This window comes from Excalfactoria chinensis, chromosome 2, assembly GCF_039878825.1.
Source record: "Excalfactoria chinensis isolate bCotChi1 chromosome 2, bCotChi1.hap2, whole genome shotgun sequence".
NCBI classification, from domain to species: Eukaryota; Metazoa; Chordata; class Aves; order Galliformes; family Phasianidae; genus Excalfactoria; species Excalfactoria chinensis.
Window position 1 is genome coordinate 138,612,955 of NC_092826.1, and position 142,332 is coordinate 138,755,286.

Genomic DNA, 142,332 nt, shown 5'->3' on the forward strand with positions numbered 1-142,332 from the left:
CCAGAGCACACTTTCTGCCTATATGACCATGCCAAAAACCTGTTTTGAAACCTCTCATGTCCCTGTTTAGCCTGGAGAAAGTTCAGGGAAGATCCTGTTGTGGCCTTTAACATATAAACTGGGTTTCTAAGGAAGACGGAGAAAGACTTTTTATTATGGCCTGAAGTGGTGGGACAAGGGGTGTCAGTTTTAAACTGGGAGAAGGTAGATTTAGGTTGCATATAAGGAAGAAATTTTTTATCATCAGGGAGCAGTGATTCTAAAAGAACCTGCCCAGAAGGGATTTCAAAGAACTACAGATCCCTCCAGTCTCCTCAGAGGACATCTTGGAAATGCTGGTCCAGGTAAGGAAAACTTTTATTTTTGTCAGGGGGATCGAAAACATCGAAGGCATAAAAGATGCAGTTACATAGGTTATATATATACACGTTCATCTCTGAAGGTGCCTCTTGGTTACAGGTCTGGCTAGTGGAGGCAATTGGTTCTGACTCGTGGTTTATGACTTCTTAACTTTGGCAACACGAGACATCCTAAAGTGGCCTTTGACAGGTCGTGATGAAGAGTGTTGGGAAATGATTCAGCAAAAATTCAATATTTATGGTTATGAAGGCAAACTAACTTCTGGGAAGCAGGAGAATGAAAGTTATTTTTAGGAAAGAAAGGACAATGAGGTCTTGTCTACACTGTGAATTTTACCCAGCTCTCAAAATGGCCTGTAAGCTGTCTGAAATTGCTATGTAAACAAATTTCTGGCTTCCAGAATCAGTGTTACCACTCTTTTAGCTTTAAACAGATTTAGGAGGTTTTCTCTGCTCAGTTTGTGAGCAGGTCTGCATCCCTGAGTTATAATATATTGTTCCTTTCAGTGCCTTGTAACAAGGCAGAGTTCCTCCTTCCCTCTTACAGAGGAGGTGGTGAGAGCACAGAGAGGAGAAATTAATCATTTAAGCTCACTGAGAAGCATGCGACAAAATAAGGTCTTCATCCCAAAATTTGAGCTAAAACTCCAAACACTGCACTGCCTTTTTTTTTTTTTTTTTTTTCCTAACTGTGCTTCAGGTATTTCAATATGAACTTACATTTTGGAAAGGCAGATCACCTGCATAAAGGAGACATTGTTATTTGTCTCCACATAGAAAAAGACCGGGTAGAATTCAAATAAACTTCATTATTTTATTTTTTTTCCCCCATTAGATTTCATGTTTATTTTGGAAGGACAAGGCCTGGAAAGATGGAGTAAGTCGCTCCAAAAATAGAAAGTCCCAGGAAATAAGGATGTCCCCACTGTTCAAACTGGCCTCATGAATTCCAGTCTGAAATGGCGACCTGGTACATTCGGTGTGTCCAAAGCCACCACCTTTCTTCTCAAGCACTGATTTAGTTCCATGTTTTCACCCCAGTATTAAATCAGCTCCACCTAAACCACCCGTGAATTGCATCTAACATGTTTTTAAAATCTTAAAACAAAGGATGTTTCAATGCCTCATTACTCCTGCCATTTACAGTTTGTGCTACCATCTGCCCTTAATATCTCTAAGTTCAGTTTTGCCTGTTTTGTCCATAGCTGACCAGGAAAGCATAGTATTTCTTTCATCAATTTAGTTGCTTTTAAAGCTTTTGAAAGTTATTTCCAAGCTTTTCCTTGGCCTTCTCTATAAATAAATAAATAAATAAATAAATAAATAAATAAATTTCTTTTGTAAGCCATTAATTTCACATCGCTATGTGGTTCACTTTAACCTTCACCAATGTCTCCAAACATAGTGTGAGACCTACCAAACTCATAAGATATTCATGTTTGCTATATTATTTCAGCACTCATTAAGCCCTTGCTCACCATGTTCTGTATTTTCTGCTCCTGTACAACAAAGGAGTTACATTCACTTAGTTACATTTTCTTCTTTGCCATTCAGAAACTTCTGACTGTTGAAACAGTGCTTGGAATAAGTTGGACAGAAGCAAAAGAACCAAATAAAACAGGGGATTGATTTTCTCCAAACCTCCTTTAGTACCTCTTAGCTATTAGTTTTCTGAGCGGCTTAAGTTCTTTTCTTGAAATCCTCAGATCAAAATGTTGCTTATATGCTCAGCAAGTAGAATAAAATGGACTCTTCATTCTGTTTCTCTCTCTCCAGTATGTAACAGGATAAAACATTCTGTTCGTGGAATTTGTCTGAAAAGATCCTTCTGAGATTTTTTTCGGCTGGTAGGACAATCTGATTTGGTAGACCAGCAATGAAGTTACTCAAAGAATTAAACTGCACTGTCGGATCAGATGTGATATGATTGCTTTGCTGGAACAGTGTTTTGGAGGTCTCATTTCCACTGGCTTCTTATACATGTGTAGTTTTTAAAAGGCCCTTAGGTCCCCTCCTACAAGGAATATGGTAGCACAAATTAAACAGAACAATCTTCAGGCTTTCATTGTTTTTCTATGCCTTTCACATACTATGCATACATTATTAGACATCTAAATCAATAGGACTAAGTCCTATTGCAAATCTATAATTTATTATATGGGTAAAATCCCAAACAAGAGCAGTTTGGTGCTTACACAACTTACATGTCCTTTATTCTTGCCAGTTCTTGTGCTTGGTTGGACTTTTCAAGTTTGCCGAAGAGGACTGAGGTCCAAATGTTGTTTTCCTGTAGGTCTTCCTTGCACATTGCACTGTGCTTCTGAATGCTGTTGATACAAAACATTTACCACTCTCCCCATCTTCTCTGAATGCTCTACAGTTATCTATCTAGCTTTGCTACTTGTGGGTTGGTCCTAAAACCTCTGCTGGAATCTGTGTGCAAGAGTGGGGAGCACAGAAGCTTATTCAAGTTTATTCCACCTCCCCCTGTGTCTTTCTGTTTCTCTCTTTCATATCAAGGCAAGAAGAGCTTCAGCAGAATTTCTTTTTCTTTATAACAAAGCTAATAATATTCTGAAAGTGCAAATGCGGCCTTTCAACACGGAATGGCTGCAGAAATGCCTTAGGTAAGCAGTTTTCCTAATACAAAAAGCTAATACCTGACTGTTCTGTAGCAATCAAGGAAATTCATGGATCACTATTTCCCACCAGAGGGCATGTCTCAGGGTCCCTTTATAAGTGTCTCTCCAATCAGGCATGAAGAAACCATTTCACTGAAATAACTTCTATCTATCTGCCCGCAAAAAGCAACACATACTGCTGCTGAGAAGATGCATATCTAGGTTTGGTTCTTGCTTGTTTCCCTGTTAATTTTGTCTCAACCATTTACATGAAAATGGATGGAAATTTTGAACAAAATTGAGTACCCTTCTTTATCTTGAGATTCTGTTTCATTTGGTGACTCTGTAACACAGCTTTCTCAGAATGCCATTACTGGCCTATGAGAATTAGTCTTCCAGACATCAGTAGTCTCCCAGTGTGTGGGTCTCACAGGACTTTGTATGTAAGGCAGCTCATAAGTGAATGAAATTTGAGAACTGAGCCCAGAACATTTTTCTGAAGGAAGGAAAAGCAGGAGGGAAAAGTAGAGCCATTGATTTATGCTCGGTCCCATGATGTCCATTGTGTGGGCAAAACTCTGATAGGTGTTGGGACACCTGAACAAGTCTGATGCCACTGCAGGACTGTTATTACACTACTCTATAGGAAATGGTGTATGTGGGGCCTGCCCTCACCTACAGCTTCTGTCAGAAGTTACTAGAGCTGTTAGCACTTGCTGTGCTTACCCCAGGAACTCAACAGAACCATCAGACGAGCCAAACGTTGTTCTAATCCCACCTATACTGTCAATTTTTAGCTTGGTCTCTAACATAGTTTTGGCATAAATTAGCTTATATTTTCCAAAACAATTCCTGGGTATTGTTCAGGCATTATCACAAGCCATCAATCCTTACAGCTTGGATGCAAGTGGAGTATTTTAGTTTACATCCTGGAGAGGCAGATAGCTGCTGGGTCAAGGAATGGATGACGGTTCACACCAACACAGGTGACTTCTCTGAGTACACCAGGGATTGGGTTTGTGCCAAACTTAACAAGTGTCTGTCCTAAATCCAACCGTGCCTAGTTTCATTATGGCCATATAGTTGACCTCTGAGTGTCAGTCTGCTGGATGTGAACATCCATGCTTCTACAATTATCACATATCTGGGCTTTTCCTGCATGCTTTTTTTCCCATGTAAATGAAAAGCTGCTTACTCTCTTCTCCATTGAAACGCCTCTTTGCCCTTTTCCATCAGCGTGGACTAGTTCACACTGTTGCTTTTGAAGATGAAGCTGCAGCTCTGCCATCTCTAGCTGTGATTTTTTTAGTTATTTTCCTACTGCTGTTCAGCTCTGTGGGAGGTTTGGCTTTACTCTAATCCATCACTGCTCTGTCATGCTGGGCTCTCCTTTTCCATTCTATACACGCCTCAGGAAGGAGATGTTAAGATAACTGGAGTTCCAAACAGTGTTTTGAGATGGATACCCTCATCTGTAAATGTGTAAATGAAAGACAATTATAACTGCTTAAGCAAATTCAGAAGCCTGTATATTTCCCTTCCTTGCTCACATTGTGCCAGAACTTGATCAAAAATGGGCCCCTGAACTTTGCCTCTCATACCCACCTCAACAAACCAGGCTCAGTCTCATGCTCCTTGACATGAAATCAGACCCAGTCCCATGACACTCCCCATGCTATATGCACTTTGGACATCTCTCTTCCAGTGTTTTCAAGCACACAGCCACCTCAAGCTGCTGATTTGCTACTAGATTCAGATCAATCACATTCTTCAGGGCCCCCAGACTGTAGCGCTCCGGAATGTTGCCTGTACCTAAAGCAAGTTTTAGCCTTTGGATGTTTCATCGAAGCCTTTTAGGAAGAGAGCTTGTTTGCAGTCTGTATTGCATCCTTTGGGATTCTACATTCACAGCCTCCACGTCCAGATCTTTTCCTCACAGCTAGTTCTTAAAAAAAAACATCATGGTCTTACAAAGACCATTCCAGCAAAGAAGTCAGCGTGCCTCAAACCCTGCAGCGTCTATGCTGCCTCGAACCCTTATTCCTTCTTCTCCTTTCTCTTAGAGTTCAGAGGATGCATAGCCTAAAGCTTGCTTATCCATCATACAAGAAATCCTGCTCAGGGGATGAGGTTTTAGAAGGACCTGATACTCCTCTTAATATTTTTGCTATTGGCTGATGGTCTGTGTCCCCCAGGAGAGAGCTTTCTCAGTAACAGTGCTACAGACAACATCTCCCCAGTATCCATCCTCTCAACTACATGCCACCACCCAGTGTGTGGGCTTGCACCAGCTCTCGCTGCCTCTAAGTCAGAAAACAAAGAGGGGAAATATGTGCTAAACTCTTCCATTAATAACTAGTAATGTCCAGCACAAGTCACCCTCAGTGAGCATCCCCCCTTCCTTGTCCATCTCTCTGCTGTCCCAACTACTTGCTCTTGACAGCATGTTCCAACCAGGAAAGGACTCATGCCCTACACAGTGGTTCTGTCCCTCTCCTGGCTCAGCCACATGTTGGACAGAAAGCCATAGAAATTAAACGATTAGTCTCTATTTCTATACACACGGGGCATTGATCCTAGGGTCTGTTTTATGAGCTGGGGAAGGGGAAATGGAATGGGGACAGGGTAGGGGAGAAAGGAGTGTGTTTCAGTTATAAAATCAAGCTCCTGTTCTGGTGAAAATCGAAGTTCCTGTTTCTTTCCCTCTGTATTAGACTCCCTGTCGTCTAACAGGAAGTCTTAATAAAGTCTCCAGGGATGTTTAAAATGAATTTTAAAAAATCATAATCCCCATATGGAAGCATTGGCATCAGTAAGATACACCACTGCGTGATAGCACGGAGCCAGGGAATATTTGAAGGCCTGTAAAATAAACTCATTAAACTGGTATTCTGAATGCACTGCCTATGGAGAAAGCCCCCCATCAGCTTCTTTCTATCGTGGAGCAAGGAAAGAGATGTTCGTGGAACCACAGAGACTGAGGCTGTGGTAGAGGGAGAACAGTGCTTCATTCTGTAGCAGGGACAAATGGCAAAGGACAGAACCTTACTGCAAAGCAGAGATAGCTTTCTGCTTTCAGAAGGTCTGCTTCAAATCCATCCTTCCTCATGTTGAGGAACAGACAGTTCAGAGCTCATTTGGTCAGCCATAGGTAGGATTTTGCATGCAAGGGGATAGCAAAGTCTTTAAGAGGTAGAAATACTTTCTCATAGAATGGCTTGGGTTGGAAGGGACATCAAGGATCACGAAGCTCCAACCCCTCTGCCACAGGCAGGGCCACCAGCCTCCTTATGTAACACCAGACCAGGGCCCCTTCCAACCTGGCCTTGAACACCTCCAAAGACAACAAGGCATCCACAGCCTCTCTGTGCAGCTGTTCCAGCACCTCACCACTCTCATAGTAAAGAACTTTCCCCAGATATCCAACCTAAATCTTCTCTCCTTCAACTTAAATTCATTTCCCCTTGTCCTGCTATTATCTAACCTTTCAGACCCCAGGCAGCAAGTGGGATACGTTACAGACGAATGTAGGAAGTGTTACAGAGGATCAAATGATAGGTTGTCTGTCCAAAGGCCACCAAAATCCAGCATCATCCCAGTGTCAGGTTAGCCAAAGGTTCCTGACACCCCTTGTTCTGAATGGCAGCGCAGAGCTACAAAGGAAAGGCAAAAAAGAACAGGTCAAGCACACAGTGATGCTTTTCTGGAGGACTCACCCAGTTTCCTTGTAAAAGAAGACTCTTCTACAAAATCACAGACTTAAGACCATCTAAAGAAAGTTAAATTATAAAAATCTGTCTTTTCTTTATTTCCTCCCCCATTTTCCCTTCACTCTCTTTAAAGCAAAATTACTTCCTCCAGGGCAGTGTATCACCTCTTCATTTTCTCAACAGCACATTTTGAAAGCGAACATGCATTTCTACCATGGCTTAAATAGGAGCAATCCTATTGTATCCCATGACCACCCTGCAAATAATTTTGTTTTGATATGCAGTTTTATGGCGAGAGAAGACAGCAAAGATCAGGGAGGCTTTACCACTATTATGATAGATCAAGTCCCCGGAGAGTCTTAAGAATGAAATATGCACAAAACCCTGTTTCACAAGATCAGTGGTCGAGTCCTATCCATTGTCCCAGATTTTGCTTGTGACATTAAGCAGACTGTCTTTTGTGCTCCAGTTACCCCGCTTGATGCATCTCAGTCTGCATGAGGGGCTGAGTACGTCAGCAAAAGATGTATTTTCTTCAGCCAGAAAAGATTAGGACCATAAAAATGTTTTTTGTATAGAAATGAGAGGAGTGAGAAACAAAGTGCCAAGTGAAATTGGAATTAGTAGAGAGCTCGTGTTCTCCGTATTTTTGTATGATGCACTTCTTAACCACCTTATTGACTATGGAGTTATGCTTCAAGAGGGTGTTTCGTTACTGAGCATTCAGGTACATGCTCAAAGTGCCCAAATTCCTCACCCTCCAAAATAAAAGGAAACAAAAATAGGGAAAGAAGAGCTTTTGGAAACACTTTATTTCTTAAAAAAAAAAATAAGGCCAATCATCCCCGTAACATAAAGATCAACCATGACCTACAGGTAAATTGTTCCATCTTCAGTCCTGGAAGTATTTGGGGGTTGATCCATTTGTTCACTTGTTTATTCATTTTGGCCACTGGAAAGAGGAAGAACTTTGTGTCAGATCTGGGACTCCACATCACCTGGTGGAAGCAGGAATCTCCCAGTGCCAAGGAAGGGCCTCATTTGTTCTCCCTGGGTCTAATGAAGTGATCGGGATGGCATTGATGATCCAGATTACTTCCTTGATCCATCTCAAAAGGGAGATGGGCACAGAGAGGGCAGAGCCAGGACACTGCTAATACTTAAACCTGCTTTATGAAACCAATCAAAGTTGGCTGAGAGTCACATTGTGTAAGAAAGCACACAGAAAAAGAGAACAAAAGGAATATTAATTTTCTTTGAGAGTCTCTGGGGCTGCTTTAATAACTCCAGGGGGTTCCATCCTTCAGAGAAAGTTGTGTTTAAAGGGTATCATGCAACAGGCTAGCAATAGATATGATACTGTGGGTATACAGTCTCCTGGCAAAGCAGCAGAAATCTATGCTCATTTTTTACATCGCTTTTCATCAGTAACATAAAAAGAGAAAACAGTGGAGGAAATTGAGGGGAATAACAATAATAATAATAATAATCCATGGGCTTTTTTTTTTCCAAAATAAACCAGGATGAAATTCAAAACTCCAGCTTCCCAGCCACCCCCCCCACCATTGACCTGCTCATGCAGACTCATGATCCTTACTGCAGCCTTCTGGGGATAGATCAATTCAACTTTCAGACCCTGAAGGCAATAACTGCTTTCCTGATTACTTTTATATCGTTGGTGGGATTTTAAGCCAACTGCCTCATCTGTTAACAAAAGGAAGAATAATACTGGAAAAAGAAGATGGCTCAGGTAGATAAAGTGATGCTGTGAAAGTCTTCTTTAGGTCAAGGAAGAGATGTAATTAAAGCCAGGCTCAGTTTAACATCACAAATAAGACAAAATCCATCCAGCACAACCCGCTTTTAAAGTTGTCTCAGATATTACAAAGGAAGAACAAAGTCCCCTCTAGTGGAGAGCAAGAGATCCTGCGAGTCCTCCCTCATCCTGACTGCAGCATCCTTCTTACTACCCATGTCATGCACACACCACATAATAAAAGCAGAGATATGATCATTAATACCTGGGTGTCTGAGCCTTGAGTCTTAAACCTTGCTTTTGGATTTGCTGTCGCACTTATGTTTCCAGAGAAATTAGCACATCTCCAATTGTGTCATTAATTAATTGCTTTGCAAAGCTTCAGAAGCTGGGAATGTAATTTTTTCCAATGCAATTTCTCCATCTGGTGGTGTGAAAAGTAGTTCTCATCTCACTCATTCTGGCCAATGTGCTCCACTCCAGCAATGTTATTTTGCTCATCTCTGTACTATACTCACCAATGTAACACAAGCTTGGAGAAGATACACATCATTTTTGGGCCATACCAGCCAATACATTTTGTTCCTTCCATGCTTACTTCATGTACTATGACAGGTTTTGTTAGGTGAGATGTTTTCCTGATGCAGCTCACTGTAATGCATTGTCTTCATTCTACCCATACACTGTAAGTGACAAATAGGAGACAAGGTGATGTACCCATTCAGGTGAGCCTGGGCTGGTCCTTCTTAAAGCTACAGGTCAGGGAAGTGGGCCTTCTTGTCCAGATCACAGCTGGATCCCATCCTACAGAGACTTGTACCTGTGAACTGAAGCTTGTAAGATACAGGCTAAGGAAGGAGCTGTTCTGCCACTTGTGGCTGGCTTTCTACTCATGAAGGGTCTGGAATACAAATCTTAGGGGGAGCAGCTGAGGGAACTAGGATTGTTCCATCTGGAGAAGAGAAGGCTCAGGGGAGACCTTCTATCTCCCTACAGTGACCTGAAAAGAGGGTGTAGAAAGGTGGGGTCAGCCCTTTCTACAAGGTAATAGTGACAAGACAAGATGTAATGGCTTTAAATTGCTCTGGGGGAACTTCTAATGGGTTATTACAAATAGTATCTGTCTTGTTTTAAAGAGCAGAGATGCAGTGGCACAGCTGCCCAAGGAGGAGGTGGAGTTACCATCTCTGGAGGTGTCTCAGAACAGTGGAGATGTGGTCAGTGGGTATGGTGGGGGTGGGCTGGGGTTGGACTTGATCTCAGTGGTCTTTTCCAGCCTTAATGATTCTATAATTCTCTGATTCTATTTATACTCATCATGGGTTACGTGGCAGTAGATGGAGATTTAGGGCTCCAAACACCTGTTTGCACATAGGGTCAGAACTGCTTTCTGTATAGAATGCCAGATTACCCCTGGAGCCAGTGAATTGTCAGCATTCAGTCTACTACCAAATATTTATGTGGCTGTGAACGTCTTTCCCATCCTTGTTACTCAAGCTTACGAGTTGGATTTGATGATCCCTATGGGTCCCATCCAATTTGGGATGTTCTATGAGTCTAGAAATCCTACACAATCCCTTCACAAGCTGTAGTGGTATTGAGGCCTTTCATGAGATGATTACGTCATTAATAAATACAGTAGAAAATAGTAACCCTTGCATTCAGAATGGGATGGTTTGAACAGGAGAAAAGAGAAAGGTGTGATAGGACAAGTGAGAAATGTCTTTGCAGGGATATATCAGTTTTCTGTGTGCTGACACCACATTACAGATAGAAAATAGATGGATTCATATCAATCTAACTCAGTAGGGCTTGAGACTTATAACCTACTGGAGATCATAGAATCATAGAACATCCCAAGTTGAAAGGGAACCACAGGGATCATAGAGACTCATTTGGCTCCCTCCTTGCCCTACTGTGCAGACAAAATTACACTGGTCTATATACTCACAGACAGTGTGCCCAGCATGCAGGGGGGAGAGATTTAGTCATCAAGATAGCTTGCAAACTCTCATTAGTGTGAATAGTTTGTACTTGTGAACCTGAAAACTCCATGCTATCATGGCTGCTAATCTTGAGGCATAAATTGTTGAGATATTTACAAAACACACAGAAAATTCCACAGGAGGTGAGAGAAATGTGGAAGTGTAGCAAAATCCCTGGCTTCAAATCTGCTTAGGAAGAGAGAAGATATGAATACACCCTGGAGATCCTGAGTTCTGCTGCAACATGCTGGGCTTTCATATCTTCCTCTATCATCTCAGAGGGCTCTCGACATCTGCAGCCTCCAGGGAAGAGATAACAAATAGGGGGCAGCTCCAGTTCACACATCACTGATGCAATCTGCCTTTTTATTCCTTGCACATCTTCTTGCAGCTTGACTGATGTGCCTTTCATGAGAAAAGAGAAGAAGGTGGATACATCTCCTGGGAAATAGGCAGCTTTGTGTCTAAGGAAGTACTTTCTTCAGCAGTTCAGAGAAAGAGGCATCAGAAAAGGAAGGAAAGCTTTCTCCCATGTGTCCAAGTCAACTCTTAGGAACCACATGAGCTATGACTCAAAAACCTCCATTCTTTGGGTTTTAGCACTGAGAATTTAATTAATGCCTAAAATGTGCAAACTTCATGTAGGAGGAGGTGCGTGTTAGTTATGTTCATCAAAGGCCTCTGAGTCTTCATGAAGAGCAAATTTTAACAAACTCCCAATGTCCTCCTATCAATTTAAGGAATGCACATCACTGTCTGCTTCCATGCTTATCCACACACCAGGTTCTCACTTCAGGCTGTAGTTTAGTCCCAGTTATTACCACGTAGTACCTACAGTGCATATTTTTGCAGGCCACTGTCCAGCAAAAATAATGGTCAGATTTTCCTTTGGTGGACAAAAAAGTAGTGACACGGTCTTCAAAATAGAATCAATCTGTATATCTACTGGCACTCAACAGCCTGAGTACCTGGAGACAGCAGGTGCTGTCTGCTCCCAGTGCTCCATCCACAAAAATACAGCATTGCCCTTGCCCAAAATACTGCCAGCAGTCTTTCAGCAGGGTCACTTCTTCTTTGCTGGAGCTTTGGCATTCCCAGCAGCTTTGCCATTAGCTTTGGAGCTTCCTCCTGATTTTGCTGCTTCACCTTCTTTCTCACCTTTCTTTCCACCACCTTGCTTCTTGTCATTGCTGCCTTTTTCTCCCTTTTCTCCCTTTTCTCCTTTTTCTCCCTTTTCTCCTTTTTCTCCTTTTTCCCCTTTTTCTCCATCTTTTTTCTTGGCATCCTTCCCTTCTTTTTTGGATCCGTCTTTCTGATCCTTCTCACCATCCTTCTTCTTAGAGTCTTTTGATGCATCTTTCTTCCCCTGAGCCTTGTCCACTTTTCCAGAGACACTGGGAACTTCTTCTTCCTTTTTTTCTTCTGTTACCTGAGCTGTATGTGAGGATGGAAAAAGAACATAAACAGGCAGTTAAATTGGATTGACAGCAGATGGGAAGAGAGTAAAACTTTTGCTCCCCATTGGCGAACCCCAGACAAAAGGAAAACACTATTGCTTTTGTCCCTACCATTGTTTCCCTCACTGGCTTGCATCTTTTCATGCCTTTGTTTTCAGCAGATAGACTAATGGGGTAAAGCAGAAATGATAATTTCAAGAGCTGAGTTGTGGCTTTGTTGGAGGAAATAATTCCCATTGGTCAGAACCGGTCCCTGCGCTTCAGAACGACAGTCCATAAGCATTTCCCAATAAAGGCATTCAATGTGGAGCAGTCTCCTTCCAGGCAAAGGAACAGAAACCTCTCTGATGTAATTCAATACAACCCTGGCCTGTTTTTCATTTCTTTTTTTTTTTTTTTTTTTTTTCTTTGATTGGTTTGGATTTTGCTTTTTGCCTTTTTTTATTATTATTTATTATTATTATTACTATCATATTTGGTTTTGTTTTGTTTGATTGTTTGTATTTTTGCTTTGCTTTCTTGGTTGGATTTCTGCGTGGGGTATGAATCCTGTAGCTGAGAGTGGGCAGTGGTCTCTCTGCTGGGGTCTTTCTGCTCTCAGAGACAGTCAAGCAGAAGATGAGAGGCTCAGCATAGGGCTACAAAGTAGGATCTTCTTATGTCCTGTCCATATTTGGCACCTGATTTCCCACCTGCTCCATAGGACTGATTTCCCACCTGCACTACTGTAATTAATGGCAAAAACATACCATGGGCACATAATAATTAGCTCTCATACAGAGCTAGCTCTGTTTTGGTGTGTTTTAACACACAATCCATAACAGTTGTAGGATGCTGATAACACCTTTACTTATGAAAAGTCTTTACCTAGAAATACCTTGGATTCAGTACCGGCATTAGAAGACTCATACATAACACTGGGTCTGCAGACAAATTATCCTGCCAAAGAATATGGGGTTATTTATTTGTTTTTTACGTCTAATAGAAGTGGTTAATTTTCTCAGAAAAAAAAACAGGCAAAAATGCATTAAGTTTACCAATATCTCCTTTCCTGAAAAGCCCCCATTGTAGGACTCAGATGTGTAAATAAACAGCCACATTAATGAAACTTAATTATCAAGCTTAGCCAAGATGTCAGAATGACCTGACCATGACCAGAAGGATTACTGGTCACTGTATAGCTTTATTCAGCTGACACTTAGGATACGATGCCAAGGAAAGGTGGCAGTGAACTGGATCAGGAGGCAATTTGGTAAAGGGGGAACATTTAGTGAGATGTCTCAACCCATGCGTGGAGCCAAGCAGTCCCAGACCTCCCTGCTATGGATATCTGTAGAGTCATTTCCAGGTGATGGCAGTGTAAAATAAGGATAAATAAAACCTGCATTTATAATGTTTAGCAAAAGTATTCTTTCTGATTGCACACTGATTTAAAACATTATCCTTTGACCTTGGGAACTGGTAATTCATTTGCACATACAGATGGAAGTGGAACAGGGCAGACCTTTTCTTACAACCAAGGGGAAAATCCAGACATCTCATATAAAAAAAAGGAGAGGAAAAACAAACAAGAAAAACACAAAACTGACCAACCAACCAACCAAAGCCAATAAAACCAACACTGCTGCTTCCCAGATAAATGTGTTAGGAACCAGAGAAATACCCCAAAATGTCAACTGAGCTGCTCTGAATCAGAAAACATGAAGACTTCCCAAGCCATGGACCCACACAGTGTATCTCAATTCACAGCAAGGATCCAGTTCTGCTTGTACCCCTCCCACAGACTGTGAGACAGGGCAAAATAAGTTGTTTCTAATATTTTATATGCTGAAACCTAAAGTCTGTTTTCTTTTATGACTATATAAATAGCTTGCCACGTACAACACTCAGAACAGTGCACGGAGAGAAATTTGGCAGCTATAGGAATCCATCACAGAGTCAAATGATGCCAAGAAAAGAGAGTATTTAACCACTGTAATATATTCATGATTAATAGCATTTGACAATTACAGAAAGCTTTACAGCATTTAATGGCCATTCAGTAACTAAGATCATTCAGGTTGTCTCTTGGGCCTCGGCTGGGTCTATTGGGAACTGTCTCGGTGAAAGTATATAGTCAATGAACACATACATTATATTTCATGACCATATAAATCAAGGTGGGTTGCCAAACACCAATGGAGTAACACAGGAGTCCATAACACTCTGTACAGACAGGAATAAAAATAATAGCACAGAGATGAAGCCTGAAGGTTTGCATACTTTCCATTGTGATGCCTAAATCACAAACTGAAAACCTTCTGAGGTCACTATTCACACTGATCTCAGAAAGAGGCCAGACTAATGGGTTTGATCACACATGGCTTTTGTGTCTACCATTTCAGCATTGACAGATGAGTCAGTCCATTTGGGTCTCACAGACTGAAAACACACGAGCATTGTTAAGGCACAATTTACCTCTTTCAATTTGGCATCTCCTTTACTGTGAAAGAAATCAAATCCTTTTTGTTTTCACTGTGAATCATAGAAACATAGAATGGTTTGGGCTGGAAGAGAACTTAAAGATCATCCAGTTCCAATCCTTGCCATGGGCTGGTTGCTGCCCAACAGCTCAGGCTGCCCAGGGCCCCATCCAACCTGGCCTTCAGTGCCTCCAAAGAAGGGGCATCCACAGCTTCTCTGGGCAGCCTGTTTCAGTGCTTCACCACTCTCTGAATGAATAATGTCTAGAATTCATGAAGACTTCTCCACCAATGTCTATAAAATCCTTGTGGATGGATGGAGCCCTCCTCAGTCCCAACTCCTTCAGGGCATATTTATATCTGCCCACAGAGGACCAAGAGGTTCAGAGTAGATATATTCAGAAGCCATAACCAGACCTCAGCAGCCTCTCACCAACACATTATTCACTTGATTCCTAACCATGCCAGGACCATAGCTCTGGGATTCTCACAAGGTCAAAGTGTGGTCAACTACTCATACATTTTGTGGGATAAAATCTGTATGGTGCAAGTAACTCCCAATAAGTTGCTTCCTTATGGTGATTTATTCATGATGCAATAGTTTACCATGGTCCAACTAAACATACACAGCACATCAGTATGTTGAGAGGGCTGCTTATAGGAGATCCAAACGTATTCAGTGAAACTGTCATTCTGCTGCTCAAAAGCCCTCCCTGTCTCTTTGGGATATTTTAACACTGAATTTATAGGTTTTCTGGAATTAACAGCTAGGCAGAAAGAAGACATAGCAGATGAATGAGTTTGGCTTTCTGCTATCTATACACATTAGCCTTCATGTTCTCTGGAATCTTAGGACACTTACAGAATCAGCATTTGGTATTTTGGCCAGGAAGTAAGAAAAATACAATATTAGTACTTTCCACGTGTGATTTCTTATATATTTATACACATGTTAACTAGACCTTGGGGTGGTTTTGATTTTGATGTACTTTAACAGCATGGGCAAAGATTTATTCATGCCAACTGTGTTCAGCTCCAGAGAGCAGTCCAGAGACCATCTTCAGTGTAGGGTGTTGGCATATTCAGGTGACTGAACACTTGGGAAACACTGAGGTATGTGTAAGTGCTTACAAATAAGCACGTTTCTGTATTTTGCTGGTGTAGAACTAAATTCACACAGTGATGTTGTCCACCCCTTTCATCGCTTTCATGAATTGAAACATAATGTTGTGAAACTGCAGGTCTCTACAAAGCTACAGAACAAAAGGCTTGCAGGGACACAGCAAACAGAACGAAAAAATAAAGATTTTCATTAAAAGTTACTGTGGAAACAGATGTGAAATGCAGAAAGGGAACTGAGAAGCAGAGAGTCGAAGACATGATGCGTCTCATAGGAAGCCATGGAAAAGAGAAGCCATAGACAGACAGACAGACAGGAAGGCAGTCCCCTAATTTCCTTGTAGGGCCATTTCATCTTCTTCTTTCAGCACAGGCAGGGAGCTGAGAGGTCTGGACTGGACATGACCAGAGAGAGTTGGGAGAGTTTCAGTAGAGCCTAGGGTACAGAATCAGGAAAGGAGAGTGAGAGAAGCAGAGACCAGTGACAGAAATACTCTTGGCCATCCAAATGGGGCAAACCATTTCTGGACAGTGTGAAGTTTTAATAACACTTTTTCTTCCTACCGACATTTATTTCCAACCCAGAAATTGTCCCTTAAAATGAGTCAGATTCTTTGGAATTTTTAAACATGAAGTTCAAAGGAAGAACCCTGACATACTATTGTAGAAACTGTCCCCTTCATCTGAATGATTATATCTGCTGCCACATGTACTGCAGGTTTAGAATAGCGCATGTGAACAGGAGAGACTTACCAAATCATGGCAGTATCTTCATGGATGTGCTCAAGGAGCCATATTGACTTATATGTAGGGAGGACCTAACCCTTTCCATTCATGCATACAGAAAACAACCCCAAAAGAAGAGACAGGTCTTATGTATAGCTGAGAGCATGCAAAGTACCTCCAGGGATCTCTGTCAGCTCATTGAGTGGTGGCACAGTATCCAGTTTGTCTGCATATGTCTTGGCTGCTTGCCGTTGAGCATATCGTGCCTCAATCTCTTTCCTTGTCCGGGGAATCCGGCACTTGAAGATACAGCACAGGGTAATAACTAGAAAAGAAGAAAGAGAGGCAAGAGCATTCATCTTAGATGAGCAGATCTCTGTTTAGTACTGGTGTCTTTAAGTGAGAACCTGGAAGTTTTGCTCTTTCCTGGACACCTTTATAAAAGGAAAATCAATATGAGTTCACCCATTCAAGCTATCTTAATGCTTAAACTTATTTGTATGCCTTGTAGAAACAAATTCTGCTAAGGGGCAGCAACTTGTGGGCAGAAAGATGTTGTATAGTCAGTTTTACATGCTCTGCCTCTCACCTTAACTGGAGGTCTCTCATGCTGCATCATCTCTATGAGAAACTAGCAGGCATCCAACTTCCTACATATTTCATCAATCTAGTCACCTGATCTGGCTTTCTATTTCTCTCATGAGCAAAGGATCAGACATTTGGGACTAATCCAAAGAAAAGGCAAAAATAATCAGTTATGTTTGGTTGCAAGCGTGAGATTTCCTCATTCACCAGGAGTAAAATCCTTGCGCAGAGTCTACACAACACCATCATGTAGGCCATTTTTTTGGTGTGTTTATTTCTATCCTAAAAGTTTGCCTTGTGCCAGTCCAGCCTCTTCTAAGCAGAGGATCATGTTAACCAGGAACAAAATCTGCACAATATCTTCATATAATAGAAGAGAAAAGGAAAGCAGAAAAAACACCTTTTTTAATGCTTTAGTTGAGACTGGTATGAAGCTACCAAGCAAAGTGCAGCAGGTCCCCTATCCTTTTTTACTGCCAAAAATATCACTCCCTTTAGGCAGTTTGCTGTGCAGGCTTTGTACTGGAATCACATTCAGGGCCATCTAAATGTCACAACAGGGTAAGATGCCCGGTGCTTCAGTGAATTGCCTAGAACACAACATGACATTGTAATAACCTGCAATTGGGGAAGCAATCAAAATGCTTTTATCCCTGGTCTTCCACGAAGGTCAGCAGCAAGCTGAAAGCAACAGAGCTTTGGCTTGTATCACAAGAGAGAAGGTACCCATAAGGCGTTACTGGCAGCACAACATACGCAGCTTGCAGGTGGGTAATGTGAGCACATGGAAAAGGCACATGGATGGCTCTGCACTGATTTTCAGGGCTGTTTCGCCATGCACCTGGCTGGAGAGCCAAGCCACGCTGCAAACAATGGGTGGCACAGCCCTCCTCATGCTGGCAGACAAATAAAACACCCAGCAGTTGGGCAAAGCCAAGCCAGGAATAAACATGCATTTGAACAGTGACAGAAACCAGGGAAGCAATTTATTGAGAGGAACGGGGTGCGTGTTTTTTCTCTACCAGCTGTTAAATCAGGATCCATTGTTTTCCTAAGAGCATTCTGGATTTCAGCTGAGTTGGAAAATCCTCTCCTAACACTCAAGAAAAGCCAGCACCACATTTCCTGGGGACTGATAAAAGCGGAGACTGTCAGTTTTAAAGTAAAGCGTGGAGAGATGAGTCAATGTCCTTGAAAGTCAAGAAGCCTGCTGTTATCCCAGTGGTTGGCTTAGCCCTGGGGGAAGGAGTAGGAGCTGTTGTATCTCTCACAGATCCACTCTTCTAAATTACTAAGAACAAAAGTGGTTGTTGCTCCATGGCAATCATGAGCTGGGCTTCTCTGTTTAATTTTCTGTACTGAGTTCTAAGGGAATTATGTTGTCTTGGGGAGTGAAATGATTCATAACCAGCCACTGGAGGAAGAGGGTTATCAGAAAATAACAGAATGCTATTTCTTATCTTCATCTCCCTTGCAAGTTCAGCGTGAAGCTCAAGGACATGCAGAGGAATAAGTGTTCAACTGAATGCCATTATCTTTTACAACAATAGGCAAGTGAATAAGATCTTGGTACGGGGCTTTAGGACACTGAGACTGATGCCAGGAACACTCGTGAGGGTTTTGACTGACAGCTGGCTGAACATGAGCCAGCAGTGTACCCAGGTGGCCAAGAACGCCAGCAGCATCCTGGCTTTGTTATCAATAGTGCAGTCAGGAGGAGCAGGAGGTGATTGTCCCTCTGCATTCAGCACTGGTGAGGCCAAACCTCAAATTACTGCATGTTGGATTTCTGCTTTTCCATCCAAGTTGGACAGGAGGCTGGTTGGCATGTCCCAAAGATAAAGGTGGAGATCAGAGTCTCGATTGCTTTAAACTGCTGTGTTTACTGATGGAGACAAATAAATATCTTTACAGGATGACTGATCTTGTATTAAGAAATATATTTAAGGTAGATCTGATAAATCATCCTGTGCACCTGCAGTCCTTCTGTTAAATACAAACAGAGCTTGATGTTGACCACCGACCTCTGAGAGTTGTGATCACCTGAAGTAAGACAATCTGAAACAAGAGGCCAGACAACATAATCAGAGGTTTACACTGAAACATGCAAATTATCCCTTCAGAGGAGGTGAATCTCATCCCTTGGAATGAAAGAGTGAAATTCTCATCCCATATCAGAAGACTGGAGCCACCTTACTATCCCACGAGGATTGTTTATAAAGAGGATTGCTGTTTAAAAATACCCATTCCCATAAGATAACATCAAGAATTGGATTGCACTCTCTTCCACAAGAACATCAAAGTAATCCTCTTACAAAAGCTCAGTACATGTCATGGCATCAGCTGAGCCTATTAACTGATGAGCCCATGCTCTCAGGGTAGATGAATTACCATATAAAGAACTACGTAAAACCTGCAGTAGGGTAATGAATGCAAAGAAAGTAGCTTAAAGATATTGTTTGAGATAAGAATGGGTGCAGAAATCTTAACTGCAACTCAGTTGAATAGAGATAACCCGATCACAAATAGTGATTACTTGATCACTTTTGAATCTGAGTCTGAAAGATGAGGCAATTGGGGGACTCATTAAGCTCGGATGTGATTGAGAATATGTTCTTATGCTGTTCTTCTGCCAAGCACAATACCGACTTGAAGCCTTGAATGTCTGTTAATACCATGCTTTAATCATGCTGCTATCAAAAAATATGAAGCTTCAGTCATTCATGCCGTGGCTCGCCTTCTCTTTTCCAGGATTTCAATTTTCATTTTGACATTTCAAGAAGGCCGAGAAGCCTTCAGAAAGGCACCCTAAGTCAATTAATGTCTTAACATCCGTCTGATGCTTAAATGAGCTCAAAGCAATCTGCCTGAGATGTATTAGAACCAGGGATGGTCCAGAAAGATATCCAGTATAAAGGTACAGGGAAGGTTCTGGATATCCTGTATAAAGCTTGAAGCAGTGACATCATTCATGGTTTCTCCATTGTCAAACTACACGAGGCAAAAGAATTATAAAATCATAGAATGGCATGGGTAGAAAAGGATCACAATGATCATGCAGTTTCAACCCCCCTGCTATGTGCAGGGTCACCAACCACCAGACCAGGCTGCCCAGAGCCACATCCAGCCTGGTCTTGAATGCCTGCAGGGATGGGGCATCCACAGCCTCCTTGGTCAACCTGTTCCAGTGCATCACCACCCTCTGGGTGAAAATCTTCCTCCTAATATCTAACCTAAATCTCTCCTATCTCAGTTTAAAACCATTCCCCCTTGTCCTATCACTATCCACCCTTGTAAAGAAGAGACAACCTGTGCTACAAAACATAGTGGGGTCATTTTCAATCCTCTCCATTGCAGACACAGATGAAAGAGCAGTGAGAATACAGGGAAGAAGGAAGAGCAGAAGAAAGAGGAGTACTGATGCAGAAGAATGAGGAGTGAGTATAGATGAAACAGCAGAAGACCAGTATAGATGCAGGGTCTCTATGAGTCTCTTTGTGGGATCTCTCTGTGAGTCTCTATGAGCCTCTCTATGGGGTCTCTATAGGTCTCTTTGTTAACAGTACATGGTCCTGTGATAATCACCATCCTCTATTCACTGCGAATTTAAAACACGAGCTTTCTCTTTCCTAGTGACAAGAACAGGATCGCTTTGCTTTTCATCTTCTAAAAATTACTTTCCCTCCTTTTGTTTTTGTTTTCCTCCTTTTCAGTTACCTGACATTCACTGGTTGACTTCAGCCACCTGTTTTTGAAGCGACAACGACGTTCTGAATTAGGAAGTCTGTTCTGCTCCTGCACACCGTGTTTTCTTTCCACTGTGATGATCCCAGCTGACAATGCACCAAACGGTTTTCATTGCTTTTGTCAGCTTGGTCATGCTAAATGTAACTTTTCAAGACGGAAACGTATTCTGCGGTCCTTTATGAAACAGATATTTTAAAGTCAACTTTTTGTGAGCTGTGATGGCAAAGGAAATGTCGTTATAGATCTATTTTGATATATATATATTATATATTCTTCAACACATACTAAAAGAAAACTGATTGGGGAAATTGTAGACTGGAAGGCTGGAAGGGACCCATAGGGATCATTGAGTGCAGCTCCTAATAATGACGAACTCTGAGATTTGACCCTTTCTTGAATGTTTTTTTGCTATATTTCCATATAAAGTGACAGGGATCAATGTCTTTCTAATGTCCCTATCTATTCAGGTTGCAGGAGCTGAGAAGTGGCTGCAAACAACCAAAATCGCCTGGCAACATCATCTGAAGCACTGAGCAAATGCTAAATACCTAATTTGCTCCGTAAACAATTGGGTGCCCCTGGTAAAATAACGACTGTGTGTTCACTCCCATTGGCCTGAGTTAAAATGTTTTGTTTCTTAACTGAAGCTTGCAAAGAATATACACAAAGGTCTGAAGGGAGCTATTCTGGCTTAAACCAAACATCCACGTGGCCAAGTTTCTTTATTCATGGTGCCTTTCCTTTCTTAATGGAATTTAGCACGTCAACAGCAACACTTCTAATTTAGCTGAGAAGTAAACTTAAAAAGGAAAAGAATAATGAAAATAAAACCAACTCAATTCCCTTAGGAATTAGGAAAAATAAATACCTTCTCCAGAGACACTCCGGTTTGCTATCTTAGCAGAGCTATGACTGAGACCGGAACAATCTCATAAATTGGATAGAAATTGGCTGCAGTACACAGTAGATTTGTTGCCTTTGAAGCTGAAAAGATATAGTCTGCCACTGAGGCATTTAATTAACGTTTAGAAAGTGGCCTGTGCTACTTTGAGTTAATGAGGCAGCCACTCCATTGTTAATAATGCAAGCAATTAATGCAGATGTATTCAATGGCAAGCTAACTGCGGCACTCTTATTTGAGTGCTTTTGATGATGCAAGGGAGCTGCTCACTATCTGATTGAGATGATGCTTTAAGGGAAGAGGGGATGGTAAAGCTGTTCAAGTCCAGTTTGGAGCTAAGATGATAGATGCCCCTGGAGGCGTTCAAGGCCAGGCTGGATGTGACTCTGGGCAGCCTGGTCTGGTGTTTGGTGACCCTGCACATAGCAGGGGGGTTGAAACTAGATGGTCACTGTGGTCCTTTTCAACCCAGGCCATTCTATGATTCTATGTTCTCTCCAGATCCCTTTCGCCCTATATTCTACCCTATGGCAGCTCTTTCAGGGAAATGCTAGTACTCCAATTAACGCATGAACTTCTTAGTAAGCAAAGCTAGGAGTCAATGAACGAGGAGATCTAGTCTTCAGACTCAGCAGATGTATCAAGGTTACACTATCGTGTGCAGCTCTCCAAAACGCCCCGAGGAGATGCTGACAGCATTGCCGAGAGGGGCTGGGGCTGCTCCAATGTTTGCTCAGCCATCAGGCTTAACTGCACCTCTGCACGAGATGTTTTCCTGGTGTCTGGAAATCAGGACCTGTCTGCACCATTAGATCAAATCAGCTGACCTCTCTGCATGTCACAAGTTATTATGTTTAATTACTGCCTGAGTGCAATAATGCACGTTGGACTGAATCCCGCTTTCCTCTGGGGAGAGCTGTTAAAGTCGGAGTGTGGCAACACTTAGTCACCTTCCCTGCCACTTTTATTTCACTAATTCTCATTTGAATTGACCTCGGTTTAATTTCCGGACTCTGATCTTGCTTTATCCAGGAGACTAAAATAGTTTTTTAATGCCTTTATTCCTTCTGAAGTCCTTCAGTGTTGCAAGTGGCCTCTTGATCTTCCTGACGAGCCAAACTCAGTGCTTGGAGAAGCTCCTGTTAGAAGATTCTTCTCCGAGTGAGAGGTTTGGCTTTTCTCTTCTTTGCACACCCTTGTTTTTTTCTCAGCATTACAGAAGTGCATGGACCTTTCCAGGACAGCAGCCAGAGGTGCAAACACCTTCCTTGCCTCTTGCTCATATATTCATACAGATAACGCCTTACTTAAGTATCAGCCTGAATTTTCTGCATCGCTCTTGTAATAATTATCAAATTTTACTCATTATTATCCAGTCACTGGATCCTATTTATTCTGTAGAGAAGATGTCTATATATTCCTCGATGTTCATGGACTTCTGTCTGTATTAATTCATTACTCCCTGCACAGCTCCTTCCACTCTTTTTCTGAGACATAGTCAAGGATGACAGCTTCAACAGCAGCTGGTTAGTATTTATTTTGAGATCATGGGTGAAAAATATGGGTTAGGGTTGGACACTTCACCAGAATGAGTGTTTCCTTGCAGAATTTTGCTCTGTCAAAGGAATGTGTGTAGGGGGGATGCAAGCTACTCATCACCAGGAACTCCATGGAACATCCCTGTAGATCCAAGCAGGGTACCTAGAGCAGATGAGGTTGAAGACCATCACATCTTTTTGTAGACATCTAAAACTCTTGTTCTCTCATCTGGTTGCTCTGGATGCCTACTCTGAAAGTGTCTCTTGATAGGCGAGATGAATCCTAGCAGTTAAATTCCCATTAGGTGTTTTAGTTGGCAATCTGAGTTGTTAATTAACACGAGCCCTAATTAGATAAAGCTGCTTATAGTTTCTCTATCTTTTTTGAGGTCATTTACACTGTAGTTCCTGAGAGTAAGGTTGATCTTTCTCCAACAATTTCCCCACCACCCCATCTTGAAGACCTGGAGTAGGGTTGGAATTTACCACTGCAGGAATGAGACATGGGATTGAACATTCCCCATTGCTACCATTCAAGGAACACCCAGCACTGTAGCTGGGTAAGACAAGGTCAAAGGATGATTCTTTTGTCTATTCAGGCAAAATACCTCTTTTCAAGTACTGCCCCAGTACTGATATCCAGCTTTGATTGACTTGGGCAGATAAAAAAAGAGAGTGGCATCTAATCTCTGCTTGCAGACTTGTCTACTTCCAAGCCTTGTAGAATCATTAAGATTGGAAAAGACCTCTAAGATGACTGAGTCCAACCCCCACCATGCCCACTGACCACATTCCTCAGTGCCACATCTCCATGATTCTGAAACACTTCCAGGTCCAGGGACAGTAAACTCACCACCACTCTGGGCAGCCTGTGTCAATGCATTACCACTCTTTTGGAGCAGAAATTTTTCATAATATCCAACATCATGTAGTCCTATGGACACATAGATTAATTGCAAGAAACATATAGCTGTTATTTCTTTTCAGTTACACCAGCTAAGAACCAGGGATTTGGGTTTTTATTTGCATCACTCTGAGAATCTACAATATCTTTATTGATCTTAAGGCTGGTGCTCATGTGATTTTTCATGAGATACTGGCATGTGCCTCTTCATTGGGTAGAGTAAATGCTTAGTGTGGGCTTTGGGCATGAAAATGCACATGAAGAGCAAATGGGAAATAGAATTGTAATGGTCTGTTGAAATAACAATAGTAATAATACATCAGGATTTGAAGGGCTAATCAAGTGGCAAATGGAGTTTGCCCAGGAAGAAGCAAATCAACCTTTGACTTTCAGCTCCATAAAGCACACACAAGTGATACTTGGCTGGTGCAGATCTCACTGATCTCACTGTGCATTACAGCAGTACAGTGTCTTTCAGCAGTACAGTGTACCTAAAAGTACACGAGTACGTATCAACGTGCACAACAACAGAAGGTTAAATTAACATTATTGAATAAAACAAGAACTGTATAGGACTCAATCTCTGGAGGTCCTTTGCAAGCCCTACAATTCTGTGATTCTGGGATTTATCATCAAGACAGGATATCTACTTGTTAGTCACTGGAGTATATAAAAAGTGGTTCTTCCTTTGTAGAAGACTGAATTCCTCTTAAGCACTCCCTTTTTGTGTTTGGCTTGAGCTAGACATGCTATAGCATCATAAAGCTTGGGACTTGGGCTACTTTGTAGGCACACATGTGCTACAGCTCTAAAACAGAAGGATATGTTTCACACACAAGTTTTCCATGCGACGGCTGGGGCTGAGGGCAATAAGGATGTCAAAAGGTTGTCCCATGTAAGAGCCCTTTCTTACACCAAGTAGTTTTCTGTGGTAGGAACAGTACTGTCTCTTTGCATCCACCTCTACCACAGCACCTCAGTGAGTGTGTCTCATACCCTGTGCTGCTAGAGATGCAGCCATTTGTAGATAAATGGCTTAAAAAGCACCATCTGAAGCATCCCTGATCCATACTAAATTGTCTATGCCTTGCTGGAAATTATGCACATTAATGGAAACATCTGGACAGTTTCACTATCCAAAAAGTTATAGTTATTTAATGGTGTAAATCTTTTGCCTGGCATTTGTACTTCATCACCCAGAGCAAGCTGGTAAATAAAACCTCTATTGCTTCAAATTAAACTGTGTTCTGTTAATTGCATTCAAGATGTTTAACAGCTTTGTTGATGCTTGTTAAATAATGCTTCATTTCTGGGGACACGTTCGTTCAATGTGAGCCTGCCTTGTGGACCTGGAATGTGGTAGTGGGGTGGACTGACAACCCTGTTACCATCCCACCCCATATGGAACTCTCCTGCCAAAGTCCTTCAGACCATCCCACCTTCTCCTTTACTTTTGTCATGAAATGGAGCAGTGATTCAAAAAAGAATGATAGAAGAACTTCTTCCTGCCTGTGGTATCTCAAATACTGTGGTACAGATGAAGATGGATTCTGTAGGAGCAGCCCATGTCCTCCCTGGTGGGCTGGTGCCAACACACCTGGGACTGTATGTAAATATGATGATCAGCTGATTTGGGGCCTTAACACCAAAGTAACACCCAGTGAGGAGAATAAACAGTCTACAGGTGGTTTATGGAGCCAATGGAGAGCACACTGGGCAGGCTGATGGCTCTCCTAGGGATAGATAAAGGCCACCTACTCCATCACAGCATCCCATTTGGCAAAAGATAAGCTTGGTGGTGCTCAGCCATTGATCTTCATAGAAAAAAGAGACTATGCAAGAGGTCCTGACTCAATTCCATTGTATCAGAGAGATAGCATTGGGCCTCAGTTCGCTATTTACACCTTTCACAAAGGAAAAAAGAAAAAGGAAAAGCCAGACACTGCAGCTAGATGATAATATTGAGTAAATCAAGTCATCCTGATAGCAAATCCCATCTCAGTTGTGCACTGTTGTCTTATCAAAGTCTCTCTGAGAAGCAGACACTGTTGCCTCCGCTAGATGCCCTTGCTTGACAGTCGTCTCCATTCTAATCAACCAGCATTCAGTTGTGCTGGGTGTGAGGAGGCTGCCCTGATAAGGATTTTAGGACACACCCTCAGGAGACTTGTGAACACAATGGTCTTGCTCTTCTTGATTAAAACATCCAAAGAGGAAGGTTTCCTTTAACCAAGGGCATAAATCTTGAGGGCAGAGAATAGGAGTGAGTTGACTGCTCTGTATATTAACTTAACTTTCTCTTCCAGATTTTTCTGTAGTGTTTGCTTACTTTAAAAAGAAATAATATTCCTGATATTTTAGTAAATGGGTAAGAGTTATGTAATGGTTGAACAACACATCCATCATTTTAGAGGGCATCCTAGCTGATTCACAGCACTCTCATAAATCGTATTATGACTTAGAAGATCTCAGTGACCTTGCTCTTTTCAGTGGTGTGTGTTAAAAATACAAGAAAGCTCCTTTTCCTTTCATTACATAAGGAAAGAGAAAAGATTTTGGGCTGGTTCGTTTTTCTGCCTTTTCTTATGCGACGATGCCATCTGGTGGAAGTTGCTAAGAGCAAGAGTTGGAAATAGCAACTGGGTCGTGTGTAAGCCCTGTTACTCAGCAGGAGTGAGCTTCTGGGGTGGGAGAGCATGGGGTACTGCCATAGTCATCTGGTGGACTTCAAGGCTGCTGTTGGGGAGAAGATCTGCTCTGGTCCTAAGGATGTAGGTACCCTTAGCGAGCTATCTGTCAGGGACTGTATCTTTGAGTGTTCTCTTTCCACTTTAACCAAAAGGAATCCAGTTTGAGTGCTCCATGACCACTCAGATTGGGGTTGGTACGGACATTAGCTTCAAACGCATCTCAAATGACAAAGTAGGCACATCCTTAATGCCCTAAAGCACTGATAATGAGGTGAGACTGCAAGCCAATGGGATCATGCCCAGGCCCTGAAAAGCCCTGGGGTGGGTGCTGTATTGTTCTTAGTGCTATGAGATTACCGTGTTCTCCTGCTCTGCCTGGGAAGGTACTTCTGGGACCAGGAAAAACTATTCTCTGCCTCTCTTTCCATTGGAAAAGAGGTTTATTCTCTAGACTGATACTGAGGAAGCAGTCCAGCTCACTCATACAAAAACCTGTGCCTGTTCTTGAGAGCTGCAACGTTATTGGTAAAGCTGGGGAATCACCACTGCTTTGGGGATCACGAAGCAAAGGAAGAGGGACATGTTGCTGGAGCAAGATGCAAGAAACGGGTGAGAATTGACTGTGGGATTCAGTTGAATTAATGTGGTTAAATTTAAACCTGCCCTGATTTGATTTGGACTTTAATAGTTGTTTTCTTCACCTAATGATTGCTGTACTCATACAGTTGGCACAATGCATAGCTTAAGGGGGCACAGTTGTACTCAGTCTGCTCTGCTCATTGAGAGAAGTGGATTCCTCAAACAAAAAGCCTGAGCTGGAGGAGTAGTACCATGAACTGTATCCCTTCTGTGTTGTCAAGTACTTAATCTTTTTATTGCTATGAGTCTCAGCAAGCCTAAACCATGCAATTTCCTTAGAAATACTTTCCCACCTCTCTAGTAATGTGTATCCATTGCAGTCTGACATAATGGAGGCTTGCTTCTTCCTACAGAGGTTTTTGAGTAATGAGTGAAAACTCGTGGTGTTTCTAGTAACCTTAAGTAACCTGGGATATATAAGCCAATTTTCTAACAAACAACAAAGTAATCGGACCTATGAGTGTAAATTTCCTTACAATGTGATCTGCCTAAACCAAAGAAAGCAACCTAAAATAAACCCTTCCACAAGTATACTTGTGTTCTTAGTTTCCTGCTGTTAATTTGGATGTGTTTTTCACCTGGTGCATGGAGTCACCAGGATTAAATACTTGGTTATGTTTACTTTCCTTTGTAGGGGTTTTTGAGCTTGTTTGCCAAGGGTGTTGTGGCATGTGATGAATTAGGACAAGCATCATCGATTGAAAACAAGTAGCCTGTAGGAGTACTTATCCTTTAGACTCTGGGTGCAGGGTGTGGTGCTTGTAATGATAGGGAAAACAAAAGGGAGGAAAATGCTTCTGGTTGCTTTGAAATTGTCTCTGGTTTAAGCCGTGTGGGAACATAATAGGAAGGCTATTGGGAAAGGACTGCAATGGAAGATTTAAGTGTGCCTAAGCCCATGTGGCTATGGAAGTGATATTATCTCCGGAGTAGGTAAGGACTTGAGGCAATGTCTGAGCTGATGGGGTTTACATTCAGGGATGAGAAGGACAAGCTCTGGAGGTCTGTTCGTTCAGACCTAAAGCAGATCTAAGGTAATTATAGATGAGGCAGTGTAATTTCATTTCACAGAATGGCTGAACTTGTGAGAGATCTCCAGAGGACATCTAGTCCAAACCCTTGTTCAAGCAGGGCTACTTAGAGCAGGTTGCCTAAGACCATGTCATTTCCTACAAGATGCTAAAAGAATTAGTTAAATGCTTCACAAATGCCTAGAGAATAACAGGACGATGGGAAACAGAAATGGATCTTTCAAGTGTAGCTTGTATTCAATTGATCCATTTTCGTGTGATTCTTTTAGCACGAGAACAGAAGATCCTTCCTTCGAACTTTGATGGTTGTACCCTTGTCCAAAGTGATATTCTCTTAAGCAAGCTCATGATGGTAGTTTGCAGTGCATAGTGAAGCTAGCTTAAATAGTATTTCCAGAAGGTGAGCTGTGTGAGAATGAAGCTGGATGAAGACATTCAAGTGGGGGATCAGCTATAGCCAAAATCCTTAAAGTATGCTAGGAGAGTTCTTGATTACGTTGCAGTTGCTGGTTGTGAGCAAGTGGTGGATTCCCAAAGGACTTTTCTGGATCTTGAAAGCCTTGCTAAAATCAAGTGAGTAGTCATGGCACCCAGAATAACAGCCAGGCACTCTAATGACAGATCTGTTTGTGTCCACAGACCTCTTGTGTGGAGCCAGGAGTTGGACTCAGAGATCCTTATGGGTTCCTTTCAACTTGGGATATTTCATGATTCTATATGTGGCCTATATGGGTTGTGTGACAGGGCAGGACTTTTGCCAAGTAACCTGATAGGGCAAGACTATGGCTGAAAGATGCATCTGAGCCTGAATGCGGTACTGCAGCTGACACAGTCCCACCTATGGAGAAATCCCATAGTCTCTATTCTGCTCTGGAATGCCACTAGCTAAGGTCAGTGTGTTATAGGATGGAGCCATTGCGGCCAATTTGTGGTTCCTTCAAAGACTCCATCTTCCCCTCTTTTCTACTTAACAAAAACACACAGTGATGCCACGGAAGGCACCAAAGAGCCTCAGGCTTCTGTGGCCATTGGGTCTGTAGTCCTTCTTGAATTGGATCAGGCACAGATCTTACCAGAGGTGGAGCTGTGGTTGGTGCAAGGCAGAGAATTACAACTTACTGACTGCCAGGACAAAGATGGCAAAGATACCAATCACCTGCCAGAGGCGCAGCCCCCAGATCACCACCGTCTCAGAAGTGACAGGATCCGGTTTCTTTTTTGGGGGTTCTGTGGTGGCCTGGGAAAGAGAGATGGGGGTGGGGGAAGAAAAAGATACGTGGTTTAGGATTTGCAAGGATCACTGTAGAACAGCTAGACTGGGAAAGAGGGCAGGAACGCTGGAGTGAGCCCTGGTCTGCTGGCCTTACAACAGTATGGGAGTTTTCAGGGAATGGGAACTTTGCTAGAGTTCAATATCTAAAGCATCTGCTGTGTTGAAGTATGTCTAAAGTGTTGCTAGTTTTCATGATTAAGAAATAATGGCCCCAAAATTTTTCTTTGTCACATTTCACCTTCTCCTAAAGAGTTCATCTCCTGGGTTTAGGAGGCATTTTCTTTTTTAAGAGGCTTAATTGCCAAGAATGACATGACTTTTTTCTGTGGATTGCATTGTGGTGCCATCTGCTCTGCTGCAGCTAAATCGTAGAATTGTGGAATCCTTAAAGTTAAAAGGACCTCTAAAAGGCCATTTAGTCCAACTGTCCTACAGTGAACAGGGATACCACAACTAGATCAGGTTTCCCAGGGCATTATCCAGTCTCACCTTGCAAGTCTTCAGGGTTGGGTCATCAACCATATTTCTGTAGCAGTGCCTCACCACCCTCACTGTAAAAGATTTTTTCCTTGTATCTAAATGATCATCTATATGAAAAAGGAAACAGCAGAATAACTAAATGTCAAGGCATTAAAGGAACTGGCTGTTCCTTCAAGATGCAACACAAATACCAAGGCAGGCTTTTCATCAGCAAGACCTCCATCCCACCACCTATGAACAAAGGCTATGGGACAGGTCTAGGGTGGCAGCTGGGTTGAGTAGAGAACTAAGACAAACAGATGAACTTGTAGAGATGGAGCAAATCTATGGCCAGACACAGGCAAGGACCAAGAACAAGAGCTGAGGGTTAAAGTAGTTCACATGGGTAGCTGCTATGGGGCATGTTATTTGTCCAAGGGGCAGCATGGCTGCAATAAAGGACCTGAATCTATTTTATTTTCAGTTTTCCTACCATGAAGTTTCTCCAAGCCTTATACCTCAGTGTGAGTTGGTGTCCGTGCTCTGAATGTCTGTACTATGAAGTGTTCTCTTTGAAGAAGAGAAGGCTTTGGGGAGACCTCTTTGATGTCTTCCAGTATTTGAAGGGAGCATATAAACAGGAGGGGGAATGACTGTTTACATGGGTTGACAGTGATAGGACAAGGGGGAAGGGTTTTAAATTAAGACAGGGAGTTTTAGGTTAGATATTAGGTGGAAATTTTTCACTCAGAGGGTGGTGATGCACAGGAACCGGTTGCCCAGAGAGGTTATGGATGTCCCATTCCTGAAGGCACTGAAGGCAAGGCTTGAAAAGATGCATGCCTTGCTCTCTGCAGTGCCCTTCTCAGCCCATGACAATGCTGTTAAAACATAGCTGTAATGGATACTAGAGAGCTGGAGCTGCTCTCCAATTACTCACCTATTTGTGCAATACAAATCATAATTTAGACTATTCCTAATGAAGGATGCTTCCTGTTCAAGTCTGGAGTGCTTTGGCTCCCAGGGGATCCTATTCAGAGCCCATTTGTGGTGGTAGGACTGCTGCATGAGCCTGTTTTTTTCCAAGGTACTCAGTACCATGTGGCCTTACTCTTGTGCTGGGGCTGGACATGGAGCATTCAGTGCTCAAAATCCAGAATTGCAGCAGCTAAATGTAGGGAGAAAGAAAATCTGACCTTTGGTGTGGTCTCGTAGGGGTGACCCAACAGCTGCATGACTTTTTGGGGTGGGATAGAGATTTAAGTACGCAGAATGACGTGTGGTCTAACCATCAGTAGCAGTAGAATTTGTGGCACATAAAGTAGCAAAATGCGTTGAGTATTTTAGACAGAAGTTCAAGGGGGAAAGAGCATAAAGCAAGACTACTGCTGAGTCTTGACCATTCATGCAGGTGCTTAATCACATTATTTACTGTGTTCTTAGAATATGCATTAAGGGCTGAAGTATGCAATGAATATTAAGCCAATGACAGACTGCTGGTTTGGGCCTTCCTGGCAGGACAGTAGAGTAACTCCTCAGACTCTGACTGCATTGACTATGTCTCCCATGGAAACTGAGGCACTCAAGTCACTTTGTAATCACAGAATCATAGAACAGCTTGGATTGGAAAGGACCTTAATGATCATTGAGTTCCAACCTCCTGCCAAGGGCAGGTTGCTACTATCAGGTTGTGCTGCTCAGGGTCCCAGCCAGCCTGACCTTGAGCATCTCCAGGGACAAGGCAGCCACAACCTCTCTGGGCAGCAATGCCAGCACCTCACCACCTTCAGAGTAAAGAATTTCTTCCTAACTTCTCACTTAAATTTCTCTTCATTTAAAGCCATTCACCATTGAACTGTTGCTATCTGCCCTTGTAAACAAGTTGCCCTCTCTCCCGCTTGTAAGCTCTCTACAGAGTGTTGGAAGGCTGCAATGAAGTCTCCCAATAGATGCCATTAGCAATGTATATTTCTGTCTTAACATTCAGTCTAGGTCTCTCTCTGAGGTAAAAGTCATTTGTACCTTATGCACGGTACAAATAATTAAGTTCAAGCTGACTGTTCTGGACTTACTTTATGGCCATGATAAGGTGGCACTTACATAGAGTTATTTGCCTCACTAAGGTGAGTTTGCTTTGTGTGCAAGCATTGCTTTCACAACTCTTCCAAGTGCCCAGCAAAGGGTGGGAAGAGACAGAAACCATTCCATGAGAAGCAGGAGCTGAGCTGACAATGGACTTTTGGGGCTGTAAAACATCTACGAACCCCAAGTGCACTAAATCATTTCCAGGCATGTTGCACTTTTAGGTCAGAACAGTTTGACATTGGTTCTTCCAACGAGAAAAATTTCCCCTTTGCTTTGTTTCTGATTCATTTCAAGCAGGGAAACTGTCAGTGGTGATTGGAGCTGGGGCAGGGTAAGGAGCCAGCAAAGGTATCAGCCCCTGTGGAAAGGAGATAGCTGCTGGAAACAGGAGCTCTACTTGCTTAATATGTTGGTGTATTCAGAGTTGGGGGGAAAAAAGATTGATGATTTGACTGTGATAGCTGATAAATCTGGTATTTGCCATTAGATTACACTGTAGGTTTTCAGTTGCCCTGGTTGTAAGGCTTGCTTGCAACTCCTGGGCTGGCTGAAGGGACCCTTCTCATGGTCTCAGCCCTCCAGCCTCCCTCATACCTGGACCAATTCATAATCCTATGAGCATCAATTAAGACTGAACACTGATGCTTCTTTTCATCTGAGAATGGCAGCAATCACAGGACCGTCTCTTTAGCATTTGTTTCTTCATTAAAGATGCTTTTCTTCAAGCTAATGCTCTGCCTCCTGTGCATGTCTTCCTGTACTACTGCTTAACTATGTTTTTTCTTCTGTTGTAAGCTTTTGAATTAAAGCTATGCCTTCACATGGGAAATCAACCTCAGGAGTCCACTCTGTAATTTTACCTGTCTTTATTTCAGCTGTAATCACACCTCTGAGCATTGTTGTAGGTATTGCATATGGCCCCATCCATCACATTCACTTGTAGGCTACAAATGAGGGATACTGTCCCTCGAGTCTAATAATACATGGCTATGTACAATATAAATCGGAGCTTTTAATAAATATCCTTGGCCTGATGTTGAATCTGTGCTATGTCTTTTGCATGGAGTCCAAGCTAGAACACAGGGAGACCAGATACATAATTATTATTCTTGCTATATTAATAAAGAAAAAGGGAAACAACTTTGCTCTCCATAACTCCCTGAAAGGAGATGGTAGCAAGGTGGGGGCTGGCCTCTGCTCCCAGGTAACAGCAATGGGATGAGAGGTGGTGGCCTCATGTTGTGCCAAAGGAGGATCAGGTTGGATACTGGAAAGAATTTCTTCTCAGAAACAGTGGTAATGCACAGGATGCCCAGGGAGGAGATGGGGTCACCTGGAGGTGCTCAAGAAATGTGGAGATGTGGCACTGAGAGATGTGGTCAGTGGGCATATGGTGTGGGTAGGTTGGGGTTGGACTTGATGATTAAGAATGGCTTAGGTTGGAGGGGACCTTAAAGATCATCTAGTTCCAACCCCACTGCTGTAGGTGGTGTTGACATGATCTTAGTGGTCTTTTCCAACCTTAATGGTCATATGATTCTGTGATTCCACGATTCTAATTTGATGAAGCTTCTGAAGACTTTTTTACATGACTTCCTAGGGACAGAGTTTTACCTTTTGTCTAGGAAGCTCCAGACAAACCCAGAGACTTATCTAGCACCTGATAACTTCTGAGCTTGTGAATGCATTTTATATGTGGGGCATGATAGTCATCTGTATAAAGCTACATGGGTATTTGTCTTTACCAATCTGTACAGCTACAGCTTAAGTTGGACAAGAGTTGGGGAAAAGCCCCCAGCTCTGGCTTGAAGCATTGATCTCAGCAAGGTACCTTATAGGGATGCTCTTAGGGCACTGAATGGGCTGGTCTAGGACAGCCCATGTTGCTCATTCCAAATGTAGTTGGTCCAAGGGCAGTTTGCAGATCTTAACCTTTGCCTTGGATGTAGATAGATAAAATATCAATGACAGACAAAAGCTTTTTGTCAATGCAATTAGATTGGATAATCAGAGGCTCTCATTGCCTCCTCTCTCTCAGTGGAAAATGCACACAGTTATGCACATTTAGAAACACTTGGACATCACTAACCAAGAGCATCTTGTTTCTTCACTCCACCTTATTATGGATTTGCTTGCTTTTCTTTTGGGCTCACTGTTATGCTCTGATATCCACTCCCTTTGCCCTTCTCTGTTTGCTCTGACAGGCTTAGCGTAAATTGAATTATTCACAACAACTACATTGTGTAAATTATTTGAAGTAAAAAACAAAACAAACCCTGCAGAGCTTTAGAGCTGCCTGTAATTCATTTGTCTTAAGTCTGATTGAGCTGTAGATGCCCCCGTTTGCTGCAGGGATTTGGACTGGGTGGTCTCTAAGGGTCCTTTCCAGCTCAAATGGTTCCATGATTCTATGAAATACAGAATCTGGCTTGTCATCTAATCACATTTCTTTTTGTATCTGGTAATTAACCTGCTGAGCAGCTTGAGTTTCCAGATGAGATTTGCTGTCTCTAACATGATATAAGAAATGAACGTGTTTCCAAGAGTCTGGTATAAATAAAGCAGATCAGAAAGTCACACCTGTTTTATAGCCATCTGCCTAATTTTGACATTTATCCTTGCTCTGCTTTGCCATAAAGACAAAGCCTGCAAAGTGTACGTCTGTGTAATATCTATCTTCAAACAGAAAGCATCAGGCTGCTTATTCAGGTGGTTATCTGAGCGCTGGAAATGGCAAGAAAGGTTAAAAAATAATAATTATTATTATCTTTTTTGGTGAGGTGAAAGCTGGGTCTGCACAGTGACTCGGCTTCAGTGAAGCATGCTTTGTCAAATGTGCACCGTAAGAGAAAGTTCTGCCTGGGTTGTCACCTTGAGATCTGCTGTAGGTGAACAGATTGGGAAAAGCAGTGTGTGTACGTTTTCCAAATGAGCTTTCAGGTTTTGGTTTGGCTTGCTGGGGATGTTATACCATGGTCGGATAGGATGAGTTTGGTAGAGCCATTTGAACATACCGTATTAAGGAACTTTAGACTGAGACACAGATGAGGCAGAAGATGGGGTGGGGATATGAACTCAGAACAGCTTTTGTTGCCTCTGATGCATTGATGGAAAACTTCAAATGTGCAGACTGAAGGCTGCAGAGATTGGACCCGGCTTGATGTGAGGCCAGGTGAGAGGCAGAACAGGTAGGGATGCTGAGATCTAACATGATGAAACTGTATTTTCTTCTTCTAGACTATTAGAGCTCTTAATGCAGACACAGCTGCACCAGCATGGCATGGCCATTTGAGCAGTATAGCCAAAATCAGAAAGGTGAGCAAAGTGAGCTCTGCTGTAAGAACGTGCTGATGATGCTCATCAGCACCAGAGCACTGGGGCTCTGACTTCAGACTCTGCTCTAACATGGCTCAGCTTTTAGTTAGGAAAAGAGATCAAGAAATTGAAAACAACTCCAATTTTGGCAGCTGTAATTTTGGGGGTTCTCATGCTTCTGAAAATACTAGCAATTAAATTGTAGATGCTGTCACAGTGCAATCTACTCTTCCCTCTTGTTTATTCCGAGACTTGCTGGATGGCCAAATGAGCTATGGGTGGGAAGCATCATTTCTAAAGCTAACCACTTAACCTGAACAGGTGGTTCCATGGACAGGGTCAAACCTGGTCCTTGCTCCTTCCCTGAGTGCCTGACTTGGGGCACTTGTTGACATGTTGACAGGCAACATGGGACTGGAAGAGCTGTATTGTGAGTTTTCATGCTGTCTCAATCCACCTTTGGGGATTAAAAGAGCATTGAGTACCACCTGTGATTGATCATCATGCTCTGCCCAGGGAGGTGGTGAAGTCACTGTCCCTGGAAGTGTTTAAGAACTGTGAAGATGTAGCACTGAGGGACACAGTTGGCATAGTGGGATGGCTTGGGGTTAGATTAGATAATCACTGTGGTTTTTTCCATACTTAATGATTCCATGATTCTACGATCATCAGCTGCTGGCGCTTTAAAAGCAGCTCCTTTACTGGGCTGGGCCTGCAGAAAGCAACAAGCATTGCCTGAAGGAGCCTCTATCTCCTCAGAGCCACCTTAAATTCCCCGCTTTCCACCCTTGCATGGAAAAAACAGGATTCCTGGCCACCCCCCAAGCCCCTAACCCACAAAGCTTGTTGCTCCTTACCTCAATTAACTGTGCCACGGCAGCTCTGGAGCACGACATAAAGAGGGGGGAAGTCCTCATCCAGAAGAGAGGATGCTGCAAGGGTGGATCCCACGCCATCTTCTCTACCCGGAATAATCTGACTTGTTCTGTGCTGTAGCCCAAAGCAGGAGAGGTGATGAATAACTGAGCTGGCTGTCAGCAGCATGCAGCAGTTACCAGTAGACGTTGCGTGCTGTCCTGGCCCTTCGTTACTGCCTTTCTGCTAACCCAGCAGCCACAGAGCCGATGCTGAGAGTCATTAATTAATTAGATTGGTGTCACTTACAGAGTGCTCTGCTGCTTCTCCAGCTGGGCTTCGTAGAGAGGGATGCAGGGAGTGAAGTAGCGCTCAGAGCTCCTGCTGTTCCTCACAAGGAAAGCAGTCCACTCATTGAAACTGTGGCTTTTTTTCCTTCCTTACAGCTGCCTGACTGATTCCAGCTCTCCTGCTCTTGTTTTCTTCCCTGGGAGAAGTCTCTTCCCCTAATGAAATAGGGCTGTAAGCCAAGCTGATGCATCACCAGCATCATAGCAACCCTATGCAAGCAGAGTCCGGTGTTACTAGAGATGAGCATTTGATGTCTCTGGATTTTAAAAGCATCTTTCATCCCTGGAGGATCTTGTGGGGATGCGCTGCTGCAGTTTGCAGCTTCATCTGATCCTTAAGTCCGGAGGGAGTGGATGGCAACTGGGAAGAGCATCTGCATAGATTAGGTATTAGGAAAAAAACTGGATTATTAGGAAGAAATTATTTACTGCAAGGATGTCACCATCCTTGCCCAGTGTCACCAGACACTGGACAGATTGCCCTTTGAGACTGTGAATGCCCCCTCCCTGGAAGCATTCAAGGCCAGGCTGGATGAGGTTATAAGCAACATGGTCTAGAGGGAGATGTCTCTGCCTATAGCAAAGGGTTGAAACTGGATGATTTTAAAGGTCTCTTGCAACCCAAACCATTCCATGATACTATGCATTGTAGGCAGTAGGAGCTAAAGCTGAAGGGCTCAACGTGTTTATCTGAGTGAGATGGAAAAGGAAAGCACAGATTTGATGGAGTGTAGGGCTCTGAGCTGGGCTGTCCTCCTGTCTTTGGCCAAGGACTGAAAAAGAAGAGGAGGATGAGAGTGACTGGATGAAACTGGTTAAAATGCTTTACTAGATTAAAGAAGTCTTAGCATACAGAGCCCAGATGAATGCACTGAGCATGGTCACTTAGAGAAATATGGTTTAGTAGGCATGGTGATGATGGGTCAATAGTTGGACTTTATGTTCTTGGTGGAGGTCTCTTCCAACGTGTGATTGTAAGGATAGGGTTGCTGGTTGGCCTTGATATCTTAAAGGTCTTTTCTACCCTTAATGATTCTATGAGTCTTATGAACTTTACAGCTGTAGCTTTCTTGTTTTAGAGGAAGAACTGAGTGCTGGACTAGGAATACTTCCCTCCCCTCTGGTCTCTACTGCTACTGTATTGTAGCCCTCTTTGGATTAAGCACAATTTCAGGAGAAATAGCTAAACAGAAAATGAATATTTAATAAGCTCAAATAGGTAGGCAAGCTTTAAGGCATTACTGATTGAATTATGAAGACTGGAGGAGAGTGGAAAGATGATGGAGTGCTCATCACATTGGAGAAAGAGCAGTAGTTTGTTTCTCTGTTGCATTTGTACATTCGTACAGTGAATGCTCGCTGCTGTGTTCCCACCCATGAGATGATGGAAAACTGTGTTCTTTGAGAATTGATGTAAGGATAGGGCATGGTGGAAAGGGGAGGCAGGATGCTGTGTTACTGGCCTTGTCAGCAACAGATGGTGGCAGCACTGAGGCAGAAAATTACGCATCTGTCACAGAAGGTGTACAGCTTGGTTCTCCCTGATCCTATGAAAATCCCATCTGGGGCTCCGAGATCCCAAACGATGGTTCACTGAGCTGATTTTAGTGGTGGTTGTTATAGTTTTTAACCCTGATTTTTGTTAGGTAATTGGGTTTTTGGACAGGATATTTTGCCTGCTCCTTTCTACCTTTCATTGCTTTACCTTCCCTCCACTGGCCTTCTAAAGCCTTGTTGCTGGTGTTTTAATTCAGCTGAAATTGGCCAAGGGATAAAGGTCAGGGAGATGCTGAACTTTTGTGTAATTCATTTAAGAATTTGATGTTGGATAAAAGCTTACGAGCTATCCTCCTTGTGGAAAGAGGAAGGATGAGATGAGGTTAATTCTTGCTTGACTTTGGCAGGCTAGGAGTTGGGCAGAGAGGAACCTCATAAGGTTCAACTAGGACAAGTGTGGAGTCATAGAATCACTGAGGCTGGAAAAGACCTCTAGTCCAAATGTCAACCTATCCCCACCATTCCCACTGTCCATGTCCCTCGGTGCCTCATCTCCATAATTCTTGTTCTAGGGGCAGAGGAGGATGAGGCCAGGCACTTTTCAGCAGTGTCCAGCGACAGAACAAGGGGCAGTGGGTGCAAATTAACACACAGGAACTTCTACATGAACTTGAGGAAGAACTTATTTACTGTGAGGGTGTCAGAGCCCTGGAACAGGCTGCTCAGAGAGGTGGTGGAGTCTCCTTCTCCGGAGATGTTCAAGGACTGCCTGGATGCTTTCATGAGTCACCTGCTATAGGAAACCTGCTTTAGTAGGCAAGTTGTTTTTTATAATGCACAGAGCAAGTTAGACTGTGAATTCCCTACTGCTGTGACATCAAACCACTGCTGGGAATCCTTTGTGCCAAGAGCTATGCAAAAATAGCACAAACAAATTTGATAGTGTTTTTACTTGCTATTCAACATATGGGTCACTGAAGTTGAATGCCCCCTTTAGTTTTCAGGGCTGGGGGGGCAGCAGCACATTTTCTTTGCAATCTTCAGATCTTTCAGCTTCTTTGCTTCAGCTTCTTCCTTTGAGACAACTGGAAAACACCTTCAGCAGGTCAGAGTGGAATCTCCTGTTGGGGTTTTAAATGTTGACCTACTATCTCTTTGAGAGTTCATCTCTTTATATTTATTTACTTGTTAATAATTTTTATTCATGATAAGGAAATAAGCATTTACTTCTACTTAGGCCACCTGGCATCTCAAGGATACTTTTCAGGTAGAAAAAGTGTTGGAAAACGTGTGACTTTAGCAATAGCGAGGAAGTGGGCTTTGCAAAGAGGAGAAATGGTTGTCTTTTTCAACATATAACCCTATCAGCAATGACAGCTCATCAGATAAGGTTTGTAATAATCCAGATTGCACATGCTTTTATGTACCTGCTGGTTCGTAGATGACCACCAGTCTTTAGTGAAACCACAGCAGCTTGTCAGCTTCCTGCTGATCGCCCGTGTCTTTTGCATCCTTGTTAGACATGCCATCTTGCTAATCATCAGGATGCTGGTGTTGCTGCACCATAGTGCTGTTTTGGAGAATGTAGCAGCCCTGAACAATGCAATTTTACTCCGTGTTGCAGTCAAACCACTGCAGGTGGATGGAGATGTGGCTCCTGCTTCCTCATCTTCTTCTTTACCCTGGGGCTTCCTCACTGCCTGCCTGCTTATGGACAAAGAGCCATGAGAGATTCAAGGTCAGGTGTCCCAGGTAAACGCCCTATGCTTTTAAGTATAAAGCAGGGCAATGAGACTTCTTGCTTCTTTCTAGCTTTGATTTACCATGGAAATAGGATTTCTTAACAAAAGGTTTCTAATGCAAGCACATTTGCATTGGGCATCTGGCTTGCTGTGTTCATGCTCACTCACACACTATAAAACTGTTTGCAGGCAATGGGTCTCCTCTCCTGCTTAAGCATGGGATCATCCCTGCCCACCCACCCCTTCAAAGACCCCATGCTCTCGAACATTACTCTCAAGCTTTCTCTGTTCTCCTACTCTTCTCAGAGCAGTGAGATTCAAAGCCCACACGCTTCCTTGTAATCTCTGCTCTCAGACTTCCAAGTACAGCAGCCCGTGCTCCCAGTTCCTCATTGCTCTCCAATACAACCAGGAGCAAAGAGAAGGCAGCCCTAGGGCACGGGAGAAACAGAGCAGCTTAAATACCTTCTGCTGCAGCTTAATCCCCTGCGTGTGGCACAATGCATTCCCCTTCATCTTTGCAGCTTCCCTGTGCATGTTTGAAGGTTACCCTCTGTCCCTGCAGGCTGTGGCTAGGAAATCTCTTTTGCAGAAGTGCAGAGGCTGCAATCATTTCCACCCTGTTCCGTCACAGCTTGCCTGCCCTGAGTAACACAGGAGGGTGACGAGCTTTCCCGTAGGGAAGCCAATGAACAACCCCCAATGCCTACCAATGGGGAGCAGCAATCCCATCGCCTGTCTGTGACTGCCGTTTCTCTTTAAATTCCCTAAAAGCCATTCGAGGGTTGAGTTGCTTGCTAAAATGTTAATTGCAGAGACCTGCCAAGGGCTGGAAGCCCTCCAAGGGTTTCCATGCCTACCAAGAATGTTTTGCAGTGCTCTTTGGGAGAGAAACATTACTTGTTTTTCGTTTGGTTTTTGTGCGTGTGTGTGTGTTTTCCCCACTTTTTCCCCTTCCTTTTATAATGAGTACATAAAACAGCTGAACAGATAGAACGGGTGTCATTCATTGCTGGTTCTGCTTTCCATGCCTATGGCTGAGTGTGCCCACCTGACAGTTCAGCCCATGGTAAGATAGGACAAGGGGAAGTGGCTTCAAACGACTAGCAGAGAGGTTTAGATTGGCTATAAGAAAAGGTTTCTTTATGATAAGGACAGTGTAGCACTGCCACAGGTTGCCCAGATTGGTGGTGGTACCCTATCCATGGAAACAGTCAAGGTCAGGCTGGATGGGGCTCTGAGCACCTGGATGGAGCTGTGGGTGTCCCTGTTCATTGCAGGGGAATTTGGACTAGATGGCCTTTAAAGGGCCCTTACAACTCAAATGGACCTATGAAAGGGGCTTTATGTTCAGGTAATGTTTGGGTGAGAGATGCTGTTGGAGTGGTCTCATGGGACACTGTGGTTGTATTGCAAAGGGTTATTCTCTGTGCTGTGCTGAAGGTCAGTGAGCTGCAGTTTTGAAGCAGGGTTATGTTCAGTGAATGACAGTGTCTCTCTAGCATTTATTGTTAGGGTATTTCACAGGGCTGGGACGCACTTATTTTGTGGATGCATCCCCATTTTAAGATACAGGACGATCTGAGGAGACTGAATTCAGCGAAACCCTTCCATCTCTGCCTCTGTGAAACAGGAATGCTGCCTCTTTCCTCACTGCATGGAGGCAAACATTCATCCACAAAGTCTACAGGGTGTGTGCCACAGGAGCAAGGTGTCATGGTGCCATTCACCTCAATGCTGTTGGACAAGCTGCCTTTGTTTCTCCAGCACCACATCTCTGTGCTGCTGGATTCATGTCGGTGGCGTGCCCTGTGGTTGTTGGTGGCATCGAGCCCAGTGGGGCAGGATGTGGCTGTCCCTGTGTGAAGGGAGAGGTCAAACCAGGTCTACGTGTGGTGCTGTGATAAGAAGGAGGCCACAACTCTTGTGCAGCCACAGTGGGGAAGGTCACCTCCTGGTCTGCTTGACCTCTCGGGACAGTTTCATAGTGACTCATTGCTTTTATAGCAGAAGTGGTTTGCTGATGTGCTTATCTACATTGCTGTCCCAACAAGGGTTTGGAGAACTGGGAGGGACGGAAGTGTGGGGAAGATTGGGCTGAGGCTCGCCTCAGTTTTCTGATTTGCTCCTTCGTGGCTTGCCCCTTGTCACCTGCTCCCACGCTGCATGTGTTTGCGTGTGGAGAAAGCCCTTCCCAGCCTCCCAGATGAAAAGGCGGTGTTATCAGGTGTGACTGATAAAAGCCAGCTGGGTGATAAGCTGGGGGGGGATTGGTCTTGGCCTCAACTCAGAAACATCCCATGCATTGAGAAAGAACAGAAATCAATTAGATTTTCTGCACTCTCCTTCTGCAAGGCCGTCGTATCTCTGTACCTAAGCGTCTTTGCTCCTCTTTCATGTCTCCACGTGCCAGGTGCCTCTGGCTATTGGATTCCTCTGTTCCACCAGTTGAATACATGAGGCAAAGCTTGCCAAGGAGTGGGAGGAAGGTTCCAGTATTGAAGCCAATGTTGTGACACCCTGCTCAGGTTGTTTGGAAGAGCACAGGTAAAAGTCACTGTTCTCTATAGCCAAGCATGGGATACCCCTGCTCCATTCCCCAGCTGGGTAGTTATACAGCCCAAAAGGACACAGTCAATGAGTACCTGTTTATCTCACCAATACCATTTCTCTGGCCTGACTCAGACAAATTGCATGTTATTTTAAGACCCTGAAGTGTTGCTACTGTTCTTCTACGATGATAGAGCAATGTGTTTGGGTGGTTTTCTGTTTAGTATTGTATGGTTTTGTCACGGAAACTTATCCATCCAGCTAACTAATGACTGGAAGTCTCTCAGTTTCAAATGACTTTGCATAGAAGTAGTTCTGAGCTGAAAGATGACATCCAGGTGCTTCACGGTTCTCTTTTTGTCTGTTTTCATACTTTCTGCACATACAGCAGCTCTTATGTAATTGAGACTGGCTGCCAGAGGCCAGTGTTTGTTTTCCTCCTTAGCAAAAGGTCATAGTTGGACAAGCTACGACAGAGCAATAAATAGTTTTGAAGCACGAGTCAAGTTTCATTTCTGTAGTTAAATGGGCATTGTGGGTTTATTTAAAGAAAACTGGTTGGCTGGCAATATACTAAGTAGCTGCTCTATGGACTGGTATTTCTGATTTGTTTTGTTCTGTGGAACAAGATTTAGAGTAAGCACATCAGCCATGGGATGTCATACCACATGATGTTACATGTGTACTTGAGCGTGTCTCTGGACATGATGAGTGGCTTGGTACAATTGGAGAAGTGCCCCTTGTCTTCTCAAAGTGTTTGCAAACTATCTGGACCTTCCAGGGTCCTGAGAGCCATGTAGCACTCTGACATTTGGAGGGCACTTAACTGCAAGACAGACTGACATCTCAATTGGTCCCTCTGCCCTGAAAGCAGAGGAATGTACCACAGACACATGGAGGGAGGTACACCTTGACATGGTGACCATCACCCCCATGGCCATCTGGTTGTTCTGTCTTTGCAGGCTCATCTACAGTGCTGTGTGGGACAGGCTGAGGATGGGGACCAGTTGGTTCAGCTGATGATGAACAGTTTCAGCACCACCTCATTGCAGGTGGTGTTTGTCCAACAGGCTAAAGAACTGGTACAGCTTGACTAACAGGCACAAGGCGACTTACACATGTCATTCTTAGGTACTTTTTGATCCTTGGATCACGACCAACGTTTAGTCCATTATGCTGATGGCCAATGTGCTCCTGTTTGTTTATTGCCACTTACTAGCTCTTACTTACCCTGAAGAGAACCAGGTTGGTGAAAGGTTTCACTTAACCAAAGCAGCTTTTTGTCCAGGGCCTTGTCCATGCCTCAAGAATGGATGACCATTCTTCTACTAGTTAAAGAACTTGTAGTGAGTCCTTACTGGTGTTGGAACTTATGCTGTGTTAGTGGTGATAACTAGGTAAGACAGACTTGCTAGAAGTCGTGTAAACAGCTGGGGAAATATCTGCTTAAGCAAAACTGATATGAGTAGATTGTGCATGCTTGTTAGGGATCAATTCTCTTAATTCAATTCATCTTGTGGATGCCCCGTCCTTGTGGATGCCCCATCCTTGGAGGTGTTCAAGGCCAGGTTGGATGGGGCCCTGGGCAAACTGATCTAGTAAAGGTGTATGTTTGGTGGCCCTGCTAGGCAGGGGGGTTAGAACTACATGATCCTTGAGGTCCCTTCCAACCCGGGTCATTCTATGAGTCTTCAAGCAGGGAGAGTCATTGTAAGATCAATACCATGATGTGTGGTCTGAATCTGAGCTCTGCGTAGGAGACACGGAGACCAGTGGTTGTAGGAAGATGTTATAACCTCTTAACTCTTCATAGGGCTTTTCTTTGGAAAGAAATGAGTATGGTAAGGAAATAAACTCAATGTGGACTGTGATTTATTTATTTAATAACCTTTCCATGCCTTCTCTTATGCTTGCTCTTCGCTGGTTCTGCTCCTGGCCACTTTTGTTGAAGTCCATCCCTGAACTCATCTCATCATCAGCTCCATCTCTAGTGGAGAGTATGGAAGTATGGACAGTAGTTTGCAGTGTATGGTACTTGAATTTGCTACTGTGCATGCTGATGACTAGAGAATTTCTAGAAGTGATTGGTTTCTATACCCTTTTACTAGTGAATGTCTGTACTCATTGTCAATCCTTGCGTTCTGCCTGTTTTCTAAGCATACCTGCATTTTATGCCTACCTCACCCTTTAAAGGAAAAAATAATAATTGTGTTGCCTCAATGAAAACAACCAGGACAAATTTGATAATCATGAAGGTTGCGAAAGTTCTTTTGCATGAGATATGAATAATTGCGTACATCTAGCTACTGTTTCCATGCAGTTTCCCAATGACAGACACAAATACCTCACAAGGCACAGGAATTAAAGAGTGTGTAGTCAGATCAGAAACCCACCACTATGTTAGAGCATGAAGACCCAGTGAGATCCCAGCACCTATAATTGCCCCCATCCCTGCCAAAGCCTCAGACAGCCCTGATTAATGCCTGAAGCAAAGCAAAGATAACACATTGGTGCTAGTTAGGAACATGGGCCTAGTGCCATCTTTGATTTGTATTTCTTCCTTATATACCTTCCAACAGCCTTTGTTGTTCAGCTTCAGCAGGAGCTGAGGTTTTTCTGAGTGGCACTGTGAGAATTGGAGGCTGCCAACTGTGTTGCTGCTGCTCTGGGGCATTCTTCAGTAACCTTCTATCAGAGCTGGCATCGTCAAGGATGTTCTTGTAACTGAGTGAGTCACAAGGCGGCTATTTCCAGAGTGGTTGGTTCTTGTAACATGGAATGGAATTGCCTTGGTGATAGAAAGATGTGCCAGCCAGCAGCACTGACTCAGCATATACAGTGCTATTAGCCCCAGAACTCAAAAATGCGCCCAATTTCAATAGAGGAACATAGGCTATAAATAGGCCAAAGCAATGAAAAACAGGAACAAAAAGCCCCCTCTTTGGTGGAAAATGCCACTTGTTTCAGGGAAGCTGCATTTGAAGAAAGGATTTTCTCAGTAATTGGTGAGATTTGGTGGGAGATTCTGTTTCCATGGCTAAAAACTGGAAGCACAAGGAACAAGGTGAACTTCTCTTAGTTTTCTTGATCAAAGTCAGTTTTGTATCTTCTTTATGAATAAAGGCGTTTAACTGACATAGATGGCTGAATGCCCTCTTGCTCTTCCATCTAATTAAGGCCAGACCTGGACCTCTTAGAGAAAACATGTTTGTTGGTACCACTGCACTGCAACTGTCTCTTTTCTGATTCCTTATTAGCTATTAGTAGTGATGATTTTTACATGTGTTTTTAAACCGTGTTCCCCCAGAGGGGCACTTGCAAGTGCAGGAAACAAAGCTGTAAAACTGCAGTTGAGCAAAAGAGCAAAATACAAAGCCTGCAGTGCATGCTGTTGCTGGCTGTGGACAGAGGAATGCTAGTGGTATCCCATAAGCTCCCATGTGGAAATTATATCAGCCTGTCTTTTGAGATCTGTGGCTGCAAATAGCCAGAGATGATTCCAATAACAACGGTCTGGTTGGATAATGAGGGAGACCTTGACCTGATAGAGAAGATTTCTAAGGACTTCAGTGGAAAACATTGTTTTCACCTACTAAGAATTGTAAGCAGAAGAGACTTCACAAAGCTCTGGGTGAACATTCCTGTATTCAAAGACTCAAGCTTTCAATGTGTCCCTGATTTTGGTTTGGTTTGGCTTTTGCTATTGAAAGTCTGTCAAGTTTACCTTGTAATTTCTGTATTTTTCCCTGAAGAAATGAAGTTATTTGGGTTGCCCTCCACCAAATCAGGCTGCCCAAGGCCCCATCCAACATGACCTCGAGCACCTCTGGGGATGGGGGCACTCATAATGTGCTGAAGGCCCTTATTTGTGGCTGCAGGGCAGTCAGCAGCCCTCACTCTAGGACAGCTCAGTGGTTGTTCAAGTAGGAGCAAATCACTGTCGTTCTGGGATTTCTATAGTGTAATAAGGTCAATTCTTGCAGTAAAAGTTGTGACAATCTGGTATTTGCTGCACCACCAGTTGAGATGTCCATGCATTGGGAACAGCTGATGGTAGGAAATATCTGGGTCTGGAAGGAGGAGCTCTTTTTTTTAGTGCAGAGAACAGAGGGAACAGAGATGCGGAGCTGCTCAGAAGAGGCTGAAGAAAGCAGATTAGACAGCTAGCATCTGTCAAAGGAACCTGAAGGTCTGAGGGTTATCAGGCCTGTGGATAAGTTGGAGAAGTGGAAGGGCATGAAATGAGCGGGAGCATAAGGAAGTGCAAGTGAAAGGAAGCGTCCAAAAGCAAATGGTTGTATCACTGTAAGTCAGCACAGGTTCTCACTGCAGCTTTACTAGATGAGATTTAAAAGGCATAAAGGGGGAAAAACAGGATTCCAAAGAACGCTTGGCCAAGTCACAAAGCTGAGCTTGATAACCAGGTCCAATTGCACTCAATGGGGCAAACCTGAAGAGAGCAGAGCTCCTGGGCCTTACATGCAGTTCTGCTGGAGATCCACTAATCAGCATTGGTGAGGAAATGCTCAGCAATGCAGCCTCTGAAACCCATTCTGGAGGGTAGGTACCGTCACAAACGCTGTCATGGAGAAATCAGCATTCATTCAAGATCAGGAGGCTGTGGAAGGTCCTCCTGGACTCAAGCAGCTTTGCAAAGATCTTGCCAGGATAAAATCTGGCAGGGTGTTCACCTGCCATCCAGTCCTTGGTGGGTGAGCACTTTCTCAGGATGCAGGAAATCTGATTTAATTCCCAATTTTGGGTAGGAAGAGAAAGGTCCGTAGTCATGCTGAAGCCTTGATCACTGTTTCCTTGCTTTCTCAGCTTGCAGAGCAGGTTGGAAGCTGGCAATGACCTCATCGCTTGCTCACCCTTCCCATTCCTTTGGCTGCATCCTTCCCGGTGTTGGGTGTATGGGGGTTGCTGCTCTGTGTCTTACGAACCATTGTGTTGAGGCAGACAGTGAGTTATGCGCCAAGTCCCACTCCAAAAACATCCCGTGAGGCCGGAAAAAGTAGGAAGGAAGTCAATACAGCAGAAGAACCTCTCTGAACAAAAGGTGATCGAGGCACCTCTCGTCTTCTGTGCATCCTCGCTTAGGCAAAGCTGGACTGTCCTCATCTTTCTGCCTGCTCTGAGTTCCAGTAGCTTGGAAGAGCGCTGGAAGTCATAGAGCCAGGGGAAGAGGCAAGTGGCTGAGTCGGAACATGTTGGAGTGCTGGGGAATAATGGAGCTTTGTGTTTTGAAGCAGAAGGGGAGGGTGTGGGGGCTTTGTCATGCAGCATATTTGTTTGTTTTTTCCTGATGGGGGAGAGTGAGCGTGGGGTGGAGGCGGCCGCGTTGACAAAGCGCTGGTGGGAGGTTTGCTAATTGCGGATTGATTGGGGACAAAGAAGCAAGGCTTTATGTTCAGGACATGGGATGCAGTCAAGAGCTCTGATACGTGGCTGGGAGTGCTCTGGATCCTTCTGGAGGAGTCAAAGTTTGCTCGGTTGGTTTGGTGTTATTTTTTATTTCGTTTTCCTTTTTCCTCCTCCCTTCCTTTTTATTTCTTCCTTTCCTTCTGTTTCTTCTTCCCTCATCTTCCCTCATCTTCTTCCCTCATCCTTCATCTTCCCTTCTGTTTCTTCTTCCCTCTTTATCCCTTCTTTCTTTTTTTTCCCCCCTCTCTCTAATCTTCTCTACCCTCCCAGCCTGATTCCTCTCCCTGCCCCATTTTTTCTCCTCTCCCCACACATTTAGCTTCCTTTTTAACTCGGTTTATCTAATGAAAGAAGGAGGGCACTGTTTCCACTAGCTGGGAGGACAGTCCGTGCACATCACGTGCGGTTCCTTGCTGCACGCTGCCAGCTGCCGGCTCTGAGCAGCAGGAAATGTCCCTATGTCCCGTTTCCCACGGAAATGCCTCCTGTGAGCAAGTCTAGCAAAGTGCAAGAAGTTGCACGAGGAGAGAGACCGGCAGAACAGGGATGGAAGTACAGGAGCTCGGCAAGCAGCTATGGAAATGCAACGTAGGTAAAAAAGGGATTAAAGCTGAGCACCGTCACTTCGTGCAGCGGGAGGGGGGAAAGAAAAAAGCATATTCTGTTGTTTTCCATTTCAGTTTCCTGTTTTTGTGTTGCTTTTTGTTTGTTTTTTTCCTAATACACGCACGTGCTCATAAGAGTCTTTAAAAACAAAAAGCAAACAGCAATCGATTGCTGTAGAAACCTCATTTTACGCAGGTTTCGTAACTCTTCCCCGGGCCCTGTGGGTGTCTCGTTTAATGAACAAGCCCAGATCTGTGTTTTGCTGGATGTGGGAGGGAGCGGTGGGAGGGGAGAGCGGCTGCTGTGGGTATTTCAGGGCTGGGAGCTCGGAGCGGCTGCTGCCATAGCACTGAGCACAGGGGAAATTTAATTGGCTGCCTTGTGCAAGGTACGTTGGGTTATTTTGGGGTTTTGCGATCGGGGTTGGTTGTGCTCTTGTTAACCTTGAGGTTTATGTGTAGCCGTGTGGTGCAGGAAGGGGTGTGAGATCAATGAGATCTGCTTTACAGTGATGGCTTATGGATAAAACACTTGAAGCAGTGTAAAGTTGGGGCAGTGTTTTCTATGGGTAGGGATTGTACCCATGCAGGTGACCACAGGCACAGAATGCATTTTCCTGGAGTGCCAAATGCACTTGCATGCAGCCCTTTGTTTCATCTAGACACACTGCCCTGCACACACCACATTTAGGTTATTTAATTCCTAATACGATCCAGAGCTGTAGAACCTTCTGCTTGCTCTAACCTTTTGTTTTCCATCAAGTGATGCTTCAGAGCACGTTCACCCCTGTCTGATGCTCTGTCCTGGGGCTTCTTCCTGAATCCGGGGAGGAATTCTCCACCTATGCCAGGCAAGCAAGCAATGCGAGCCTGATGAAATAAGGCTGCAAACCATGCCTTCATGCTGGGCTTGTACAGCTCACCTGGCAGAGTAAAGAAACCAATACCCAACTAATTAGTCATGGAGAGAGAGAGGCTGTTAAGCTCTCTGGTTTCTGCGAGGGAGGGAAGCAGTTGAAAACCTGGAGATCACTTGGGTGTTGATAGAAAAGTCTGGGTCATAGGCCCAGTGATAGAAGAGCAGCAACACTCTGAAGGGTTCTGTGGTATGGTTTTTGCTTTTGTGTTGCTTTATTAATAAATAACAAACAGCAAAGTGTTCGAAGGCAGAAGAAGAGGAGCTGCAGTGCACAGGAAGGCTGGTTGCTTTTAAACTTTAACGTTGTTTAATCTGGACCTGAACCAAACCTGTGCCTCATTGTGGAAATTTCCTATGATCAGGAAGCTTCCTCAAGCAGCTGCTCCCCAAATGAAATACTTTCGTTATTGCTACTGCAATGACTTCAGTTCCCAACAAGCTGCAATATAAGATTTCTGAGGATTTGCAAGGAAAACAGGCAAGAACTGCGTGTCAAGACCCTGCTTGCAGTTTGGCAGCGTGTTCTGGAGGCAAACAGTAGAAGCATAATAGAGGGATATCCATAAACAGGTTCTAGGATCATGTAGGGTTTTACATCCTTTGGGATTCCCAGTGCAACAGCTTGTTGTTGGGGGATCACACACTGGGAGTGGACCTCAGAAAGAGGCCAAGATGTGTTTGTTGCATTTAGTGCCAGACAGGTAGGGAACTGTTTACATTCCTCTTCAAATGTAAGAGGCTCATGCAAAGTATTTAGGGCTCAACGAACAGGAATTTTCTTGTGAAACAGTTTTGCCAGGGCTTCTGACCAGCTCTTCAGGTCATCAAAAGACCTGGGTTTTGGCACTGAAAGTACCTCAATGAGTTGTGGCGTCTTGGAATGATGATCAGAGGTTAGGAAGTACTGGTGACTGCTGGCAGGTCTGTCCTGCCTTCACATTGTAATTTGCCCTCCGAGAGCACCCGAAGGCTCTTATTAATCCCTGTGAGCTTCCTACAGCATTAAGTCTTTGCTAATGCCTTGAGTGCTAGGGGAGAGTGCAGGGATGACACCAATCCAGGCAAGACTTTTTGACTCATTCTTCTTCCTGTGTATGGACTCTTAACTCTGCTCTATCTCTGGCAGGCACTGGGGATGCCACTCCAAAGGTTTTGTGTCTTCAGGCTTTTTATGTGTTGCTTGGCAGAACAGATCAGTGAAGTGTTGAAAGCAAGCCTTTCATTGTGGCACCTCATTAGCTTTTGGGCCTTATAAACCTTGTGTAAGAAAATGTCTGTGAGACGGAAGGAGCATCATGTAGAGAGTCAGAAGGCATCAGCTCATGGATGGGGTCTGTAGGCTCATCAATATTTGGTGAAGCCATGAAGTCAGTCATCTGCTGTGGAAACTTTGCGATGGTCCTCTGTCTTTAAGCGCAGAGGAAATGAAAATCCCTCTTGCTCAAGTTCTGGAGGTCTTGAGCAAAAAGCATGGAGCAGGATGACGGTGCTACTGAGCTCCATCTCATCATTAAACAATTGTACTATTGGCTCTTCTATTGTCAAAGGTGATGGACACTGTGCTTCTGGGTTGGTTTCCAGGCTGGGATTCAGACTCTGGTACTGTGGACCTGAATCAATACTACTTTCAAGTAGATGGTAATGTGTACTCTAAAGCCAAGATGTGGAGAACCTCCATCGTTTCTTTTGCTTTTTGAGACCCATTTGCTTTGGAAAAGCAAAGTGAGCATATTGAGAGTATAGGGCCAAGAAAGTGGAGCTCCAGTTTCAAAGTTGCTACTGGAGATGAGACGCTAATGTAGTACCTAACTGGGTTTCCCATAATAGTCTGACTCCAATGGAAAATGGACTTGTCTCTTCTCATGGTTTAATTTCTTTACTTGCCTCCAGACAACCTGCAGTTACTTCATGTTTGGCATGGAGTTTGATCGATTAACACCAAGTATTTTTGTGTTGCATACCAATTGCAGGGTCAGAACAGTTCTGCTTCCACTTGCACGTGCTGCTTGCAAGTGATGACAATAATGGGAGGCATGGTACCAAGGGAGATTAAAGCACTAAATAAACATCATATCTCCTGCAAGCCTTATCATACTTTACAATACTTGACTTGTTATTTGCAGAGGTTGAATGATGTACCTAATTGTCATGAGAATGATCACTAGCGTTAGCTATTAACAAGTAAAATGTCATCTTGCAGGTGTTTCAGAGACCAGGTATGCCCAAAGGTCCACTTATCTCAGTCTGAATTAAGTCGAGCTTCTCATGTGACTCAAATCTTTGTTGGTTACAAAGGGGATCTAAGGTGGGCAGTTCAGCCTGTACACAACCAGTGAGGGCAGATGGGTTTTGTCCTTTTCAAGTCATCTGAAGGTTTATGGTTGTTTTTATTGGGCTCAGAAGTGACCTTCCTAAGGAAAGGACATGAGCTCCTCCCAGTCTGGGTTTGGGGAAGGAAGAAAAACCAATAGACTTGGGTCATCTGATGTTTATGAGGGGCTTTTGCATTCCCTGTTGTTGGGGGGTAGGGGCAGAAGAAATGTGCTCTCCTCCCCCACTCATAGCTTCCTTTTTAAAGATGGACTGAGATGAAGGTCTGAATGGGGAAAAACAGAAGTTGTTCTGGAGCAGAAAGCAGCCAGTTACACAATTTTATGCAGAGAATGTTGAATGCGAGTTTGACCCTTTTTAAGCTTCTGACTATCCACTATTACCCAAAATCTGATGACATTCTAACTTGGTCTGTGCTTTTACTACTCTATATTACTCTTTTCTCATTGCCTGACATCCTACCATGGATGTGATGAGCAAATGATTTTATGACTAATGCATGAAATCAGCAGTATTAAGCCAGACTGCCTCCTCTGATAAAGCAGATCACGCTTGGAGAAGGACAGCGTGGAAAACCAGGAAGAGTTGTAGTAACAGTTCTTCCATATGCACTTGCCTCCTCAGGGACTTACTGAGCTGGAGCTGATGCCTTCATTTTTATTAGCCTTTAATTGATTTTTTTTTTCCCCTATGGACTCATCCAGATGCTTTCGAATGTATAATACACCCATAGCAACAACAAATCCTCATGGCAGTGAGTTCCACAGTTTAATTAGGCAAGGTAAGCAATGTAAGGCATCCTACTGGTTATCCAGAGCTGGGCCCATTGCTTGAGGGTAGAGCTGGCTGTGCTGCACTCCAGATGTTTGCTGCATGGGAGCCTGGACCTAGAACCCAAGGGTCTCGTGTTGAAGGTGAGAGCCTTGGTGTGTGAGTTCCTTCTCTTGTGGTTTTTAAATGATGTTGTGCATTTATCGCTGTGCTGCTCAACAATTTCCTTAGCTTAAGGAAACACTGAACCAAGACCCCCGAGTTCTTTCACAGACAAACTTGTGCTGGCATCTGCATATTCCCTGGATTCCATGCTAAAGCCTAATCCAAATAACTACCGCCCCTGTTGCTCTCTCTCTGCTTGCATAGTCTTTTTACCTCACTAATTCCCAATCCCCTCTTGCACATTGTGTGTTTCTGGTGGCAATGAGGTGGCTCCAGTAAGTTGGATGCTAATTCATTGTGGGGCTTGACAAGAGAAACTCTGAACAGGAGCATTCACTCCAGTGGTGGTGTTGGTTAAACAAAGCTCAGGGTTGTTTTTCTGCATGACAATGTGGTCTTTGTGCTGGCCTGAATGCAGACTCAGCTGGAGCGTGACACGTGAGGGAGATGGCAGTTGGAAATGCAATTAGCTGCATGGGAAGCCTGGTCCTTAGAGGAAAGCAGCCAAAGTTAGGATTAAAAGAGGAGCAGTGTCTCAGCACAGGTCACCAGACCTTGTCCCCATAGCCTAAAGTGCTTGTGAGTTCACTGACTCTGAGCTGTCACTGCTAATGAAAGAGGAGAACCCATTGTGCTTGTGAGCACATTCAAGTGGTGGTACTTTAGATCGAGCTGGGGAAAAGATCTAGGTTATAAACTAACCAGGTAAAGAAGCCATGTTAATCGTAACAGTACAGTCATTGAGTTGACAGAGGTGGGGAAATGCTTAGGTCTACATTTGTTGCGGTTTAAGGTTCCTGTATATATCTCAGAACATCACTGTGATGTGATATGAAGTGTCGGTCTGTATAAAACCCAATGTGACAAACTTTTGATAGGTTTATCTGCTTAATTTTTGAGGAAGGAGCTTGTTACTGGCAGATTTAGTGCAGAGCCTGTGTTACTCAGCTCTGTAACGTGCATCCTTTAGAGTTGTAAAGTGAAAGAACAAGAGAGCTTTACGCTTTCAGATGCTCCAAGCTTCATACTGATGCCAAGTGGAGAGGTGCTTGTCTATCCAGGATTAAGTCTTCATGCTCTCTGTTGCGAAGGTGGGGTGGAGGTTGGAAGGCCTACAGCACAGCATCCTTCAGGAAGGCTGATGCAGAGAAAGAGAACAGTTTAAGAAGGGGAGGGATTACAGCACACAGTGGTCATGGCATTTCCATTCCAAGAAGTTCAGTATTAAAATGCTCTGAGCGTAAACCTATTGCTTGTGCCATGCTACTTCTACCTGAGAAGTCTTTATTTTCATTGACTGATAGTCTTCAATGCAAAAGGGGATTCATAAGAGGAAGATGGAAAATGATTAGTCCCTGTGTGAAGATTCAAATTGCTTCTTAATTAAGAAGAAGCAATTGAGTTCTCTGACTAGATGGGTTTCCAGGATATATTTTATGCCCTATCTGACATGTATGGGGCTTCCCAGGCATTTCATGGCGGAACAGTTGCCTTGGAGCTACAGACTTCAAAACAGAAAGAGATTCTTTAAGAAACTGAACATTGGAGCTCAACAGTTCACCAAAATAACTTCTTTTTACTTTTGTTCCACCCACTCTTCTTGCAATTTCCTCCAGTTGGGTGTAACTACCCATTGTGGCTTCTTGAGGGATGTGTGTTCCTGTTGTAAGATGCATTTAGTAGTTTTTGGACAGATCCTGTTGAGGATGAATGCTCTTCCCAATGACCCAGGCTGCTCCATGGTCAGGAAACTGCTTATGTTGATATTAGCTGTTCCATCACCCTTTGTTCTTCCCCCATTGCATTGCTCAGTAGACAGTCCAAGAACACGATGGGTTACAGAGATATAGCAGTTCCTATAGATGTTCTAGGGCTTTTTCCCCCTTCTTTCTATCAGCAACTGTTGTGCTTGGAATCCTTCCTTGGATGTGTACATCTTGCAGTTCTGCCCAGGGAGTGCATCATCCTTGAAGGTCTTTTTCCCCCCAGCAGCAGCAGAGCCATGTAAGAAGAGCAGACTAAAGCCTTCTGAATGGGCTTCCTAGTAGTTCTGCTCAAGCTTGCCTGGCCTTTCCTGTAATACAGAACTACAGAACCACGGAGTCGTGTGAGAGCTGAGCCCAAGGGAGGGGGAGGATGTGAGAGCCCCAGATTTCTGCTGAATGCTCCCACCAACCAGCAGCGTCACAGTTTGGTGCTTTGATTGGTGCTGGTCATTCATTCAGCAAATGATCTCAAACTACTGTGTTTGGGTTGGAGTTAGCCCAGCTCAAGACATGGCAGGTGATAGATCCTTAATGAACTGGGATTGCAGATGGGCAAGAGTCAGAGTGTGGGGCCAGGTCATAGTTGATAAGGGCAATGCTGCAGATCAGTAAGTCTCATCCAGAGGATTTTATCCTCTGATTAATCAAGCTTGGAAATGTGTGCAAGCTTAAATGCTCTCTAGTACCTTTGTGAAGCAACTTTATCTTTTGTTCATACAAGACAGGGGGTTCTACTGGTGGTGGGTAAAAAAAATCAGTCTGCCTTGTCCTTATGGTGCTCCTGGGCGAGGGCTGGCTGTTGTTTTGCTTTGTTCCTGGCTCTGTTGCTTTCTATGGGAGTGGCCAGGAGGAGTCTGGGTTCCAGCTTTTGACCTGTTTGCATGCATACAGCTTTCCCTCTGGGACAAGTCAGCAATGTTACTGCAAAAAAATAGCCTTGTGGTCATGCGGAGCTTGATGTACGAACACTTGAAATCTAATAAGATTGTGGAATCTGTTTAACATTTCCCCCTTTTTTTTTCAGACAAATGTAATTTAAGAGGCAGAGGTTACTAAAGAGAAAATAATCATTCAGCTGTGCAGCTAGTTGTGTCTGGACCTGAGCAACCACTTGAAACCAGGCCAATTAACCATCCAAACTGCAAAGCGTCTCTTATTCTGTGATGCCATTGCAATCCAAGTCCAGACTCGCATAGAAAAGAAGCTCCTGAGCAGGGTTTGCAAAGTCTGGGGAACTCAAACTCTTATTTAGCAACAAGTCCAGCCTCCAAGAAGCTTTAAAATGATACAGTCCCACCTAACCTAGTGACAGAGGGGAACTTCTATAGTCCATGGTGAGGTGTTCAAGGTAATTCTTCCCATGGAGTGTAACTAGCTTCAAAGCTGGCATGTTTTTTCTCCATTAGCAATATCATCTGTCTCCATTTTCATCACCAGGGCTTTTCCCCCCAATAGTCCCTCATGACGTGCTATTAGTCGGCTTACGCTCACTTCCTCTGATACGTTTCTTTTGGGTCATAAGACTGGGAAGGAGGAAGCTACTGGAGTGTGCTCACGTTGTGGGTTCATTTATTTATTTATTTCTCAATTTCATATTTTGTCTCTTGAGGTTCTGCCCACTTCCACTTTAAGGAAACTGTCCTTTGCTTGACACGGGAGTTGTGACATTGAACTGTAGCATCTTGTTGAGGAAGGAGCAACTGCAGAGCTCTGCTCTCTTGGAGGGCTTGGATACTTTGCAATGGCTGGCAAGGCTCTGCAGCTCCGTATGATTGCTTACAATGCTAAAAGGCGTAGGATGTGGCATAAGGACAGGAAACTGGTGAGAGAAGGGGAGAGATGCTCTGCTTTATCTTTTGTGCCTCGTACTATGGGGATTTCCCTCTGGGAGACAGAATCTGGCACCAAGAAGGATGAATGTGCTTCAAGAAGCTTGAGGTCATCCTTGCATGTAGAGAAGTATTGTGGTCTACGTGAGATGATGTCCAACTGGGGCTGCAGTCTCAGTGGTCCGTGATGCCACCTCATCTTGAGCTACTGAGTTTGTTTCCTCTTCTAATGCTTTGAAATGCCTTTTGAGGACAGCTAATACTGCCAGCTCTCAGGAGCAGGAAAGGCTGAATGCTTGAGATGAGCACTGCAGCCATCAGTAGATGGATGGTCATGCAGGGATCTGATGTGTGCCTTCTGTTTTGTACCCAGGACATGTGTGCAGCTGAAGTTACTGCATCTTTGCTCCAAGTGGAAGAAAACTTTTCAGCATGCCTGGCGCGTATGGATGCCCTCATCTTCAAGCCTCTGCTACAGTCAGGTAGGTCAAAAAGGATATTCTTTGTCTGTAGTTCTTGCCTTGATTAGCTGGTGCATACGTGAAGGGAATTACCCTGGAAACACAGTAACTGAGAACTCACTGGGGGCTGATTTGCTGGAGTAAGTGACAGGAAGAGCTATTCCGTTTAGGGCTGTTCTTATGGATGTCTACAACGTTTCATGTAAGACTGTGATTCATGTTGGTTTTAGAGGTTGTTTTGGTAGGGGTGCATTACAAGTGTGGCCAGCAGGTCAAAGGAGGTTCTCCTCCCCTTCTGCTCTGCCCTGGTGAGGCCATATCTGCAGTAAGTGTGTTCAGTTTTGGGCTCCACAGTTCAGGACAGACAGAACTGATAGAGGGAGTCCAATGGAGGACCACAAAGGTGACTGAGGATCCGAAGCATCTCTCTTATAAAGAAAGGCTGAGGGTCCTGTGGCTGTTTAGTCTGGAGAAAAGAAGGCAAAGAGGAGATCAGATCAATGCACATCAGTATCTAGAGGGTAGGGGTTAAGAGGATGGGACCAGGCTCTTTTCAGTGATAATCAGTGACAGGACAGGGAGCAGCGGGCACAAGCTGGAGTATGGGAAGTTCTGTATGGACACAAGAAAGAACTTCTTTACTATGAGGGTAACTGAGCACTGTAGCTAACTTCCCAGAGAGGTGGTGAAACATCCTTCTCTGAAAATGCTCAGAACCTACTTAGATCCTTTCTTGGGATCTAGAGAACCTGCTTTAGCAGGGAGGTTGGACTAGATGTTCTCCAGAAGTCCCATCCAATCCCTATGATTCTATAACTGATTCAGTAATCCAGATTCTGAGTAATGTAATCTCCAAGTCTGCTTTCCAGCATGGTACTGCTCGTCACATAGGTATGACCCCTACATTGTGCTCGTTCTGCCTTTCTTTTCTTGGCCCATCTTCACGCCTGGCTTTGAAGGTGAACTTGTGGATGGGTGCACGTTCTAAGCTGGCAGTAAATCAGAGCAGCTGAACTTAACAACCCCATAAACATTCACAAGCTGGCCTGGCTGAAAGTGGTGAGACTGGATTAGACCTGAAAACTGTTTCCCGCTTGCCATATTTCCTTCTGGGTTTAACCTTCAAGGAGCCTGAGATCAATTCTTGGGTCCAGGGGCAAAACCTCCCCAAATTTTCCTCCAGTGCTCATGTCTGAGCTGAGTCTGAGCCTTGCAGGCTGCTGTGACCATGCTACCCACAAGCATGGGAAGGAGAAGGCCTTCAGATGGATACTTCATGTAATTACGCATAGAAACCAAACCCTAAACAATTATCACCTCCTTCCTCCCTGTAATTACTTTCCTGTAATAGTATATGTGCTTTACACTGATAAATTGGGCTGAGTACAAGATAAAGGCAGTGTCTTCCACAAGATTTCCTGGACTCAAGGCTTTCTGATAGCCTTTTCTTCCCCATTTTTCTCCCAAAGAGCCTAGTGACCAGAAAGGAAAGGAGAACTTTAAGCTCTTTCTACTCCTGAATGATCAATTTCAAGCTCTCTGGAACCTCACGGAAGAGAATTACCGGATAGTGAAGCAAAAATACAGCACTTCTGAGTCATTCTGCATTCAGGATATTTACATTGTCTGGAAAGGAGACCTGTTCCTAAGCTTGTACATCCGGTAAGTACAGAAGAATAAGGTACCCAATTCATCAACTAACTCTGCCAACCATGGTAGGCTGGTGCAAAAGAAATACACTTAATATCTTCAGTGCTGTTTTGATAGTATTCTGCCATAAGGATATAGAAGGGATTGCATTTGGTATCTATATATCATCCCAAGGGGATGAGGAGGGGAAGGTGTCATCAGACATGGTTCATATTGCCAGTTTTTTGCCATGTTTATTTCTTGTTGGCAAGGGATATGATAGAAAATGGTGGATGTAGCACAACGAGTAACATACTGTTTCATTATTGTTTATATAATCAATTACGTATCTGCTCTCTATCTGTCTGCAATGCAAAATGTTTGCCAGTGTCACTAGAGTGTGTGTAGTTTGTGTGTTGATGTCATGCCATGAATAATGAGTTGTGGGCAATAGAGGTGACGTAAAGGTCAGAACATCTTCAATCTTTCATGCATTGCAGATATGGCCAAGCTCTTGCTTGATGGACTGTGCCACCTAGGCAAATTGGCATCAGCACAGGATGGCAGATGGGCATGCTACCTCCAGGAGATAGAATCATATCATAGAATGGCTTGGGTTGGAAGAGACCCCAAGGATCATGAAGCTCCAATCCTCCTGCCATACACAGGGCCACCAACCCCCATATTTAATACTAGACCAGGCTGCCCAGGGCCCTGTCCAGCCTGGCCTTGAATACCTCCAGGGATGGAGCATCCACAGCCTCTTTGGGCAGCTGTTCCAATACCTCACTGCTTTCCCCTGATATCCAACCTAAATCTTTCCTCCTTAAGATAATGAGGGAAGATAGTAAGATAGTGGTTCTTCTAGTCTTAGTTTTGTTTGTTTATGGGCATTTGGATAGAAGGAGGAGGAAGGGCTACTTTATGGTTTGTTACTTACTTGGACAGCATCATTTTGGAAAGCTATGTGCAATAAACTTTGCCTTTATATGAATTGGGTTTGAAACAGTGTGTGTTCACTTGGAAACGGTTTAAGCAAATTAATATTGGTTGGTCTTAAAAAGGCAAATAGGAGATGAAAACTTGTGCTGAGATTTCAGCTGACACTAAGGAGGAACTCATCTGAAGATCTCTTTTCCTCTCATTTTGCAATGAAACCTGGATTTGGGTGCTGATTCTTGCCCACCTTTGCTGATTCACTCTGTGCAGCCTTAATCCTATGATGTCTCTCCTTTTCGGAGTGCTATAGGAGTAAGCAAAAGCTCTATGTTGGGGCCTGAAAATCAGCAGTAAATACATGATCCTGAAAATTGAACAAATGTTAATTAAATCTGGACAGAACACTTGTCTGAAGTCACAACTGGAAGAAAACATGGTGTTTGCTAACAAAAAGTACAGCTCGATCTCCCTCTAGTGAGAGATGAAATACATTGACATGGATACTTAAATTTACCGTCAGTAAATCATGTGTTTTTACTTCAAGCAAAAGAAGCTTAAAGAAACTTTAAGAACTTAAACCTCATTGCTGATGTTTGCCTCTGTGTTTGCCCTTGTAACAGGTATTTTGTCACTTTTGCCAACTATGTCGTAGTCCATGGCTTCGAACATGCCACAAAGAGCAAAAGGTCAGTGGGTTCAAGATCTCTTGTTTAAGAACAGTCTACAGATATCCCAGCGTCTCTTTGCAGCTATGCATAGCTCAAATACGTTGTCAGGGTCTCATGGAAAACAGCAACTGAAGGGATGAGTGATGGGCACGAGAGGACTTACAATCACTTCATCTGAGTCAGTCAGAGTGCAAATGGTTGTGAAAGTTATGCCATGTTCTGTACATCTGTGTGTGTGATTCCTATTTGCAAAGATAGAAAATAGGCTTGGAAAACAGAGTAGCAGCAGTTGGCAGAACAATTAGTTAATGAACCTTTCTCTTAATGTGTCACCATGCAGTGAAGCCTGGAAGCACCATAAGACAGTGCTGAAACAATTCCTCACAGACTTCACTTCTGAGACCTCCATGTCATTGGCCTTGTATACTGTCCTTCACAAACCTATCCGTGACCACATCGAGCAATATATACTGCTCCTTAACAAGCTGAACGAGGTTCTCAAAGAGGTAGGAAGCTTTATGTGATGTTACTTTGCTGGCTCATGTTAAAAACTCATGTAGAGATCGTAGGGCTCTGTGGTTTGGGATAGAAACCAAAGGAGGCTGGGGGGAAGTTGCTTTCTGGTAGTGTTAACAAGCACTGGTGGGGCAGAGTCCACTTGAAGGTCTCAAAGCAATGAGGATTGAGCCCTCCAGCATAGTTCGAGCTGCTAAGGGACACATAAATGGCCTTAGATCTCACACATTTGCTGGTGGCAGGGATAACGTTAGGTTTGGGAGGCTTTCCTTGCAGGTGGGTTTGGAGGATTAACTTTCATTAATCCTTTGAATTCAGAGCTGCAGAGATTTTTTTTCTATAGGCTAAAGAGTAGATGCCCTGTTTGCCCATGCCTGAAGCATCATTCAAGTCTTGTCTTTCTCTATCAGGGCTCTGAAAAGGATATTGTTAGCAGCGCTGTCAATGAATATGTGAAGCTGAAGTCTTTCGTTAGCCAAGTTCTGGATGAAGCTTGTTTTACCAAGGCATTATGGAAATCCTTGGGCTACAAATTCACGGTGAGTTGCTTGATGGGGTGCTCCCTTAGCATTCTTACGCTTCTGTTTCTCCATGGAGGAAATTTGACATAAATGATGCATTTTTGGGACCTGGTTTGGAAGCCAGCAGAGCAGGGCAGTGTTAAAGCCTTGAAGAAACCGTATGGTCTCTAGCTCTGTGGGGGTTGAACTCTGTGTCTTGTTCTGTCTACTATCAGCTGGCATCTGCAAACGCCATTGGCTTGACTTGCATGTCCTCTTGCGGATCATTTCCTGATGCTTTTGGTCTACAACCTTGATCTTTGTGGATGTTTTGCAGGACATGCTGTGTGTTCCTGAAAGGAGGCTGCTGGAAGATAGCAAAAATCTTCCCATCTCTGCCAGTACAAATCGATCAGACCGAATCTTGCTCTTTGATGATGTCCTTGTACTAATTCAGGTGAATTTTCCAACCTTGAAAGGGAGATTGGAAGAAAACAGCACAGATGAATGACACTGAAATTTATGTTCCTGTAATACTGAAACTGCAGCAGAACTTGCTGTTCTCAGAACCGTCTCAGATCCGTGCACCTATGGTTTGCACTAGATAGTAAGAGAAGAAGAATTAGGAATAGAAGAGCATCTATATATCTTTTTCCCTAGTGAATGCGTACTACCCAGCTAACACAGGTGGTATCCCAAGCCCAAGCCTATGTATGAATCTGTTCATTTTTCTTGCTCATTCAAACAGGTCCTGATGAATCAAAGATCTTGCACTGTTAACACTTGCACATAGGACTAAATACGATGCTTCATGGTCTACCCCGCTAGTGGCATGGGAATAGAAGTTGTAGGTGTTCTTGGGGCTATCTCAGGGATTTAGGGCTAGAGTGTGAAGCAGACAGGGAGTGTCTTGGATAAACACATAGCGTTTGTTCAGAGCTGTTCTGCAGCATGTTAAGTCCAGCTTTGCTTGCTCTGACTGACAACATGTGTAATCTAGCTTGGATCTCCATATAGACTTCTCTCTGCTTGCTCTTTAGTAATGTGCCAGTGCCTCGGGTGTCTGGATACAACTGCCATGTGAGCTGATATACCTTATGGGCTACTTCACACGAATCCCTGTGATAACACTGAGCAGACCCACACAGCTCAGTTGTCAGAGTCTAGGCCTGATGAAATGGAATGGCAGTTATCTCATTCAGCCTTATGTTGTGGATTTCTTAGGACTGAGCAAATCCCCCCCCCAGGCTGCCTTTATAGTCAGGGGAGAGAAAGACATGCTCTCTGGGTGCGGTTCATCTGACCTGTTTTAGATGGCAAAATTAGGATGAGTTGAATCATGCCCTCAAGTCCATTAACCAGAATGAGAGCTGAGGGTAACCATCCAACCCAGAGATATCTGCATTGTAGACATCTCATTCATGTAGACATCTCATTCAACGGTTCCCTCCCTCTATGTCTCATCTGCTGCAATGACTGTTATTGAGGCATGTGGAGACATAACTGAACTGGGATTGGACTGGTTGTCTTGGTCTGCTGTCTGGGGACTGCAGATTATGACTCTGGTGCTGGGAATCTGAACCTTCTTTTCTATCCCAATCTGGTAGATACATTAGTGATTAATTCGTGGCAACTCCGTGATGCTGTTACCCAACCTTGTTCAACTATATCCTTACAGAATGCAGCTCTATCATGTAGCCACCTGGTATCTGTATACTAGATAGATCATGAGTGAAACTAGAAGGGGCTGTGCGGCAGGGATGGTTTGGGAATGCTGTCATATGATAGGGAAGAAACTCTTGTAGAACTAAGTACCGTCTAAGAAGGCGCCATGGAACAGAAGGTCTGTTTCTATTAATGGTAGCCATGGCCTTGTGGGACCACCATTTGTAAGTGATGCGCTAATAACTTTCTTCCTTCTTCTACATCTTCTTTTCAGTCTCTGAAGTTTGTCACTGTAATGTCAGATGGATAAATGTACTGTAAAAGAGGGTATTTACTGTGCTGCCAGTCTTGCCCTCTTGTTCAATGGATTGACGTGGCAAGGGCAAATCAACATAATGTCTTCTCCCTTTCGTTCCAGGGAAACAGCTTTCAGAGCTTTGATCTGAAGCTTGTGTGGGTAGATGAAACCTGCAGGGAGAAATCAGCTCCGGGACTGTAAGTGGGAGATTCTCCTCTGGGAGATGTGTGTGTGGGGGGGGAAAGTTTTCAACTTAATGACTTGATTGTGGAACTGAGGGGATGGTTTGAAGTGTTCTATCAGCTTTTTTTCCACTTAGAGGGGTTGCTTCTGGGCCACAGGCAACTGCAGTGCTTCTCAGATGGGATCGCAGTAGCTTGGACTTGGACTGCTGGTATTTGCTGACATATTGAAATCAATTAGTAATGGTTTTTGGCTGCAGTCCTAGAGAACAAAGATGAGTTTACTAGTTGATTACCTCTTCAGAAAGAAAAATTGGCTGCAAAAACAGCATTAGCTTTTAAGGAGAAATGAGCTTCTGTTTGACTGAAACGTGTTTTTCATAATCTCCAAAATGTCTTTTGCTCCACAGGCATGGACTCCGCATTATAACCCCGGAAGAAACGTTTGTTCTCTCTGCCAAAGACCCACAGATGAAGGTTAGCAGTGGTCAGGGCCTTTCTGTTCCACCTGAAAATACCATGTAGCAAGCCCTGAAATAGGGAAACAGCATAGAGGGGATGGCACCTCTGTAGTGGGATCAGAATGTTGCCTACAGAGTGGGAGCTGACATACAGATGATCTTTGAGGTCCATTCCAACCCAAACCAATCTGTGATTCCATACCATTAAGCAGCGTGATTTCAACTTCTTATTCAGAAGACAGGTTACTGGACTCTACAGCTACTTAAATGTAGCTGAAGCCTTTTGTCTGTGATTTTTGTGGCCTTTTTTCTTTATTTTCATTAGCTAAAGCACTGCTGGGTGAGGGAAGGGGCTGCCTCCTCTGCATGGCACAGCTCTCTAGGGCAGTGGGCATGGCCCTGAGCTGCTGGAGCTCATGGAGCATTGTGACAGCACTCTCAGATATAAGGTTTAGTTTTGGGTGGTGCCATATGTAGCCAGAAACTGGTGATCTTTGAGGTTATTCCAACTCTGATTCTGTCTTGCTGGTTGGGGCTGTTTTGTTTTCAGCATTCCTCTTCCTCTGTTCCTAGGCTGTTTGGCAATGGAAGCTGAACCAAGCCATCCGACAGGCTTTGAATGGGAAGCGAGATTTCCCCCTATGGGGTAAAACTGGAGAAGGCACCAAGCCCTCATCCTGCCGATTCTTCACTTACGTCTTCAGGCTGGAGAGCAAGTTCAAAAGCGCATCCTACGAGGGTGAATGGCACTGGGGAAAGCCTCATGGCAAGTAAGAAGCCCTTTTTTCCCCCCTTCCTTGGCAAGAACATGCAACTATGGCTGTGCAAAGATAGGCTAATCATAGAACCTAAAATGATGTAGGTTAGAAGGGACCTTAAAGATCATCTAGTTCCAATGATGCACCAACTCAGGCTGCCCAGGGCCTTATCCAACCTGGCCTTAAGCACTTCCAGGGACTGGGCATCCACAACCTCCCTGGGCAGCAGTGCGAGTGCCTCACAGCTCTCCGAGTAGACAATTCCTTCCTAACTTCTAATCTAAATCTCCACTGTTTTAGTTTAAAGCCATTCTCCCTTTTCCTATCACTGTGTCCACCTGTGTAAAATTTGGTCTCCCTCTTGCTTGTAAGCTTCATTCAAGTACCAGAAGGCTGCAGTGAGGTCTCCCTAGAGCCTTGTCTTCTTCAAGCTAAACATGACCAGCTGCCTCAGCCTTTCTACAAGGCAGAGGTGCTCCAGCCCTTTCTTCATCTTTGTGCCCCCCCTCTGGACCTACTCCAGTAGTTCTGCATCATTTTTATGTTTATTTATGTTTATGTTTATTTAGACCTTATTGCTGTCTTAGACCTTATTGCTGTCTTCCAGTACCTGAAAGGTTCTTACAGTGAGAGTGGGGCAGGTCTCTTCTCACTACTGACTTGTGACAGGACGAGGGGAAATGGCCTCAAGTTGTGCCAAGGCAAGTTTAGGTTGGATATTAGAAAGAACTTCTTTACAGAAAGGGTGGTTAGGTACTGGAATGGGCTCCCCAAGGAGGTGGTTGAATCGCCATCCCTGGATGTGTTTAAGAGTCGCTTGGATGTGGTACTCAGGGATATGATTTAGCAGAGGTTTGTTGTTGTGGTATTGTTTTGTGGTTGTTTTTTAAGAGATAGGCTACTGGTTAGGCTGCGGTTGGACTTGATGATCTTCAAGGTCTTTTCCAACCTGAGTAATTCTATGATTCTATGATTCTATGATTCTATGTTGGGGGGGCCCAGGGCCTGGACACAGATGGGGCATTACAAGGGCAGAATAGGGGGAGCCAGTCACCTCCCTCACCCTGCTGGTCACCCTTCATTGATACGGCCAAAGACACAGTCAGCTTCTGGGCTGATGCCACAATGCAACACTGGTGGATCCAGTGGATGCGCAGCTGGATGTATTCATCATGGAGTCATAGAACTGTTTGAATTGGAAGGGACCTTTACAGATCATTTTGTCAGATTCCCCTGCAATGAACAGGGCCATCTACAGCTCCATCAGGCTACTCAGAGCCTGGTCAAGGCTGACCTTGAATGTCTCCAAGGAGGAGGAATAGTCTGTCTCCTTCTTTCTTGTATCCCTCCTTTAGATACTGAAAAGCTACTAACAGGTCTGACAGAGCCTTCTCCTGGGGGTGTGCTGGCTTCTCTGTCTGGTTCCTGCCTCACTTCCACAGAGAAATCTGGCATCGAGGACAAATTCAGAGGGCAGCTGAGACATACCTATTTGCTTTCAGGGCTTGGTTAAAGTTTGAGGCCTGCCACCTGATCTACTGCATAATAGATATCTTGCTAATTACACTGGTTTATGTAGTAAATTGTAGAGGCTGCCCCTAATGTGGTAATGATCACACTGAAGGCACTGCACTGGATTATGCTTATAATTAGGAGTTAGACTTGAGCTAATGTTTATTACTGTAATTTCAGCCTGAGGCATAAAATCCTACCATCACGATGAAGGGTAGAAGAATAAAACAAAACCCAACGATTATAAAAACGTTGCTTGCAAGAAAGCAAAAAGAATTTCCCCGTGGTGTGAGAATCTATTAAAACATGAGGACTGTTCACTACACCAGCCCAAGTTGAAGAATTAGCTTGGTCAAAAAGGAGTGATTTGTGAAAGAAAGGTTAAACGGTCCCGACTAAAATCTCTTTGAGGACTGATAGAGCTGAAGATACCAAAACAGATTGTTATGGAAGTTGCATACTTCCTAAATTTGACACAGATTTGGTTTTGTTTATTTATTTACAAGGTTTGCTTCTGTTGAAGCCAATAAGAGTATAGTGATTTGTTTTGAAGGAGACATAAACAGAATTTCTGGGATCAAAAGCTTGATCTCAAAGCTTTTCTGGAACAGCTACTGCCTTTCTTCAAATCAGCATTAAGTAGGTGTTTGGAGTAGAGCTAAGCCTGAAGCAGTTCTTTACATAACCTCCACCTTACCTGACACACGCATTACCAATGGGGATTAGAAAACCACTGTGTGCAGGCATAGAGAGAGAGATGCACTTTTCTTGCACTCTGCCTCTTAATGTCTTTGGGTTGGGGGAGTGTTGTGAAGAAGGAATATCTCTGTTGTTTAAGATTACGTGACTTAAGTATCCCAAGAAACCTGTGGCAGAACTGACTAATTGATTGCTTGGTTACTAGGCTTTCCTTCCCACTGGTGAAATCACTCCTCCATGGGACTTGCTACTAATACAGGGCTACTGGAGATCAAAGCTGGCCTTGATGGCTTGTCTTCCTCTGAGGGAGAGACTGGCATGGCAGAGCACACCAGCAGTAGACTATGGTTGTGCAAATCGGGGCTCTCCAGCAATACCTTATGCATTCTTTGCCATTCTGTCCCAGTACTTCTGATGCCTTGAAGTAGAGGAAGGAGACAGTCCCATTGAGAATAGCTTGAACCATCCCTGTGGCTGGAGCTAGCATTCTGTGTGATTTGCTCTCCTTTCCTTTCGTTGACACTAGCAAAGCAAAACGAGATGTATTTTAAATGTATGTAAATTGATCTGACCACTTCGCAGTGTGCTAATACCTGAAAGTCTGTCTTGTGTAGGTGTTTAGAACAACATCCTTGATGAAAGTCGAGACAGTGTGTCATGGCTTTGGTACTGCACCATCTTGTATTGTCTTTGGTTGTAGGCAGATGGCTGTGTCTGGGCTGATGCAAGGTTTAAAACAGTGAGTGGGTGTGGGTGGAGGGGGAGGTGGGGAGCTGGAGGAAACTCATTCACAGATGTGCATGATCTGTGCAATAATTCAAGCACGCATTGCACTGACTGTTCTAGTCTCATTGTTGCATTGTTATCTCGTGTAATCATTTCTACAGCCCCAGCACAAAAACAGATGGAAAGATACGATCCCTTTAGGGCAGTGCTTGTCTCTTTTGTTTTCATAGCATCTGTTAGAGTGAATTTCTGGGCCATGGTGTCATTGACTTGTCTACAGGGATGCGCCATGCTGGAACTGATTAGGCCAGAGTGGCCTAATCACATACTACACTGTAATTACAAAAGGATAGTGTACATTGTCCTAAATGAATAACCCAGCAACTCTAAAAAATGCTTTTAAGATGAGGGTGTTTGGAAGAAGATTCTTTCAGCTCATTCGAAGGCATTAAAACCTTATAGTATTAAAACCCTTCAGTACAGTCCAAGGTGCATGAAGAAACTTCTCTCTTTCTGTCTGCAGAAGAAATGTTTTGATTTAGCAATCTCTAGGTTGTGCCTTGATAACTTATGTTCAAATGTGAATGATGCTGATGATAACCCTTATGTAACTCTTGCAGGGGGACACTGAAGTGGCGTGATGGTCGCAACCATGTTGGAGATTTCAAAGAGGGCTTGGAGCATGGGTAAGCCTTAAAAATAGAACCAAACAAAAAGGCAACTACCTTGATTGCTTACTTGTTATCAAAATAAGCTGAGGAATTGTTCTTCCTAGAGAAACAGGAACATACCGTAACAGCCCAATTTATTTGTCCTATTTTGGACACCTGAATTAGTCTTAGTGATCTGAAACTTAGTGAATTGCCATTGACTACAAAAAGAAAAGCAGAGAGTGCAGAGGACCTGTTCTGATGGAGATACCTTCATCTGATTGCGTGAATATCACCTGTGATCTCTGAATCCAAATGAAATAGTTCGCATAAAATACCTTGGAAAGGAATTTTTCAGTATCTTTTAGAACTTTCTGAAAGTAAGACTTTTAAGGTATCTTATTTCTAAATGAATCCCAGAATAGATAAAAATTTTTATGAGGAAAATGCTGACCTCAAATATTTTGTGTTGAAGTTAAGAAAACATTTCATCAGTGTCTGAAGTAAAACCAGCCCCAGCCATGTAAAATCTTGTTAGCAGATCCTTAGTTTTTAAACTTGATCCAGTACAACTGAGTAACTTGTTTCCATGCTGACCTCTACCATGTGCACCTTAAAGGTTTGGAATATGCCTCGTCCCTCGGCGATCTGAAGACCGGTATGACTGCTATAAGTGCCACTGGTATGAGGGCAAGATGAGAGGCTATGGAATCTGTGAGTAAGTAAAAGCCAAAGATGGACACTGGGGAAAAGGGAACTCCATATGTATAATGGCTGAAGTGTTCCCACAGGCCCAGTTGCAGTGTAAAACCCAGGATAATTCAGGCCTGAGTGGTTTTTTGTTTTGGCTTTGTTTGCTTTTGCTTTGGAGATGGGCAGTATGGCTTCTTCATCAGCACTAAGTCTCCTGAATATTGGAACAGTAAGAGCTTCCCCATGAGCTAAAACCATTGTAACTACCCAACAAAACATCCTCTGTGTTTTATAAGTGAGATTGTCAATGGTCTGTTGTTGCACAGTAGAGAGCACATGGTTTGCAATCAGCCCTGGATAGATGTGGTAGAGTGCACAGCGTTCTCTCTCATCTGACTGTGCTGTCTGAACCAGACCTTACAGAGAGGACATAAACGAGGACATAATATTCCTTATTTATGAATAGAACAGTATAGTGTATACCGAAGCCACTAGGGGACTTAAAGCCAGCTGAACAGTGCTGTGTTACTGTGTAGTGTAAAACATGAAAGCATGTTGACCATTAAAGATGACAGCTCTGCTTAGCTGTTTTCTCTTCTGTAGCAGTGAAGAAAATCTGTTACCCAGCATGGCTAGAGCTCTGAGAAGCTCTTCTTCCCTCACGGGTGATCCCAGGAGAAGGGGTGGTTGGTGGGAGTATGAAGGGGAAGGCAGTTCTGGCTTCCTGCTTGGCCTGACCTACTCCCACCCTGGATTTGTCAGTAGTCACTGGGACCTGGCTGGCAGGAGGTCAAAGGCTGAGCGGCCTCTCCCAAGACAATTGCAGGCCAAAGTGGTATGTCCTCAGATAATGCCGAAAGCTGTCTGTAGAGTGGTTGAACTGGGTGATGCATGTTCCTAATAGTGAACTACTGCAAGCTCCAGAGCCACTAGTCAAATATGTGCAATGTTTAGCAGGAAGATGAGCCCAATCTACTTTATTTTCTTGTCTTCCTGCTCCTATAATAGCTATCAAATATGCGCTGTCTTAGTCTGTTCTGCTCCCTGTAGGTATGGGAATGATATGGTCTACAAAGGCTACTTCAAAGATGATGTGCGTCAAGGATTTGGTATACTGGAGAACTTCTCAGCTGAGCATCCATTTAAATACACAGGACAGTGGGAAAATGACAAGAAGAATGGATATGGAGTCTGGGAAGACAAGGACAGGTAAGGGCAGCACGAATCAAAGATAGCTTTAAGTGCCTGACAGTATTTCCCATCTGTTGGCATGAGGAAAGCCTCATGTTCTGACAGGGGGGATTGAGGATGAATGGGGAATGAGTTCAGCCTCTGCTCTACAGCTTGGAACTCCTAGGGAATCTGAGTTGGATTAGTGCAGTGTCTGGCTTTTGTTCTTCTTCATGGAACTTCTTCATTGGGTAAACCTAGCTTCTGATGCATCAAATTGACGGAAATATAGTGATTCAAGGAAAAAGCTTATGTTTTTTTCTCTTGCTTTTCAGAGGGGAGAGATACATAGGGACATGGCTTGATGATCACAGACATGGACAAGGCATTGTAGTCACCCAGTCAGGTGTCTGCTATCAAAGGACATTTCATGCTGATAAAATGGTGGTGAGTATCCATTTTCAGCGGACTGTCTAGGTAATTTGACATGGAACCCCTGCATCAAGGACCAGATTAAGCTTTCACTTTGTAGTTAATTTCTGAGGGAAAACGGAAGGCAAGGAAAATTAAGCGTTGATATTTTACAACAGTAGCTTTTTTGAAGAGTAAAGCCTTCTGTTTCTTACCACCTTCATGAAGTACAGGTAGGAAGAAGTGAGGCTGTCACCTCTTGCTCATGCTAAGACACTTATAGGTTTAGCCTCTCAGCTGTTCATTGGGTCACAATTATAGAACTGAAATTGCATTTCAAATGCCGTGCTGGTAAATATGATACTGTGTCGGTCTTGGAGATTATTAAGTCTTTACCTTGTCAATGTGAGCATGCCTTTAAGTTGTCTTTCCAGTTCATTGAAAGTTAGTTGTTGGTGTGAGGAACTGTCATGGGAGAGCTGGCTTGGAAATAAAAGTATTTCTTCTCATGAAAAATGCACATTTAAAAAAGCAAACAACTTCCCTCCTCTTACACCAAATTAGGACAAAATGTTTAGCATGGAAACTGTTGTAAAGGCTTTCCGTTCAAGTTCCATCTGTGGGGAATCAAAGTAAAGCTGTCTTTTGGACTACCAGCTGCCAAAGGCTCCTTTAACTTCACAAGGCTTCCAAGTGGGGAGCAATCGCTTCAGTTTTCCTAGTGGAAAATCGGTAGGGCCAAGAAGCTTCCCCTGGAAACCTTTTGTTTTTGCCAAAAAGGGCACTTTCCACTAAGAAAACCATTCCAGTGGAAAATGTGTTACAGCTTTAAAAGTGACCACATTTTCTGACTGGTGTGGGTACGTATAAACCTCTGGGTTCAAACCTTGGGCCAAACTCTAGTGAGAACTATTTACCCCTTTGGCATAAGTTGTTCCATGTCTGTTCTGCTTCGTTGTGTTCTTTCCCTGAAATGCATGCTACTGTAAGCAGCCATGGGAGCTGGGAGGCAATGGAGCAAGTCATTTTATGAGTGCTTAGGAGAATCTTATTAATGCCCTGTTGACTGCACAGCAAAGGGACAAAGCTAATCCTACATGGCAGCCACCCTTCCTCTTTTCTCTTAACGTGCTTACAAAGAATGACACAGCTGGCTAGAGTCACCAGCAGGTCATGGGACTGGGAGGACCACGAGTTCATCCATAGCACAATTCTTGGTGACCACTCTTGGAGTGGGAAAACTGCCTTTTCATTCCTTGCTGTAGGGAAATAATTGTAGTAGTACTGTCATTTAAAACCACCTGGCTACTCAGTACATCTCCTCCATGTTGTGGTGCCGACTGGGCTGTCTGTAGACCACCTCTTTGCTTTTCTCTTTAATATTGCATATGACTTTTTGGGCTTTCAGAGAGGTTCTCAGAACCTGCAGCCCATAAGTAAGTTTAAGCCAGTGGCTATTTCTGGGTAAACAGTACTAAGTATGAACTTAGCGTCATTAATTCACTACTTTTGCTTTTTAAATGAAGGGATCTGGGATTCTGCTCTTGGAAGATGACTCAGTCTATGAAGGAAACTTCACGCAAGATCTAACGTTTGTTGGAAAGGTGGGCTCATGTTTTCTGGAGGGAGAGGGTATGAACTTTAAAGAATCCATTAGCTTTGTGGAAAGCAAGCAACTATATATAAAGGCTGAGATGAAACAACAGTTTATTTTGTCTTTTTTTTTTTTGTTACAACTTGTTTTGTTTCTCCTTCTATCCTTCTCATTCACACAGTGGAAGCTGCAACAGGGAGATTTCGAGCAGCATGGGGCCTAGGGGCTTTGAGCATTGTATTAAATTGAGGGTTTGTTTTTTTTAGTTGTTATTGCTGTTTTCTGGAGACTTCTAGCTGCATTTATTTCATAGTCGCAATCAGGATGTTGTGCTCTCAGAACAAATGGTTTAGCCTTTATAGTGGTTGAGGAGCTCAGGAAATGATGCAGAGAACAAAACAGAATTACAGTACCGGTGTTACGCTAGCACAGCCAAGGTGTTAACACAGCTGACGGCACTTGGAAGTTTGATTTTTAGTCTGGCCACTGAGTTGGCACGTTCAACATTTTTTTTTTTTTGAGTTGATCTTTAACAGAAATATGTAGCCAAAGTGTTCACTATGTGCCCTATTGCAGCGAAAACGAGTCCTCCAGCTTGTTACAGAAATGTATGGCAAGTCTGACGGGAAGTGTGTGGTCAGATCAGACTGCGCTGACGTTAACAACTGATGAGTGATGGCAGCTGCAAATCAGCCCCGTCATTTACTGACTTGTCATGGGAGGAAGCGCTTGTCATAATCTTCTTCAACAAGAGGCGTTGGGGTGAATTTTGCAGAGTCTGATTGTAGTGTTTAAATGCAGCTTCCTCCAGAATAGATTTTTAGTTTGAGTGGTTGGCTTAGAAAAATCTGCTCATTATGTGAAGATAGAACGCCTCCTGTTATTAGCAGCAAGGATTTCAGGTTTGCCTTGGAAGACAGATTTGTTTCAATATTGTTTGTCTTTGAGTTTGGTTTAATTAAATCCTTTTAAGTTTGAATCAAGCTACTGCACGCCTTCTCCTGTACTGGCCCCAATGAATTTAAGGTTTTTCTTGGTAGCAGCAAACGTTCTGAAAGCTTTTATGGTGTCTATCTTATGCTTCCCTCTATCTATGAGGCCAAACTTGCTTGTGGTTTTAACAAGCAGTGGAAAAAATAGAGGAGAAATTGCAGTTCATGTCTTTCAAGCCAGAAAATTTTATAACTCAAAGATATTGGCTTCTTGTAGTCAAGTATAGTACAAAAATCTTACTCTGTGATTGTGGTGGTCCTCACCTTCCATAGTCCTTTATGTGTTACTCAGTATCGGGGATGTGTTTTCTCCAGTGATCATTACCGTAATGATACTACTGTTTTGAATGCTAAAAATGTACACATCAGTGTTGGAAGTTGTTCTTAGTCACCATTTCAGGATCTGGCTCTGAGGAAAAGAGAATTTGAGGGCTTGGTCCAGCTTGTTTCCTCTTGCTAATGAGATCTTGGCACACTAATCCCATATTTCTCTGTTGCAGGGAAAGCTGTCATTCGCCAATGGCTTTATTCTGGAGGGAACCTTTACTAATAAATCGGGCCAAGGCCTTCAGACGCAAGGTATCCTGAATACATCGAACGAGCAGCTGGATGAGAGAATAACCAAAGCGTGAGCAAAACCAGCTGATTTCTTGGGTTGTGGCTTGTATTTTGACAGCACCTGGAAGAGTCCTGGATCAGTCACTACAGGGGTAGCGGGTCTGAAATCTAGTGTTTATACAGGGAGAGGAGGAGGAGAGGAGAGCACAACTTATCGTTAATCTTAATGTCACATGGGAGGCAAAAAACAGATATTCGGCCCCTGTCTTCTTGCTGGCCACTCATACTCCCATCCTCATTGTGAAGGGAGTTTGGGAAGTGATTTGTTCATGCGTGCACACATTTCTCTGTGTATGCCCTGGCACATGCACTGACAGGCCTGACGCTATACAGACAAAACTAGGTTGCTAAAATATATCTCCTGCTCCTTTTCTGACCCTCTTCCTATCTCAGTATTTCCAGGACAGAAAAGCAAAGAAGGTAGCAAAGGAAAAAGGTAGCAAAGTCTGTCTGTCTTTAGGAGTGGAGCAGAAACTCTGTGATCAATTAATCAACAAAGATTCAAATTACTGATGTTCCATGCACCATTAATTATTTTCTTTTAGTCCAAAGTGTCTCATTGCCAGGATAATAGACTGAAGTTGTTTTGTCTGAATCACCGGTTAGGCACTGGTGACTTTCTCTGCTCCCATAGTTCTTGCATTGATATCTTATTCAGGAGAACTTTCTGTATTTAAAAGGTGAAGTCTGAAATGATTGCACCCTTCCTCAAAATAAAAAAGCCTAATGCCATGTCATGTCATGCAGTCAACTGGGCCTCAAGGAGTTCCCAGTAGAGAAGAGATGGAAGGGAATCTATGATCAGTTCTTGGAGTTCATCCATTCGGGCTGTAAAGAAGAAATGGAGGAGTCTTTTACTGGATTCCACATACAAACAAGCAAGGAGCTCCGGAAATCTCAGGAGTACCTCTTCTGCCAAAGGTACGAGTACCGCATGCCATCACTGCAACAGAGGAGCCATTTGTGTAGACAGAACAATTCCTTATGTTCTATTAACCCCCTTGTCTCCCACCTGCAATACCAATTGGGATTTGGCCTAACTAATTTTCATTCCTCACTTGTCCACATTTTCAGGGGGACTGAAGATGTTTCCTGGAAGACAGAAGATATTCTTGAAGAGCTTGTCCAACACCACGAACTGGGGTCGCTACAGAGCTATTTAGAGAAGGTAAGGTTTAAAAAGCTTTGTGTCTGTCCAAGTCTCATAGCAACTTCTGAGTGCTAATATAAAGCAATACAGTCAGTGACTTCAAGAATCTTGTCTTAAATGGGTGTCAATATCTAAGTTTGTGAAGAAGAGGGTTTTCTTCCATGCTTTGTGGGCGTTCATGTTGTATGCAGGCGGACAGGTCAGGAAAGTGGTGACCAAGCTTTTATTCTTGGCTCTCAAACAGTGTCAGGCAATAACCAACTGCTGGAAATGATTAATCTACTCCTGTGAACTTTTAAGTTGTTTTTCACTCAGCCGAGCATACCTTGAAGCCTTTGCCCTTTATTGCATATCACAGCAAAGATCATCACAGCAGCGAGTTCTGCTGAGCACGTTTATTTCTGACAGTGGGCATTTAGCAGTTAAGATAGACCAAAATTATAATCTTTCTCTCCAGACTTGTTCTCCTTTGCTGACAAAGGAAAGCTGGGTTGCTCTTCAGTATTTCTCCTCTACTGATGGCTTGTAAAACTTAATTTTCCTCTATCATCAGGCATTGAAATCTTCTCTGCACCCACTGGGAAAGCTGCTGAAGGCCTTGACAATAGCTTTTCAGGCAACTTACTCTGGGATTGGGGCCAACAGACACTTGCTGACTATGGCACAAGAGGAAGTCAAGTACTATGCAAAGAAAATATGGGAGTTTTACCAGTAAGTAAAGAAGTCTGAGACATTTCCAGTGGGTGTATGAAGTAGATCATTGGGATAATTCCTTTATGTCAGGACAGTTTTATATCACGTCGCATTTTTTTGGGATACTTGCTTCAAAACAGTGTTAGATAAAGAGATACTTGCATTAAATAAGCTCTTATGGCCCTTGGAGGTGTTACATCCATTATTTAGTACACAAACCACGGGGTATGGCTTTAATGTGACTAAACATAATTGAGATATGGCTGCTTAATGAGCTCTTACTCATAATAACTTACTTAGATAAGCACAAATATGAGCAAGATAAGTAACAAGGGTAGCAAGTGTATCAAAGCATGCAAGGTGGTACTCAATACCTGTGTTTGAGTGAAAAATGATTTCAGCTTAACATGCCTCAACTCAACAAGAGTTAAGAACATGCAGTGTAAGCATGTCACTGAGGTTTGGCTGGTATTGGTAGTAACTCCAAATGGAGGTTGTTCAGTCGTGTGCTTGTGCCCATGGGTACATTAGAACAAGATCAAAGGTATTACTGGGGCTCTGTTGCTGCTTGAATGTCTTTTTAGCTCTTCTTCTAACTACACGTGGGTAAGATATTGCATTGAAAGAGCTAGGCTGGATAAAAGCTCTTTTCTTATCAATGTAGCCTTGAGTACTTGAGGAGGGCTGCCAGCAAGAGTTACTTGTCCTAGAGCAGTCTGATGGGAACTAGTCAGTTCATCTGCTACATGTCTCTGCTGTGATATGGAGTAGTAGAGAGAAACTGCATTCATGAACAGTACAACAGGGCCGATGACCTTATCAGTGGTTGATGTGAACCTTCATGAGTTTCTGGGCTCAATGCATACTTGGAAAGCTTCATTCATAACTCAGAACCTTTAAGGTGCAGTGTGGGAGATGGAGCTGTGTGGGAGATGGAACCACCTTGCTCTGCTGTGCACCTGGCTAAGGTTTCTGTAGTGATGCATCTGTGCCAAAACCAGGCAACATCTTCCCATTCATTTTTTTTGTTATTGCACAGCTTTGGCTTGGAAGTTTCATGATAAGCCCAAACTGCTGTTTCTAAGTAGAGTATGACCATGTTCAAAGATGGATTAGAGAACTTGATGGTGTGACTGATCATGAAACTTTGCCTCTGAATTGTGATACTGCTGAGAGAGACAGAGTCTGCTCCTGGAGAGAGAAATCACTGTATAAAGCTCTTATTAAACAGAGGTTCCAGTGTAGAAGAAAACAGAGTGACTATAGGCACAAACTGTCTTCAGACAAATGTAACTTTGTTCTGCTTATGCTGTAGGGGTTTGCTCCATCTGGCACTGGAACAGAAAGGTCAACTGCCCATGAAATGTGTGGTTGGAGAGGTAAGGTATGTGTTACCATGGATTGCTTAACCTTAGGCTGCTTGAACCTATGAGGTATCTTCTAAAATGCAGTAAGTGCTAATATGATTGCATTTGTGCACTTGACCCAGGTCTGATTCTCACACTTTTCTCTTATGAGTGCAAAGCTTTCGGTGATTTGCAGGAGAGTAACTTCTCCTAATTGTGTTCCATAGCAGAATAAAGATGTGGGGATTTGGAGGTGTATGGAACACAGCCTTGCAAGATAACTCACATCAGCTGGAGAAGGGCTTTATCTATGAAATTTATTCTTTCTTCCTTAAGAAATCACAAGTGTTCTTTGCAGATATTGCAGTCTTAGGAGTTGTTTTTTATGTTGGCTCCTGTATAGCTGCATAGCTTTTGGTCATATCAAGATTCTAGACTTCACTATATAGGTAGGACTCAGCTTTTCTTTTCTCTGCTGTAGTGACCAGAAGGCATACAGCGTGGTCCTTCCATTGATCTTGCCCTGCTTCTACCCTGAGCTTTTCATGCTCTACATGCTCTATCATGAAAGGGAAGATGACCTCTACTGTCAAGGGATTGTGGACCTGAGTCTATTTCCTGACATCAAGCTGCTGGAGTTTCTGGATGTACAGAAGTAAGTGACCTTTTTCACTTCAGAATGCATCCTACTGATATCAGCTGTGAAACTTAACAGCCAGGGTAAGCTCTAGTGGCACTAATGTATAGCATGTTAATTCCTTGATCCATTGTTAGCTCTAGCATTGAAATCTTTCCTAGGTTTCCCTCTGTAAGTAAAATCAACCCTGCATTCAGGTCAACGAGTCTGAGCTATTATGTTTTTCCTTTAGCCGTGAGGTTGAGAATAGAGAGCTCAACATATTGCCACCTGTAAGGCTTTCAGTGGGGAGATATTAACAATGAAGACTGACTGAGAATGTAGTTGAGATGCAGGCATCTGCCTTCTAAAACTTTTATTTCTGTATTCTTATTTCAGACACCTTTGGCCTCTGAAAGACCTCACCTTGACAACCAACCAGGTAAGAAGTAGCCCTAAAAGCAAAATATGGCATGTGAGTGAGATGGTATAGAGCTACATGTTGGTGCCAGCCAATGATAGAGCTTCACCTAAGATAGCACAGAGGCTCTACACCGCTGTAAATATGTCCAGCACTGAGAAGGCATGAGGTGGCTCCTGGGGAGATGATCTGACAGAGGCACAACTCTTTGTCTCCTTTGCAGAGGCGGTCCCTGGTCAAAGACAAGTGTTTCCTGTCTGCCACAGAGTGTTTGCAGAAGCTGATGTAAGTCACCATCTTTAACTCCTCACTTTCTCTTACTGTAGAAATTTTCTTTCCCCTGACGTTCTGACATGAAATCTGACTTCAATGGAAAGGAGTTTGCTCACGTGAATGTGCTTAGCAGATTGGGCCTGGCTATGACTGCTAGGTCATGATAGAACCTCTTGCTCTGGGCATGTGGATGGTGCTATGTGAGGGATATCTTGCTTGTATGGTGTTCCAATGTGTTAGAAAAGCAGAGTTTGACGTAAGAAGCTCTGCTTGATTGATTGGTTTGAGAGCTAGTCTAGGGAATAGTGCTGCAGTATCACATGGGAACGAAGATAAAATGGTACAGGAAAGTGTTGAGAGTGACGTCAGACAGAAATTCTCAGGTCCTTGTATGTTCTAGCCACGTTGACTTGGCTTTCACAGTCAGCATGTAGCACAGTCAGCATTTACTTTTCAGGATGTGGTGGGCAACCTTATAAATGTGTTACCTGTATTATTCCCTTGAAAGAACAGTTTTCTTGATAGAGCTGCCCAAAAAGATTCATTCCACACCCTAAAGTTTTACTTGAATGACTCAGATAAAATGAAAGGTGGCATTAGGATGCTCATGACTCAGGAAGACTCAAGGTCCACCTGGACTCTGTTGATGCTTCTTTTTACCACCTTGCTGCCTTTTTTTTCTTGGTGCAGCCATTTGAGATGATTGATATATTCCTTTTTGTAGCGTGAAGGACTGCTTGATGTCTGTTCTTTAAGTGTTACTGCTTTATCTCTTGACCTGTGTAGTGGAAACATCTTTGACACAGCTGTTTTCGCACTGATAGCACTACAGTGGATCCCCGGGAAAAGCTGCTGATCCTCCAGAAGACATATGAGGAGATAGAGAGCACTGTGTCCCGAGTGGTGGAGAAAGACTACAAGCTCCCTATGGATGACCTCTTGCCCCTCCTGATGTATGTTGTATCACGAGCTAAGTAAGTGGCGCTTTTCTCTTCTCAATCCCATGGTTGTGTACTAACTCAACCCAAGAAAGGGCATCTCTACATTCCAAGCCAAATAACATTAATGAAAAACTGGGGGTTGTCTTTTAATGTGCATTCTGCTCAGATGGATTTGGGATCTTGAGGCCTAGTCTGCCAGCTGTGGTCTAGTAGTGTTGGTTATGATGTAGTATGATTAAGGATTTCCTGGATGTCCATGCTGAGAAACACAGTCTGACAGGCATTCAAGGTTATTGTATAAAAAATAGGAATATAAAGTCTTTGAAGGCCAACTGTTGAGGCTGCCACAGGAATTATCTGCACACTGTGGGTTGAGAGAGAGATGTGAAGGAAGAACAGATCTTTAGACGGAAGCTCACCTCCATTGCAGTTTAGATGTGCAAGAAATGTGCTCAGCTTGCCTTGCTGCCCTTCCTGTAGATGTTAGTCCTATTAATCTCTTTTTCAAGGGGTTTGAAAGAGCTATAGAAAGGCTGACGAGTTAGTTGGTGTTACGTTTTGAGAGTGAACAGATAAGGGTTGACTACTCTCTTCCTTCATAAGCCTATGAGAAGTCACTTCTCTTTTCTCGGTGTGGCACTGTGGTTCAGTTTGGAGACTAGGAAGGTCTTGAATACTGACTATCTAGTAATTAGATTTTTCTCATGTAGGAATGACTGTAAACATAACATGTCTGCCAAAGAGGCTGTGTCCGTGTTGCTTGTACTGGAACTGCAGGAACCTGCTTACATCCAGTAGAAAGAAACTATGCTTTTTTTTGTTCTGGCAAGTTTTGAGTGCAAGTCCTTGACTGACTTGAATGTTTTTAGTGTCCAAATAAGGCTGAGATGTTTAAACTTAGAGCTGAATCTTGAAACCCAGAAGCTCTTTTTCTTTCAGTTTTCTTTTGCTACGTTTCCGTAGGATAACCCAGGTTCGTGTACTAGGTGGCTTTCTTGATTGTAGATGACAGAGAAGGGGAAGTAAGAGACTTAAGTGCACAAAATGGAGGACCTGAAATTTTCTAGTGACTGGGCATCTTTGCTGAGATCCTGTCACACAGGATCCTTCAGGGACTCAGCTTTTGGAAGATCAAGGTGCTGAACAAGGAGTCAGCAATGGACTTCCAGATCTGTCTCTCTCTTTCTCCATGCTCAGATTTCAGACTCGTGTCTGTAAATGCCGGTGCCCAGAGATTTGCTCTAGTTGTAATGCTTCTTTTCTTTTCAGAATACAGCACCTGGGAGCTGAAATCCATTTGATCAGAGACTTGATGGACCCCACCAATCAAGGAGGATTGTATGACTTTCTATTAACAGCATTGGAGGTAAGAAAATGAGTTTTAATGATGACAGTTGCAAGCTGCTATAGGGGAGCCCTTCTTGAATGGTAGAAAGACTGATGCTCTCTACTCTCATTTAATTTTAGAGGGCTGTTTACATGCCTAGCACAGGTTATTTTCCTCCTAGTCAAGAGAGTACTTTCACTGTTACTTTATAATATGCAGACTTAATCATTTGATCTTGCCTTGGGGGGCACTGTAGCTTTGCTCTGTGTGAGAGACAAAAAACTTGGCTCCAAAGCTCATAAACTGAATGAGTTATTCTCTTCCTTGCCCAGTCATGCTATGAACACATACAGAGGATGAGACTCAATCAAAGGGAGAACTGCCACGTGGCTCGCACCTCCTGAGCCCCAGGACCAGCAGGGAGGCTCCTCCCTGCCGTGTTTTGACCGAACACTGTTGGATGAAGAAGCAATCAAATCACTGCTGCTCCGGCTGCCTTTAAAAAGGGAAGGACGGTTGTTTTTCAGATGAGGGATTCTTGCTAGGTTTTCTATTAGACTAGCTACAGTTATCAAGCACAGCCATGTAAGTGCTGTGGGCTGAAAGTCATCTATGCAACCTCAGCTTGTGTTGGAAAGTGGAGGAGGTTTCTTTTGTCCTTGTTGATTCCACTTTCCTGATTAACAGCAATACACTTCTTTCCCTTGAAACTCCATTTAACTGTTTTCTCAGTTGCTGTGCTTGTTTTGCACTGGTAAACAGACACGAAGGGAGATTATTTAGTAGAAAAATGGTCAAATGAAGCCTGAAGAGTCATCGTGATGGGACTCCTGGATGGTAGAAACGTGGGATGGACAAGAGAGATGATCTCTGTACACCTAAACAACCTGTTCCTGGAATGAGGTGGTTCTTCTCGCATTCCTAAGAGGAAGATCTTTCCTCTTCTTCCCTCTGTACCTCTCCATTGCACCGTAATGCTGCTATTGACTAACTCCTCTGTTTGAAGATCATTCTAAATGTAAATTTCTACTTTGCAGACTCCTGTTAAATCTCAGGGATGTCACACTCGCACCTTGAAAATGCTGGTGCTGCTTTTTAATTCTGCAGGGGCTCGTGTGTGCCTTAAAGGCGAGAGATCTCAAATGTTGGTGAGAAAACACATAAAAACATTCGGCCTCCTGCACTGACAGAGCTGCAAATACATTGATTTTCCTAGGTGCACAGCCTTGTGATGGCAAAACACCCACTGACACCAGTAGGGCACAATCAGAATTGGGCTAGTTTTTATCCTGCCTTTAAATAAAGGTAAAGGGGTTTCTGATCTGCTGTTACTCTCAGATGAAACTACTAATGTGTGAATAGCACGTCAGAGCTAAAGCTCTTTTGAACTAGATTTTAACCTGCTTTTATTTTTTTACCACTTGACTTCAGGAAAACAAAGCAAAACTCTACAGACTGTTTCTTCCTGTTTGTCATAAGTATTATGCTTTAATAAATAGTACACTGGTTACAACAGTTAATATATTAGTGTAAGAGTATCCTATTGTATGTTTTACAGTAACTGTATTTAAATAAAACTGTTTCATTTTTTGAGAGATTCCAGGCTTGCATACTTCTTATTTCAACCTCATTGCTGTCTTCAGACTCTTGTGAGAATGTCCTTTATTGACTTTAATATTACAAGATCTATGGCTTTTTCACTGCCTTGATAATTCACGGGGATGGAAGAATTTGAACTGCAAATTAATAAGAGAGCCTGAACCAATAAACCCTTGTGCACTTTCTCCCTGCGGAATCAGTATGGAGAATGTAGCTTAAATGTGAGTTTAAAGGCAGCCAACAAACCTGTTTTTCCTCAGTGTCTCACATGGATCTCGCTAAGCCTTAGCAGGTATTATGAAGGAGAGCTGTCACCATATCTTCAGGGCTCGAGATGCTGTGGAGCAGAGACAGCACAAGGGAAAAGCAAGTGAGAGTGAGTGGCAGTGACTCACCCTTGTTCATTTGAACACCTCTTAGCTACCCTACACGTTGTCCTATCTTCTGGTATGTTGAGATGGTGGTTTCAGTGTAAAAGCTTGACTTGCATTGACATGAAGTAAAAAGTAACATTCAGCTAAGCAAAAACCTTTGTAAAATGGCAGTGAATTCCATGGGGTGTTTTAAGTGGTTGGTGCCAATACCAGTTATATAGCATGCAGTGAGACTGGGGAACACAAGACCATGCTTTCTTAACCAGTATACTGAATCATCAGCTTTAAAACACTGTTTCTTATCTTTGAGATCTCAGAAGGAAGAGAAGCTCCAGCTGCCTGTCTGAGAATGTAAACACACGTTAAGTGACAGCTGTGAACTTTTTCATTTCAGTTGCCTAAAACTGGCCATTTCTCAGTCCAAATAAACACTCTGCCAGAAGGCTGAATCACAGAGCTGTAGTCACAGCTGTTCTAAAAAGAAAGAAAGAGGCTATTTTCTCTATACTGCATTTTTTCCATGCTTTCGATATTGATTTTATTTTCAAGTACCGTTTCCCTACTCAAAATGCTCAACTTCTACTTACTACAAAACAGGACGTGCAAAATGCATGCATGTACAAACTCCACTAGAAAACAAGGAGATTTCTCAGCCTGTTGGAAGACTCCTACTAAGTTTATTTGTTGCTCTCACTGATCAACTCTCTTTAAAAATTCAGGAGGTTCTTGATCAATAATTCAAGTGAGCCCTAAAGGGGCAACGTAAGGTAACAGTGTGCAGCCATTTGTGCTTCTAGGCTTTCTTGCTAACCAGTAAAAGCAAGAGGAATACTTCATTAGAAATGCTTTTGAGCGCAAGGGTAGCATTCAGGTAGCAAATTGTGCTCTGTAACCATGCAGTAGTGCTATTTGTTGTTTAAAAGCATGGCTTTTTAAGGAGATAGTACAAGGTTACATGCTAGAGCTTCCCTGATTCATCAAGTCTCTGCTTGATAAAACACTGTGCCTTGAAATAGTGTGTAGAAGTGAGAGAGTACACTCAAGCTTCTTTTAAGCTTGCGTGGTTCAAGCTGTTAAATTATTAATGATAGCGTTGCTAGCAGGACTTCATTTTCCTTGTATGTTAAATTTAGTCCTGCAGGCCTTGGAGCAATATGAAAGCCAAGCATACCTGAGACTTTTAGCTGTAGAGATGCCACCTTGTAAGAAACTAGTATGGAGTATTCTTTTCCATATTCAAGCTACAGCTGTTGAGACAGCTTAGGCTTCAGGGCAAGCAATAAAAAGTCTAAGCTACACCTGGAAACAGGACAGGTCTTACTTACAGTAATTTAGCTGTGATCTGCAGTGATTTTAGCTGGAGCCTGCACTACAGGTTAGCTGTCTGCATACGGTGCTTTCAGCAGAAGCAGTATGCTGCAGACCCCTGCAGTCCCAGTGTTTAGCTCTTCCAGATGTAAGCTTGTTCCATAGAGAACTTCTGTTCCTCTTTCCCTCAATGCACACTCATCAGCAGGCCTTCATTTATCAGAGAACAGTGCTTTTTTTTTCCCCGTTACCTAAGATACTCAAATGCTGTCAATTGAAAAACTACTCAGTCATCATAGGAATATACTCTCTCCCTGCTCTATAGGAAGGCTCTTTCTACTTGAATTGCAACAGCTGTTAAACAGGGAGGAGTCATTCTTCTACAAACACCCAATTTACAGAAGGTTCATTTTACAAGTAAGAGAACAGGTAGGAAGTTAGAGGAGTGCTGTGTCTATTGCTGCTTTCAAGTGGTGGAGCAATGCCTCCGGAGGTGGAGAAAGCGACGTCAGGTCCAGCTTCTTGAAATCCTCATTAGCACTCAAAGATGTTAACACCTTCACAGTCCTCTTTAAATCAAACACTGCGTGGAGCATACCCAAGGTGGAAATGGCAGCTTTTGGAGTGTTCTTTGCCGAAGCTTCATCATCGAGGCCATTTTCCAAGATGGAAATCCTGTTCTCTGCAATAACTTTGAGGAAATTGTAGAACTCCTTGTAGTCTATACCGGTGCAAGATTTCATGATCAACTATGGGGAAAAAAACAGTACTGAAATGGAAGAAACTCTTTCATGTACACTAAGAATTACAGGGACTGATTTTATCAAGCTAGTAACTACCCAGAACTGTAAGTAACCATGTTTAATAGCTCATTATTTGTTGCATTTCCATGATGGCAATGAAATTCTTTACCTGACTTGAAACTTTGCTATCCCCCAAAACAACATACTGCTCCTACGAGCTACTAAATGGCTGTGTTTTTATAAACTATTTTTGGAAGGCATCCATCTAGCAGCATTTATTCTGCAAGTAAATTTTACACCTGCTTCACACTTAAGATGTTGGGAACATACCAGATACAACAATGCTCATTAATTATGCCTTCTGAAAGCAACATAACTGGAGACACAGAAGTTTTCTACCACTTTGACCTTAATTTTGCTTGATTTAGATTTGCTGTTGTAGCATAAATGATATTGAAACCAATTCCCCTGTGTAAGAGTCTTCTAATTCCTGTTCTTTAAATGGAAAAGCATTTGTATTTTTGAAAGGGGACATTAATTACTACACTGATTGACCACATCAATGCTAACCTTGATAGGATAACCTTGCCAGGCTAGATGTGGCTCTGGACAGCCTGGTCTGGTGGTTGGCGACCCTGCACATAGCAGGGGGGTTGAAACTAGATGATCATTGTGGTCCTTTTCAACCCAGGCCATATGATTCTATAATAGCTGAAGAAGAGCTGCTGAAGCATTAGTTTTCAGACAACATCCTAACCTCCTTGACATAACAAATATGCACTGACATAAGCCTTTCCCTATCATACTGAAGTAATATTTTGTTTCCTAAGAAATGAAGTTGTCACACCAGTCCCTATTTGCTTAGGAATCATATCCTAATTCCAGGTATGAGATTAAAGATTATGTGTATCAGAGTTCTAATAAGATGTTGCAATGCACCCCTCAAATATCTGACCCTGTTATGAAGAGTCGGGCAGACAGCAATATATTGTGATACCTGACACTGTAGGTGCCAGTCATCCATAGGGTCCTTCCATTCATTGATTTCTCTCTGGACAGCTGCTAATTCATCCTGCAGGAAGCACCACATTATAGCTACGTTGCAGCCATTTACCCAGTTGTGATTAATAGAAATGGTATCCTCCTGTGGAAACAGTTTAAGGAGTTACTGATCTCTATGTGAGAGAATGGCTGTAACATCACTGCTGCAAAACATGAAATCATGTCCCTCAAGAAGGGAAATGCTTCTTTGGTACCAATACCACCACTGTGCTGAAAGGCTGTTGCTTTCTTGAACCCCTGAAAAATATCAGATTTTGTTTCCATCTGTGAATTGGAAAATGTTTCTAGCTCTTCTGGCTGAGCAAGCCTTTCATGGAGGCAAAGATGTGGGAGTTGGAGTTGGTGTGGTGGGGGAGGTAGGGAACAAGGTTGTTATTTTTGGTTTATGAAGACAAATGTGTTGTTAGCATTTTCCAGTAGTCTGCAATTTACAATTAGAAATCAAGATTTATATTATATATTATATCCTATTTCTCAGTGACTAATTGTACCTAATAAGAAGTGCATAAGAAAACAGGGTGCAGACAGCATCTTCTGTGTCTATACTTTCCTATTTTCTATCAGTCAATGACAGAGATTCTGAATTCAAGGTTGCTATTAGCCATCATCTTGAGTAGTCACTGAAAGACTTTTCTTCCATGAATCTCTCTAAATTTTTTCATAGCCCAGACTTTGTTCACCCACAAAATGCTGTGGCAATTAAAGTTTGCTGTGATTCAAGCCTGATTATCGGTCTGTGTTACAAAGTATCGATCATCTTACCAGGTTGTAAACCTGATGATGCCATCCACTGGGGATGAAAACTATCTCCCCTGCTTCCTGCACGATTTCCACAGGGGGTTGGCTTTGGTTGTAGCGAGGGTAAACGCTCCTGTCCTGAAGACCAGGTGCAGTCACATCGAAGGGCAAGTTGCCATGACAGTCCTTCAGGTAATCCTCCTGCCCTGGGGGGTAGAGCAGCCATTTCTTTCTCCCACATATATTAGCTGACCAGCTATAGGAACGGAAGACGTCGGCATGGAATGGAGTCCTGTGGGAGAAATCAGAGGTTTAAATAAAGACAGTACCTAAAATCTTTGCAGTGAATTCATGTCTGCAAGAATCAAATGCATAGAAGTCAACCTTTAATGTGGAAACAGAGACAGGAGAGATTTAGGTTAGATATGAGGAGGAAGTTTTTCACTCAGAGGGTGGTGACACACTGGAACAGGTTGTCCAAGGAGGTTGTTGATGCCCCATCCCTGCAGGCATTCAAGGCCAGGCTGGATGTGGCTCTGGGCAGCCTGGTCTGGTGGTTGGTGGCACATAGCAGGGGGGTTGAAACTAGATGAGCATTTGAGTGTTGTGGTCCTTTTCAACCCAGGCCATTCTACAATTCTTCTGCAATAATATATATATATACATATATATATATGTGTGTGTGTGTGTGTGTGTATATACATATATATATATACATATATAATATTATATAATTAAATACAGTGTGATGATGCCCTGTAATATTAATCTTAGAAAAGAAAAACAAAAAAGTAGAGTATGTAAAGATGACAGAAACCAAACTGTCTTACCATGAACCTTTAGGTCCCATGTAGACAAACCGGTAATCATCCACAGCTATAGCATCCCAATATTCATTCAGCCAGTCAGATGAGAAATACACAGGAGTTGTATAAACATCTTGCTCTGGGAAAGCTCTTAAAAAGATAACATATTGGATATAGGGCTTAGAAAAATGCAGCACTGTTCCTTCTACCTAAATTCCCAAAATCTAGAAGCAGAGACATATTAGGTCTCTCACAGGCCATCAGTACTTTGTTTCCTTCTCTTTTATTTCATTTACACCTCTGAGTTTCCTTTAAAATGTGTGCAATAGTACTTTTCTGCCTCTCAGGAAAGCTGTGAAGGTTAGCTGCTTAGAATTCTAATTATGACAAAGACAGACCCTAGTAAACGCATCCTCTTTAGATGAGATGGTTATAAGACCAGTTGTCAAACTAGATGACACATGGAGGATATGAGGGCTACGAGGGAAGCCTCTTCCCACAGAACATGCTGCCCTTTTCCCACCAAGGCTACACGTGCAGATTTTCTGAAGCAAGCCACAGCTTAACCTGTCTTAAGTGAAAAGGGGAGGCAGACACTGACTAATTTCTTCTATTAGAAGTCAAAGGCACATTCAAAAGTGAAAACCAGGACTGAAAACAAAGAAGTTGGATTACAAGCAGGACACATTTAAAGAGGAAGTTTTAGGTGAAAAGGTATAAAAATCCTGGCCAAGCATAGACAATGCAGGCATCTCACAAGCAGCAGGCTGGGGTAAAAGGAAACACAAGCTGAAGAGGTTTAATGACTGGGAAGGTTAGTAGAAAAGAAAATGGATACTAAAGGGTTATACCCTTCTTTTTAAGAAGTAGCCAGCAAAAGACAAATGTACAGGCACATAGTTACTGCAGGGCTTATGCTCATTAAAAAGACAAATGGAAAGGCAAGCGCTCAAGAATGTGAGCTTCTCCAGGAAACAGTGATCTCTTTAAGACTCTCACTGTAGACAGTACCCAAGAACAGAGCAATACAGGACTGTCATTTCAGTGGCCAGGTGCTAACAAACAGTACTGTCAGCAATTGAACAGGTGAGCAGTAAAAAGACAAGTGTTAAGGCTCTACAGCAGCTCGCTGTTGTGTGTGTGGCATGCAGGGGTTTTCACAGTGCTCTCTTACCTGCTCAGGTGCCAGTCCTTTAGATAAAGGCACCCTCGAGATGAACGGTAGCCATTTTTAATGTACTCTTTCCAGTAACTTATGTACTCCTTGAAGGGGAGCTGCTCTTTTGGGTTAGAATTGTACTCCTTGACATCACAGTTGGCCACAGGTACTAGAGCCTCTCCTGAAATACAAACTCTTTGAACTCAACTGGGAACAGAAAAAACTGATGAACAGAATAACTAATTTGGGACATGGTTTAATGGGCAATAATGGTGATTGGTGGACAGCTGGATTAGATGATCTTACAGGTCTTTCCAACCTTAATGATTTCTTTGGTGCTGAAATTGAACTCCTTTAACCTTATCCACTGTAGAAACCTCTATGGCCTGGACACTGTCATGCTAAGTACAGCCCAAATACATAAAGCAACAATTGCTTGCATTGAACTCACTCCTGACAGCACAGTTCTAGGCAAACACAATTCATATCACAAGATGTTTACTTAATGTGATCTTCAGTTTCTTCTTAATAAACCGTACTATTAATTCAGAATCAATACACGTTAAATATATCAGAAACTTGCAGACTAATGACTTGCTCTGAGATTCTTCACTGTAAATAGATGATGCTTTCTTTTGTCCATTCATTAAGTGTTGGGCTACTCTTGCAGTTGAAGTCAGGCAGGTATACAAATTGGTGTGGTTATGGGCAGGACTATGAGCATGCTGAATAACCTGCATGCATCCCTGTTTATTGCAGGGGAGTTGGACTAGGTGGCCTTTAAAGACCCCTTCCAACTTAAATGATTCTATGATTCTATAAATAACACTTCTTATGTTATTTCATTAAGGATATTGATTCGAGGTTAGAACCTGTGTGAGACAAGAAGTATAGAAAATGGATGCATTAACTTCAAAACAAAGCTTGCAGAATCGCTTTGTTTTGTCCAGTGGTTCCATTTTTAGACAAAGTTTGGTTTCATTTAGCGTACGTTTCAACGAGGTATTAAAAATGCCATGACTTACCAAACTCCTGCAGCAGATGATCGAAATCAGGCTTCCCACCCCAAGTCACCCAGTTCCTCCTGCTGCCCCAGCCATCAGTGAACTTTTCTGAGAAAACACAGGGCTGGTTGGGAATCAAATAATCCCGAAAGAAATCCGAATAAGTGAAGGATTCGATTTTATCAATGAAGTCAACGTGTCCTGTGGAGAACGTGCCCTGAGATGAACTGCTGTAGTCATGAAAAAAGGCGGTGGAACAGGCAAATGTTGCCCTGTCCATGCAGGCGGGATGCTCCTCCAAAGCAGCTCGGATCAGATGCCAGCGTAGAAAAACTTTGCTTTAAAACATGCCTCGATTCTCTCAATCTGTGTCAACTCATGGGAAAGCAGAAACGTTCAGAGGCAAAGAAGGAAGCTGTGCACTATGCAGGGACAAATAGGATCCACGGTGCTGGGATAAATAGGATCTTCCATGCTTTGTAATGTTTAATGTAACAAAGCTAGGTATCACGCTGTGGAGATGCTGCTGTGGAGATGCTGCTCTTCCCCTGTCGCCTAGAAGGGCAGAAATACTGATGTCAGTGTGAATTCTCTTCTTGATGAAGCACTGGGAACACACACACACACATATACAGAGCGCTTATAGAGCAAATAACTCGTGCTGGGGTTGCTTTATGAGAAGATACATCTCTTGGATCGCTCACCCTCCTCAGAGCCTTCATGGGGGGTTGGGGGGGGGGGGGGGGGGGGGGAAGCTCCTAAAGGTAAAATACGACAAAACATCGATCAAAACACACACACACAAACAACCTACAAAGGTTTAATAAAACAGAGGAAGGTAGATGAGCACAGAGGACAGGGCCCACAACACGGAGAAAGCCTCCAGAAGAGAGAGAGCTCTGAAGGCACCTCACCGCGGTTGAACAGACGCCGCCGCCATTTTGAGTCCCCCCCCTTCCCCCTCGCTGCAGCACCCGGACGCCATAGGCCGACGCACACTTCATCCCCCCGTTGGGCTCACGGCCCGTCCACGCAGCAGATGGGAGCGGAGGGAGCGGAGTGGATACCGAGAGGCTTCTACTCACCCCCGGCCCCCGCGGGGCGAGAGGAGAAGGGAGGAACGGATTCACTCAACCGCCTCCCGGAACCTCAGCGTCAGGCAAGAGAGATCGGGGGGAGCAGGAGAAGGGGTGCGCAACGATACTCGGCTCGGCCAATAGAAACGGGAGGCGGGAGCACGCGCAAAGCGTCTCTGCGGTCTGCGCTGCTGTGTGAGGTGGGTGCGGGCCGGGGATGGGGGAGATGGGGGAGATGGGGGAGGTAGGGAGGTGTTTAGTCGGGGTTTGGAAGGAGGTTGGTTGGTAACGGTGTAGGGAGGGCAGTTCGGACGGAGTGGATGAAGATGGAGGAGCCGGGTGGGGGTCTGGCCTGCTTTACGTGAGGGTAGAAATGACGTCGCAGTGAGGTGAAGGGGATGCCATAGAGTTGCAGTAGGAGATGAGGCCTTGGGTATGAAGGGACCTCCCCGTCTGCTGTGTTGTTTTTGGGTCAGCAGGTGGCTTGTGTTATATTTGGGGTGAGGAGAAGGAAAAGGAGTGAGAAAGGGAGGGAAGTGTATTTTTGTGGGTGTGGGGAGGTCCAGCTTGGGGGTAAGGAAGAGAATATTGAGCCTTGAAGATGGCAGTTGGATAGGAGAAGGGAGCAAGCTGTGGGAGGAAAGGTGAGGAGAAAGAAGGGCTCAGTGCTGAACTGGGGCAGGGAACTGAGGAGTTTGGGGCTCCTTACTACAAGAATGACACTGAGGCCCAGGGCAACAAAGCTGTGAAGGATCTGGAGTATTCTTTTCTAACCTTAATGGTTTTATGACCCTGAGAGGAAAAAGAAGTGGGTCTCTTGAAGTGGAATTCTGTCTGTGTTTTGAAATGGGGGGTCAAGGCGGAGTCAAGATTGAAGAGGAAGCTGATGAGCGCTAATATGGGTGCAGGGTGCTGATGTGGGAAGTGAGGCAGCATGTATTTAATGAGGTGCAGGAGAGCTGCTTTATACTGGATGTACAATCTGATTTTGGGTGTTGCTCTGTGGAGCCAGGAGTTTGACTCAGTGATCCATGGAGCCTTTCCAACTCGGGTTATTCTATGGAGAAGCCCCTCAGCCTTGAGCCATCCTATAGTAGGGCTCTGTTGGGTCTTTCGAAGAGAGGGGAGATGAATTTCACAGTACAGAGTTACTGTGAATCTTTACCTGTTGTATTTCTGGGTGGTTCACCTCAGAGGACACTGTATCTTGTAGCATCATTAGGGGAATGGCAAAGTTACAATCTTGGTGTGGGCAGCACGTTAAACCTTTAATTAAAAAGGACTCAGTAATTGACAGTCCTTATAAATGTTCTTAAAGTAAGAGTCGTTGGGCTGACACAACTGTTAAATTTTATCATTTGTGAGATGGTACGGTTTGGAAGTAAACCAAGATAGGGATCTTAGGGAGCTCTTGTATGATGGAGGACAAAAAGTAAGTATAAGTATATTAGAGACATGTGGAGAAGTGTTTTGTAGTTAATTAGCAGGATGAGAGGAACCTGTGACTGTGTTCTGGAGGCTCTGAGGTAGGCACGTTGAGAAGGGATGATCTGCTTGTGAGCTGACAGCATCTTCTCAGTACATATACAGCATCTCCTCACACCTGGGGCAATTAGTAATGCTTACATTTCATTAAGTGATCTCACAGCACCTCAAGAGAAGGTGAGTCACCTCCTTTTTATAGAATCAGCTGCCACTCGTATATTAACTAAAGAATTTAGGCAGCGTTGTGACACTGTTGGAAATAATCCCCATCTCATTGCTGCTGCTGATCCTAGTTCTTGCAGCGTGTAGTGGTGCACTCAGTGTGAAGGGCTGCTGTGTCAGAGGTGGAGCAGAATGTGAGTAATGTGCTGATGGGAGAAACTGCCTGGGTTATCTGCCGGGTGTACGAAAGTGTAGGCAAACTTCTGTTTGTTCATAAAACACGAAAGAATTCATTGTGAATTCATTTTAGTTGGCTCCTCCTCTTCCACTGTATAGAAAAAGAGCTTTTTAAGGGGTATAACTCTTGCAAAGACAATCGAGAGTTGGTTTATGAGATGGCCAAATAGAAATTTCCTTAATATTAGTTCAAGGAGGGCACAGTTACAAGAATACAAGAATGGCAGTATTTCTAGCAGCTCAGAAGATATAATTGCAGATTAGTACCCATCAGAGATGTGTAACATTCAATATACAAGTGTCAGAGGTAAAGCAAATATATAATGTTTCTTTTTCCATCTGACTTCAGATGGTTGTACACATCTTTATTTTTGCTTGATGCTGTTTAAATTTGCCATATGGTTTAATTAAATGCCTTGAAGTCTTGCGTTAAATTAATAGCTCAATAGTTGAATGCTTTTAGACAGCAGCAATGCTGTGTACCGTGATATCTGTTTTGTTTACTGTTGAATAAAATAATCCTTGGTTTTCCTCATGTGCGTTTTCATTTATCCTGTATTTTTCTTCTTGTCTGAGAGGTGTTGGTGGGGGTGACGGACATGGACTAAGTTGTGCAGAGCCACTGCTAGTTAAAGCATGATTATGTTGTGGAAAAATGTACTGAAACAATAGACTTAATTACCAAATAGGCTTTTGTTTGGAGATTCTGGCCTCGGGCACAAAAAGAAGCTGACTGTCAGGCAAAGCCTTTGAGCTCTCAGGTGAGTCAAAAGTCATATGACCCAAGGCACGCACACGTATATATACACCAGTCAAGTGACAGCTTTGTTTCTTCCCCTGGTCTGAGAGAACTCATTTACTCCTAGATCCAGGTGTAAGCATACCTTCTGTGTTGGATACATGTAGCTTTATTTCACTTGCCCTCTTGGGTTTTGAAGAAGAAAAGGAAAACATTCTTCATACAGATGGACAGATATGTAAATGTAGCAGGTCCCAAAAATCCAACTGAGGTTTCTGCGGCTACAGATAAAGGTAAGGAGCTTGAGAGATTGCTTAGAAATGTACTTGAATAGCACAGCTGCAAGACTTGTGTGTGCCTTTACATTTGTACTAGTCATGAGCAGGTTTCAGAGAATGTGCTGTTTTAACTGGGCGTTGGTGGTAGTTTGTAGGACTCAGCCTGTGAAAACAGGCTTTATGCTGAGATTTTACACGAGTTTAAAGAGCTCTGTGCTTGTTAACTGTTTCTCCTTGCTGTGACTATATGTGACTATATGTGAAGATGGCTGTTGCTGTTAGCAGGGACTAGGAGTTGTTTCCCAGTTGACTCTGTTCTACTGTGCTTGTCTCAGCAGCAAGGGCTAAGAAGCATCCTTTTTGCTTCCGGCTTCCTCCTGTGATCCTCTGCAATGTATATCATCTTTCAGTGCCCCAATTCCTTTATTATTTTTATTTATTCTTTAAAACAATAGTGCATCGGGGGAGAGCTTAATGTTGTGGGCAGCGTGTTGGTAGTTGGATTATTCAGAAAAGGGCAAAAGTAGCAAGTTTCATGCTCTTGAAACTGGGGAGTGGTGGTGGGGTTGGTCCTAAGCATGACACCCTTGATAGGTAGGGAGGCTGCTGGTGTGTTTGTTTCATTGAATTTCATTTAACTTCGCAATATGTTTAGGGCACGAGAAGCTCGAGGCTGAAATACGAGATGTTTATTTTGGTTTATTTTTTGTTGGCTATCATATTACTGTTACCAGTACTTCTCGGAGAAGCTGAATGCTGCCTGTTTATGCTGTCTTACAAACGTGCTGAGTGGGTGATGATGTCAAGTCTTTGAATATGTGATGTCAATGAGGGAGAAAATATCTCTGAAAATGTTTTACCCAATTGCAGAAACCAAAGTTAGTGTCAAATCCAGGCAGTTAAACCTCTGTAAGTTGTAATTCCTGTTTATTAAAGCTGTAATATGATTTAGTTTCAAGTGCCAGTGATTTGAATAGTAATTTAACTTCTATGCTCTTGCATGCATACTGGCGTAGTTGTCAGTTATGCTTACAGAAATTACACACAGTGTCAGTCTGGCAAGGGGTTTTGTAGAGCTCTAGCTTTTTATTTATGGTGTCACCCAAGCACCTTGTGATAATGCTATACACCAATCTATAAATTGTGCTATAATCAAGACTTTGAGAAGACTAAGAATGAATAAACGAGTAATTAAATCACCATTACATAATGATTGTTCATAAGGAATTAAGTCATGGAACATAACTGGTCTTTAATACTCACGATGGAAACTAGCGCTGTGAAGGAGATGTTGCAAGAAACTATCTGACTCTTTGGGAAGTTGGGAAGAGGTGCACATCCAGATATATTTCATTTAATTTACCATTCCAAACTTGAGATTGCTTTGTTTTAACCAGGTCAGGCCTTAAAACATGTCAGCTCTGTGTTTGTCTGCTGGGATTCGAGATCCTAGTGAGCAAGCCTTATGGGATTAACTTTGCATCATCAAGTAGCATCACAGGCTCCCAGGAAAACATGGGCTGTCAAAGGTGTAATGAAATTGCCATTGCCCTGGGTGTTGTAAGTTCGCTCTGAGCTGAGCTATCAGTTCTCCTATCTCTTTTAAGCCTCTTCCTTTTCTGCTGCTTGCTCTCGTACCTACTGAGTGGTTCCACATGCTAGGCCAGCAGCACATCTTCCCGTACCTCCATGGCATCTCTTTCATCTGAGTGTATTTATAATTTGATCTGGGAACGTGTCAACTGAGTGTTGGTAGCTCAGAGTGGGAGGAGGACTGTCATGGGTTTGTGTTGATGGCCTCATGTTGGTACTTTCTGGATTTTCTTTATGTCCCATGTGGTGATGAGGTGGGGAATGGGAAGACTTCTTACGTGATAGCTTTCCAGGAAAAAGGAGTATGTGAAAGACTCAAAGTTGGTGAGAACTTTGTGTTCCTGTTACTGGTAGGTTCTCCTCCATGGAGAATTACAAACAATATCCAGTGAGTTAATGCAGTGCTCTTTTGATGCCGATGCTGTTGTAAATCACATGCTGAAGCATAGTGAGAACATTCTTAGAAGGGGAAGCAGTGCTGTTAAGGAGCAGATGAAATTACTGGCAGTCCTGTTCAGAAAGGGTGAGGTGTTTTTTTTTGTTCATTTTCTTAGAAGGAAATAGTTAGGAATGGCTTCCAAATGTTGTAAACCATCTGCAGCAGTTTCTAAATCTGCGTTGTGTAAGTACTCAGAAGGATATAGCAGACGTACTGGAAACCAGCTGTGGATACGATTCATTATTTGAGTGTTTATAATGTTATGTGAGAATTCTTAGCAACATATAAAACATACTTTTTTTTTCAGTTTCATTCTAGTTTATTTTTCTGGCTTTGAAGGTGTTGCTGTTGTGGAAGAGGATTTGAACAGCGAGCTGATGAACGAAGACATCCATATCCATAGCTGGCCTTGTTCTTACTACTTGGACACCACCAAGCAATGGGTCTCTGGCAGACTCTCACTGACCCCTGTTGCGATCAAATTTGCAGCTGACAAGACTGGGGAGATTTTGGTCAACTTCCATCTTTCTAGTATCAGTGAGATCAAGAAGGAATCGTCAAATTTAATCTTTAGCTCTCTTACCATCTTGGAGAAGAATACCAAGCACTGGTTCAGTTCTTTGCAGCCCAGCAGAAATGCAGTGTTCAACATCCTTGAGCACTTCTGGAGGGAGCAGTTGCTGTCAAGTGAAGGCACAGGAGCAGAAGCAGCAGCCTTGCAGTCAACAAAAGGAAAGGAACTGACTGGGTTATTGACTGGGTCACAGAAACGACTGGAGGACACAGCAAAAGTGCTGCATTACCAGGGTGAGCAGTTTGATAACATCATGAGAGGACTCAACAAGATTGAAGGAGATATGGATGTGGCAGACAGGTATGGTACTGTAGCATCTTCTGAGCTAAGTAGTGGTTGTGGGATTGTATGCCATAAAAGAGAGCCATAGAAGTCTTTAGGAAACTGAAGTGTTGATTTGCAGTAAAAGTTTAAGCCTCTGATGGTCTCTCATCAGTCTAGTTCTTGTTGATATGTTGAGCAGCATCTTGATGTTGCTTCTGTATTTCTGTCTTCCTGTGTAGCATTTCTTCTCCCTGGATAAGTTATTTCCATGTATGTGTCCTTTGTCCTTCATGTATGTGTCAAATGGCTTTTCAAGCTCTTCTGAGTTTTGTCTATGATTGGCAGAAATGTTAATATTTGAGAGATCTCAAACAAGTCTTGTTTTGAGAAGATTGGAGGCTACTTAACGGAAAGATACAAATTAATACTGGCACATTCTGGAATGCATGTTTTTAGCAGTTATCCTAGAATATACATAAATGTGAAATACTCAAAGTTTGGTTTATTTTTTTAAGCTGTGGAGTAGCCCATGCTGCTGTTGCACGGTGAACACAACCATGGTTTGGCTTTTCTGTTGGTTTGTTTTGTTGTTGTTTTTTATTTTCTCCAAAGGAAATGATGAATACAGCAGGAGGTCTTCCTTGGAAATAGTTTTCTAGAGATATCAAGTGACAGCCTTAAAATCTTTGGTTTAGCTAGACTGAATTCCTTTATCTGTGCACAGAAGTCAACTCTTGAGGCTGGTTTTGTATGCAAAGTGTGTGTAGTTGAGGGCTTCGTATTTGCTGTTAGGCACAGCAGTGAGGGCCGTATCTGTGGTGCAGATGCTGTCAGGCAAATGTCTGTAGGTGGAATGCAGTGATGGAGTATTTGTGGTAATTTCAGGCACTCGGTGTCTAATTGTTGTTGAAAACAGCATCTTAAGCATTGAGCTTAGGCAACATAGAATGGAGCTCTGGAGAACACTTGAAATGTTGTGTCTTTGGCTGTGGCAGAACTCATGAATTGTAAGTGGTTGGTGTCACAGAGTGTTTCAACTTTGTTATTTAATGACTGCCATTTAAGGTGAATTATTCTATTTTGTGTGCAAGCTGGACTCAATAGCAGTCTGAAATAGACAAGAAGTTTAATAGTATTGTCATGTTTAAAGATCTGTAGCTGTGAGCGTCCTTGTGGAAGCTCTGACACCTGCATAAAGAAACAAACACACTAAAAGTTCAAACTGGTTGTTCTTGGAAGAAGCATTTGTTTGTAGAGAGATATGTCTCAAGGAAAGTGTTGATTTCACATTGATTCTGGTGATACTCCCCATGCCCTTTAATGAAGAGCCAAGATAACGGAAAGCTTCAGCAATAGATTTTAAAGTTCTGTAGCAATAAACAAAGAGTAGGAAAATAAACATCTGCTCATTGTTTTTGGAAGAGGGTTTCGTTTTGGGTTAAGATGTGCTGGGAGGTTTTACTTGTCCTTGTGAATCTGAAGAGCTTAATGCCTTGATTTAAAAAATGGAAGAGTAGAGAAAGACCTTGACCAAACATTAGGTGATGATTTATTTTATCTGATCTATGTAGATTTGAACCAGTTTCCTCACAGACTTAAGTTAGGAGTCATAAGCCTGTCTGGTTTCCCTTTCACATGCATTTTAGGCAGTTCTAACACAGTGTTCTTGTATGTAGCTTGATTCAATGAATCCATTCCCACGCCTGACCAGGGGTCTTCTGGTAAACTGATGACATCTTTCTTTATCTTCCTAAACCATGTAGAAAACAGATATGTTCAAAGCTCACTTGATTGTTGCATGTTGGCTAATACAGACTATTAACATAACTAAATATGCAGGTGTGTCTTTGTGTCTGACTCTTGCAAACTTCAGAAGCTTACTGGGAAATAACCACATGGATGAGATAATTCAGAGCCATTGTACACGTGTAAAAGATTTTGTGCAGACAGGTATTAAGAGGGAGCAGACTTCTCTGTGTATTAAAGGCTTGGTAGCAACATCAATATGGTGAGGTTGTCTTTGATAAAACAAGCCAGGCTCCTTTTTCTGCCTTGATATGTTTAAAACTTTGAGCTTGTGGCTGTATGTGTGGGCTTTTTTTTTTAGGTTATTAATTCTGTTCTTGTTCTTTTTGGGTATATACAGCTGCTTTCAAGTGGAACTGTGTGCAGATGAGCAGAACTGAGTGTGATGTGCTAGCAGATGTTCGCAGACCAAAAATAAACTGATTCCTTATGAATATATTGCTATGAAAGGACAAAGTACTCTGGTTGCAAATTTTCATTTGTATATAAAGACTGATATACTGGTTTGTTGATATAGGGGGGTGACTCTTCCATCGAAGGCCAGAAGAGTTGGCTGGAGCCTTTGTCAGGGCTGCACAGCGGAGAAGTCTTGACTGTAAATCAGACATTACACAGCCAGGAAGTTAGTCCCTTGGGAAAGGAGGAGGGGAAGAGTGAGAGGATAAAGGGATAAAAATTAAGGCTAAAACCTATCAAGAGTAAGTTACCACAGTGTAAATAGAGGTTTAGATTTGTCACACTGCAGCTGTTCTCAGTAAGTGAACACACGTGCTCTATTCTCATCGTAAATGTGATGAGGGAAACTTATACTGCAGTAGGACTTTAATGACTTCTTGTAGGTTTGGACGCAGGCGTAAGCTGTCATTGTCCTGGAGTAACTTGTTGTAACACTTACATTCACCAAGAGGCCAGAAAACACACTTTGTGCTCTGTAGGAGTGAGATCAGATCATTTTCTGTTTAGTTACGACACATAAGTCAGTGCATGGCTTTTAATTTGGAAGATGCCATGAGCTAGCAGAACTTAGTGGGATTTTTCAGTCTTTCTCCATGCTGAACTTAAGTTGAACCTCATAGTTTCAGAATTCAGCCCTAAATCTGTGACACTGTGCCATTTCAAATTGTGTTAGTGCAGAACTTTGTTACATCTCTTTCAGTGTGTCTTTTTTTTTTCCTTTAAGGAGTATCACAGCATTTTCAGAGGGCAACAGAGAGCTCCCAGACCCATTGCTCATCTTGCATGCTGTCAACATAAATATATGATACCCATGCTCTAGCTGGGAGTATACTGTTAAAGCAATTCATTCTGCCTCTGTCTATGTGTTTTACTCCCAGAGTGCTTTCTTTTCTGCTTTTCCTTGCAGATGGATTTCTTTAAGTAGGTCTGCTTAGAAGCTGGTGCATAACTGTGTCTAGTAAATAAGGGGTTCAGTTAGTTTCCACTTTTAGATTAGGCTGTGTTTACAGCCAAATTAATCAGGATCTTAAAATGGCAAAGTCTTTTCTAGAACCCTTCTGATTCTTATGGAAATTGAATCATTATAAACAATATCTTGAGAGCATCACTGAGATATGTATTTTATCAGGTGGTACCTTCTGTATGAATGAAATAAAGCTGACTTTCCAAAACAGTGGTGAAGCAGAAATACTTTGTATTTCAGTCCAATCAGGTTTGTGTAACTAGGATTTATGACAGTAAATAGTCTTCTAGGAGGTGTAGACCTGATGAGATCTGTGATATTGGTCCTTTTTTGGGATAATACCACATAAAAGGATAGCGGACTGAGCTAACAGAAAATGCAACAGAGGGACCATATCCAGCATCTCACAGATTCTTCCTTTTAGGTGAACACAATGCACATAATGCCTTTCTTGTCTGCATTTGTTAAGCCAATGCTTAGAAGCTTGTACTCATTTGTGTTTGAGCTGGCAGTGGGAATTTGGGACTGGGGTCAAAGTGAAAAGTGGAGTCAGCAGGATGGAGGCAAGGAGGAGTAATAAAAGGCAGTGACAATGATGGCCAAGTGTGGAAACATTGAGCTTAAAGCAGTGTTAGCTGAAGAACAAATGGTTGTAAATTGGCCTGAATAAACCCAGCTGGAAGTTGGATTTCTCACTTCTGAATGGTGAGATTGTGGGACCGCTTTCCAATGTGTTACAGCAAATAAAGTAAGGCTGCATTTTAAAAAAAGGATGGATAGTGGTAAGATGTGAATAGGATTGAGAAGCAAAATAATGGTGGGCTGGAGTCAGTGTGAAGAGATGTTCATAGATTTGCTTTCAGCTGGTGGGTAGCACAACCTTCCTAATGGCTTTTCCCTTCTAACACTCTCTTCTCTTTGCTAGGCTGTTGACGGAACTCGAATCTCCTTCTTGGTGGCCATTTAGCAGCAAGCTCTGGAAAGCACCATTGGAAACGAAGCCAAAGGAAACTGCCACAGTTTCCGATTTGAAGAACCAGGAAGGAATCATAATTAGAATTCCAGTTATTATCACCCACAGAACTGACTCAAATGTGAAGCCAGGAAAACTCACGCTCTTTGCTTCTGGCCTGGAAATCAGTGACTGCAATTCTCAGGTCATTCACCGGTTTGAATCAAAGGATGTGGATGATATCAAAGTTCACACACCGTATGAAATCAGCATCCGTCAGAGGTTTATTGGGAAGCCTGACACCTCTTATCGACTCTTGTCAGCAAAGATGCCAGAAGCAATCTCAGTCTTAGAGATGCAGTTTAGCAAGAAGATACAGTTTTTAGAAGATGCCCTAGGATTTGTTGGTGCCGGGAAGTCTCCTCAAGTAGATTTTGGCACTTCCATTTGGCAAGCAGGTATGTGACAGACAAAACAATCCATCCATAATAGCTATTGCTAATATGCAGTGTTTCGAAGTGGCTTTCAAACTCTGAATGGCATATGGCCATGTTTATAAGGCAAGTCTTCTCTTACCCCCAACCCAGTGGTGAGGCCACACTGGTAACAAAATAAAGAAGTAACTATTAGTTGACTTCAGGCCCTTTTGCCAAGAGAACAGTGGTAAAGCTAGAGCTAGCAGAAGTGCTGGGGACATTTGAATATGGTTGGATTTACTTTCTCCCAACTGCACTAACAAAACCTGTGGCTCCAAATGCTGAAGCTGAGGTGTCTCTTGAGGGCCTGACAACTAGAATATGCCAAGCTGTCTTTAACACTGTAGTCTCAGCTGGTGTTTTCACCAACTCCACACCGGTTTGTGAAAGGATTAACTTAATTTGAGTTTCAAGAACTGGGCTCTGTTTTAACTTTGGTGTCATTCTTTTTTTTCCAGTGGTCACCAATTTGGTATTGTGCTACCCTGCGGGGAAGGGTTGTTAGAAACCCATTCTCTTCTTCTGACTGTGTGCTTCTGAGTCCTCTGCTGTTACTATTTTTCCTTTGATGGTTTGCAACTGGAGGCAGCATTTAATATAAAACCATTGCTCAGTTAACTGTAAAAGGTTTACAACAAACTTGCAGTCCAGCAAGTTTTCCAATAACTTAAAAGCCAGCATTTTTATTTCACGAGAGGTGAAAATAAGCATATTTATTTAAGAAGTCCCATTGTTTGGATTTAGGAGATTTTAGCTTTCAGATCAGGTGAAGGCATAGCTTAAATCACTGTAAATTAAAATAACAGCAGAGGAGAGGAATCAACTCCTTTACAACAGTGAGAATGGAAACCTTAAGCCATTGCTACTTGTAAAATTCTGGGAGGATTGTGTTTTTGTTGTTATCCAAACCTGAAGTCACTTAGGAATCTGGTGAGTTTTTTTTTACCTGTTAAGAATATATTTCTTTTGTTTTCCTTAATTGTTAGTGGCCAAAGAACAAATCAGTGGATGGATTTATTCTCAGTAAATTAAAGAAGTAGAAAAGATGATTGACTAAAACAATAGGCAAAACTAATTCTCTAAGCACAAAGCTACAACTGGATTTCAGCAGGGAGGATCATGTTCTCTTGTTGACGTGTCATCAAGGGCCATAGCTTGGAAAAGCTTGTTAATTTGTAGGGAAGTCGGTCTCTGGGCATCTGGCACTGAAATGTCGGCACAACAACCTAGAGGAAAAACAACCTGCTGGTTTCTTAAGCACTGAGTTATTCCAGCAAATTGGTGTTCAGTTCCTGATGGTCTTAAGCCTGGTTACATAAAATAATTGGTTATACGGCCCTACTGTGCTTAATTTCCCCACTGCTCTGCTCTGTTTGCATCTGAGTCAGTGAGTCAAGGATATTGCTCTCCTACCCCCACCTGCATTCTGGCTGTTTAATTTGGAAATGCCAGCAAAGAAAACGGGAGGTTATGGAAATCCTGACTTCTGCAGCTCCACCAAAACCCTTGTTTGTTACTTCCCTGGAGACGGCCGCTGACTGCCCACTGTCACTAGATGGCAGTCACGGACTGTGCTTTACCCAACGCTTATTTTCTATGGCTGTTCACATGCCGCAAGTTCAGATGATGATGGTTATTGTTGATCAAAGCAGGGGGGAATATTCTGTGTTATGCACGCTTGCCTCTGAGTCCACATAAACTGTATGTGTGACTTCAGGCAGCAAACACTGATTCAGAGGTGTACAGGAGAACTATCCTTGCAGTAGAAGTACAGCAAATTGGTTGGTAGTGTTCTCTGCTGCAGGCAGTGCAGCTCAGGGATGTGAACATCTCCACAACTGTCATAATCTTCTCTAGATCCTGCCTGCTTATATGAGTCCTGCCTTAAAGCTGTGCATGTTGCACGTTTGTATTAATAACTGCAACAAAACTGTTTTTCCTAAAAAGTTTGGCTTGATTTCACTTAAACACTTCTTATACACGATAGATTATCTGAAACTACTTCTAGCTACTTTGTACCTCTAATAGTTCCCCTAGACTAAAAGGCACAAGAAGTCTTACAGTGTGCTTGCACTGTAGCTGTCTAGGGCACTGCTATCTTAATCTTATAGCTGGAGACTGGCATTTACAGCTTTAGATCCCTTCCAAAGCTGCTACCTTTTCCCTGCTTAGCCACAATGACTGTGTTTTCATTCTTAGGAGTTCACAGCACTTTGCTTGTTCCTCTCATGGAGGCAGCAAGTCCTGCGACTGAACTGGATGTAACAAAGAGAAACAAAATTGCTTTACTCTGCCTTTTTATTCGTTCTCTCCTTCCTTGTTTGTTTGTTACTAGAAATTGCTGAGAATCATCAGATCTCCTTCCCGTTCCATTCTTTCAGTGTGCCTTTGACGTGTCCCCCCTCCTGTTCTTGTCCTCAGAGCTTAATGGGAGTGAAATGGATATATGTTTTTGCTCTTAATGAAATAATTAGTGCACAGGGACACTTAGCTGATAAGAACCACACAGAATCTTGTCTGGCTGTTTGCTGCCATAGGAAGGTCTGTCATTCCCTCCCCACTTTCCCTTTTGAGTGAGCCCATGACAATAAAATACCATAAGCAGTGTTTTTCAGTGCCTGGTTCCTATTCCTTCCAAGTACAAAGAGCATTTGCACAGTGTAACATTAGTACAATGAATGATTTGCTTGTCTTAAACCTTGACGGTGTCTGAGTCCAGTGACTCTCAGGCTGATAACTGAGTATGTCCAAGGATTAAGGAGCCTGCAGTAATTTCTTGAGAGGGATTTAAGATTTGGTACTTTTGATTTAGGTTTTGTCTCTGTTTTCATGGAGAAGTAACACTACCCTGGGGCAGTTAGGTGAATGCTGTCAGCCAGCCAGCCGGGCACCAGCTTGGGCCTGGCAGGGAGCTCTGACTTGTGATGTGCTTTCTGGCCTGATGTCCTGAAAATCTGCTGCCATTGTCCTGCATGGATCAGGTTGTTTGCTTGCAGGTGGCAGTGGTAGCATTAGCTTCCTTCTTTCTCAGTGCCTCTTCAAATGGGAGCACTTTGGATATGTTTGGAGAGCCTCTAGGAGCCAAGATGTGTGTCTTGGGTGTTTAGAACCCATCAAAAATAACACCCTTTCCTTGCAGCACGTCCCTGCTACCCCACTGGGCAGTATCAGATAGTGCAATAGGAGCTGATGCTTTAAATAAAGGACAGGTGGCATGTTACACCAGGGACTGCATTCATGCTGCCTAGCTGGGGGTGGCTGTTAGCGTCACTGTTGCCCTTCTGCTTCAGGGGTTCACTGGCTTCACTCTTTGGTTCTGTCTGTAGTCCATCACTTTTAAATTCTTTAATTAAAAAGATTAAAAAGAAGCAGCGGGTGGAGATTCTTAGTTTATCTGATTGGAAGTGCATTGCTGCTGCTTGCTGTCTGTTCATGTGCATGCCCACAGCCCAGAATGAACTAATTCTTCAGGTGCTGCCTTTAAGAATGGTCTTTCAACAGCATTCTTCCTTCCATTTTGGACATTGTACAAAACACAGCTTGAATCCTTCCTAGGAGAATTTGGCTCAAAAAGCAAGGATGGGTCTGGTGTATCTGAATGAGCTTGTCCTCTTGCAAACTGATAACAGAGCAGAGTTTAGCCTGTTTGGTTCTATACTAGTGCTCCCTGTCATTACAGGAGATGGCAGTCTTTGACTATGGGAATTTCTCTTTCAGCCACAGGACTCCTGGGAGGAGTGGTGCAGCCCAGCTCTCCAGTGGGAGGCAGAGAAGGAACGGACAGTGACCAGGCTCAACTGCAGAAGCATGAGACGGTCTCTCAGGAGGAGGCAAAAGAACTTAAACAGGTATAAGTGGAGATAACTGAGCTGGTTATCCTTAGGAACTCCTTATTCTTAGCAACATGCATTTTCTTCCTTCATCAGAAATGTAGTCACAGAATCATAGGGGTTGGAAAAGTCTGATTCTCCTGCTAAAGCAGGTTCCTTGGGGTCAAGTAGTACTCATTATCCTTAACAAAATATTCACCTCTCTAAACTTGAATAAAAATAAGAAGTCCATCAAGCTTGTGATTAAAATACACTGACAGCTTTCTATTTGTTTTTAGCTATTTTGGACAAACTGGAGGTTATTGGCAAAATATGTCCAAGAGAGGGTTAATAACGCTAGAAAAATCTTTCAATTTAACCTGTCTTATCTGAAGATTAAGAAGTTTAGCTGATAATTTTTAGCTTCGTGTTTTTCTTTTTTACTGTTTTACTTCTTTTGGTGAGGAGTAGCACATCTGACAAGAAATGCTGTGCTCAGGTTTGTGGATGTTTCCAAAATAGATGAGTGTATGAGAGCCACAAGCATGCAGCAGTGAATTAAGCAACTAAAAATGAAAACTTCTTGCAATATATTCATAGGTAATTATGAAAACCAACCAAAAGATCGTTGGGTAGGTGAGAGTTTAACCTTTGCAGAGATTTTCTGTGTGGGATGGTGCACTAGAAGCCATGTTAAATAGCCAGTGTTATTTAAAACAAAACCCTTTGATGATTAACTAAAGCCTAAGAGACAATTCTGGTATTTATACTGCACCAAACAGAGAATTTTTAAACCAATCAGTGATTTGGGGTAAACTTGTGGGTAGGGGTGAGTGGGGAGAGGATCTGAATGCCAAATTGACAGCCTATGAATTGGCTTGATTTTTTTTTTCCCCCCCTCCAGTAATTGCTGAGCACCTGTTCCTTGAGAATCAGGCCTTTTTAATAATCATTCCATTCATTAATAGTTTTAAAAGACATGCAGTAATGCCTATTAAACTCCTGTTCATTTTTCCTACTAGAAAATGCCTCCTAAGTGTACCCTTTTATACCCAAACTTGCTTAATGAACCAAAATAATCAAGATCTTTTGACTGAAATATCTAATTTGGGCTTTTTCAAAATCAGAGTGAACTAGTCACGTTCTAATTGCTCTCCCTTTTCCTCATCTCTTGAAGAGCTTGTCTCTGTGATCTGTCACTTTATCAACAAATAAGCATTTTCTAATGCTGCATTGACCTTTTGGAGGGCTTTGAAAGACTATTACTCAATCAGAGTTGTACAAATATCAGCAATCCATTAATCATTTGTGCATGGACTTTGTACAGCTATTAGGTATTCAGAAGGGCTAGCTGTTCCTCTCTTAAATGCCAGCTTTCAGTACTATAATTCTAATTTGCAACCAGACCCAAAAAAGCTGAGTATTATTATATTTAGAGTTAGTAGTCATGTAATGCTTTTGGAGGCACACATTTTGCTATATCTTCTAAGAGAAAAAAACTGACTAGGAATGGCTTCCCCAGAACCAGTCCTTGACAGCTGAACAGCAAAAAGCCTTGGTCAGTGCTTGATGTTATCAAAGCAGTTGGCTGTGACTAGAGAAGCGGAGGAAATGTATGATGGGGGCAGATCAGCATCTTCCAGCAAGCTGTGTGAACTGGGGATGAAGCCTCCTGTCTAGAACAGACTAGTGTTTCCCTGTAGCTGTTCCCAGGAGTTCTCCAAACAGTGCTTTTTTTTCATTGCTCTGGAGCTTAAAGCAGAATCAGAATAGGGGAAGGAGGTTTAAACATGAAGAAGGAAAGCGTGATCGAGAATGAGTAAAAGTGGATTTCAGAGGGGTGGTGGAGGTTGAGGATCAAGGGCAGCATCGTGGTTAAGTGCTGTATGGAGCCTTTTAGGTATTGAGCCCCTACTGTTAGGGTGGGTAAGGTCTTGTAACTACATCTGATAGGGATATTTAAATTCACAAGTCATTTCAGCCCGCAGCAAGAACTTGCCTTACATTGTTGCAGCTGCTTCCAGGGTGTCTCTTTGCAGCACTTCAGTTCAACTCCTGCTTTGTCTATCAACAGCAAAGCGTTTAGAGATCAAGTAGTGGAAACAATTATAAAGGCAATGCGTTAACGTGCACTGAAGGCTATGACATTTGCCACATCACACTTGATGGATGAATTAAGGATGTTGTAGGTCCATTTGTTTAACCACAGTGTTTTGGTTTTGTTTTTTTTCTGAGCAGTTTCCTTTATTGGAGATTCTTTGGCTGTCTGTAATGTGAGCATCTTTTTAATATTAAAAATAACCCACAAAACAGGGCCAACACCCAAGAACCAAAACAAACTCACAAAGCCCAGAACAGCTCTGCTGTGTTCACCTTATTATGTGATAAGTAGAACTTGCTGAATTGGAGAAGAGAAATTTACAGTGAGCAGATTAGTTGCCATGATGATGATAGTTACTTTGCAGAAGGAATTGTTGAATGATGCTAAATTCCTCCCATTAGAGCTGGAAGCGCTGGATGGTCTGCGGTTGTGACTGGGTGCCTGAATAAAAGACCTCACCAGGACATTTGCGTTGAAAACACAGCTTTTTAACATAATACAGAGCGGTGATGTGAGCTGCGTTCCTTAGCTGTGCTATAGAGATGGAGAAAGAAGCCTGCACAGTTCCTGTGGTCTCTGGCTGAGCCTCTGCCTACCGCCTTGCTGTGGCTGACATAATGGCAATGGGTGTGGGAGGGGATGCAATAATATTAGCTTAAGAGGAGGGGGAGTAGTTCTGTTCTGTAGATGTGGATTTGTTTTGCCAAGCTAATGTTTTCTAATTTCCTAAACTCTTCCTGCCAAAGAACTGTTGTCTCGTTATTTACTGTGTCTGCACATTGTGTATGCCATGAAGACAGATACTATTAAAGAAGTTTAATTTCACAACATGTGGGGAAAAAAAGTGGCATATCTTTAGCGTTTACTTCCGAGATTATTCTATTTCACTCTTCTGTTCCATTCAGAGACTCCTGTGTGTTTAGTTACCCTTCTATCATGCCATCAATCTCAGGAAATCACAACCGTTAGGTCAGAGAAAAAGTGTTTTGTTGAGGAGCTGTTCACTCCAAGAGCTAAGTTCCAAATTTGCTCATAGGATGGCCTCGTTCCATGGCCAAGAGCAAGCAACAGGCAGCTGATCCAAGCAGCCGCATGTCATGATCCTGCCTTGGATTTTGTGTATGAAAGTACAATCTGGAGAAAGAGCTGAGCTCCGTGCAATGGTTGCTATATATTTGCTTGCGTGTAATTTCAGTGTTATATGGTACCAAAATAAAAGGTGATAGCAAATCCAGTAAAACTGGCTTTGTCACAACTGCTTGAGTATATCTGTTCTTTTGTCTAGATAAGGCCAGTGGTGTTCCAGTGCCACCCTCAGTGCTTCATACTCCCAAGTAGCAGAGAAAGCAGATAAAATCAGATTTCCATATCAGTCCAGGAAGAAATAATGGGGAAATCAGATGCTAAGAATAAGGTAATGGACAAGTAGTGACCTTTTCATGCTGTTCTAATAGCCACTGACAGCAGTGTAAATCCATATTTTTTTGTTATGGAAGTTAAACTGTTTAACTAAACTGTGATTGGCAACCTTTTCTCTACTCTGACAATTTTGTATCTTATTTTCCTCACTGGATGCTCAGTATATTGAGATGCTAAATCATAATTCACAAGCTTCAGATAAATGCATTATGATGACATTTGGGGACCTAAACCGAGGTCGGGTCTTTGTGGTAAAACCTTTGGGATACAGTCTTTGTGTGACTGATGCTTTGAGTTCAGACATCAGGTGATGTGGCAAAGTGGTAATAGGATTAAGTACTGGGGGAAATCCTGGGGTATTGGAGTCCTCTGCTGTCATTCCAGTTCTGTCTGCATGGAAATTGTTTGCAGCCTCATCTCAAATCCTTGCTCAGAAAAAAGGGAGAAATGGGCAGTAGTTGAATTCCTTGAGCAGCTAAGTTAAGTCACAATTTCAGTCACATTGCTTAGGTTCCCACAAGTTTAATGAGAATTCAGGGTTGCATAGCTCAGATGGGCACCTGTTCATGAAGCAAGTTGCAAGTCTGCCATGGTTGAACACTTGACACAAGGTGTATTTCTGTTTTTTAACTTTATTAATTAGCAGCCTGTTAAGACAAGCAGCGCATGTGCAGATCTTTCAGTGGCTTAGCATACTGCATTGTGTTTTGGGGACAAATTTGCATTGTTTTTTTACAGTGACAATTTTGCACATGGGAATATTCATTCAGTAACTCACCTGAATTGCACAGAAAATGTGTGGCAGAGCCAAGGAGCCAACAGACTTTCCAAACTGTAATGTGGTGGCACAACTTTGAGGCTGTCTCATTGCAAGGTTTACCAGTGCCTGATGAAATGTGCTTGTAAAATGCATCTTCACTGAGACTGTATCTGCCCATCCTCTTTGTATAACAGATTGTATTTGGTTCATGACCCAAAGTATGTACTGGCACGGAAAGCACTGCTGCTGTGAGCAGCTGACAGAACTGAAGTAGTGATAGCTAGACATCTTACCATCATTTCACTTTGCAACACTAGTGACCAGCTTTGGCCAGATATCAGATTCCAGTAACTCCTTCCATCGAGCTCTGTGGGCTGTGCAGAAAATGCATCTTCCTAATTTCAGATCCCTTTGGATGGAGTAGCAGTGCTCATCTTGAATGGTCAAAGCTGTGCTGGACAAAAGGGTTAAGAGATTTATTATCAGACTGTTTAAGGCAAAGAGAATGAGCAGATGAAAGTGAGCCTCTTGCCTTTTATTTTTTCATGCAAGTATAACCACACAGTCATCGCCTGCTGTGTTTCAAAGCAGAATGTAATTGGCAGGTGAACTGAGCAGAGCACTGTAGCTGACTGAATTTCCATTTTACTGCTTTCGTATTTTTAAAAGCTTTTCTGTTCTCAACAATTGTGTCTTTTTCTGTACTTTTAACGTCAGTGTGCTCTAACAAATGCGAAGCCTATCAAAAGTAATCGGGTTTAGAACTAAAAATAAAATGTTTTTCATGGCAAACCTGGGCCTTTTTTGGCACAGCTGTGACTTATAAATAAATTGTAGGCTTCTTGGAGAGGTGGGAAGGTGAGCGTCCCTATGCCTTTCCTTTTGTGCCAGCCCTCACCTTTGTGTAGGTGTCATGGAGGAAGCTCTGATCTCTGCACTCAGCATATCTCACAAACTAGGGTGGGCTGGGTGAGGACATGGATCAAGAAAGCAAGGATACATTGAAAGAGAGGAGAGACCTCACTCCTAAATTATCACCGAATTGGAAGATTCATTGGTGCGGAGTCTGAAAACTGGTAGGCACTTTGTTAGATGAACGTGGAGGCTGGCCATGCTATAAGCCAGGGGAAGTGGACCAAAAGGCCTTCAGAGGTCTCTTCCATTCTTACTTATGTTGTGACACAAATGCAAGACTGCAGTCAGTGTTGCTTGGTAGGATTTTTTCTGTGTAGCACTTGTCCATCCACTTTATAGGTAAGTAGAAGAAATTTGAAGCAGGGATTGAGGTGGAAATACATTCTAACTTGACAAATCCAGGTAGTTAATTCCTTAGGAGGGGCAAGACTGCCTCCTGGCCCCATTTCCTGGATCACACACAGGGTAGAATTGATCATGGTTTTCTTTTCGGTACGTATTCTATACACGTTTACTACCTCCAGTTTGGGGAATTCAGCCTTGCTTTACTCTTACAGTGATAGAACCTGAAGTGTTTCATTTGGGATCAAAGCAGAGTTTTCTTCACTTGTAGTTTTGGTTAGAACAGAGAAAGGTAGATTAGGCTTGATCCATGGTTTGCTTTGTATTTTTTCCTTTGGCAGACAAATTGCAAAACCAGTTATTCACACAGCTGTATTTCTAGCTGCTTGTGATTTATGGAAAGAGCTGAGAGATATTTTATGAGATAAATCCCACTATTGTGGCTGACATCCAGCTGCAGTCAAAGAATTCTGATTGCATAAGATCCCCCTGCCATTCCAGTTAGATATAGTGTTCCTCACTGCTTTTCTCAAACCAGTTAACTAGCTTCAAACAGGGGGGGATTGTTATGGAATTCAGTGTGTGGAAATAGGGGCTGCTGATGTTTCATAGCAGCTTTCTGAGGGCTGATGCTTACTCTAAAAGAAAAGCTGCTCTGTGGTTCTATGAAAAACAACTGAGTTTGCCAGTTATGGAGTCAATAAAATAATAGTTAAACTGGTGTATGGAGTGTAATTCCTTTTCTTATTTTACCAAAAGCCACGGATGCATTGTGAACCGCTCCTATGAATCAGACATTGTGAGGATATCCCCGTGAAGCTGGCAGATCACGTGTACCAGCAGTGATAGCAGAGTCAGCCCCTTTATAATCTTAAGGAATTAAGGTGCATTTCCAATTGATCTGACGTGGCGTAGGTCTGCTTTTCAAATCTCCCTTATAGAGATGAGGTGTTTTAAGTTCATACCACCAGGTTTATTGAGGGAGTAGCCACAAGTGGGAATAAAAGGTGGTACTGTAACCTGTGCCTTAAGGGTGCTGCTGAAAGGAGCCTGTGTTACAGCGCAAGAAATTAAGATCATAAAATCATTAAGGTTGGTAAAGACTTCTAAGATCACCAAGTCCAACCTCAGCCCATCACCACCGTGGCCACTAAACCACCTTGTTCAGTGCTGCATCTACACATTCCTTGATCAACTCCAGAGATGGTGACTCCACTGTTTTCCTGGGCAGCCTCTTCCAATGCATTGCTGCTCCTTGTGACTCTGCTATTGCAATCAGTTGTGTGAACCAATGACAGCTGAAGTTTAATAGGTCTAATAAGTCAACATAGGGCATTGTTACAGATGTCTTCTCCCTTTAGGAATGCATCAGGCTGGCTTTCTGCTTTCACTTTAAAGGCTTCAGCCCTCTTTGGACTAGTAGCAGCTTTTTCAGACAATAGAGTTTCTTGGTTAATTTGGAGTAGCTCAGGGTGTTTGCTCAGTCCACATACAAATGGTAAATTACTAAGTGTACTGTAAATTGGCTTGTTGGTCGTATAATGCTTGGAGCCTGGAAAAGAGTAGTTGGAGGTACATTTGTTCTTCCTCATTTTCTCATCTGAATATGCATAAGTATATGGGGTTGGATGTCATACATCCCAGGGTCCAGAGGGAACTAGGTGATGTGATTGCCAAGCCATTCTCTTGTATTGGAAAAGTAACAGCAATCGGGCAAAGTTTGTGGTGTTTGGGTAAGGGAAAGCATCACTCCCATTTTAAAATGGGAAGGAAGGAAGGTCCTGTTAACTGCAGACCAGTCAGCCTTACCTCTGTTCCTGTTAAGCTTGTGGAACAGATCCTCCTGGAAGTCATGTTAAGACAAATATAAGACAGGGAGGTAATTTGAGGCAGCATGGCTTTACCAAGGACAGACTGTGCATGACCAGTCTAGTAGTCTTCTATGATGGAGTGACTGCATCAGTGGAGAAGTGAGATTTGTCCAGAGCACTTCAGGGCATGACTACAAGTTATTTGGTCATTCATTGCAAAGGAATAAGTAACTGCCTTGTGTCTATTACATTCACACAGAGCCATATGTTTGTTTTGCTCAAGGCTCTTAGTCTTTTCTTCCAATAGATACTGAAGAAGTTGAAGAGCCTTGCCTTGGAGACAGAAGCAGAACTGGAAAGACAGGACGAAGCCCTGGATTCCATCACTACCTCCGTTGACCGTGCGACGCTGAATATCGACAAGCAGAACCGCAGAATAAAGAAACTGACGTAGCACCCATAGGAACCAAGAGGGATGGCACCACAAGGAAGGGGGGGATCGGGGAATTTGTCTTTTTAAAGACTGTTTCTGTATAGACACTTTGTGTGGGAGCTGCTTGCGATGTTCTCTGGAGTGCAGTGTGGTTGATGACAAGTTTCTGAGAGTTCTGAACCCAGACTTGGGTGGTGATTGTTGGCTGTTTTAGGATGAAAAAGGCCAAATCTTTTAATCACGGCGGAACAGCGATAGTGGAATCTTTACTACAGAAGATCTGTAAATACAAAGGGATGTGATTTCATCTGAATGAACTTTTATGCTGCTTTTTATGTTGTTGCTTTTGAAAGGATTTTGTTCTTCATTTTGTTTTTTTACTGCGACAAAGAAGGGAGAATTGAGTTGTATGTGAGACTACTTTAGATGATTACAACCTATTAATTCTCTGCTTCTTGCAGATAGTTAATAGCTGGATTGAGGGCCAGATGTCCAGCCACAAGTCACTGAGGTTTTTTTTGTGTATGTTAGTTAATGCTGAGGTGAGCAAATGATGGTGATAAAACCTTGTGTTCACTGAACGAGTAGTTTTCATAAATTTCAAACGTTGTTTTTAACGTGCTCAGAAATTTTATAAGAATAATTAAGGATTAATGGCCACAGCTGTTGTGCCATGCCCAGGGAACTCAAGGGAAGAATTTGAGTTAATATGTGTGCATTGGTACAGAGATCAACTTACTGAAGCATTTCTTTCCCATTGGGTGGATATTTTGCTTACTTAGGTCACTTACAAAAAGTAAGTGTCAAAGTTAAATATATACTTCTTCTTTCCAAATAGGGATTGCTGGTCTGTGATGAACACCTACACCTTTTTGTTTTATTTTTCACCTTTGTACCTCAGAATTAACGAAGGAATTGATTCTGGAGTGAAGGAAGGTATTTTGTCATGGATGGATGCATTCAGTGCATCTCTTGTAGTTCACTGTGTGTATCGCTCTCTTGCACATAGTGGTTTTGTATTTTTGATAATGACCTGATGGATCCGGTGTCTTCAGAACATCACGAACGTAGCATTCACATAGTGTGGTGCCTGCTTTCTTTGTTGGAGCTGGGCTGCTACATCTCTGATGGAAGGCATCTTGTACCTTTACATCTCTACTTTCAGTTTCCAGGAATCTCCCATGCACTTTGACTCTAAATGGAAGCTTGATGTGTTCTGGTGGAGCATCTTCTGTTTTCTGTGCATCTGCTCCACATTCATAAGTTAAGAGGCCAATGACTGGAACCGCAGATACCTGCGTATCATTTTGCTGTTGTGCATCTGTCTGCTTTCTGATTATTATTTATTTGCACTCACCGGTGATGAAACATTTCAAGACTCCTTTTAGTTCTGCATTTCTAAAACAAAAGGGAATGTTGCCAATTGTTGTCTAGTAGCTTTTGTTTACAGTCAGCTCCGCTGAGTCTACAGGGAGATGTTTTCCTAACTTAATGGATACTGTATTGGAGGGATTCTAGGCAATGCAGGCTATGGCAGAGTATTTGAGAGGCAGAATCGCTTTTCGCCTCCCCTTTTATTAAGTCCTGCTGTTGACCAACTATTTTCATTCAAAATAGCTGTTGTAATCCTTTTCTCCCCCGAGTGTTTTTGTATTAGAAATATCTTCTTGTATCGCTCTCAAATGCAACCTGCAATATTTTCAAGTAGTGAAGCTTTGAACTGTCTATTCTACTGATAGCTGATGTGAACATTTCCTGTTTCAGAGTAATTCAGCCTACTTTTTAAAGAAATACACTGTAGATCACACAGAGTATGTTGTTTTCAAGACCTTACTCTACCTTGTTTTGTATTGCTTCATATTAGCCTATTAGTATTGGAGGACATTGTGCTTCTGCACTGCAAGTCCTTCATTTACGGTCAAAGTTGTTACTGGCATGCACTTTACCTGTTTGCTGACTATGATGATTATATATACATACACTGCGTCGTGTGAAATAAGATATTGTCTGGGATTCTCCTTCTTTGTTTCTGATACCTTAATCACTGTTGTTTTACTGTGAAAGGAAAGTATGTTTACACAACCATGTGATGAATTTGGATATACACTTTGCACAAAATGTATGTTAACTGACCCTGGTGCTGACTGGGAATAGATCTGTACACTGAAGTACTTTAGATGAGGGCTGCCAAAAGAAAATGCCAATTACACCACATTTAGCTTAGCATTCTTTGTGCCATATTTCTACTGATGTAATTTTTACCATGAGCTGTTGCATCCGATACCATGTCTGTGATTTGTGTTAGTCTGTGTCCATGCTAAAAGAAAACTGTAATATGATTTGTAAGAAGTGACGCATTCTAGAGGTGTACATTTACCTCCTGGATGAGTTTCAAATGCCTGGAGGAGTTTCACTCTGTAATTTATTAAATATATTGGACTAGTGATCTTCTGTCTTGTATTTATTTGGCTAAGAAGTTATGATGAAAAATGCTCCATCCTCTCCCTTTTCCTACTGTGGAACAGAACCTAAAACTTCTCATAGGGTTATGTTTTAGGATAGACAAAATATTAACTGAGGAATATTATCAACATGATTATAGAATCACGAGATGAGTAAGGCTGGAAGATCACCAAGTCCAACTTCAACCCACCCTGCTGTGCCCAGTGACCTGTGTCCTCAAGTGCTACATCTCCGGGTTCTGGAACACCTCCAGGGATGGTGACTCCCATCACAATGAACACCCATTATCAGCTGGACAGAGAGTTGAGTGAACAAGGTATGTGGCTGTTGGTACTGTCCTAGAGGCTGGTGTGGAGCAGCTGCTCCAGCTTTTAGGTGATGGACTGAGAACTGCTTGGATGCTTCATGCTTGAACAGCCAAATGATAAACAAGTATAGAGATTTTACTCTGGTCAAATCTTAATGTCTAATTTGGTCTCTGTTACAGCCAGAAGTGCTTAGAAACTCCTGATTATCCTGCCTGAGACCCAAGTGATGTTTTCCACATCATGTCCGTGGGGGAAGATGCAGCAGGTATCACACAAAACAATGTTGTTGTCCTTAATTCCTCATTGAGACAACTGTTATTTACAGCTAAGCATACTTTTAAGGTAAATCAGGCCTTTTACATGTGTGGTTTGTAAGGTCTTTGCATGTCTCTTACTGTGTGTGAAGCTGGGGGCTCCATCATTAATAGGGACACTATTAGTGGGCACGGAGGGATGGGTTGATGGTTTGAGTTGATGATCTTGGAGGTCTTTCCCAACCTTTTTGTTTCTGTGATTAAGAAGCTGAGAAGTAATGCCAGGGAGATTGCAATTGCAAATAGATTTTACTTGAGAAGGCTTTTTGGCTCACACAGAGCAGAACAAGATGGTGTTGTGTCTTAATGTGACTTCATAATCCAGTGTCTGTTTGTGGCAGTGATGAGCTGAGCCTGAAATAGCTGCAACTTAAACATATTTCTGCATGAGAGTGTGAATGTCCCTGGTGGAATGGCTGAATCCTGGTAATAAACAGGGCACTCTGCAGCCCTCGGGCGGGTGGTGTAAGGAGCTTTTTCAGGCAATTAAGTAATTGAACTAAAGCCTCATAATAGCTGTCTGTTTCCAAAGCCAGTGCTTTGAAACCACTGGTTTACTCCTTACGGAAGGAAATGGAGCAAGTGTTGAAGCCAGCCTCCAAGAGAGAAACGGGCTGTATTTAATTTTTAATGTGGCAGACAGTGGCAGTGGTATCCCTTTGCCTCTCGCTGTGTGTGAGCAATATCAAACCTCAGCCTGGTATAGGGAAAACTAATTTCATAACTGTGCTAGTCATCGGTTTAACAGCTGGGCTTTGCAGAGTAAATATTGCTTGGCTTCCACACCAGCATGTCTGCAGCTCAGCACGGAGCTCCTGCTGGGGCTGCTGGTGTTGCCCATCTGTGCATCCCAGCTCAATGGGGCTTTGCCCACCATCCCAGCTCCCTGTGACAGCAGCACAGCATCCGCTCACCCCAACCTGTGCTGCGCTTTGCCTCATCAAGGTAAATGCAGTGCTTGGGTCAGCTGTGTGTGAGCCAGGAGGCAGCGACAGCAAAACAAGCACCCTGCATTCAAGCTGCCTCCTGTTTGAAGTGGAACAGCGTTGGCTTAATGGTTTAAAAGTTCAGCCTGGCTTCTGTCAAGTGGTTTAATTTTAAACATGCAGATTTTAACCCTTTTATGATTTGGTAGTAGGGGAGTTAAAAGTATTCAACACCAAAAATTAAGAAACTCGAGTTTGGGCACGATTTCGATTTTTCTCTGATTGTTTGTTAAGACTTTAATTAAATCTTGGATAATACAGGCTGAGGGAAATAAGGGCTGAAGACAGACAGCTGGATGATGGTATCAGAAGCTCTTCGAGTGAGAGGTAATGGCCTTAAGTTGCACCAGGGGAGACTCAGGTTGGTTATTTGATCTGAGAAAGAGTGGTGATGCATTGGCATAGGCTGCCCAGGGAGGTGATGGGGTCACCATCCCTTGGGGTGTTCCAGAACTGTGGGATTGTGGCACAGAGGGATGTGGTCAGTGGGCATGATGAGGTGGGTTGGGGCTGGATTTGGGGGATCTTAGTGATCTTTTCCAACCTTAATGAATTTGAGTCTATAAGCTATCAATCTGTAGCATGCAGCATACCAGCTCCCTATGAAAATCCCACAGAGCAAGACCTGCCTTGACTCTTTTCACAACAGCTGAAGCATTGAGCTACAAGGATGCTCATGGGGGTGTGGCAATGATAAGGAAGGAGAAGGGCAGTAAGTCTCTTGCCTTTGCGAAGGATGATGTGGATTTGGGTGTAACTCTGGTTTCGTTGGCTGAAAACTTGTTCAGGAGCTAGCAGCAAGGAGTGAGCTTTGGAGAACTGGGTTATGTCGTGACCTAGAGGGAAAACAAGACTTGAGATTTCTGGAGAAGGAAATCTGCTGAGCTGGGTGGGATGGAGCCACTTCAGAAATGAGAAGGGAAATCAAAATGAGAAATGAGAGGTGAAAGATCTGCCATTAGTCTGGCAGGTTTTCAATTCTAGTAGCACTATTGGCTGACAGGGGTCTTGTTCATCTTGGGCATAGATACTTCCCTCAGTGTTTGAACTGCTCTTTTATAACATGGAAATAACACTTTCTCATCTCTCTAGCATCCCCAAAAACTAAGAATCTTGAGCCATTGACACCTTTGTTAAAGATCTGCCTGCTAGGAGGCCTATGACAAACTATAACGTTTTATATGACTTTAAGCTCAAGGAGGGAAGGTTTAGACTGGAAGTCATGGGGAAGTTCTTCACAGAGAGGGTGGTGAGGTTTGGAACAGGTTGTCCAGACAGTTTGTGGGTGCTCCATTCCTGGAGGTGTTCTCAGGAGAAAGACCGTCTTATAAATACATGGTGAGGCTCACAAGGATTCTCATCATATAATATTTATCATAGGCCATAAAAAACTTATTGCTTAACATTGCACTTTTAGTTTAGGCAATGAGCGTATATTTCTGCAAGCTCCAGTGCCTGATCCAGTGGTCAGTAACACAGCCCCTGGCAAGGAGCTGGTGCTCAGTGATCTTTAAGGTCCCTTCCAACCTAAGCCATATGATAACCAGGCTCTTGTTAGTGGTGCCCAGTGCCAGGACAAGAGGTGGTGGGTGCAAACTGGGATGCAGGAGGTTCCATTTTTCCTATGCAGGTGCTGGAGTGCTGGCGCAGGTACCCAGAGGCTGTGGGGACTTCTGCTTGGTGATAGCCAAACCCACATGGATGTGGTGCTGGGTGTACTGCTCCGGGAGGCCCTGCAAGAGCAGGGTGGGGGACCAGATGGACTCAGAAGTCCCTTCTGACCTCAATTGGCATGTGATAATATCTGAAAGGACTGCTTCAGTCGTTCTGAGAAAGAAATACTTTCTCTGCAGTCCTCTGATGTCTTCTGTGCGGCATGTTGGTGAAGTGCATGTACAGCAGAGAATGATATTTACAGCCAACAAGTTGCAAAGAGAGTCGGGAGAGGGCAATTGCAGGTATGCAGCAATGCCAAGGGCTCCTGTCCATGTGAGAGCAACTCTGTTCTGCTTTCAAAGCACAACCAAGCTGCTGAATGCCAAGGGCTGGAAAAAGGAATCCATGATGGTGAAACAGTTTCCAGCACTTGAATTCTCCCTAGGAAATGAATCTCTTGGGTTACCTCCATTCTTTTTCTTGTGATGTCACACAACAAGCTTGTATTTTCCCCTTGGATACACTATATTAAGCATTTAATGCTGAGTTTTTGATGGCACCTGCTGGGTATGCTGCACAGCAAATCCTGGAGGGCACGTCAGCTTTAACTCATGGCTTTCAAAAAACTGTGTAAAAATCACTGCCTGTGTTGTACAGAAGTGGTAGAAAGTGGAGGAATTGGAATACAACATGGCAAGACTGTGGTATTGAACGCCCTGGAGGTGTTCAAGACCAGGTTGGATGGGGCCATGGGCAGCCTGGTCTGGTATTAAATGTAGAGGTTGGCAGCCCTGCCTGTGGTGTGGGGATTGTAGCTTGATGATCCTTGAGGTCCCTTCCAACACAGGCCATTCTATGATTCTGTGAAGACCTCAGAACTCCTATTTGTCTGTGTTCAAAGTTGATAATTAAGAGAAATCTATATTCAGGTACAGCTTGACGAGGAACTTCCCCTGTGATCTTCCATGTGCACAGAAATGTTCTGTACCTCAGTTCTTGTATGGTTAACTGGTTGTTACAGTTCATCTTTTGCCTGTCCATAAGAGACTTAATGGTAAACCTCTGGGACATGAGATCACCTGCTCATTTGTAAACATTCAGCAAAGTGGGTCTGTAGTATGAACAACAATCAGCTCAGCTGAGCTATTAGTAAGTTTTAATAAGCTTAGCATTTCTCCGAATGTGGCAGTGAAAGTCAAAATGAAGTCCTTGAAAGTGGCCTTGCTCTTTGCTCAGGACTCCCACAACTTGCGATGCAGGTTTTTTTTTCCATTCATTGCTCTTTTCCATGCAGCATTTGATACTGAAGGAAAGCTTGTATATTGAAAGATGACTCATGAATTAGCATTGAAGCAATGAAAATCTTATGTGATCAAGCAGTAGTGCTAATATTTGTCTTTAGACTGTTTTCTACTCCTGTGTGAGCTAGCTTTGGCTCTTCAGATGTCTAGTGATCATGTTAGGTTTTATGCAGTTGCAGCTGTGGAAAAGAGGAGAATTTGTTTCACTGGACTCTCAATAAGTATTTTATAGAGGAAGAACTTTCTCTTGGATGATAGATGTTCCCATTGCACTGGGATTCCAGAATCACTTTATGATAAAGTTCATCTCTCTTTCAAGACTGATATGTAACCAGGATTCCTTCTGTTTGGTCTTAGAAATGTAACTGAGGTGCATGGGTTGTCATCCTGTGTCTCCCATGTGATATGGCAAGTGTCATGGAGACAGGCAGTAATAGCCTTTCTTCTAGCTCAGACAGATGCTTACTGGAACTATCACCTACTGCCTACAGAATGCTTTTTGCATGATAGTTATATCCCACTCCTCTTCCCTCCCACCCAAAAGGTGGGGAGCTGTGATGCCCTACTGTCTCCTCACCTTCCTTGTTCTCATCTTTCCAATTTCCATTCAGCCTCCTCCAAACAGAATCAAATAAACACAGAATCAGACAATCATGTAAGTTGGAAGGACCTTCCAGAACATCAGGTCCAGCCATCAGCTTGACCTACTGAGTCTCATCACTAAGCCATGTTCCTTAGTGTCACATCCACATGTCTCTTAAATACTTGTCACCATTTCACAGGTGGTGACTCCACCAGTTCCATTCCAATGCTTGACTACCCACTCTGCAAAGTGGTTTTTCCTAATCTCCACTCTAAATTTTCCCTAGTACAACCTGAGGCTTGTCGCCTGAGAAAAGAAACTGACCCCCACCTCACTACAACTTCCTTCTGGGTCATTGTACAGAGTGATGAGGTGAAATAGGATTTTTTCTTAAAAAATGCCAGGCTCCAAATTTTGGTGATTAAGTGAGAATATGATATTTTTTTTTAAACCCACGTCCAAAATTATGGGATTTGATTTGCTTTCAGAACAATGCAAACTTCTTTGAGACCACAGAGGTGAATCAGGGTGTTGATTTGCGTTAAAATTAAGATCTTTCTCCTGTTTCTAATAATTCTGAGACAGGTTCAGAGTTCAGATGCTGGTGGTCCTGTGCTCCTTCTGTAACGGATCGATGGAGGGCTGGGCTTGCAGGTGGACACTTCAGTGCCCCATCCTCCCCCCTGCAGTGAAATTCGGCTTTGTTCCAACTTGTGCTTTGTCAGTCTCAAAGAATTAAGTGCAATAGGTGACCTGGGAGCATGTTACCACTGCTCAGCAATCCCTCTCGCTTCAGCACGACACTTCATCAGGCGTTTTGAGTCCCAATGCACACTTGAAGCATACCCTAAATCTTAAGCATTTCAGCGTTCTGCTGACTCAGGGTGAGATTTAATACCAAAGCCCGGCTTTCAGATCGTGCTTTCCACAAATATCACATCGTGGGGTTTTCAGACATCATTTTGATAAATTAGAGATGGGAAAACTGAGGCATTGGGTGGTCCAATAGCTTGTGTAGGGGTGTAGAGCAATGCTACGGCCAAATGAATAATGAAGCCCTTGCTTCCACCCCACTGCATTAGTCACCAAATCCAACAAGTCCTACCAACACTTGGGGCAGGGATGAGAAGCTTTTCTCTGGAAGGATTTGCTCTGCCTAAGGCCAGCCACATAGCATTGCTTCAAGATAAACTCCCAGAGCAATTGAGAAAGCATAACGATTAGTGCACTTATTCTGCTAGCGTGCTTTTTTAAGCTCACCCTAAATCTGAAAGAACTTTGCCTCTGTATAAGCAATGCTATGGAAGACTGAGAGACCCAGATTTGCCTTTTCTGATTTCTGCCTTCAGAAATGCTCCTGGAGGACCTTGGACATACAGGGTATATTTCCATGCTTTGCTGAGCATTGCATGGCCATCACTCTGTTGCTGACTTTCAGCGAGGACTTTAAGGCCCATGGTTGACATGGAACACAACAGGACCTCACTTTTATGATTTATTGTTGTATTTATATTCTTAGCTTACTGGTGCTAACTGAAGGCTATGTTCTTCTCTTTTACATCAAGCTCCCTCCCTGTAATGGCTGCAAGTCACCCCAACAAATGATTTTCTAGCCTGCTTCGATAAATCTACAGAAATACAAACCATTGTGGTTTCTGCTCAGGAAATGAGAGCATTCCATTGTTCTCCACACTAGCAGGGAAATGCAAGCTGGTCAGCAGGACCAGCATCCCCAAGTGCCTCCTCAGCCCTGCTGATGGCCGGGGCTGAAACAGCATCCATGCAGGCTGGATGGAAACCACTTAATGAAGTTTACAGTGTCATCCAGATGGGCGGCTCAGGCACTCTGCAGAAAATGAAGGGTTTTTGACTTTCTGCCCATGGCAGGTGGAAAGAATTTGCACTCAGATCTTAGTAACAGATGCCCTTCTCCCTCATGATTTTCTTTGCATGCTCAGGAAGGTGTTTTCGGCTAATGTTTGGTATGTTGTCCCCTCGGGATTCCAGTTGCTTTTATTATAATAGGATTTTAATTTTAGCTTCTAATGTGAAATTATGCTGGTCTCCAGGTACATGAGAAAATAATTTCCACACCAGCTCTCTTCCATAATTTGGGCTGCAGCTGGTCTGGATAGGGGAGAATGGAGGCCAAGAGCAAAGAATGTGGAGCCTGGGCTGACAGAGTGCAAGAGGTGAACTGCATGGCTGATGGCACTTCAGCATCACTTCCTGAAACCTCCATCCCCAGAGGCATAAATACCCATTTCTAGTAAAAGTGTTCAATCTTTCTGCTGACCTGAAGGATTGTTCCGTGCTGGGTCATGAAGAATGGGGAATGATCCTTAATGATGCAAACAGCTGGGCTATAGACCTGGGTTCCTCCAACCTCATAACCATTTAGATGTTGGAATTAAGGACATGGTTTAGTGAGGAAATATAGGTGGTGGATGGATTGTTGGACTGGATGATCTTGGAGGTCTTTTCCAACCTTGATGATCCTTTAATTTGATTCTGTGATTCTATGATTCAGTGCAGATGCTTAACTGAAGAAACAACATGATAACTATTGTGTCTATAGGGTTACTGTATGGGGAATAGATGGAGAGTAACTGCCCCTGGGAGCAATTCATCCTGTCCTACAAAGGGGAAGGATTGAACTCTAGTTGCAGCTGTCTCTCTCCATAACTACAAAGGGCCCGCAGCCCTAAGCCTACAAATTATATGAGATAATTAGAACCTAAGCAGATAAATAGTGCAGAATTGGGCTTTTGAGCTGAAGCAGAGGTGCTTAGTTTCACAACAAAAAGGAAAGATGTTGCAAAGGTCTCCCAAGATTGCTCTATGAGTAATAGCTCCTATTTATTCCCATGGAAACTACAAAGAACGCAATAACACTATTTGACCGCACAGATTCTCAGCTACAAAACACTGTTTTTCAATATAGTCGCCACCATTCTCCAGCAATGAACACGAGCACTTCATCTTGTGATGTGACGGCTGTACATGGCTGTCCAAAATGTGCCTTGTCTTTCACATTGCTGTCATCACAGCTGAAATGCACCACCCACCACCTTGCCGTGCTCGCATCCACTGTTTGGTTTCCATAAATGTTCAGCAGGAGTTGATGAATGTCGGCAATTCATCATGCAGTATTATCTACATGGAGATGTCTAATTCCACCCCTTTCATACACACTTCAGATGCCATGTTGTCAGGTTGTCCCTCTGTTGCCACCTGTCACACAAAAATATAGTGGATTTTTGTTGTGAAGATTCATCCTCTATTGCCATCCCAACAACTTCCACCGCTGACGTCATGGGCCAACATAATAAAACAGGAAGCATCGCATTCAAAGCATCCCTCGTCATCAGTGCTCAGTGCAGCTGATGTTTCAAAGACTTGGCCTCAAAATCAAAAGGGAGCTCAGAATTCTGAAAAAAAATAATATTTCAGGCTGATGTAATGCGCTCAGACTAATTCCCAGCTAGTAATGCAAGCACAATGTACATTTGCACTCACTTTTACATTTCTCACTCTCATTAAAAAAATAAAAATATGTGGGTTTACTGAAATACAAAAACCACATCAAATGAGTTGAAGCTCACCATTACTATTGATTACACTGGCCAAAAAAATCACTTCTGGTACCTTGAATGAATCCAGAAAAGCTATAAAGGACTGTGTATACTCAGCTCGATCAGAATCAACACTGTAATGTAAGAAGTCCCGGAAAGAGTGATGGATAGCTCAGCAGGACACAAAACCACAACGTTGATTACTTCACTGTAACTAATACACCAGTATTCCTATTTATCCTGACAGTCAAATATACAACCTGAAATTAAAACATACACCGGTGGCATCAGAACATGTTATAAAAGCCTCATAAAATAAGAATAAAAATCCATTGGTTGAATGATTTTCCACAAAAAAAATTTGCTGTTGTTTTTGATCAAGTTCACTTGTCAAAGATTTCAGGATTTCTGTCACCCAAGGTTGACATATCCAATGGAGGTGAAACACAACTCTATTTCCTGACATGTTTTAAGGGGAGCTTTCAAAATCCTGGCTGTTTGGGGTTTTCTTTTAAGGAAAATAATAGAATCATAGAATCACCAAGGTTGGAAAAGACCTAAAAGATCATTCAGTCCAACCATCCACCTGCTACCAATAACTCCCACTAAACCATATCCCTCAACACAACATCCAGTTGTTCCTTGAACACCCCCAGGGTTGTTGAGTCCACCACCTCCTTGTGCAGTCCATTCCAGTACCTGACCACCCTTTCTGAGAAGTACGGATATATTTCAGCAGCAATTTTCAGACTAGGGGATTTTAAATAAAAATCAATGAACGCGTCTTGTGTCTCACACTGTCGGTTGCACACTCCATAATCTCAAAGTTCTGAGGTCTGTAGGTCCATGTGGTTCATGGATACCTGTAGGTCTGTCAATTTGTTCGTTCCTGTCTTCCAGGCTTTGCAGAGTGTTGAGATTCTTCACACGTCATCTTGGAGGTCGTAGGCTCTTCATATTTTAGCTAAGTGAATTTTGGAGGCAAAGACATATTTGTCCAGATTCTTCCAGGCAACCTTGATCAGATCCATAATGTTCTATGGTCTATCTTTTCACATCCTTTTCTATCTTAACTTATTTCAAATTCACAAAGAAAGAAAGGATATCATCTCCCCCTGTGGCCCTCTCCAAATGCCACTCCTATCAACCTCAGATCTCTGTGACTGCCTTTGACCCGCATTCTTTATTCATCCCATGATTTTTTTTTGATGCATTTAAAGCAGCTTGGTTTGACATGTGCTGGAGAATGCAGCTGAACCAGAATGTTTCAATCATCTTGTGGTTTGGAGCTGGCTGGTTTAATGTTATAACCGAGGGCTCAATATGGAATCCATTGGAAAGCCTATAATAATGTTGGAACAAAACAGATGAGAATACCATTATTTTTTGTCTGAATGACCCCCCAAATATATATATATATATATATATATAAATAAATAAGTAAAATAGAATGAGGCAAACTCTAATCTAAGCTGGTTCAGCTTGAATCATCCCCAGATGGTTTAGAATCTTTAGGAGGGTAGGCTGGAGAGCTTTCCTCTTTGGAAAAGATGTTTTCTGCTCCACGTGCAATGTCCAGAAAGGTGAATGGAAATGAAGTGTGTTTCATGTCATGTCTCAATAACACAAGGACCTGAGCTGTTTCACATTGTGTCCCCTCCCCATTTGCTCCCTGCAGTGGGAGCATTGCTCTGTTTCCTTCACGCAGACCTACCATCCAAACAGTCCCTGCTGAGGTTCAATGCCTACACGTACAGATCTGCAGTAAATCCACCTGCCTCCTCCCTTGGCTCCTTGAAACACTTCATTTGCCTGAAGCTACAAAATTCCTTGACTGTACTTCAACAATTGGTTTGCTGTGCGAGTTTCTGTGCTGTGCTGGCCTGCTCTGCTCCTCAGATCTTCTTTCTGCAACCCAGCCAGCTCATGTCTTGGAGGGCTGTTTGGCAGGAGGTTTGTAAGCATTGAGTCAGTCCTGCCTATAGAATCGGTGGTCTTCTTCCTCTGCAACTCATGACCGCTGTGCTCCTTGCTTGGTTATGTGGTGCCAGATGAAGAATTGTCCTGTCTGCAACCTCAGCCAGGGGAAAATACCGAGTAGGAATATCCTACACTCTCACGATGTCCCTGATCCAGTGCCTCCTGCAGTCACCTGAGTGTTAGTTCTGACATAGGGAACTTGCTAGCATTAAGAGAGAATGGAAGAAGCATCCCCATAGCTGTAGACCACTTAAAGCACTGCGAAAACAGAGGTTTTGTGTCACACCTCATTTGGCAGCAGAGGGAAGCCCTGCTCCATCCCCCCTGCAGCACCAGCCACGTGCTCCCTTGTGCTGGAGCTAATTGCACAGCCACGAGGTGAGTGGGATCGATGAGCTGATCTGATGGGAACCTCTTCACTTTTCTGCCTGAGCTGCCTGTTACTCTGATTTACCATGTGGCTGCGCAATGGTTATGAGGGTGTCAAAACCACACAGCTGGAAAAGGAGAAGGGGGACCATCCCTGCCCACAGGAGCCTACGATTTAGGCCAGATTCAGCATAACATTAACCCATATCCCAGCATGCAGGGCTGAAAATGCATATCAGCTGGCTGAAGCGATGATGGAAAAAGGGAGATTGACAGCACTGAGCTCACAGTGAGCAGTTAAGTCAGGCCATGAAGCTGACACAGTGATTCCAGTTGTTACCCACAAGTCCCCCATGGCCGTATGCCCCAGAAGTACAATACTGACCCAACCTATTTGTTTTCTCACCTGGGTCATTGAATGCACAATGTAAGTGGAAAACAAGCTGGAACTCATGGGACAGAACTTGGTCTTCCTCTTGGCCAGCTCTCAGCCAAGTTCAAAAGGCCAGGCAATAAATGAGCCAGAGCACAGTTAGCCCACCCAAATACTTTCAATTTGCTTATATTGATGTGGTGCTCTGTGCCAGGGGACTGTGGTGGTTTGGGCTCAGTGCAAAGGGTGTTGAAGCCATTGCCTTCTTCTGTCTTACTGTGTCCTCAGGGCATTGAGCTGTGTTTTATTGGATGCTGCAGCAGTCCTCCACACAGCTCATCTGCTCAGGGCAATCTGGGAATGCAGCTTGGTGTTGCCGATGTGCTTTTGGTATCTGTTAACAGCTTCACTTTTTTATACATCATCTAGCACAGATGTCCCCCAAAGGGAGTCTCTGTGCTCTGCAATAGGATGCTCAACCTGTGACCCAACTGAGGCCACGTAGGGTGGCTCATCCAACCTACATCTCACCTGCCACAGCCTTCTTTCTCAGGAACAGTGCAAGGAAATTGTCCCTGAAGCCCTTGGAGAGGCCCTTGGAGAAGATGGGAGCTGCAAGCAGCCACCATTTCATCCATCTGATGATTTCCAATTTGCCTTTGAGAAAGCTGGTGAACTAATAGCTCTGGCAGTGCCAGCTACAGAAAAATATGCATTTCTTGAGGACCCATGGAGCTAGGGACCTGCAACGCACCCAGCTTGCAGATACCCAGTGAAGCTGGCTCAAGGCTCTAGAGGCTCAAGGCCAGGCTGGATGGGGCTCTGGACAGCCTGGTAGAAGGCAACCCTGCCCATAGCAGGGAATTGAATCTGTATAATCCATATGGTGCTTCCCAATGTAAGCCATTCTATGATTCTATGCTGATCGGGAAGTACCGGCTCCACTGCCCATGAGGTGTCCAGCTGTCCACGTCTTTGTAACATGGAATGAAGCAAGAAAAGGTACAAACCCAACCACACCCAGATAAGCCAGCAATGTGACCTTTAGTAGCAGAATCACTCTTGACCAGAATCACTCTTGACCATTTCACTGTTCCATTTTCTGGGATTTCCCTAAAGAATTAAGCCAGACCCACATGCAGGAAGACATGAGAGAACCAGCAGTCCTCAGAGCTGCAGCAAAACCAGAGCTGGAAAGGGTGTGCTGAGCTGATTTACTATGATGAAGCAGACTGCAGGGCAAAACAAGAGATTTTCCACGCCAGATCCAGGTCCTGTGAATAACCGTGTAGTTTATGGCTGGGATTCCCTATATCAGGCTGAGGCTCTAAAGGCCTGTGTTATATTCCCAGATTTTCTTCGTCATGGGTAATGACAGACAAATAATTGGGCTTTGCCAGAAATTGGACTGGGCTCTGCACTTCTCTCTGCTTCAATTTCCTCATCTGCGAACCGGGGATAATATTACTTCATTATGGTGCTGGGATCATATAGCATTATTAGGTCTGTAAATCGCTCACTGATCCATCTGTTCTCAGCACATTACAGGCAACCATATGGCTGTTGGTTGCATTTGACTCAGCCCCTCATCTCCCATTCATCTCAGCCTGCACTGCAGAAACCACCACTTGGGGCTGCCTTCAGAGTCAGTGGGGAGAAATAGGAACTTCTAAGGCGTGATTCTTCCAGCCTTGTTTATATGGTTGCTACTGGATGAGGAAGTCCACAACTCATCCAACGAATCCTACCCTAGCTATTGCCATGGGATGCAGTTGGAGCAGATTGTGGCCACTTATGATCAGGGTAAAGCTGGAGCAAGAGAGACTTGTACCTTTCTGTCTGTGCTTCAAGCTGGTTTTTATTTTAGATAAAACTCCTTCAGTTTAAGAAAATATATGATTTTACACATACTGACAGTGCTATCCATCAGGGCAGTGTGGGTCACGGATACGTTTACTCAGCTTTTCTGTCTGATTGCCTTTCTTGATGTAAATTAATGAAGAACTGAGTAAACCAAAGGTGATTTTTGATGAAATTGGTTAGATGAACAAATATTATTTTCTTTCTTTTCCTAATTTTTTTGATTATTTTGCTTCCATTGAAACAGAAATTTTTAGAAGATTTTCCTCTCTTTCTTTCAGAGAAAAGATCTTTTTATACTTTTGATTCTTCCGACTGTAAGTTTTATTCATCCAAAAATGGCGCATGGTTTATAATCAGACCTTTTTGCTTGGATACAGTGAATGATTACGCCACATAAAATCTGCATTTGATTTATGGATATGCAACTGATTGAACAATGAGTGCATTTTCTCCTTTCTGAGTGTGATTCCTCTGTATTATCCATCCTATTGCAAGTAATAATGTGAAGATGATGAAGCAGCATCCTGTCCTCCTTACCTAATTTTATGTATGTAAAGTTAGAGCTGCAACTCTGAGATACGATGAGTTGTTATTTCTCACCATTGACTACATAGAGGCTCAGGTGACCATTTCTGACTTTGAAGATCAATTCCACCTTCTGCTGAATTGAGTCAGAGACCACAGAAGTTAAATGCTGTCTTTAGAGAAAGATGTGTATAGTAAGATTACAAGAGACAGTTAATAACGTGTCACATTCTCTATTCCTAATGTTGACATAGGGAAAAACAGTCAAAGGAAGATAACTGATTAGGATCTTGTGTCTTGGGAGACACATTGCACTTGGAGAAACAACTGTGCAAACCAAGAGAAAAGTGTCCTATTGATTTAACCAGTATGTTAATATTGGTTCTGATCTACCTCTGTCTCAGCATCTCCAAGGCTAATAGTTGCCTGTCCAGTACCTTACACAAATCCAGGTCCTAAAATGTCTATTCTTATCTATGTCTGTCTCTTCATCTCTCTATCTATGTCTCTCTCTATGTCTCTGCCTCTCTACCCATCTATCTTGCTCCCAATATTTAATAAATTTCACCAGCCTTCTCATTCATTTTCCCCCCCTTTTTTTCCCCTTCATTTCTGATGTAATTTGGCCCAAGATATTTCCTTGCAAGTGTGAAAGAAGTACATTTTTTCCTATGATTTACATGTATTTAAAAAGAGGTGAAAAAAAACCCTCAGCAGTCACAGCCAAAAAAAGGGGAAAAAATTACCCTGTTCCCTATGGCTGTTTATTAGCTCAGGTTTTCTCCGCCATTTGTTTTTATGGCAAGGTGAAAAATATGATGCATTCAGGAGCTTTGTTCTTTTTCTCCTGGCCCCCCTTCAGCCTACTGTCCCCCTTGGATTCTTTTCCCTAATGGATCTCCGAAATAATAACCTGTGGGCATTTGCTGCAATAAAGTACAAAAACCTTGTTGCAAATGAGTCCAACTCCAAGAGAGAAGCCAAAACCAACTTGAAATGAGAATTTTCTCACTCTGTGAATTTGCTATACTTGGAACTGGCAAATAATAAATTGAACAGTATGTGGAAAAACATGCAACCCTGAGGATATAGGAGAATGGCTGGCATGTGGTGAGAACATGGGACTAATACTCTGTGGGTTTCCAGCCTGTTTCCTCTGCCTTTCAGTTGTGTTTTGCAAGCTTGACTCACTCTAGGAAGTGCTTATCCACCTCGGGATAAGAGAGGAGGTGTAGCAGCTAAGCAAGTGGAGGATGCATGCATCTCTTGAATTCGAGCTTATCTTGACCATAACTATCAAGGCTATTGCTATAAGCCATAGTGGCAGACAAGCTTTCCAGAGGACAGGTCAATCCACCTGTGCCAGATCCTGAACTGGAGCGGAATGCAAGAAGGACATTAGCTCTGGGACTAATTTTGCATTAGTCTGTATGGGACCATGAACTGGCCTTTGGTCACCAATAAACCCTTCAAGCAAGCAAAGCATGTGAAATCTGGTGTTCGTTTGCTTCCCTTCCACACCTATTCAGACAGATTTCTCAACCTGATGTGGAGTTCACTTGCCCTACATTGGTTGCATACTAAGTTGAACAACTGTTGCCAATGAAGAGTGACTCTTCTTGCAGTGCTGAAGACTGTAGGAAGTTCCAAGTATAACCACAACAAAAGGGATTTAACCATATATTGGGTGTTAATATACTGAGAGCATCACTGCTACCTGTGCAAACTAGAGGGAAGTGTTATAGAGATGTAGTGCAAACCTACTGAGGAGGCTATGTGCCACCAATAGCATTTAATGACTTTAAGAATTGATGGAAAAAAGGGGAATTTCTGCCTTCTTTTATATATACCTTCCTCCATCTCCTTATCTCATACCACTTCAGACCCTGGAATGACAGGTAGTTCTGAGTGTCTACATTCCTCATCTGCCCCTGTGATCATCTCAGGGATGTGACAGGAGGACACTTGCAGAGTGTTTTGGTCACCCATTGCCCATCAGGGCCTGTTGCAAAAGGTTCAGGCAACATGTTCATTGTCAGCAGGATGGGCTGATGCTTTCCTAAGGAAAAAAAGCTCCCACTGCAAACTATGTTTTCTTCACAATGCTCTTCAGAGAAGGCCAATTTCAGGGTTGCCCTTAAATGTATTTTTCTGTTGGAGAAAATTGAAAGGAATATATGCTTTTGGATAGTTCTTGTTTTAAAAGTATGATGAAGATGATGATACACTTTCAGCCAAAATACTTCCCCCAGAAAGGGAAAGGTTTCTTTGATTCCGTATTTTGAGGCAACAGATTTTGGCTTCAACAAACAAAAATTATTATTTTCCCCTTGTTCAGTGTTTTTTTACACGTTAAAATCAGTTTGGCATCCAGGTGTTAAAGCTATTTTGCAAATTTCAGTAGATGTTTTGTGTTTTCATCCTCAGGTTAGGGGAAAAAAAAGTCAAGATGTTGGAATTTCCACCTTGCTTCCAACCATCAGCATCCACTGTGTTGTTGTTTGAGGATCTAATCCAGATTTGCTTGCGCAGGCACTTCCTTGAGATTATGAGCTCCTAAATCAGGGCTCTGCTTCCCACTCTGAGAAGGAATGTTCAAACCTTTCTCATTGTGATACACTGATGCATGAAGGATGTGCTCATGTACGTGTACCAGAATGGTCTGAGGATGTGCCAAGGAGGGAGCAGACCAGCTGAGCTATCTTAAACCTGCTTCAGTGCAAAGTTAATTGATTTAGTTCAAGGCATCAGGAGTGATGGTTTGCAACAGTGATTTTCATTGAAAAGGTTTAATTCACAGACAGAAGAAATGTCTTCTAAAATTGGTGCTGCTCCATTTGCAAGTGTTCTGTAACTATCTCCTGAACACATCTGTAGGTCTGAAATCCCATGTACTCTTTTGGTTGATAAAGATCTGACATCCTTTTATTGGGAGCAGATTCATAAATCCTTATTGTTCCTATTGAAATCAGAGAGGTTTTGTCATAGTGAAGCAGGTCTTCATTGCTCAACAGAAGTAAAGTTTCCCACTGAACACAGAGCACAGTCAAATATACTGCTTGTAGACAGTGAGAATGTCCAATCCAACCAAAAGTTTCAAAAAAGCCCCTTAGCCAAAGCCATATCATTCATTTAACTGCATTGCTTCGAAGCTCTCCACCCCACAAAATTGCCCTATAGAGAAGGTCAAGCAATTTGCAGAAGCAACTTGGGAGGTTTAGGCCCTGATTGATTGTAAACACCTGCTAATATTTTGAGTAGTTTTATTTTCTATTAATATTCCTTCTCCTTCCTTTCTCCTACTCCATCTTTTCTTAATTCTTTTTCTTCCTTTCTGGCAGCCTCAAAATGGTGATTGAAAAAATAAACACTAGGAAAGTAAGAGAACTTCGGGTAGACTGTGGAAGATGTTAAAAGCTGCAAAGTACCCTTTTGCTGCATGTAAGAATTTAATTGGTCCTATATAACTGATTCAATTCTTAAGTCTCACCCACTGGAACCCTAGCTGTTAACATCAGCTCCCCTGTGTTGGTAGCAAGCACTAGGAACTTCCTACAGCTATTTTGAAGAAAGGATTCTACAATGTTTTGAAGAGACAATCCCACCAATAACACTAAATTTTGGATGCATTTCAAAAAGGCACTGAAATACACATCATATCCTTCCTTAGGATCATAGTCCAGAACAATTTCCTTCCTGTATTCCAATCCCATTCTATACATCCATTTAATAGTAAATTTTTGATACATTGGTCCAATTCCTGCTCAAAAATCTTGTATTTAAGCTGCGATGCCCCTTCATTTCTTAATGTCCACAGTTTCCTATGGTCTGTTCAGTATTGCATGACTTCAAGTGGGTTCAGAGCAGTCTTCCTCTCCCAGTTTAGACCACCTCTACTGGGGTAGACCTCATTTTCAATCTGTTATTGACTTCATTCTGCTGGATGATGTCCTCAGGCTTCTGTTCATCTAAATATTTTCTAGCTCTCCTGTGTGAGAGTTCTCTATGTTGTCAAGCCCCACACAAGATTATTATCTAAGCTTTTGGCTATCATGCTGTGGTGTTGCAGTATTGCCAGGACAACAGCCCTTCCTCCCTGGCACCCCTTTCTATCAATCTGTGGCTACTTTCATTCTGTCTCTGGCTGCTGGCTGCCTTCTGGGTGCCAGGAGATGTCTGCTCAAGCTCCTGTTTGGCAGTACCTTATCAAACTCTGATGCAGAGCATTGATATTTATTTGTCCAAGATTTTATCCTTCTGAAAATCAGCATCCAGTTTCCAGAGCTTAACTCTGATCCTTCCAAAAGAAAATGACATTAATTTAATGTAACCAAGTATTAAGCATAACCTGGTCTGCTCACCTTTCTACCCAGTAAGTGGTTACCACAAGCTGAAAGTTGTCATTGCATAGGGTTGTCTTGTTACTAGCTACTGTCTGCTGGCCATTCATTAGTAGCACATTTCAACAATATCACTTTCTCTCATAATTTTAGTCTTTTCTTAGCATGATTTCCTCCAGTATTTTTCACTGTGGCTCTATAATTAATGCATGAAGAATCTCCTCCACATTTTGCTCAGGTTAAAGTTAGCACGTTGTTCTGAATCCTTTAGCTCCCCAGCGTGATATAAAATCAAGATAGAATATGAGGATATATATGTAATTCCTTGGTTAGTTGAAGCCTAATTCCGAATCTCTTTGGAAAATTTGGCATCAAGCTACAAATACTGCAGTTTCCTTCAATATGTGGGATATTTAGGAGATGCTGTTGGGTCCACGGCTTTCCTATGCACTGCTAGCTCTTTGTTTTGATCCATAGTGAGTTGTGGCTGTGATAGTTTTGGATTTTTCTAGATGATTCCTTTGTAAGCACCCTGGCTATGTCATACTGGCATTACAGCTGATTGAATCATAGAATCATAGAATCATAGAATTACTCAGGTTGGAAAAGACCTTGAAGATCATCAAGTCCAACCGCAGCCTAACCAGTAGCCTATCTCTTAAAAAACAACCACAAAACAATACCACAACAACAAACCTCTTCTAAATCATATCCCTGAGTACCACATCCAAGCGGCTCTTAAACACATCCAGGGATGGCGATTCAACCACCTCCTTGGGGAGCCCATTCCAGTACCTAACCACCCTTTCTGTAAAGAAGTTCTTCCTAATATCCAACCTAAACTTGCCCTGGCGCAACTTGAGGCCATTTCCCCTCGTCCTGTCACAAGTCAGTAGTGAGAATAGACCTGCCCCACTCTCACTGTAAGAACCTTTCAGTTACTGGAAGACAGCAATAAGGTCTCCCCTCAGCCTCCTCTTCCTCAGACTAAACAGCCCCAGCTTCCTTAGTCTCTCCTCATAGGGCTGATTCTCCAAGCCCTTAACAAGCCTCGTTGCCCTTCTCTGGACCTGCTCCAGTACCTCCATGTCCTTCTTGTGCTGAGGTGCCCAAAACTGGACACAGTACTCGAGGTGAGGCCTCACCAATGCTGAGTACAGGGGCAGGATGACTTCCTTAGTCCTGCTCACCACACCATTCCTGATACAAGCCAGGATGCCATTGGCCTTCTTGGCCACCTGGGCACACTGCTGGCTCATATTCAGCCGACTGTCCATCAGCACACCAAGGTCCCTTTCCGTCTGGGAGCTTTCCAGCCACACCTCCCCAAGCCTGTAGGATTGCCTGGGGTTGTTATGACCAAAATGCAGGACCCGACACTTGGCCCTGTTGAAACTCATTCCATTAACCTTGGCCCATCGATCAAGTCTATCCAGGTCTCTCTGTAGTGCCCTTCTCCCCTCAGGCAGATCAACACTCCCTCCCAGCTTAGTGTCGTCTGCGAACTTACTGAGGGTGCACTCAATCCCCTCATCCAAATCATCAATGAAGATGTTAAACAGAAGCGGCCCAAGCACCGAGCCCTGGGGGACGCCACTTGTGACCGGCTGATTGGCACTATAGGAGAGTTTATAGTATAGAATGTCCCAAGCTGGAAGAGATCCATGGGGATGGATGAGGCCTACTCCTGGCTCCACACCCCAGAGTGTTGTCCAAATTCTCCCTGAACTCCATCAGACTTAGTGCCATTACTGCTACCCTACTCAAGCAACTCAAGTTCCTCAAGTAAGTTCCTGGGTTGTGCAGTTGTTTGCCACAAGGGAAAACCACACACCTGAATTATGCAAATGGCATAAAAATGAGTTGGACTGGGTTCTCTTATGTATCTGGTATAAATCGTCAGCAAACTGGTTGACAAAAAGAAAATCTTCTCTGTGGTCAACCCAGTCTTTGTTTGGCTCCTCATGTAGGCATTGGACCTTTCCTTTGCAGTATTCAGTACCAACCACTCCAGGACACAAAGCACCAGGTGAGGCAGATTGCTCTTCTCACCTGAGCTGCCCAATCTCAAGACCATCAGGCTGTGCACCGTGGTTTGAAAACATTTTAAAGACCAAGATTCAAAGTTCAGGACCAAGTCCAATATATCACTAAAGCTCAGCACTTGTTAAAGCCAGAATTTTGATATAGCCTCATATCTCCCTATCTGTTAAGGGTACCTAGAAAAAGAAGAAAAATTTGGAATGTTCTTTTTGCAACCCCTGTATGCCGTAGGGATAACAGAGATCAGCCACGGTTTCAAATTTAACAAGAGAGTTCCCTTCCATTTCTCTCATCTCTGGTCTTTTGAAAACTACCACTTCATTCTACTTAGCTTTAAATCACTTTCTTTTCTGTTCTTGACCTTGAGCTGTCATTCCACTTAACTGTGCACAAGGAAGAATAAAGAAGGTCACCATGGGATGTTTGGCAGAGCTCAGGATAAAATAATAATAATAAAAAATAAAAGCAACAAACTGCTTTTTTAAGAGTCCTTTCCATGAGTCAGAATTTTATCTTAAAGAATATAATTGCTCAATTGTGGCTTGGGGTCTTATTAGCAGAAAAAAAACACCATGCTTCTTCACTAGTCAGCTCTCCTCCAGACTGCAGCAGCTGTGCCAACTTCACAGGGATACATCTGCAAAGGGGAACATTAATTATATGGTGCCTGTTTGTTATTAACACCCTGCTCTGATTGTGTACAGTGCTGGATGCAGAAAAGCTGTGTTAATGTCTCTATAATGGGGGCAGAGGTAGAAGGCAGGAGAGGGAAATGAGGGACAGACATGGTTGAGAAAATTCACTGGAACAAGTGGAACCAGCACTCCACCCAAACAGGAGTGTACTCAGTGCTCAGTGTGTACCAGAAGTGCTAATTCAAACAAACATCCTTGAATGATTACATTCAGGTTGGATATTAGGAACAATTTCTTCTCCCAAAGAGTGGTGATGCAGTGGCACAGCTGCCCAACAAAGTGATGGGGTCACCTTACCTAGAGGTGTTCCAGAACCGTGGGGATGTGGCACTGAGGAATGTGGTCAGTGGGCATGGCAGGGGGACATGGATGGATCTGATGGTCTTAATGGTCTTTTCCAACTTCAGTGATTCTATGATTCTGTGATTTGGTCCTGCTGTATCTCTACTGTGACCCTGGAGAAGCAAACTATGAAAGCCGGTAGTCAAGTGCTGTGTCCCATTATTAATCTTCCATGGATACTAAAGGCAAATAATGCGCTGGGAAAGGTATCATGATCTTGCTCTTGTTTTGATAACTGCCACAGTGCATTACCATGGCCTTGAGTCATCCATGTTCACATGTTCATATTATTCTGTATGGGTAATATATTTCCTGTAGTCTCTGAGATGAAACCTGAATAGCTGGGAGCAGTTTTAAGTGCCCCAGAATTGCCTTGGATTAGCTTCTTTTACCCCCTTTCTGACCCCTTCATTTCCCAGATTATAGTTTTGTACAACTCCAAACATATCATGACATCAGCTGGGATAATAACCAACAGATCTTTGTGGTGCGAAGGGAAAAAAATAACAAAGGAAAGAAAAAAGAGTGAGTATAGAAAAAATATATATTTGAGCATATACAAAATGAAATGTTTTGACTGAGAGGCAAGAAATGGGAAGAAACTTGCACAGTATGTGCAAAAACAAAACCCAAATGACCTTATCAATTCCTTAAATCATCGGGACACTTGGCTGATATACAGCCGCAGTGCTGGGTGCTGATGTCAGCTTGTCCATCCTTCAAGGCAGGGCAGAGGTTCTATTGGACATAGAATTTCATTTTACAGAAGGTCTGCTTTGGAATGTGCTTGAACTGAATTCTTGACCGAGTTGAACTTTCTTTCTCTGTCCCAGTGGATATTTAAACATGACACAAAGTGTAATAGTTTTTATAAGGGAGAACCCACACTCAATAGATAAGATGTGTTTCTTGGTAGCAAAATAACAGGATTTCAGATCAGTCATAGGAGCTTTCCTCAGCCAAAGCAAATATTTCAATCACCCAGTTATGAGAAGCTTCATACTGGCAAATTCTCCTTTGCCTGGTTAGGGCTGCACACCCAGAGCTCAATTCATCTGCTTATGCATCAGAATTTGGGGTCATTTTAGGAACATTTTGGCTGCAGCAGCTGTTCCAGCACACCATCTCAGTATCCCAGAGATCCCAACTCTCATCTATGCCTCATGTTAACTTCCCAGATACCCCAGAGTTTTTCCAAAACCATAGACATTTGGTGCTGGTAATTTCCCTGATCTCCAACACATTGAGCTATAGTTCAGTTGTCTAAAAAACAGCACTGAAAACAAGATAGAATTAGAATCATAGACTCATTCGAGTTGGAAGGGACCCTTAAGAGCCATTTGGTCCAATTCCCCTGCAATAAACAGGGACATCCAGAACCAGATCAGGTAATCAGAGCCCCTTCCAGACTGACCTTGAATGTCTCCAGGGACAGGTCATCAACCACCTCTTTGTGCAGAGATTACAACACTAATGAGGATTTGAGACAACCATTTGGGCCTTGTGCCCAAGTCATGCTCCTGTAGAGACTGTGGAAGAGCATCTCAAGGATCTCCAGATGCCTGTGCTCAAAACAATGCAGCTTATCTAAACTATATTGGTTCTTCTGCCATCCTTAGACCCCTTCAACTCATCAGACTTAAACCTATCATCATAGCCAGCATACACAATAATTGGAATATGTGACTTGTTCCTTGCCTCACAGCTTAAAAAGGTAGAGCTAGTGAGCCCACTTCATTAATGGGGAGAAGGGTTTTACATTTGGTGTGTGTGGATCTGCATGATCTGGAATATGGCAGTATAAATAGTGATATAAGAAGTCTGATATCCAGGGAAAAAAAAAAAAAAACTGTAGTAGAGAAAAATTTCCTAATCTCCATATTCCCACTCCAGTACTTTAATCATAAGTCCATCTTTCCTTTTATTCTTGTCTTATTCCGACAGATTTATACCAGTGTATATTTAGTAACCCGAGTAAATCACACTTGTATGGAAGTGAAAATGTTTTTTGGAAATTCCTGTGACTGTAAGCATGGTCCTAGGGGAAAACAATTTGTTCTGAAGTGAAGCAGCTAACGGGGTTTTATTTATGTCACCTTTGTTAATAGGACCCTCATTATTCTGTAGCACGCTATTTTAATATGAGTGATCGATTTGAGACCTTATGCATGGCAGGTCTCCCTTCCCCTCCCCCTGTACAAACATCTCCACTTCCAGACATACAAGGATGCCAAATGCACTCCCTTCTGTAGATGGCTGGACTTGCCAGTTTTGCTGTCATTGCACTTTCTGGTCCCAAAGGTCATGGTTTTCAAACAGGGGCGGGTAGCAGATTTGGATGATGGAGGAGCCAATCCACCTCGTCACTCTGGCTTGGAGTCAGACAGATGGAATATTTCTGGAGATGTAGAAGTGATTGGGTTGTCTCCCTGCCAATTCATACTCATCAATGAAAGCTTCTGAAGGTCAGGCTGCAGGAAGAGGATTGGCCAACCTTGCACAAAGGGGTACGATTGGGTTGAAGCATCATTTCAGTTGGCAAAGTTCACCTCTTGGTCCACATCTTCCCTAGAGATTGACTTCATCAAATAGAGGAGTGAGGGAACACATTTCTGTATTCCTCTGAGATCAGAGTTGGAGTCCAGCTGGGGATCTGAAGGCAGCTACAGTGGGTTTGGAGAATGGTGCTTTCGCAGATGAATTGTACCATGGATGTCTACATTGATGCTTGCATGGAGGTTATGTATTACATTGGGCAAGCTGGATCCCAGCTCTCCTGACACCATCACACGTAATGGGTAGAAGCTGAGTCTCCCTCTGTACTGATTGTGCCTCTTTTCCTTAAGAGTAATAGAGAAGACACCAGGGGAGAAAAACACAGCTATTTAACAGAACACAGGGACAGTATTGGCCTCAGACAGGAAATGGCACAGCTTAGCATTTTAAGTAGGCAAAGTCAGTATGGGTGATGCAGATTGCCAAACCCAGATGTGTAAGCTGTGTCTCATGTGACCTTGTAGTACATGCTTACCCATTCTAGGGGTATCCACCCCTAGAATCTTTGTTCTTCAGCTCAGTAATGGGGTCCAAGGCTGATGTCCAACTAATTTGATTCTTACGGCTTGACTTTTTGTCATCTGGTTCCATGACCAATCTGTTCTTTATGCTCAAATTTCCCATGGCTTCTCCTTCCCTTTCAAATATGGGACTCTTCAATTTCAGCACTGGATAAGGGCATGTGCATTCGGGCTGCCAGGGTTGGTGTGTTTAGAGGACACAGAAAACCTCACTTTGCTGACATGAATAAAAGGGCTGTCGGAAAGCTAGTGCCTATCACCTACACCTGAAATGCAAAGAGCAGGTCACTGTGAGCTCTGCTGATCTCAGGAGGAAATGGAGTGGGAGGAAAGAGGAAGGAAGAGGATTTGGTTCTTTTTCTTATCTCTCTTCTCTCCCAGTTTTCCTTATCTCCAGGCCCTGTTTGTTTTTCCTAGTTGCGTACAGGTAGCTCCTCCAGTTTGTCATGTTTTCCCCTTGAGCCCTCCAGGTGTAAATGGAAAATGTAAGCACCTGCTGAACTGACTGGCAAAAAAGGAAGCAACGAGGGGAGCTTATCTCTACTCAGCAAAAGCCTTTTTCAACAGTGTTCATTTTACTTCTGTGATGTGATTGATTGAGAACTTCATCCAGCTCTTAGTGATGCTTTTTCTTTGTCTTCAGAGGTCTCAACTCCCCAGGGCCATGATCAGGGCAGGGGCAAGGTAAGGAAAAGTTTCTTCTTTTTTTTGCTCACGTTCAAACTGTTGGAGATGATGAACCTCCATGATGCAGGGAGGCATCAGAGCTATGTGAAGAGACAAGTCCACACTAAACATGCGACTATAATTGGAAAATAAGCTAGTTGATCAGTGTGAGTACACTGTCCAGGTGCTTTTAAGCCATTTATTTATTAATTTCCCACTTCGTTCAGTTTGCTTACAGCCTCCAGAAGATCTCAACTGGGGTCGTCACTGTCTTGACTAATTTGCCACTTAGAACACCTACAGAGGGGAAACACTTTTCCCAAGTGGTTGTAGAAAGCCTAAAACTTGCAGAAGAGAATCTTTCATCTGGTTTTTTAGGGTCACTGGATAAGCTGACAGATGGTGTGCTTTTCTGAGTGTTTTGCTCCAATTTCCCCTCTCCCTTCCCAGCCCATGGGATGTATTCACATCACTGCCTCTCCCCTGGACTGTAATAACTGATGATGAAAAGCCAGCAGTATCTCCATCACAGCTCCCTTCCATTTGCTCATAAGCAAGGGTGAGGTGAAGAGCTACCCTGGAAATGATCTTGTCTGTCCTCATCATCCAGTCAGTCTCTGAGAATCAAGTCATGGGTATTTTTGCCCTGTGATCCCTCTGCTCCTATAATGGAGACAAAAATGCAGAGAGCTTTCTAATGGTTTGTATTAGGGCTGCTCAAACTAATGCCAAGAGGGAGAAGGATCTTGAAGCCCAACTGGTCCCGTTTCCCTGTGTTTCTGGATAGCTTGATTCGCTATGCCCCTAGTCTGCTCATGATATTGAAACTGGATGGGCTGTTCTCTGCAAAAGGACTGTCATGGAGAGCACTGGTTCCTTTGGGTCATAAATGTCTCCCTTTCTTTTGAATATTCCTGAAATGAAAGAACCTATTTATTTTTACTCTAATAGAATACACTAGTGGTGTATTAACAAAAAAGAACCAAAAATTAAAAATAGAAGGGGCAGAGAGGGGCAAAGTTCGTAGTCTGTCTCTGAGACCTAAGCCAGTTGGTATATAGCTTCCATCCACGTAATTTTGCATGTCAGTATGACAACTGGGACCAGAAAATCCTCTTCTTTTTGCAGCAGAAGCCAGGAGTGTCACATCACTATGTGATTTCATACAACAATACCAACCCTACAGGCTCTCAGTTAAGCCCTTGGAGCTGCCAGCCCTGTGTTGGAGGCAGTACATTCAGTCAAGAGAGACACTGTTTGTTATCCTGGACAACCTTTAGGGTCAGAGACCAGGTTTCAGGTCTTCAGGTCTCTTTGAGACCCAAGAAGGAGCACATTCAAACACAGAACAGGAGGAAAAAGTAGCCAGTTCCCAGCTTCTCCGATGCAAAGGAGTTTGGCACTAAGCAGCTTTTTGCTGCGTGGTGTCTGGCAGTGCTGGGTCTTATTTTCAACAAGCCCCGTTAAAGGATTACAGGAGCCTAGTTAAAATAATGCCCTTCAAGCTTATTCATTTTTTTGGAAAGAAAACAAGAAAAAACAGAAAGGGTTCTATCATCTGCAGTGTTATTGCTTGTAGTGCTTTGAAAGAAGAAAAAAAAAAGAGCAAAGTTGGCAAGCGAGAGAGAAATGCATAAACACGCGCACACACACTTGTCTGCAAATATAAAGTAACTTTGTTTCATTTCTGGTTTATAGGTCTCCAAAAAAATGCAAAATAAAAGATCAGCAGCCCCCTGCCCACTCTGTATTTAATCCAATTACTGCTGATATTCTGCCACTGCATTAAAAGTTTTACCTCTAGAGAAATAATCAATTAAAAAAGAAAAGAAGAGGAAGAAATTCCAAAAGGGTGTTGCTATATTTACCCTTTTAATGGAGTTTGTTAAACCCGCATTGTAAAGCCAAGGAGTTTCACATCAGCCGGAACAACAACAAAAAAAAGTTGAATTGTAAATATTGTTTGCCACAAGCGGTCATGTTTTCCAAATAAAACAGCTTTGCATGGAAGACTGGATGGCTCAATGGAGAGCTAATGGGGTAGGGAACCTTTCCCCTTAAGGCTGCCAAGATGAACCTCATCCAAACTGGGACAACAGCAAACATGGGAGATCTGAATTCAGCTTTTTGCAGACCTCAGACCCTACTGTGCTTTTCAAGGAAAGTGGGATGTGCTCTCTTCCTTTAGCAGATGAAGAATCTGGAGACCTCAAGTGAATGGAAACCGGACATGGTTCTGCAGGAAGCTGCCTCAGAGGATTGTGACTACCTCAGGAGCTTCAGTTTTGTTCCATAACCCTTCATCTCTAGAGCAGGGTAGCATCATGCCATGCTGTATATCTGATGTACATCAACAGCCATGAGCAGCGGGTCACCTAATGGAAGGGCTGTCGTGGTGCTCATGTGATGGGTGCAGGAGAAATGATGGATTTGGTGAACTGCAGGTGAGTGAGGAACCTACTAGTTATCACTAGTAGATGCAGTTCTAAAGGCTCTTTTTTCCAGGACCCACATTCAGGTAGCTGGCAAAATTAAGGATCACACTGATCTTCTGCTGCTGGCAGATGAAGTCTCTGAACTGGACTGGATTGAAGCTGGAAAGGCAGAAGCAGGGAGCATGGAGGGTGGCTCAGTCAGAAGTTCTGTGTCTGGTGTGATACAAAGATGTATGAGACAAAACCAGTGACAGGCATTACACTTACAAGACCAGTTACTGGAGTAAATCCCTCTCCTTGAATCCACGTCTGAATGTAGGAACAGCTACATGGGATCAACCCAAAGATCCATCTCACCTAGGGTATCAACTGGTTCCTATAGGAAGGAACGGAACAAAATGGAAAGTATGTAGTGCTCTTCTCCAGAATAATGCCTCAGCTCCCAGTAATTCATGGCCAGAGGCAGTATCTTTGTTTAA

The 142,332-nt window shown here is 43.0% G+C and overlaps 4 protein-coding genes across 13 annotated transcripts; 2 read left to right on the forward strand and 2 right to left on the reverse strand.

Annotated features, from left to right (window-relative positions):
• Window positions 1–11,376: 11,376 nt before the first annotated feature.
• Window positions 11,377–36,645, reverse strand: TMIE (transmembrane inner ear). Its single transcript, XM_072329709.1, has 5 exons — window positions 36,527–36,645; window positions 36,220–36,352; window positions 29,350–29,467; window positions 16,371–16,520; window positions 11,377–11,865 (listed from the first exon to the last, which is right to left on the reverse strand). The coding sequence occupies exons 2-5, from the start codon at window positions 36,316–36,318 to the stop codon at window positions 11,495–11,497; spliced, it is 738 nt and encodes a 245-aa protein (XP_072185810.1). The 5' UTR covers window positions 36,319–36,352; window positions 36,527–36,645; the 3' UTR covers window positions 11,377–11,494.
• Window positions 27,046–81,665, forward strand: ALS2CL (ALS2 C-terminal like). Of its 6 annotated transcripts, none has more exons than XM_072329701.1 (26): window positions 27,046–27,169; window positions 56,540–56,648; window positions 58,097–58,289; window positions 59,816–59,881; window positions 60,204–60,369; window positions 60,790–60,918; window positions 61,217–61,336; window positions 62,963–63,039; window positions 63,435–63,501; window positions 64,059–64,255; window positions 67,801–67,866; window positions 68,450–68,548; window positions 69,574–69,732; window positions 70,029–70,140; window positions 71,631–71,708; window positions 73,191–73,318; window positions 74,056–74,229; window positions 74,383–74,476; window positions 75,012–75,169; window positions 76,467–76,535; window positions 76,979–77,152; window positions 77,513–77,555; window positions 77,758–77,819; window positions 78,632–78,781; window positions 80,018–80,114; window positions 80,408–81,665. In XM_072329701.1, the coding sequence occupies exons 2-26, from the start codon at window positions 56,543–56,545 to the stop codon at window positions 80,477–80,479; spliced, it is 2,856 nt and encodes a 951-aa protein (XP_072185802.1). In that variant the 5' UTR covers window positions 27,046–27,169; window positions 56,540–56,542; the 3' UTR covers window positions 80,480–81,665. The 6 variants fall into 6 exon arrangements, with proteins under 6 accessions (XP_072185802.1, XP_072185800.1, XP_072185801.1 ...); XM_072329699.1 differs by lacking the exon at window positions 27,046–27,169 and adding an exon at window positions 47,665–47,848; XM_072329700.1 differs by lacking the exon at window positions 27,046–27,169 and adding an exon at window positions 48,172–48,372.
• A 1,945-nt stretch (window positions 81,666–83,610) lies between these two features.
• Window positions 83,611–90,085, reverse strand: JMJD4 (jumonji domain containing 4). Of its 2 annotated transcripts, none has more exons than XM_072329704.1 (7): window positions 89,954–90,085; window positions 88,890–89,423; window positions 87,880–88,045; window positions 86,730–86,855; window positions 85,924–86,191; window positions 85,097–85,243; window positions 83,611–84,105 (listed from the first exon to the last, which is right to left on the reverse strand). In XM_072329704.1, the coding sequence occupies exons 2-7, from the start codon at window positions 89,146–89,148 to the stop codon at window positions 83,794–83,796; spliced, it is 1,278 nt and encodes a 425-aa protein (XP_072185805.1). In that variant the 5' UTR covers window positions 89,149–89,423; window positions 89,954–90,085; the 3' UTR covers window positions 83,611–83,793. The 2 variants fall into 2 exon arrangements, with proteins under 2 accessions (XP_072185805.1, XP_072185803.1); XM_072329702.1 differs by lacking the exon at window positions 89,954–90,085 and adding an exon at window positions 89,683–89,830.
• Window positions 90,057–114,402, forward strand: SNAP47 (synaptosome associated protein 47). Of its 4 annotated transcripts, none has more exons than XM_072329705.1 (5): window positions 90,057–90,144; window positions 95,217–95,751; window positions 99,867–100,351; window positions 104,087–104,217; window positions 111,834–114,402. In XM_072329705.1, exons 2-5 carry the CDS (start codon window positions 95,255–95,257, stop codon window positions 111,978–111,980), a joined length of 1,260 nt encoding a protein of 419 aa, XP_072185806.1. In that variant the 5' UTR covers window positions 90,057–90,144; window positions 95,217–95,254; the 3' UTR covers window positions 111,981–114,402. The 4 variants fall into 4 exon arrangements, with proteins under 4 accessions (XP_072185806.1, XP_072185809.1, XP_072185807.1 ...); XM_072329708.1 differs by lacking the exon at window positions 111,834–114,402 and adding an exon at window positions 106,681–106,873; XM_072329706.1 differs by having other exon boundaries at window positions 90,094–90,144; window positions 95,185–95,751.
• The last annotated feature ends 27,930 nt before the right edge of the window (window positions 114,403–142,332 follow it).

Excerpts from the sequence above, each read along its gene's own strand:
- TMIE (XM_072329709.1), bottom strand. The coding sequence starts at position 36,318 with ATGGCGTGGGATCCACCCTTGCAGCATCCTCTCTTCTGGATGAGGACT. Across the intron at positions 29,468-36,219 it reads CCGTGGCACAGTTAATTGAG|GCCACCACAGAACCCCCAAA; the intron begins GTAAGGAGCAAC and ends TCTCTTTCCCAG. Across the intron at positions 16,521-29,349 it reads CATCTTTGTCCTGGCAGTCA|TTATTACCCTGTGCTGTATC; the intron begins GTAAGTTGTAAT and ends CTTCTTTTCTAG.
- JMJD4 (XM_072329704.1), bottom strand. The coding sequence starts at position 89,148 with ATGGACAGGGCAACATTTGCCTGTTCCACCGCCTTTTTTCATGACTAC. Across the intron at positions 85,244-85,923 it reads ATCATCAGGTTTACAACCTG|GAGGATACCATTTCTATTAA; the intron begins GTAAGATGATCG and ends CTGTTTCCACAG. Across the intron at positions 84,106-85,096 it reads ACTGGCACCTACAGTGTCAG|TTGATCATGAAATCTTGCAC; the intron begins GTATCACAATAT and ends TTTTCCCCATAG.
- ALS2CL (XM_072329696.1), top strand. The coding sequence starts at position 56,079 with ATGGCTGGCAAGGCTCTGCAGCTCCGTATGATTGCTTACAATGCTAAA. Across the intron at positions 63,502-64,058 it reads CCAAAGACCCACAGATGAAG|GCTGTTTGGCAATGGAAGCT; the intron begins GTTAGCAGTGGT and ends CTCTGTTCCTAG. Across the intron at positions 71,709-73,190 it reads ATCTAACGTTTGTTGGAAAG|GGAAAGCTGTCATTCGCCAA; the intron begins GTGGGCTCATGT and ends TCTCTGTTGCAG.
- SNAP47 (XM_072329705.1), top strand. The coding sequence starts at position 95,255 with ATGAACGAAGACATCCATATCCATAGCTGGCCTTGTTCTTACTACTTG. Across the intron at positions 95,752-99,866 it reads GATATGGATGTGGCAGACAG|GCTGTTGACGGAACTCGAAT; the intron begins GTATGGTACTGT and ends TCTCTTTGCTAG. Across the intron at positions 100,352-104,086 it reads CACTTCCATTTGGCAAGCAG|CCACAGGACTCCTGGGAGGA; the intron begins GTATGTGACAGA and ends TTTCTCTTTCAG.